The sequence below is a fragment of the Cavia porcellus genome, unplaced genomic scaffold (genome assembly GCF_034190915.1).
Source record: "Cavia porcellus strain 051 isolate PalLab524CR breed Dunkin Hartley unplaced genomic scaffold, mCavPor4.1 scaffold_21, whole genome shotgun sequence".
In the NCBI taxonomy this organism is placed as follows: Eukaryota; Metazoa; Chordata; class Mammalia; order Rodentia; family Caviidae; genus Cavia; species Cavia porcellus.
This window is the reverse complement of record NW_026947504.1, coordinates 43,545,726-43,689,904: the sequence shown is the minus strand read 5'-3', so window position 1 is coordinate 43,689,904 and position 144,179 is coordinate 43,545,726. Positions and strand designations below refer to the sequence as shown.

The 144,179-nt window shown below is 38.2% G+C and overlaps 3 protein-coding genes across 17 annotated transcripts; 2 read left to right on the top strand and 1 right to left on the bottom strand.

The window, feature by feature from the left end:
- The first annotated feature begins 67,451 nt into the window (after positions 1-67,451).
- Positions 67,452-101,153, top strand: Supt20h (SPT20 homolog, SAGA complex component). 13 transcript variants are annotated; one of them, XM_063232632.1, is made up of 26 exons: positions 67,452-67,683; positions 69,413-69,498; positions 72,092-72,127; positions 72,664-72,722; positions 73,458-73,524; positions 74,505-74,634; positions 75,585-75,688; positions 78,683-78,799; positions 78,916-78,969; positions 81,482-81,621; positions 81,923-82,079; positions 82,166-82,222; positions 84,549-84,620; positions 85,766-85,923; positions 86,810-86,836; positions 87,570-87,602; positions 88,338-88,455; positions 88,914-89,016; positions 89,164-89,322; positions 91,267-91,336; positions 91,790-91,944; positions 94,116-94,171; positions 95,342-95,494; positions 98,464-98,569; positions 100,027-100,133; positions 100,854-101,153. In XM_063232632.1, the coding sequence occupies exons 2-26, from the start codon at positions 69,496-69,498 to the stop codon at positions 100,989-100,991; spliced, it is 2,379 nt and encodes a 792-aa protein (XP_063088702.1). In that variant the 5' UTR covers positions 67,452-67,683; positions 69,413-69,495; the 3' UTR covers positions 100,992-101,153. The 13 variants fall into 13 exon arrangements, with proteins under 13 accessions (XP_063088702.1, XP_063088705.1, XP_063088704.1 ...); XM_063232635.1 differs by lacking the exon at positions 67,452-67,683 and adding an exon at positions 67,721-67,955 and having other exon boundaries at positions 74,508-74,634; positions 88,917-89,016; XM_063232634.1 differs by lacking the exon at positions 67,452-67,683 and adding an exon at positions 67,721-67,955 and having other exon boundaries at positions 88,917-89,016.
- Positions 101,154-101,240: 87 nt separating this feature from the next.
- Exosc8 (exosome component 8) lies at positions 101,241-108,735 on the bottom strand. Of its 2 annotated transcripts, none has more exons than XM_013141068.3 (11): positions 108,320-108,735; positions 107,322-107,368; positions 107,132-107,195; positions 106,696-106,769; positions 105,305-105,350; positions 104,589-104,694; positions 104,448-104,493; positions 103,629-103,725; positions 102,572-102,692; positions 101,766-101,872; positions 101,241-101,456 (listed from the first exon to the last, which is right to left on the bottom strand). In XM_013141068.3, the coding sequence occupies exons 1-11, from the start codon at positions 108,357-108,359 to the stop codon at positions 101,341-101,343; spliced, it is 864 nt and encodes a 287-aa protein (XP_012996522.1). In that variant the 5' UTR covers positions 108,360-108,735; the 3' UTR covers positions 101,241-101,340. The 2 variants fall into 2 exon arrangements, with proteins under 2 accessions (XP_012996522.1, XP_003477480.1); XM_003477432.5 differs by having other exon boundaries at positions 107,332-107,368; positions 108,320-108,437.
- Positions 108,736-109,645: 910 nt separating this feature from the next.
- On the top strand, positions 109,646-143,912 carry Alg5 (ALG5 dolichyl-phosphate beta-glucosyltransferase). Of its 2 annotated transcripts, XM_003477430.5 has the most exons (10): positions 109,646-109,785; positions 114,001-114,172; positions 115,378-115,424; positions 116,487-116,555; positions 120,618-120,710; positions 122,887-123,000; positions 128,760-128,819; positions 134,603-134,754; positions 141,729-141,814; positions 143,707-143,912. In XM_003477430.5, the coding sequence occupies exons 1-10, from the start codon at positions 109,720-109,722 to the stop codon at positions 143,820-143,822; spliced, it is 975 nt and encodes a 324-aa protein (XP_003477478.1). In that variant the 5' UTR covers positions 109,646-109,719; the 3' UTR covers positions 143,823-143,912. The 2 variants fall into 2 exon arrangements, with proteins under 2 accessions (XP_003477478.1, XP_023416250.1); XM_023560482.2 differs by lacking the exon at positions 128,760-128,819.
- The last annotated feature ends 267 nt before the right edge of the window (positions 143,913-144,179 follow it).

Sequence of the window (144,179 nt, the reverse complement as noted above, 5' to 3'; positions counted from 1 at the left end):
ATTTCTTTTGGAACTCTAAAAAATTATGTCACATAATTTGTCTTGATGTAGGAGCACACAAAACTGCTTCCTTTCTTATCAAAGATACTGTTTGTCTGAATAATATATGAGACAAATTAGATTTTTGTTTCCAAGTAATAAATTAGATTGCCAGATAAGAATTTCTTAGTTAAATACAAGGTAAGGATATGATTCACTGATCTAAATAATTCAGAGAAAATTCTTTATATTATATTATTATATTATATTATATTATATTATATTATATTATATTATATTTAGCACTCCATTCCAATTTGCCCTACACAATCTAAGTTTCCCACTACCCAAGTATTTTGGTCATACTTGTTTTTAATAAAACATCCATACTTTTCACTTTCAAGTTTTATAAAGTAATTTGAACCACTTAAAAATGAAAGAGAGGGCCAGGGATTTAGTCCAGCAGCACCAGTGCCTGCCTAGCAAGTGCAAGGTTGAGTTTGATCCCCTGTACCAAAAAAAAAAAAAAAAAAGTGAAAGAGAATGCTTAAGAAAACGACATGTGAGGATTCTATTGTTTTCACATTACTCTTCGGTCATCCCACCAACTGCTCTATCACAATCTAGCTTCCCCCAGGGAATCCTTGTTTCTACCCTCCCTTTCAAAGATATACTCCTTAAAGCATTGCACACATTCTTGTTTCCATTTCCCCATCCCTAATCTGGTCCTCAAGTCACTTTAACTTGGCTTCCACTCCCACTGTTCCACTAAAACTACTCTCCCTAAATTAAATTACCTCCTTCTCCTATGCGTATTATTTCTCTGAAGAATCCTACAGTACTAAGCATTTCTGTAACTTGATTCTCCTACATCTCTAACCACTCTCTCCAATCCAGTTTCAGCGTCCTCTTCATCTACAGCCTTTAACTTTCAACACTCTTCATTCTCCCACCTTGGTTCCCCTTTTTTGCCCACACTAACCCTGTGATAGCCACGTGTCTCAGGGGCTATGCAGGTAAGAGTAGAGCAAATCGGAAAATCCAGCTCCAGTTCATTACTGGCAAGTAGGAACATGAAATAAATGTCATAGGACCTTCCTGTTCTTCAAGAGAACCTTTGCTATGGCTTGTGTCTGGATGTCTCCCCAAAAGCCTCATGCAGTCATGGGGGCAGGCTTTTTGGAGGCAGCTGAATCTTCAGTTTTTGATTGATTCGTGGTCTAATGCAGGGATTAAAGGTGTGGCAGCTACACCTGCCCTAGGGAAGGTAGCCTGTATTCAATACGAGGGAGGGAAAGAGGCTTGCTCTTCTCACTTTCTTGTTGCTTTTGGTATCTTCTGCTGCCATGAACAGTTGCCCCTCTACCGCAGAAGCCCGCCTTGGAGACTGCCAGTTAGGGACTGAAACTCCACAAACTGTAAGCTAAATGAACTCTTCTCCGTTTACCTTTGGATGTTGGGTATTTTGTCTCAACCATGAGAAAAGTAACTAAGAAAACCTTAAATCTAGATTATACTGGATCTAAATATTGGCAACAATGTCAATTTTTAATGACTGTAAACGCCAATTTGTCAATCAAAGCAACCCCAATATGCCTACTAGAGGAGGATTCCTCTCTCTATATTCTTTGATCTTTCTTTTCAGAATCTCACTCATGATCCTAAGTTTCAATTATTAAATAAATGGCAACTCTAAGCTATTTAACACTAATGCAGACTTTGTTTGAAGGTTCTAATATGAACATTAAACTGACTACGTATTATTTTCACTTGGTTGTCATGCTGCACATTCAGTATGCCCAAAACAGAACTCATGATATTCCAAACTGGTTCTGTTCCAAGAGCAGCTCAGTGTAGAGTCTCTAATAAATGACATCATTATGATTACTAAAAGTTATATAGCAAGGGATGGGGAGGGGGAAAGAAGGAAGGGACAAGAAACAAAAGGACGATAGAAATAAAATGAAAACAAAGCTTTGTAAATAAGGAGGAGAAGAAGAGTTTAAAAGAGGAAAGGGTGCATGGAGGGAAAAAAGAAGCAAGCTATATCGTGTACAGTTACATATTCCCTATGGTGGATGCTATCATCATGTGTATCTAAAACGTACCAATAAAAATGTGCCAAATATACTTGAGTATATGTGCATTATCTGTGTAAATATATACTTGAGTTGTGTGTGTATGATATATACATGAAATCTATGTCTTATGCATATATGTATCTCAATATTTTAGCACTAATATTACTAGACTCTAGTGAAAAATTGTCTGTTGAAAAACCTTGAGAGACTTGAAAGTGACTCAAAAGAGAATTGTTTACACAACTATCACAGTGAGGAAGATGCCAACTGTCTTATCTGTCAGCTCTAATGTAGCAGATTTTATGACAGGCACGTTCCCTTGGGAAAGGAAGAATTTATTCCACTAGCTATGGGACAACTACCAGAAAATGTTCCTCAGTTTTTAAAATTTTTTTAGGTTTTTGAGAAAGTATGTCACCATGTAATTCAGGCTGACTTTGAACTCACTATGCCACCCAGGCTGGCCTTGAATCCACAGCAATTCTCCTGTCTCAGCCTCTCAAGTGCTGCACCACCATGCCAGACTTCTTCCATTTTTAAATCTTCCTTAGAGATTGCTTCAGCTGAAGAAATTTGCCTTCCCCAGGGAGGCACGTCCTTCCAGGGGAAACCAACATGCAGTATCTGGTTGGGATGGATGAAGAAAATCCTGGCCCTCCAACCAACTCTCACATCACTGAGCGGTCCTTTCCGGCACATGCTTGTCAAAGATTAACCTGAAGCTTTTATTTGTGCTCCCTGGTGGCTGCACGTCTCCCCCTGCCGGGTACCAGTCCTCCGTTCTCCTTCTTGAGTAATGACACCAAGGTCAGTATATAATGAGCACCTTGTACCTAGATTTCCTGAGTCACCAGAAATACTTGCCACATAGAGAACAAGGCATTGAGTCCACTGCTAGAAACAGCCAAAGAAGGACAAGTGCTTTTAATGGTACAGAAAAGGTGAATATATTCAGGGCTGGGGATTTAGCTCAGTGGCATAAGCACCTGCCTTGCTAAACAGGCAGTCGTGAGTTTGATCCCTGGTACCGATAAAAAGGAAAAAGGAAAAAGACCAAAAAAAAAGGGAATATATTCGTTTTAATGTTTCTTTGAAGTATAAACTTTTATGAGTCTAAATCTGGCTATTAGAAATCACATGGTTAATACACATACAGACTATTATATAGATCTCATTCAAGCAACATGCAAAGCACGTAAGAAGGTAGGAGTACTGGCCCAGTGGTATAGAGTTATAGAAGAGCAAAACTGACATTCAGAAACATTATTTGGCCCAAGGTCATATGTTTATTAAATAAAGGATCTAACACTTTAACCAGCTTCTCATTTCTCACTTTATACCTGGTTTTCTTTCACCATGTCAACTATATGAAAGTATTATGCGTTTCCATAAAAACCCTATATAGCCAAAAATGATATTAAATTTTAATTTGTTTGCCATTGCCAGTGCTTTAATAAGTAGTTTTTTCAAATCATTGAAAATGCAGCTGTATTTCCATTTGCCAGGTCTAAGTAATTCCATCCAAGAATTTTGATGGGATCTTTGAGACTTACAGGATTCCTTCATTACTTCATTTGATCCACATGAGAGTCTGCCTTTCTGTTCAGCTACACCGAAACATCCCCATGATATATGGCAGTGCACATTTCATAGCCTCCAAACTTCGGGACCAATGCCAGAGATCCCTGAGTAAAGTTTGCGTGGTAACATGAACATTGAAAAAGCAGATGACAGGCGCTTCACACAGAGTATTTTTGAAGTAAAAATCAGCAGGTAGACTGTATTCTTTCAAGAACTAAACCAGACAAAAAACTTTTAGGATATTGAAACTTGACATTTTGGGTTAAAAAAAAAAGTAAAACTAAAAAACTAAATAAATGCTCTATTATGATTATGAAAGTTACACTAGATTTTCAGAATGGTTAGAACACTAAACTACACTTTAAAGAGAGATAAGTTAAAACAAAAACATCTTCCTCTAGGTCCAGATTATATCCTTTGACACAGTGGCATAATTCAAATTCAGTTTATAAGAACAATGTTGAGGGGCTGGGGATTTAACTCAGCGGCACAAGTGCCTGCCTTGCAAGCGCGTGGTCATGAGTTTGATCCCTGGTACCAATAAAAAAAAAAAAAGAACAATGTTGAATCCAGTTTTCCTGGACCTGACCAGACAAAAATAGCCTTCCTATCAGTGAAATCTGGGCTTTCCAGCAGCCTGGTTTATTGTCAGAAAAAAATATGTTCATCCCAGTAGTAGAAATGGTGGTTTCTTATTTGATTCTATGAAACTCCCTTAGGCATCTGAAGAGGAGGGAAGGCTGTATCAACGGGACCTCAGGAGGATGCTCCTTCCTATCCAGATTTCATGTCAAGTTTTTAAGTAAAATTCCACTTAAAATGTGATCTATAAATGTAGGAGTTCAAGACACTTCCCTAGATTTTATAAACATATGGTTGCTGGGCTCACATGCCTACAGGTCACGACAAATAGGACAGCAGCAGCTTTGCAACCTTCTTCCCAGGAAACTGGAATCTGGTTTTGAATGTTTATCTGTCACTTCCGAGCTGTCTAACACACAGGTTAACCACCTAACACAAATTCTTCATCAGTGACTTGGGGTTAACAATTTCCCCCTTATATTGGGGTTTTTTAAAAAGCTATCATGAAGCATTGATGTCAACATCTATCACCACATCTTCTCAAACTGGAAGCCTCTTATTTTTTGTACTAGGAATCGAATACAGGCCTCATGCTTGCCAGGCAGGTGCTACACCGCTGAGCTATATCTCCCACCCTGGGAGCATCTTCTGACTCTGCAGCTCTGTAGTGTCTAGTGGCTCCTGACACCACCTGTACACCAGGTCAACTATCTGTGTACTTGCAACAGCCCCATCTGCCTTCTTTGGTCTTGTGTTTCTTCATCTACTATCACTATTACTGCAAAGCACAGGAAGAGGATGTGAGGTTAGGCAGCCCGAATATTTTTTGTAACCATTTTTAATCTTCTCAGTAATAATGAGGTAGTACATAACCAGCCACACTGAGGACTTCATATACATTATTTCAAATAATCCTCACTACAACTTTGAGTTTGGTATTAATATCTCCTCTATTTATCTCTTTTCTTTTGCTATAGCAAAGTATCTGAGACTGGATAAGTTATTTTTTTAAAAATAGAGGTTTATTGTGGGGAGCATCTGATCTGAAGATTGACCACACATTCAGGGTTAGAACCAGGACCAGCCCCAAGAACATGGAATGCCAGAGGTAAACCATATGAATAAGTTGTTGGGACTAGAGCAAAGCCAGTCCCTGGCACACGGGCTGCAAGAGACAGACTATACAAACAAGGCTATCTCTAGCTGCTTGATGTATCAATGGATATCTGGCCTTGGTGTTCCTCCCTGCTAACCACAGCACCAATAGCTCTGAGAACATTTCATTTCCCGTGTTCTCAGCAAAACACTGAGACCTTGCACTTTTGGTTCTGCCTTGCACTTCCCCCTTTTTACTGTGTAAAAATAAAGACGCAGACCATGCTGGGGGGTCGCTCACTCTCTATCTGAGAGGTCAGACCCACCAGGTCCCAGGTTTTCTTCTATTGTGTGTCTTTTCTCTTCTTACTCTCCTGCCACCCCCTCTCAGGGCCCTGCTGGTCACGTAGGTCATGGCAGTTTATTTTCTCATATTGCTGGAGACTGGGAGAAGGGCATTAGTACCTGCCCAGCGTCTGGTGAGAGAATTCTTGCTGTATCAAAACGTGGTACAAATATCACATAGTGAGAAAAGGCAAGTGTGCCAGCTCAGACATCTCTTCCTCTTATTAGAAAGTCACAAATAACCACCATGGGGATCCCATCACCATGAACTCGTCTAATCCTACCTACTTCCCAAGAGCTCCTCCTCCAAAGTCTATTAACATATCAGCTAGGGATGTATCAACATTCAAACTGTGTTTATGCAAATTAAAAAATAAAGCTCACTTTTTATAGGCTCGTTTGGCCTTGATGAACTAGTATTTGAGTACCTAACTCCAGCATGTGTACTTTTATGATCCACACTGCCTTTCCAAAACCCTTCAAGTTAAAAACTGCTCTATTTGAGTTATCTAAAAGTTCACAGTAGTATGATGCTGTAGATTATGCTAACCTTGAATAAATTCTGCCTAGTTTGGCAGTAAGAACTCTGGCTGCACAGAACTTCTTAGATTCTTGCAATCTGGCCTAGAGAGGAGACACTATCAGGAACCCTACTGTACATATTGGAGTCACCCTCTCCAGACTGAGAGTCAACAGAGATCACTCCAATTGGGAAGATTTTGACTTTTCTCGAAAAGCAACATTAACCCTTTTCCTAGAACTGAGATTGAGCCTAAGCCCTTACATACGGTAGGCAAACTCTCTGCCACTGAACTACATCTCTGCTCCTTTTTATTTCTTTGGGACAGAGTCCCCCTAAGTGACCCAGGCATACCTTGTTCTTGTGATCTGCTGCCTCAGCCTCCCAAGTAGCATGGATTACATGCATGCACCACCACAATCAGTCAGATAGTGAGTATTTTAAAGAACCAAGTATTATAACCTGAAAAATAAGTTATGGACGTAGTCAGAATTTAGTGTCTAGGATCCAAGAGAATTGGCACCTTTGTGCTTCAGAAGAGAAGCAAGTCAATTACTACTTACCTAAATTATTTTAATTAATTTAATGCAAGAATTTTTTCAAATAAAGTGATGAGTCCGGAGGTGCATAACTTACAGCCTCTTGAGAAAGTAGAACAGAAAAATGATAACAATTTTCCCAGAAATATCTAGAATGTTTGCCAGTGACATTCACAGCTAAAATGTGGGACAGAAGAACAAAGCTAAGAGTTAGAACAGAATGGTTTCTGTAAGGATACAGCACTTGATGTTTGGAACTTTAGGACTATTACAGAATGACGTGATTTATAATATCACATCTATGCAAAGGGTCTAAGACTTCAAATGAAGTATTTAAATCTTAGTCTCATAAAGCATTTCTGTAGTTAACCTGAAAGGACAAAGAATGATTATACCACGAGTTTCAGAAGCCACCACACCTCTGTTTCAAGCTATTTGGCAAACACTGTAGTAAGTGCAGACTAGGTTCAGATCCCTGATTCTGTTACTTCCCTTGAGTCACTAAAAACCACGATATGATTCTTAGAAATACAGGAAATATCAAATAGTGATGCTTGCAACAGACAAGTGTTATAAACAAATACACACACATTATTAGAATAGTGAAACTACTTTGTATGATACCTTAATGGTGGATAATGTTATTAGACATTTTTCAAACACAAAAACATATAGTGTACCAAGTGTGAATTCTAAAATACACCACGTACTTAGGATGATAGTGACATGTTACTGTGAGTCCACCATTTGTAACAAAAGTATAGTACCACAGTGTTAGAGGATGGTAAGAGTGGGGGAGACTGTAGCTATGCAAACACAGGGAATATCCGGGGTCTCTGTTTTTCTGCTCAATTTTCCTGCAAATCTAAATTTGTTCTAAAAAAAGTCTTTAAAAGAAAAACTAGCCCATAGATCACTTGATAGAGACTAAAAGACAATGTAGAGGTCCAGAAACAACAGTTTAAAGTAATAAAAAATGAGCCAAACCAAACTCCACAGCTCACTCTGCTGTGCTCCAGCCACTTGCTCCTGGATGCCAAAATAGCCATAGAACGTTTATACCTCCTCTTGCTGTTCATGCTGTTTTCTGTGAGTTATCTACTCTTTAAAAATACACTGTACTTTCTATTTTTAAAAGAAGTATTTGCCAAGTAATAAGTAAAATCCGTTATTGAAAGTTTATAAAATTAACAGTTACAGATGTTCACCTTATAAAATTACTGTAGTCTAGAATTATTTCCCTTCTTAGTGAACATTAGCATAGCGGGCAGTGCTTTTAGCACTTATGGAAAAGGGTCAAAGTTATGTGACAAGTACATAAAGGATCATTCTGTTATTATCTATTTCTATAACTGTTTAAAATTTTCCTTAATATAAAAATGATTGATTTTTCTATTAAAGTGTCAACAAAAAAGTAAAAATAATATTGTCTCTCGGTATCCATAGAAGATTGGTTCCAGGACTCCCTATATAAACAAAAAACTTTGGATGCTCAGTCTGCTTGTAGAAAATAGCACAGTATTTGTTTATAACCTGAACATATCTTCTACTACAGTTTAAACCATCTCTAGATTATTTATAACAGCTAGTATGTTGACTTTACATAAATAGTTGTTATATACTGTTATTTAGACTGTAATGTCAAGAAAATAGTCAATATATGCAATTGTTTTACAAATATTTTTAACCTGTGGTTGGTTGAACCTATGGATACAGATCCATAAGTGTGGAGGGCCAGCTCTATGTAACTACTCAATGTACCAATAGTTCTACATAAGGAATTTATTATCAGATTGTATTATTATAGTCATAGGAAAATACTCAGTATTCTATTAACTAAAGTATAAAATACTGTCTAATAGTATGAGTTCAGGAATGAGACTGCTTTGGACTGTCAAAGCTTGTAAAAGTTACTTATTCTGCTTAAATTCCAATCTGTCCCCCAGGAAATGGGAATAGTGCCATGATGACATTGTAAAGATTAAATGATCCAAAATGTGTAAAGTAATAGTACAGTGATTGGCTTATAATAATTGTTCAATAAATAGTTCAGAGATTTTGTAATAGCTCTAAAATTAAAACATGCTGTAAAACCAATAGCAAATTCTAATCTGTAGATCGGGAGAGATTTTAGAAATTCAGAGATTAAAAATAATTTCCCTGATGTATAGTATATTTATTTCCAAATTGAATCGTAAGGATTCATAGAAGAAGCTACAAAGTATGAGTGTTTTCTTAACTGTAGTTAAATACTCTAAAGACAGTTTTACTATTAAAGCGTCAGTTAGTCTTCTGGTTGGCACCGGCTTCCACTTCCGTCCAGATCTTCAGCATCTAGGATTCCTGCGCTCAGGCAAAGAGAGGCCAATTATTTGGATCCACTCCAGACTCTTGTGCATAGATATGTGGAGAGTTTTCAAGGTACTCTGCTCTGTCGCATTTCAAATGTCTCCGTTAAACTTCAGACTAGTCTACTGGTCCACTGCCTGCCTAACTACAACCTCCAGCTTCCCCACCTTCGGGGCTCCCCTATCCAGTCAACACCAAAATCGCCATTTCTATTGATAACACCACTGGGTGTGGAGATTTCCCACACTCTCCCCAAACCAAATAATCCCTCCTCCTGCTGCTTTTCACATTCCAAAGTGCCCTAGAAAATTTCTGAATGACTCCAACTTGGAAATAATGTACAGAAAGAAAAAAGCTCACACCAAAATGCCACAAACTACAACTACCCTAACCAAAAAGTCAGCATTTTTTCATGAATAATTGCTTCGCAACTTGCTGAGTGCCATGAGTCAATTTTATGAGCCTTGAAATAGGTGTCTTTTGGCAATTTTGTCGAGTTTTACTAGGGATATTTTATCAGAAAATATATAATCAAAACATACAATATTTTATCACAAAAGATAAGTGATAGGGCATGTTTTAATGTGTCTAAGTGGCAGTCATTATTATTAGCATTTTGTTTTGCACATTACAGCAAATATATGCAATGTAAAACATTTGTCTAATTGCAATTAAATATTGACATTTTCCTATGTGCTGTTTATATAGAAAGTGCTTTATCAGTTTTCTGCTGCTGGCACAAAATACCTGACGCCTACGATTTAATGAAAGAAAGGTTTAATATAGCTCACAGCATCAGAGGTTTCAGCCCATAGTCAGCCATCTCCACAGCACATTGTGATAGAAGTGTCTGATTATGAAAGCTGCTCAATCATGGCATCTGGAAAGTAGACATCAGGAAAACACTCCAAGAGGAAACAATAGGGGACCAGATACAGTCCCCATGGTCACGTCCCCGTCATGAACCTAGGCTGACCAAGAAGCAAGCATTACTAATCCACTCGGTATCTCTTAAGCCAATCAAGTTGACAATCAAGATTCACCATTACAGGGAGTTAAATTTCCTAATATTTAAATTATTCAAGTATTTCAAAAAATAAGAATTTCAAAAGCTAGAACTGAGTAATAGCCTCTTGTTCAGAAATTCTGATCTCAAAAATTATTTTTCTAAAATGCACATAATTTTTAAAAGCAGGATTCCAGAAACTTTAGTGGGAATAACTCATGGAAATGATGATTGGGTGAGATAAAATACCTCTGTGCACATAATTATAAGAAACCAGGTTAAAACTCCAAAAATAAATATAATTGATTGCAGAATCCAGAATTTTTTTAAAAAGTGTGCTCTACGGGAGAAATTTTCCTAGACAAAAGTGTTAAGAAGGAATGTCATCGACTTCTGATCCCATACTGGGTCATTTTCTCTTTCTGAACTGTGGCCCCAAAAATAAGACCAAGCATCAAGTAAGCAGCACAGGAGAGTATTATTCTTTGCCATGAACAGAAGCCGGATTTAAAACTCACAAATCAAGTTCTCAATCCTTTGGGGGCTGGTAGGTTGTACATATTACACAAAAGAAAAGAGGAGAGGGATAAGCTAGTAAAAAGGAAGAGTACTCATGTTTCTTCCAAAATCCAGGTGCCCTCTATTTGTGGTTCTTTCCAGCCATTGTCATGACAACTGTCAGTGTCATGTGCCAACGAGTTTGTCATTTAGCATGTAGATGGGATTATATTGAAGGTAGATGTCTGGTGGTCGCTCTAGCAGTCCCCTTAGATCCAAACAGTTCCAGCCCACCCTCCAGAAGTGGGACTTCCAGTTTACAGACATCTCGTCCTCAAAAATTATCAAGAAAAGGGCAGAGTAGGATTTCGGTTAAAACAAGTAGGCAGCATAAGATCAGGGCAGAGTAACTAGAAATAGCTGGAATTGGCAGAGGCCCCTTCCTTTGTCTGGAGGAGGAGGGGTCCCGGGTTCCTGAGGCACCTCGGCCTGTGCCCAGCCGCGCCTGGCCATCGGTGTGCGGAGGAGGAGCTGCGCGGATCCGGAGCCGCCTGCAGAGGCCCCTTCCTTTGTCTGGAGGAGGAGGGGTCCCGGGTTCCTGAGGCACCTCGGCCTGTGCCCAGCCGCGCCTGGCCATCGGTGTGCGGAGGAGGAGCTGCGCGGATCCGGAGCCGCCTGCAGAGGCCCCTTCCTTTGTCTGGAGGAGGAGGGGTCCCGGGTTCCTGAGGCACCTCGGCCTGAGCCCAGCCGTGCATAGCCATCTGCGTGCAGAGGAGGAGCTGGGTAGATCCGGAGTGCCCGCAGGAGGCCCTTCCTTTGTCTGGAGGTTTGTGGATATCTCTGCAAGCAGGGAGGGATCACAGGCTCCTGAGGCACTGCGGTCTGTGGTGAGTACCCTAACCCGGCTGCGATCCAAGAGCTGTGGATCTACCAAGGGGCAGGTGGGCGCACAGTGTCCCTGAGGCCCAGCTTGTCTGGAACCGCGGAGTTCTGAACAAGCAGAGAAGGGCCATTGGTTCTGCAGGCCCAATGGCCTGGGGTAGAGTGGTGCCAGAGTCTCAGTAGCTGAAAACATAGAAGGGGATTTTCAACAGATCCTGAGGAGGCTTTCAAATAACACTTGAAACACAGAAATATAGGAAAATGACAAAACGAAAGACCAAATTACAACCTCAAACCTCCAGCCCATCTCAGGAAACCCTAGGAGAAGTGTATTTAGAAGAAAATATATCCCATCCTCCTCATATATTAGACACAATAGCTACTGAAGTTGACAAGCAACTCCAGGAAGCTTTAAAGAAATTCAAACTCGAAATAATATCCCAGATAAAAGAAGAAATGATAAAAGAAATGAAAGAGATTCTAAATATATCTAAAGAAAACACAGATAAAAAATTGGAGGAATTAAACAAAAAGATAGAATCCCTAGAAGAGCAATATAAGAAACAAACAGAATACATAATGCAGATGCACAGAGATATACAGGAAATAAAAAACTCCACTGAAAGTTGTAAAAACCGCCTTAATGAAAGTGAAGATAGAATTTCAGACCTTGAAGACAGGATTGCAGCAAGTGAACAGGAAAGGAAAGATCTTTTAAAAATAACAAGGAATCAGGAAACAACAATTCAACAACTGCAAGATGATGCAAAGAAGAATAACATAAGAATGATAGGGATTAATGAAAAAGAAGGAGACAACATAAAGGATATCAAGAGGATATTTAGAGAAGCAATAGCTGAAAACTTCCCAAGCATGAGATCAGAAACTGACATCAGGATCAGTGAAGCATATAGAACTCCAAATAGTCATAACCAAAATAAAACTACACCCAGACATATAATAATCACCATCCCAGAAATCCAACACAAGAATAGATTATTAAAAGCTGTCAGAGAGAAAAGACAGATCACTTATAAAGGAAAACCTATCAGAATCACAGCAGACTTCTCATCACAAACAATAAAGTCAAGAAGAGCATGGAGTGAAGTATTCCAGATCCTAAAGCAAAATGATTTCCAACCTAGACTGATATATCCTGCAAAACTATCATTTAAAATAGATGGTGAAATACGATACTTCCATGACAAAGAACAGCTGAAGAACTTCATGAACACCAAACCAACCCTGCAAAAAATATTGAAAGACAGTTTAGATACACAAAGGAAAAAACCACTAAGCAAAGCAAATAATTAAACAGAACAGAAAGATAAAGATGCAACAGCAGAGAGATAAGAATCCTACAATTAAACAACATTTAACAGTAATAACCATTAATGTAAATGGTCTCAATGCACCAATCAAAAGAAACAGACTAGCAGAATGGATCAAGAAACAAAATCCAACCATATGCTGTTTACAGGAAACCCATCTAACCCAGAAGGATACTCACAGACTGAAAGTCAAAGGATGGAAAACAATTCTTCATGCAGCAGGAATCCAAAAAAGGCAGGAGTAGCCATTCTGTTTGCAGACAACGTGAACTTTAAACCAACAATGACCATAAAGGATAAAGAAGGTCACTACATACTCGTAAGGGGAAAACTCCAAGAGGAAGAGATAACTATCTTAAATATATACGCACCAAACTCCAGAGCGCCCAGTTATATGAAACAATTATTAACAGAAATGAAAACTCAAATTATCAGTAACACAATTGTAACGGGAGACCTTAATACGCCATTGACACCAAGGGACAGATCGACCAGACAGAAAATGAGTAAAGAAATAACAGAACTGAATCATACCTGTGAACAAATGGGTTTGATAGACATATACAGAATGTTCCACCCAACAACATCAGAATACACATTCTTCTCAGCAGTACATGGATCATTTTCTAAAATAGACCATATATTAGCTCATAGAACATATTTAAACAAGTGCAAAAGAGCTGAAATCATCCCTTGCATGTTATCGGATCACAGCGCTCTGAAATTAGAAATTAATGATAAAAGATACCGCAAAAATCCCACAAACACATGGAAACTGAATAACACACTCTTGAGTAATCAGTGGGTCACAGAAGAAATTAAAGAAGAAATCAAACAATACCTAAAAGAAAATGAAAATGCAGATACAACTTACCAGAATCTGTGGGATGCAATGAAAGCCGTTCTGAGAGGAAAATTTATTGCACTGAGTTCCCACATCAGGAAAACAGAACGAATACAAATAAATAACTTGATGCTACACCTCAAACAGCTAGAAAAAGAAGAGCAAGTCAAGCCCAAAGCCAAAAGAAGAGAGGAAATTATAAAAATCAGAGCAGAAATCAATGCAATAGAGACTAAGAAAACAATCCAAAGGATCAACAAATCAAAGAGTTGGTTCTTTGAAAGAATAAATAAAATCGATAAGCCCCTAGCCAACCTTATTTAAAAAAGGGAAGAAAAAGCTCAAATTCATGCAATAAGAAATGAAAAAGGAGAAATCACTACAGACCCAATAGAAATACAGAAGATCATCAACACCTATTTTGAAAACCTCTACTCTCAAAAGTTTGATAACACAGAAGAAATAGACAGTTTCTTAGAAGCATATGAAGTGCCAAAGCTAGATCAAGAGGATGTAAAACTGTTGAATAACCCAATCTCGGTTACTGAAGTTGAAAATGTAATTAAGTCCTTACCCACCAAGAAGAGCCCAGGCCCAGATGGATTCACTGCAGAATTCTACAAGAAATACAAAGAAGACCTAATGCCGACACTCCTCAAACTATTCAATGAAATTGAAAGGGAAGCAATCCTGCCTAAGTCATTCCTGGAAGCAAATATCACTCTAGTACCAAAACCTGAGAAAGACCCAACTAAAAAAGAGAACTATAGACCGATCTCCCTAATGAACACAGATGCAAAAATCCTCAATAAAATATTGGCAAATAGGATCCAGCAAATCATCAAGAAGATTATACACCATGACCAAGTGGGATTCATCCCAGGAATGCAAGGATGGTTCAACATACGCAAATCAATAAATGTAATCCACCATATCAATAAAGCCAAAAATAAGAATCACATGATCATTTCTATAGATGCAGAAAAAGCCTTCGATAAGGTCCAACATTTATTCATGATAAAAACTCTACAGAAAATTGGAATAGATGGTCTTTACCTCAATATAATAAAGGCCATTTATGACAAACCAACAGCCAGCATCATACTAAATGGCCAAAAATTGAAAGCCTTTACTTTAAAATCAGGCACAAGACAAGGATGTCCTTTATCACCACTCCTATTTAATATAGTACTGGAAGTACTAGCCAGAGCAATTAGGCAAGAAAGAGAAATAAAAGGGGTAAAGATAGGAAAAGAAGAAGTTAAGTTGTCATTGTTTGCAGATGACATGATACTCTACATAGAAGACCCCCTAAGCTCCATTGAAAGACTCTTAGATACAATAAATAAATTCAGGAATGTGGCTGGATACAAAATCAATACTCAGAAATCAATAGCATTCCTATACACAAACAACAAAACCACAGAGAGGGAAATAAGGGAAACTGGACTATTCACATTAGCAAGCAAAAAAATGAAGTATTTAGGAATTACTCTTACGAAAGAAGTGAAAGACTTATACAGTGAAAACTATATTACACTGAAAAAGGAAATTGAAGATGATCTCAGAAAATGGAAAGACATCCCTTGCTCATGGATAGGAAGAACAAACATTGTGAAGATGGCCATTCTCCCAAAACTCTTATACAGATTCAATGCAATCCCAATAGAAATACCATCAACATACCTTATAGATCTAGAGAAATCACTCCTAAATTTCATCTGGAACCAGAAGAGACCTAGAATCGCAAAAGCAATTCTAAGCAGCAAAGACAAAGCAGGAGGCATCACAATCCCTGACTTGAAATTATACTACAAAGCAACAGTAGTAAAATCAACATGGTATTGGAATCAAAACAGAGCTGAAGATCAATGGAATAGATTAGAAGATACAACCACAACTACAAACACACTCAACCACCTTATCTTCGATAAAGGAGCCAAGCAGGTTCACTGGAAGAACGACAGTCTCTTTAATAAATGGTGCTGGAAAAACTGGCTCTCCATTTGCCGAAAACTAAAGCTAGACCCATGTCTATCACCATGTACTAAATTAAAATCTAAATGGGTCAAAGATCTGAATATTAAAACAGAAACGCTAAATCTATTGGAAGACAAATTGGGTAGAAACCTTGGAGACATAGGAGTAGGTAGAGAATTCATGAATAGGACTCAAACTGCACGGGAAATACTTCCCAGAATCAATAACTGGGACCACTTCTTATTAAAAAGTTTTTGCATGTCAAAAGAAATCTCCAGCATAGTGAAAAGAAAACCCACAAACTGGGAAAAGATTTTAGTGAACTCTCTCTCAGACAAGGGACTCTTGTCTAAAACATATAAAGAATTAAAAAAACTCAGACCTTCAAAATTCAAAGATCCAATCCAAAAATGGGCATCTGAGATGAATACGCAATTCTCAGATGAAGAAATGCAAATGGCAAATAAATACATGAAAAAATGCTCATCATCATTGGTCATTAGAGAAATGCAAATTAAAACCACACTGAGATACCATCTCACTCCTGAAAGAATGGCCAGGATCAAGAAAACCAACAACAACAAATGCTGGAGAGGCTGTGGGGAAAAAGGAACTCTCCTGCACTGTTGGTGGGAGTGTAGACTGGTACAGCCTTTGTGGAGGTCTGTCTGGAGGTTTCTCAAAAAGTTGGGATTGGAAATCCCATTTATTCCAGCTATTCCACTTCTAGGCATATTCCCAGAAGAACTGAAAGGATCATACCACAGGGATATATGTGCACCTATGTTTATAGCAGCACAATTTGTAATCGCCAGATCTTGGAAACAACCCAAGTGTCCATCAACTGAGGAATGGATAAAAAAGTTGTGGTATTTCTATACAATGGAGTATTATTCAGCTATAAAGAAGGATCGCATTGAGATATTTATCAATAAATGGGCGCAGCTTGAGACCATACTCATAAGTGAAATAAATCAATCTCGCATGTATGAATACCGAATAGTTTCCCTAATGTAAGTAATGATTCAAATGTATAAAAATATGTGATAATCATGATTCCCCATTATGTGGCCTTGAAGCCTTATAAAATTTTCACTTATTAATTAGAAAGGCTTTACTCTGGGCTTTTTGATATGGAAATATTTGAAGCTATAGTATATGAAGTTTTATCCAAATATTTCAAGGAAAAAGACAGACACTATGGTAACTACTATTCTTTAAAAAAATTATTTAGCTATTTCTTATGTTTATTTTAATTAAGGGAAAAACTTAAAAAATTAGGATATATAGTAGTAACTCTTTTTGATCTCCTATTAACTTGTTTTGAAGTCCTGTAATACTCCCAAGATCTTGTTTTGACTGATTAGACTCTGTTCCATTCTGTGCGATAGTAGCAAGTTTGAAGGTATAGGCAACTAATTTGAAGGCAATAAGATTCACAAAGATGCCCATTCTGGTTTGACTATTGTCTCCTTTGGAAGTCCTGTAATGTTCACAATGCCTAAGTTTTATTGGTCTTGTTCTCCACTGTTTTGTCCGGCTGTATAATATCTAATGAGATGGACAATTCCTTTTAAGGAAACAAGAGACAATGTTGATAACCATTGTTGATGACCTTGTACTCTGTTCTACATCATGTGCTATGTCTATCCTTGGTTTTGACTTACAGCTTTGTTTTGCCATATTTGACTTTATTCTCTCCCCCCCAAAAAAGTAATAAGAACTAAGGAGTAATAAAATCCAAAATGTGTAAATTTTGTTATAAAAAAGAGAGGGAGGGGAAAAAAAAGAGCTCTAACGGATATAACAACAAGTGTGTTTAGGGATGTTAAATAGCTGACTATATTAATGTTTTTGGATCATTGAACACAGCTGTTTGCAGTCTCTCCGTTTGAATGTCTACTTTGTATTCTTTGATACTGTGATTTGAGCAACTATTTCCAAGATGATATTATGTAATCTATTAACAGGTGATTTCTTACTGTTATGTTTTTTTTTGTAGTTCTGTATTATGTGTAACCTTACACTGCTTTGTTTTGTTTTGTGTTTTTCTCTTTTTCCTCTTAAATAAAAAAAAAAAAAAAAAAAAGAAATAGCTGGAATTAAGCTCAAGCTCAAGCCTGTGTACACACATTCAGACTACACTAAACTGTGCCTTGCCAATCTTTTTTATTTCTGCATTTTATAGGTTCTAAAGTATTCAAACTAATCACAAATTCTCAATAAAAATTCACGCAGAAAGAATTCAAGACAAGGAAGGCTTTATTTCAAAAGGCATTTTGCAAACCAGGGTGACATAGTCTTCCATATGAAAGGGAAGTGCCCTCAGAGGGAGCAGAGAGGCTTACGAAGGGAAGTTCCCACTCCAGTCCTCTCTTAGTGAGGTACTCATGCCTGAGGAAGGTGTTCAGTCCTGATGGGCCGACTGTGGGACGCAGTTCGCTGGTAGCTGGGGGTGGCAGAATAAGAATTTCCTGAGGCTTTCTAGCTTGGCAGTTGAAACAGGCACATGCCCACGCAAAGGCCACGAAGTTCAGACTGTGGTTCTTCCAGGAACAAAGAGTAATGTGTGACCGTCCACCCCCTCCAAAGACAGCAAAGGCCTAGCAGACTCCATTTTGAAATTAGGCCCAGTCAGCCACCTGGGACTTGGCTTGTTCAGTCTGCTTTTCTTAAAGTTCACAGAATGAGCCAAGAGAATGATTAAGGCAGTCTAAACTAATGGATCAGCTGTTCTCAACCTCATTCATTTTGAACAGCTGACATATAACTTATATTTTTCTCTGTACTATAGTAGATAAATGTGTTAGAACTTAAGCATGATTACCTGAAAGACAGCTGGAAGATGGAATAAATGTGATATTTATGTTGCCAACAGCTTGCATGTAATTGCTCTGATCTTTGAATAAGGTAACATAAATTATACGATGTGTTGTTATGATCTGCCACCAAACTGGATGTTCTCTATAAAGAAAGAACACCTGCCATCCCAGCACCCTGAGAGGCTGAAGCCAGAGACGCATTGGGTTAAAAGACTTAATGAGATCCTGTCTCAAAATAAAAAATAAAAAGGCCTGGCATGTAGCTCAGTATGAAGATCCGATGTCTAATCCTGAGGAGAGAGAGACAGAGACACAAAGAAAGAGACAGAGAGGCTGTAGTCTGCTAGGAAGAGGTAAAGAGGATATAATTTCTTACTGCTGTGGAAGGAAGAGGAAGCTGTGAAAATATCAATATCTTCATGGGAGCCAAAAAAAATAATGATTTTAAAGCTGCAATTTCACCCTACATTCTCAATATAGAAAAAAGTATTCAAAATGCTTTTTTTTCTAAATAAATATATGCAAGTTTTAAAATGAATGAGAAGATGCCAAGCCATGGAGAGCGGGGAAAATTATGAAAAAAGAAAAATTTAGCATATTGCAATGGGGCCCCCTGCTGTAATTTTTTGATGCTACACCAGACAGCTTGATTTCAAATGGTTTGCAGGGCAATATTTCAACAAAGCCTTGAGGGAAAAAATGACTTAAATTCTACAAAGTTTAGTCCTTTCCAAAATGTTTTAAAGTTGAAGTGGTTGATTCTGGGTAATGTTATCCTGAATTTGGTGTTTGAGCCACATAAACTTCAGTCAGCCCCTTAGTGACAGCATTATTTATTTTAGAACAGATTTTTCTTATTTATTTTCTATTCTATTTAAAATTCTCCAGAAGTAGATTATAGTTATGCCAAATAGTTTCTACAATAACAATAGTTCATTCTGTCCTATCTCCCTCCCCATTTTTTAACGTAGAAAGAAATTGTTGTCTCAAAAGGGAATTCCTAATAATGTGTCTCCATATCCAAGAAATTTAGAAAACTAACTCTAAAACTCATATGACACTAGAACCAAATCTATTTTAAATTTCTTGGAAATTTTTAAATTTCCAAGACCAAAAGTGGATTTACTTAAAAGTAATTAAAGCTTCATTTGTGGGATCCCCTGCAAAGGAAAGGAGTGAGCAAGAATTATTTAAGTATTCTCAGTGCAGAGAAGTCATTGAAATACGAAAGCATTTCTATACAAGCATTTTTGATAAATTGCCTTAAGAGAACTTAGGAGGAGAAGGATCCAAATCTCTAATACTCAAGTAAACCACTTAGGTTTCTTTTCCTACGCTAAATATGTTGTGCCTGTTTCTTTATGTTTCCAAGTTTATATTCCTTTTCTTTTTTTAATTTTTTTTTAATTTTATTTTTTTGTACCAAGGATCAAACTCATGACCTGGCACCTGCCAAGCAGACACTTATGCCATTGAGTGAAACCCCAGCACTTTATATTCCTTTCCTTAAAGAGGGCCACAAATAAAATCTGAACCTGTCCCTGGACAGTACTACCCAATGTAGTATTGGAATATAGTCAGAAAATATTATTTTACTTTTAGTGGTGTCATCTTTATTACTAAGAAAAAATAGTTGTAATGGCAGTTTTGGGATCAAGGTTAAATGCTAGCCCTAAAAGGCAGTGTGTGCGTGTGTGTGTGTGTGTGTGTGTGTGTGTGTGTGTGTGTTGTACTAGTGGCAAAACCAGGAACATATACATGCTAGGCAAACACTCTATCACTGAGCTACGTCCCCAGCTCATACACAACTTTTAAAGAAAATAGAGAATGAATATCTTCCCAATAATCAAGCTGCTCAACATTCAGGAGCCTCTAGCTCTTGATAATTACTTGTTTCAGTCCGACAATCCTAATTTTAACCCTGAATCCAGTGCTCCACATCTGTGTCACCCTTGGCATGTCAGTTATGCCTGCAGATGGGAGGCACTCCATGACCATTTGCTGAATGAATGTGTGTCAACCCCATACACTGCTCAACAACCACTAGCAGCTACGATAGCTGAGTTTATTTCAATTTAAAAAGTTATTTGTTGCACATCTCTTTAGGAAAGAGGTATTGGGCAAGAAGAAGAGAGGCTGCTAGAAGTTAAGCAATCACTGAGTTTGAAAGGTGGATTTGTATCAGGTTGATAAGATTGGAAAAGCAGAGGCATTAAAGGATAGGTCTGTGAAACACTGGGATGAGACCTGAGCCATGGGAAGGGTGAAGCAGGCTGGAGACATTTCAGGCTAAAGGAGCAAGACACGAGGCCAAGCCGCAACTCTGAAAAAGTGATGATCTGAATGCAGGTGGCAGCCCTACTGACTTGTGTCAGTATTTTGGGAGACCGCACTGCAAGCAGTTCAGGGTCCTGTCACTACTCCAGTTAGTGACCCTCCCTAAGCTGAAAATGCCCACAGAATTCTCTATTAGTGAAAGTTCACCCGACCACCATTATAAATCACTTTGGCTTTCTTTGCAGACAGTGCCGTTAATTGGTACAAATAAATATGGGCTTTAGAATAAAGTTTTAGTAAGCTACAATTAAGTTATTTTAGTTTAAGGGTTGAATGGGGATTTTGTGACATTTTTTGAGTATAAACTTCTCTCACACAGAGATTGTTTGGGTTTCAAGGGTTTATTTTAAAGCCATTGATTAAAGGATTACAAGAAAAAAGCATACTGGGCTTCTATTGCCACATAAATGCTCCAGTAAATTATTAGAAAGAAATCGTTCTCCACACAAATGTCAATAAGGATGGGTGAGTACACCAAGAAAACACCATTCCTGTGGGTGTCGTAGAAACACTAACAACTGGATCAGATTTGACTTTCAAAATGGCCTTAGTCCCTTGTCAGTAGTGTGACCTTGTTCATATAATCTCTCCATAACTTGGTTCCCAATTCTGTAAAATGAGAAGAAGCACTTTCATAAAAATAAAACTTACCAATGTACGTTTTAATAGTATTTGCCTGTTGGAGACCCTCCTGCCTCAGCCTCCTAAGTGCTAGAGTTATAGGTTTGCCCACCATACCTGGGTGTGTGGTTACCTCTTTCTTAAGTTTAAAGGTTATTTTGTAAAGTCTTCTTAAAGTCACCTTTTTAACTTTTTTATTAACTCCTTTAAGTATAAAAAAGATTCTACATGGAATCTACATGTCTTTTGCCACACATTTTCACCCTCTCCACCTTTAGATATGTCCACAAAATGTGTTATGTCCAGTGGGATGTGACATTTGTCCCTTGTCTTTCTTATAAAATAAATGGCATAAATTTTGTTACCATACACCACTGAGTGCTGGGAACTTGTTCCTGCTGCAAAGCCAAATAACCCACTGCACTACCTATCTGAAATATTTGCCATTTACACTGGAATGTTTTAATGTTCACGCTTTGTAATGTCCTATATCTTACACATCAAACTAGTTTTTTTCTCCTCCTAGATGGAGATAGGTCCAAAGGTTTGGAAACAGAACTAGTGGTGTAACAGAGTAAGATAAAATAGGAAAGTCAGCTTCTAAAGCTGCATCTCACCGCCTGCCCTGTCCTTCTGCTGCCTCCCCAGTACAGTGCTAATGCCATTACCAGTCTGTTCAGTTCCTATCCACCTCCTTACTGTATCTCACAACACAAAATAATCATCTTTTTTGTTATTTGTGACTTGAATTCCCATGAAACTATTGGAGACAGAAACTATCTTAAAATGATACAGCTTTTCATGGAAGTACTGATCTCAGTTCTGAAAAGAATTCAGAACTGCCTCAGTCTGTTTTCCCTCTATATTTTAGTTAATTTTTATTTCAATCCTTTAGTCAGCCAGAATTTTACTAGCTCCCATGTAGAATATTTTTTATACTTAAAGGAGTTCATAATTAAGTTAAAATGGTAGCTTTAAGAAAACTTTACAAAATAATCTTTAAACTTAAGAAAGAAGTAACCACACACCCAGGCATGGTGGGCACACCTATAAACTCTAGCACTTAGGAGGCTGAGGCGGGAGGGTCACAAGTGTAGGCCCAACTTGTGCTAAATAGCAATATCCTGCTTCAAAAACCCAAAAAGAAAAAGAAAGGAAAGGAAAGTAGGAAACCACTCAGCTGGCACAGAAAAAATATCCAAGACATGGCACCACAGTTCATACGAAACCAGGTAGACACAATGCACAGAGGCAGTAAGTGGGCCAATAATTGGACCTGACAATAAGACGATCTTTGTTATAAAAGGCCATCAGGGCTCACATTTCTACATGATGAAGACCTATATATCACAGTGCTAACCCAAGACAGATTTAGAGTAATATACAAGTTGAGTTCCAGCTCAACTACAAGCTCTGAGCAAACTTACACCACACACTCAACTTGAGATTTACTGTCTTCACCCAATAAATCTGAAAAAATAATAGCTATTTCATGAGATTACTATGCTTATTAAACAGAATAAAGTGAATGGAGCACCTAACACAGTATTTAGGCAATAATCTCCTTTTTAAAAATTCTCCATTGTGGCTTCTTCGGAAATAATTTTCTTCCATGCTGTACACTAACCTTCAGTCACACGTGGGCAAGCACTTCTGTTCCCACGCTGAAAATCCCCTACAGAGTGAAAAAAACGGGGGCAGAATCATCCACAGAAAGCAGAAGACAATAAAACATTTCATGTTTAAAAACAACAGTTCAAAAGAAAGTGGATATTTACACAGGTCACCCTTTTCTTAATATTTGTAGCTTCTTACACAGATGTACAGAAGCACACAGCTAAAATATGGAGAAATAAATATGTAAAAATTAAATCACACATCTGCCAAATGTTTTGCGTCATCAGTTCTGTATTTCTCTGACCTCCAACTTTGAAATCCCTAGGGCAGAAGAAGGGAGGGAGGGAGGGAGAGAAGGAAGGAGGGAATCAGAAAGAGAGAGAGAGAGGGAGACCTCACCCATGCAGAAGTCACCCGGAGTGATTCCAAGGAACACTAGAAAATCTGAACTGAGTCCAAGTTTTTAACTGCCAGATTTTTTAAACTCCTGGCTCCAGTTCCCAACATATGACATCATTTAGAAACTTAGTTTAGGCACAGGAGAAATCACTGGACTTAAAACACAGTTCCTTCACATGTAAAATATTAAAGGAAAGTCCAGGCAAGTCATAAATTTTTGTAAAGAAATTAAAAAAGAAAAAGAAAGAAAGAAAGAGTTTCCAAAATGGAAGCTATATGCTTTTAAAGGTTGAAAGAGGAAAAGAGGAAGGCTGCCCTGCTAATGCGGAAGGGTCATCTTCATCTTCCTCCTCATTCTCCTCAGTCTTCACCCATTTTCTCGCCCCGTGCCTCTATGGGGCCGTTGTCAGACGACTGACAGGCCACAGACTGTCTATTTTCCCATCCGAGAGGACCATGGGCACATGTTCACCCCAACCACCCAGTACCAATATCACCATCCACAACCATTGCTCACATATGGACTTGCATTTCTTTGATCTGAGTCAAATGACTCCAAATTTCCACATGAATTTAATACCTATAAAACTCATGTTTACCTCTAAAATCTCATGAGTTCAGTCTCAGTTATCTCATTACAAAAAGAAAGACCTGACATCAGAAACAAACAAAAAAAAAATTAGCAAGCCATTGAAAAATGGTTCACCTCCAAGCATAATCGTTAGTCTTAGACATGCTCTGACCTGTACAGTCTGTCTGAGCAAGGCTGCCATTCTCCATAGGAGAGGGAGCCGCGGTCACATTCCAGCAGAGTCCGTTCACATCTTATTCACCCATTTATTCATTCATTGAGTACTTGGGGCACGCTGGTATCATTCTTATTTGATTCCAAGGAACAAACTAGTGTTGTTTGAGTTGTATTATTGAATGAAATAGGTGAAAATCTCCAAAGTTGTGGAATTTACATTCTATTTGGGATAAATAAGGATGAAAGAAATGGGCCATACTCGGAAGTGAAATAAATCAGACTCGTGTGTGTAAACACTGCATTGTCTCCCTAGTGTAAGAAGCTGAAAAAGTAAGAAAGATCCAAAATGAACAATAGATAATGTGAAATGGGAAGAAACTCTTCAAAAGGAAAGAGAAACTGAGATGGGGGAAAGCGGAAAAAAAGGAAGAGAAAAGGAAAAAATTATATATACACATATATGATAGTTAAGATAGTTATACTACTAATTGCTACTAACAAACTACTTTGAAGATAACAGTATGCAATGTACTAACCTTTGTTATTCTTCCTCACTCTTGTTTTAAAATTTTGTACTGTTGTTCTTATTGTTTCTTCCCTTTAAAATAAAAAAGAAATATGCAAATTAAAGTGCTTAAAAGATGATAATTACTATCAAAATAACACAGTAAAGGGGATAAGTCATAAATATAAACAAGGCTTTCAGGGAATCCTTCACCTAAAATTGCAAAGACATAGGCTTCAGGGAGCATTTCAGCGAGGATAAAGACTCAGGGGAAGGTAAATGCCAGAAGTATTAAGAATAGCAAGAGGGGATTTAGCTCAGCGGCATAAGCGCCTGCCTTGCAAGCAGGCAGTCGTGAGTTCGATCCCCGGTACCCATAAAAAGGGAAAAGACAAAAAAAAAAAGAATAGCCAGAGGACTTGCAAGCCTGGATTCTGGAGAAGAAGAAGATGAAGTTAGAAGTGGAAACTTGGACTTTATTGCGAATAAGATGGACAAATATTACAAGGGTTTAAGCAAAGACAGAACACGACCCACTAGACTCAACATAGTCGCTCTGACTGCTATGTGGAAAATGAGTGAAAGGATTGGAAAGTTGGCAACAGAAACCCTGGCTGTACAAAAATGCAGGTACCAGTGTTTTTGTGGTCAGGAGCAGCACGGGAAAGGACAAAATTGTTGAATTCTAGGATATTGTTTTTGAAATGTAGAGTCAGTAGGATTTTTTTCATGCAAAAAGAAGTCAAAAATGGTTTTATGAAGTTTGGGCTACAAAATAAGATGGAAGAAGTTACCATTAACCGGTGGGGGAGACCCCTGGCAGGGTCTGGCTTGGGAAGGCTGGTGAGATGCGGAGTTCTGTTTCCCTTTGGTAAGTTTCAGATGTCTGTGAGATGTAGATTCCTTAGTGAGGAGTTGGAGAGCTGCTATGAGAATGTCTCACAGGCACAGTGGGAATTGACTATTCTACCATAGTTTTATTTTCAAAAATTCTTTTTATAGTTTTCTTTGCTCTTCAAAGTAACATAAATACTTTCCCCTTTCCTCGTTTAGAGGGTTAAGACAATATCAACACTTTTATTATCAACTTATTTATTATTCAAGACTTCCTGCATGCTTTGTACGGTAGATATTTAGCAACATGTACTGTGAAAGTTAAAGCATAATAGGAGAAAAGTACACAATTTTCAAATGGACTAAAGTATCTAAAAAATAATTTGGAATCTGAACAACACACTCAAAGTCATTCTTGAAATAAGTATTCTGGAGAAACAGCTGTGGCTGAAACGCTGCCACTCGGAAGGTCACCGTTAAGTGTGAGACATATTTATAACTGATATAAGATCAAAATTTCCCTGTGTTTGGTGCTAAACTAACACATTTCAGCTGCTGTATGTTGTGGTTTACAACTCATCAAGAGGTTGGGACATTTGTGGTCATGTGAACAGCTGAAAAAGATGTTATTCTGTACATTACAAACAGAGCTTTTTGAGAACGTAAATACCATGAACAAAGAAGCAAGCCACTAAGCCTAGGTTTGCCTGCAGATACAAGGCTGGGTTCCAACAAGGATCCGAGGAAGAACACTCTGCACTAAACTATACAACGACTCTCGTGTGTTCAAGTAAAGGCATAGTCTGATGTTTGGTACTCAGAGACACACAGCATTTATCCTGCCTGGCAGAAGGTGCATTCAGAATATCATGTGTAAGGGCAGCAGTGTACTGATGGAATTCTTGAGCATCATCAAAACGTCTCCAGCAGAAAAGCTGGCTTCCCCCACACCTTTGCACACTCTTTGACAGATGACACTGCCTTCCAAGCTCCAAGTAGATTTCTTCCATGAATTTGCTTCTTTAAGAAGAAAGATTAACTCTTCTTTCTACTATGCAGTTACACTACTTTAAGGCAGAAGTAAGGACAGAATAAAGCAGTTCTTACAGTCAACATCATGTCTAAAAAGGCAAATGTGGGACTCCGAGCAATGCACTTCAGATTCCTAGATGATTATTATCTTCAGAAAACCCCACTTTTTTTTTTATTCCTCTCAAAATGGATGAGAATCACAGTCACATTTTCAGCAGTCCTGGAGTAGGACAGTGGCTGACAGCTCAGCCTGCAGCCAGAGCTCCATTCCAGACCCATCTCTGTTTCTTACGAGCAGAACGGACTCTGGTCCCAAAATCATTTCTGCAAACTTAGGTTCTCAATGGCACCTATACAAATAGGCTGCCAGGCGGCTGAAATGGCAAATGGCACTTAGCATTCCTACTGGTAAAGAAATGCTGAATAAAAAGGTACTGCCCCCATGGTGGTCAAGCATGAATCAAGAGCACAAATGAAGACTCATACAACTTGGAGTAAATATTTGAAAAGTCAAAAATAAATTCAACAAACAACAAATTTTAAATAGATCCTATTTATTATCATATTTATTAGATATTATCTAGGATACGATCTCATTATCTAGGTGGAAATGTTAACCCATGGGTATGCATGTCAGTGATTTAGACAACACACGGGAAGGGGAAGACTCATATGGTCCCCAAAGAGTCCCGAGTCAGATCTGAAAATTTTGGGGCATAGAATCCCAGGGTCCCAGATACCTACACGTCTTCTGTATCCTGTAGAGGCCTCACCACGCAGGAAAGAGGACTTGCCCAGAGAAGACAAGGTTCAAAAATTTTAGGTGATCTCTTGCATAAGTGAATTATCATAAGCTACAGAGTAAGAGAGTTGTTTCAAAAACTCAAAGTAAGTGACAGTATGAAATTGAACAAAAATCAGTCAAAAAATTAAAAATGTCATGAGTCATCCAGTTATATTACTCTGTATAAAACAGATAGACAATAACCATATTATTTTCAAAATGTTTACCTATCTGGTGTTAAAACTTTATACAAAGTGGCATTTGAGCAACAAATCCTGAGCAGGAGGCTGTATGGCTTAGAAGAGCTGGGTTTTCTAATCAGAGAGAAGAGCAAGTGTAGCGCAAAGTGATTTAGGAGAGAACGTGACCCCATGTTCACGGTTGTGAGTACAGTAAGCATGAGAGAGTGTGGCGGAAGTAAATCCACCAGACGGCTTGGTAAGGCCAAAACCAACTGGGCTTTGGAGAAATGCAGACTCTTCTCTGCAATGTTGGAGCTGTTTGAACTAATTGGAGCCAGTCGTTCACTTGTTACGGCTACTACTGAGGCACTGTAATAAAAGCACATTTCCAAATGAATGAAACTTAAACGCACAAAAGAACCAGTTTATCATATCTCTCCGGGTTGAAAATCTGCTCAGAACTGATCAAGAAATATAGGACACCTGTCATCCCAGCTCCTGGGAGGCTGAGGCAGAAGGATCGTGAATTTGAAGCTAGCTGGGTCTACATAGTGAGACTCTGTTTCAAAATAAAATGAAAGAAGAGAGGAAGAAAGAAAGAAAGAGAGAAAGAAAGAAAGAAAGAAAGAAAGAAAGAAAGAAAGAAAGAAAGAAAGAAAGAAAGAAAGAAAGACATCATTAAGACCAGGTCACACTTCACACCCAGACATGAATGAGGCAAGAGTTATTGAGGGCCATCTCAGAAGCTGTCTGTCCTTCTCAGAATGGTTGTACTACTCTGCTATCTCTTCCATCTTTGAATTTCTGGCTCCTTCTACTATTTTCAGACTTGGGGGAAAAACCACCACTCAGCAAGAGATAGTTTCTGGCTTCCCTGGTAGCTTCTGAAATGACTTGATAATGTTTGTGGGAAATATGCAGAGCTTAACTCTCAAGGGGCCAGCTGTCACTGATGGAAAGTAAGAGATAAAAAGATATGTTCCCTTCCTGTCCTGCTCCCGTGGAAGGCAAAGATTCTCTGTTCTGCTAGGACAGGACGATCAACCCCAAATGCATAGACCTGGGACTGCCTGGACCTGCCCCTGTTCTAAACCCGAAACCTCATCCCTAACACCTTCCTGCCTCCACCTACCTCACCTTGGGCTGACATAACACCACCTCCACAGCAGACTCACTGGCTTCCTGGGGCAGAAAGAATGCATTTGACCAGAATATGTCTAGGAGTCAAAGTGACCTGTTGAAATAGCAGTCTTGTCAGATGGAGCTCATGGTGCTTGGTGTCTGCAGGGACCATTGGACAGCTTTCACTTTGCTCAGCTGGGTCCTAGAATAGCTCTTGCCAAGGGCTGCCCCTTGGTAGTCCCTTGCCTGCTGGTGGCGTTCACTATCTGGGGCATGCCTAACTCTCATTTGCAGCCCATAGCACCCCAGGAATAACAGGTCCCAAGTCACCTTGACACATGCATTGCAGGATATGGTTGACTCAGCTGGAGTTTTAATAGGCCTGAAAAAATGCAGAGAATTGAGGACCTAAAGTTATTGGTCTTGGTGCAAAAATGCCTAATATTTTATCAGGATTAGAAAGAATTTGTAGAGTAATAGGCATATTAGTCAAGGTTTCCAGAAAAACAGAATCTTCTCTGCAGATAGATTTGTTTTAAGCAATTGACTTGCGTGATTGTGGAGACTTAGAAGTACAAAATCTGCAGGGTATGTTGGCAAACTGGAGAACCAGCAAACAATATCATTCTGGGTCCAGAATCTCTTTTTGTTCAGTGAAATTCCTTTTTGTTTTAATTAAGACCCTCAGTTGATTAGAAAAGGCCCACCCAAATAACCGATGGAGTCAGGAGATAGAAGAAACTCCTGAAAGTGTGTGAGGACCTGAGGGGCCAAGGGACGTTAGCTCTTCAGAAGACACAGAGAGTACCCAGTCCTAACAGCTAGACCTCAGCTGGTAAAGAGGGCACAGGCTTCTGGGGTGGCCAAGACAAGCGCTTTAAGACCGCACAGAGCACCCACCTAATGACTAACCCAGGCCTGGGAGTTGCATGCACCATAGAATGTGTTAACACCTGAAAGTGACCCTAACTTAATTACAATTATTATAATTATAATGTCATTTGTATCGTGGTCCCCAGTGACTTTGGGCACCACTACAGTTCTTTGAAAGTCCATAGAAGAAGAAAAGGTCCCCCTCAACAGAAAGGAGGGTTGTTGTCCCTGACTGGTTTGAGTCACTGTGCTCATTTGAAAAGCAGCTCTGATCCTGGCTTCTCTGGCCCACTGCCACCCTGAAGAGGACAGTGACCTTTTAACTTTGCTAAGAAATCTGTGCTTTCACTTCTGTCTCACATCCTGCTCAATTCTTTGTTCAGGCTGTCAAAAACCTAGGACCAAGCCGGGCATGGTGGCTCATGCCTGTAATTCCAGCACTCGGAAGGCTGAGGCAGCACTCGGGAGGCTGCGGCAGGAGGATCGTTGTGAGTTCAAGACCAGCCTAGGCTACAAAGTGAGCTCTGGCTGAACTGCACAGAGAGACCTTGTCTCAAAAAGACAAAAAAAAAAAAAAAAAAAAAAAAAGAAAAGAAAAAGAACCTAGGACTGACAAGAACCCCTGAACACAGGACAGTGGTCCATCCTAACAATTTACATGTTAATCTCACCTTCACAGAAACACCAGAATAAAATGTCACCAAATAACTGGGCACTGCGATCCAATCAAGGTGACACATAAAATTAACCTTCACAAGAGGAAACTTTCAAATACTCCCTGTGGTGAAGCTCAGATGTACCATTATCTTCTTACGGCCTTGAGTTGGCCTACAGTTTTCCTAAGGGTTTCTCTCTTATTCCTGAAGTCTAAATACTGTAGGTTTGTGGGTAACTCCTTTGCCTTTTGCCCTGCAGATACTCTTGGTATGATGTGTAACCTTCTGGTAGGAACTTAACCCGCTCACTTATACAGCTAAGGTAAGACAGAATCCTCAAAATCAGTCTCCTGACATCGGAAAAACTACCTGACGTCTGTTAAAAACTGAGGGATGTCATTCTACAATTTTCCTTCCTGCCTTGGTATTTAATGAATAGATGTTTTCATACAACGGAAGGGTCAAAATGGAAGAAGACCGGGGAAGATACTGTAATAAAAGATATTGTAATAAAAGGCTTTATAATAATATCTTTTGTGTGACACTTTTCCATTTTCTACTCATACTTGGGTCATTCAGCCCATACACCGCCTAAGAATTTGAACTAAATATCCTCATTTTCCCTGAGGCCATAGCGCTAAGATTAACTTAGACTCTCCTGGAGACTTGTTAAAAATATAGAATCCCCAACATAACTGTTCATCAGTTGATGAACAGATAAAGAAAATATAGAACATGTGCACCAGGAAATACTCTCTGTCCATATAAAAAAATAAAATTCTGCCATTTAGCATTGCAGGGAGGGACTTGTAGATTATAATGCTAAGTGAGATAAGTCAGGCACAGAAACACAACTATCACAGGATTTCACGTGAGAAATTTAAAACCTGAGTTTGTAGATGTAGAGACCAGAATAGTGGCAATTGAAGCTGAGGAGGGTAATGGAGAGGGGATTGTGAAGAGAGTTTGATCAGTGGATAAAAGATACAGCTAGAGGAGTAAGTTCTGGTGTGCTCTTCCACAGGAAGGTGGTTACCATGAACAAATTTTTAGCATATAAATCAAACTACCTAAAAGAGAGGATTTTGAATGTTCTCATCACAAACAATGTCTGTTTGAGATGATGGATAAGCTACATTTCCTGAATAGATGACTACACGGTATGTACAAGTACTGAAATATCACACTGTACTCCATAAATCTATCGAAGTATCATCTGTCCACTTATGAAATGAGTTAGGGCCAGGGGTGTAGCTCAACAGAACAGCACATGCTTAGCATGAGTGAGTTTCTCGATTCAATACCAGCACCAAAACAACACAAAGAAAAAAACACAGGTTCCCATGTCCTTCCTCAGACACAGTGACACATTAAGGAGCTTGGGAAGAGGGCATGCAGTCTCTGCAACACTGAGCTATCTATAGACAGGTTGGGAGCACACTGCATCAACATTCTTGGTGATCTTAGCTTTTCTGCACCACTCTTGTTTATTTGAACTGTATATCCTTCAACACAGCCCTGCCTGTAATGCCCATACCCTATTAGCCAGATTCTTGTCTCTTAGAGTGAGCCCAAGTGTTCTGACACACATCAAAGCTTTTAATAATGTCACAGTCACTCTGAATCGTAGGTCTACTCAAAGGTCCCTGGGTGTTTCCCAGAGAAATTATCTCACTCAGCTTTTACAGTTGTTATGCTTTGACTTAGTCCTTAATGGTCCTGAGTCTTTCCCATGGCTCTCTCTACTTGAGGAACAGTAATCAGACTTCTCTCCTTCCCTGCCTTCCAGTTACCAGCAATAATGTGTTGTTTGCTCACGATGTTTCTATCTTGCTCATAACGTTAAGCTCTCTGCTGACTGACTTCGTCTTCACATTCTTTTCCCTCCTGTAGGCCTGCTTTTTCATTCCATGCAGTTCCAGAGGGGTCTGTTGTTCATCAGTCCTCCCCACTTCCTGCCCACAACACACACAAGACTCAGCCTTGTTAGACAGCGCTTCCCACTCTTCGGCTCTGGAGGACTGGCCAATTGGACCAGGTAAGCCTGTGTCCTAGCAAAGCTCATCAGAGTTGCTTTCTTCTTTTTTGTTTTTTGAGGGACTGGTATGGATGGAAAACATGTAAAGTACTTCAGCGTAGCTATCCTCATATAAGGAAAATATTAGTGTTAACATTACTGCAGCCAACTTTCCAATCATTGAAATAGGAAAACTGACCAAGAAATGAGGTCAACAAAAGGGAAAGAGACGAGAGATAGTAAAAGAGAAACATCATTTAACCTCTGGAATTAGCCACGCCTAAAGTAGTAAGTCATTGACTTTTCACTTGTAAGAACCGATAAACTCTCTTTTGCTAAATTGCTTCTAATTAGGTTTCTGTCACTTGTAAAGAGAAGAGTTCTGGCCAATTTACCTACATTCACACATAGCAGCTCCTCAGTCATGTGGGGGAAAAGAAATGTTTCACCACCATTCTGAATTTAGTAGTGAAATGGAAACTATGGTTTTTTCTTTCCCTTTTGTGTGTGTGTGTGTGTGTGTGCATGTGTGTGTGTGTAGCAGATTTTGTGCATTTTGTGCATGTGCTGTTTTTTGTTTTGTTTTATTTTGTTTTTAAACATGGTAGCCTTGAGTTCAGTACGTAGATCTGTACCCCAGGTTGCTCTTGCCTCATCCTCTTAAAAGCTTGGTGTGGCCACATTGTCCTGGTCTCAATATAGAGTTAAGGCCACTTTGTGCTTGTCAACCTCACTCATCTGTTAAGGCATCACATACATGCAGAACTAATATGGTATTGTCAGTATGACAGCACACCATGCATCTCAAACAATAATTATTCCTTTCTAATTTTTCCTTGTTTTTAGAAAAATCTGTCTCCTTCACCATCTATGTTTGACCCGCCATCAAGACCTGTCACTTCTGTCTTCACTGTGTTTTTGGGGTCTGATGCCATCTTCCTATGTTCAATGCCATATTTTTCTCCAGATCTGGTTTAAAAATAGTTCTCAGTAGCTCTTAATTGTGTGGCTCCTGCTAAGGTGTTCAGATGTGTTCACAGCCAGGCGTAGTGGTACATGTCTAAAATCCCAGCATGCTGGAAGACTGAGGCAGGAAGACCCCAAGTTCAAGCCCAGCCTGGGCAATTACAGAATTAATGGTTCAAAATAAAAAAGAAAATATAAAGGACTGAGATGAAGCTCATTGCAAAGGCTCTGGGTTCAATCTCCAGGGCACTCCCCCACACAGACAAAAAAGAAAAGAAACAAAATGTGTTCACAACACCATCGTCCTCTGTATTCAGTCCAGGCTCCTCAACCTTCTCAGTTCATACTGTGGCCTCAGTGTCAGTGTTCTCTCTTATTAGGTATCCCCAACAGAACACACAATGTGATAGTATTGAAAGGTGGGAGCCAGACATGATGGCATGTGAGTTTAATCCTAGCACTCTAGGAAGCTGAGGCAGGAGGATGGCAAGTTTCAGTCCAGGCAACTTAGTGACTTAGCAAATCCTGCCCCCCCACCCCCCCCCCCAGCTCCTGCCTCAAAAAACAGATTACCAGGGCTAGGGCCATAGCTCAGTGTGAATGTCCTGGGCCCAGTTCCCATGGGAGGGAGGGTTTTAGGGGGTGACTAGTACCCATATAAAAGCAGCTTGAAGGAACCTGAGGATACACTGAAGGCTCTATTTAAATAGTGTTTCAAAACCCAATTTAACTGAGTCTAGTGAAACACTCCTGTAAGCCCATCAACTAGAGAGAATGAAGCAGGATTCAACTTTGAGGCCAGTTGGGACAGTTTAGCAAGACCTTGTGTAAAAATAAAAATCAGTCCTCCCTTCTGAGCCTGCATCGCTGCGTGGTGTGTGGAGCCCGAGGCTGCAGCTGCACACCGCACATTGTTACTGTTCCAGGCTTGTGTGGGAGATTACACGTCCCTGTTTGTCCACCGGAGTGGCTCCAGCCCTTGGTTAATAAAAGCAACGTCATGATTTCTTGTGTCAAAGGAACAAAGAAAATAACATCAGAACCCGTAACCAGAACACTGATGCTTAACACACCTTTGAAAGAATACACTTTTATGTGAAGCAAAGAGGTTGCTTCATGAGCTGATAGGCTTCTGAAACACATTCACACAAAGAAGAAAAAGCCAGACCACCTCGCAGCACCCAGGAACCCCACTCAGAGGCAGCACAAGGCCGGCCTAGACCCAGGACCCTCTTTTGACTCCCACCAAACTCCAGCCAGAGCTCCCACCCTTTCTCCCAGAACCTTGGACTACAGGGGATTAACTGTGCTAGCTCGAGGGGAGATTCAGTAACTGCTCCACCCAAATGGAAGATCTCGGCAGGCTCTAGTTAGTGTGGTGAGTATGCCCCTAAAATAAAGGTGTACACTGGGTAATAGACCAGTAGTAAAGCTCCATCAAACTAACTCTAAGACCTTGGTGAATCAGACAAGAGTGTGAGTAACTCCTCCCTGCACACAGAAAACATCAGGCAGAGTAAGGAGTGTGCCAATAAGGACTCCCCTAATGTGGAGAAAATCAAAAGGGCTTATGAGACATACAGGCACACAGTAGGGACACAACAGGGCCTCAGTCGGCAAAAATACTATAGACAGAGAGATCTGCTGACCTGGAATAACCTAAAGATGAAGTAATAGCAGGAACCAAAAGTTGACCTACATTAATCCTACTAGGCTTGACAGCCCAGGAAGAACATAGGACTCACCCACCAGGCCCTGCAGGGGGAAGTCAGGTGACTGGCCCACCTATTCATGTGGGACCCAGCAATTGGACAAACATCAACCTTACATTAGGACCCAAGACACACACTACCAACAGTTGACACTAGTGAGATTGAAGGATCAAATATTAACTCGAAAGGGGAAAATGGCAAAAAGAAAAATCAAAGTGCAATCTCAAACATCTAGTCCACCAGGAGCAAGTACAGGAGGCACTGAAATAGAGGACTTCAAAAGTAACACACCAGAAATCTCTGAGAAGATAGTGAGTGAAATAAAAAAGCAACTCCATGAGGCTACAAAGGAAATCAAATTAGAAGTACTCTCCCATTTAAGGATAGAAATAACAACCTTAGTAAAGGAGTAGCTGAAGGCAGCTAAAGAAGAAATAGAGAAAAAAGTACAGGATCATGGGAAACTGATTGAAACCTTGAATGAACAATATAGAAAACAAGCAGAATTCATGAAGCAAACTCAAACAGACATCCAAGAAATAAAAAATTCTATTCAAAGCTGGCAAAACCATTTAAATGAAGCTAAGGATAGGGTTTTGGACCCTGGGGACAGGATCACAATTAGTGGTCATGGAAGGATAGAACTTTTAAAAGTAACAAAGCACCATGAAGTGACAATCCAGCAGCTTCAAGATGATGCCAAGAGAAACAATATAAGATTAATAGGCATCAGTGAAGACGCAAAAGTCAATGCAAATGACATAACTACAATATTCACAGAAGTAATAGAAGAAAATTTTCCAAACATGGGGAAAAAAATCTGATATGCAGATAAGTGAGGTATACAGAATGCCAAACAGTCACAACCAACATAAATCAAAGACATATTGCATGCTCCCAGACATACAATAATTAAGGTCTCAGACATACAGCATAAAAACAGAATACTAAAAGCTGTAAGGGAAAAAACACAACTCACCTATCAAGGAAAGCCAATTAGAATCATAGCAGACTTTTCAGCACAAACCTTCAAGTCAAGATGAGCTTGGAGTGAGATATTTCAAACACTGAAAGAATACAACTTTCAACCCAGTCTGATATACACAGCAAAACTTTCATTCAAATTTAATGGAGAAACAAGATACTTCCATGATAAAGAAAAATTCAAGAAATTCACCTCCACCAAGCCAACCCTAGAAAGAATACTGGAAAGACATATTAGATACACATAAAAATTACCACAATCCCCAGAACAATAACAGAAATAACCCACCAGGTAGGACAAGCAATTAAACAAGGGGGAAAACAGAAAGCAAACAACTGGAACATAACATGGCAAAGTCAAGCCAGTACATATCAGTTACATCCATAAATGTAAATGGCCTCAATTCACCTATCAAAAGAAATAGGTTGACAGAATGGATCAAGAAACATGATCCCACAAAATGCTGTACACAAGAAGCACATCTGACCCAAAAGGAAACTCATGGATTAAAAGTCAATGGATGGAAAACAGTATTCCATGAAACAAGAACCCAGAAAAAAGCAGGGGTAACTGTTCTATTTGAAGACAACATGAACTTCAAACTTAAAATGATTAAAAGAGATAAAGAAGGTCACTACATACTCATTGTGGAAAAATTCAAGAGGAAGAACTAACAACTATAAATATATATGCACCAAATACAGGAGGACCCAACTATATAAGACAGATACTAAGGACATGAAAAACCAAATACACAAGAACACAATTATAACAGGGGACTTTAACAGCCCATTGTTACAAAGAGATAGATCAAGGAGACAAAAAGTCAACAAAGAAATAATAGAAGTGAATCATAGCTGTGAGCAACTGGACTTAATAAATGTTTACAGAGTGTTTCACCTGACCACATCAGAATACACATTCTTCTCAGCTACACATGGGACATTCTTCAAAATAGACGATGTATTATTCCATAAAACATTCTTAAGTAACTGCAAAGGTATTGAAATTATCACATGCATGATATGTGACCATAGCACACTGAAATTGGAAATTAATGGCAAAAAATTGCAAAACCTGCATAAATACATGGAAATTAAATAACAATCTTTTGAACAACCAGTGGGAAACAGACAAAATTAAAGAAGAAATAAAGCAATACCTACAATTCAATGAAAATATGGAAACAACATATTGCAATCTGTGGGATTCAATGAAAGTGGTCTTAAGAGGGAAATATATAGCAATAAATTGTCATATCAAGAAAACAGAAGGAGCACAAATAAACAACCTAATGCTTCATATCAAGCTTCTAGAAAAAGAAGAGCAAGTTAAACCCAAATTTCATAAAAGAGAAGAAATTGTAAAGATTAGAGCAGAAATCAATGCAATTGAAACTAAAAAAAAAAAAACACAAAGAATTAATGAATCAAAAAGCTGGTTTTTTGAGAGACTAAACAAAATTGACAAACCTCCAGCTAATCTCGTAAACAAGAAGAAAGAAAAAACCCAAATTCACACAACAAGGGCTGAAAAGGGGAAATTATTATAGATCCCATGGAAATTCAAAAGATAATGAATATCTACTTTGAAAATCTTTACTCATATAGAGTGGAAAACACAGAAGAAATGGACAGATTTCTAGAAACATATGAATTACCAAAGCTCAACCAAGAAGATATAGCAATTTTGAATAACCCAATGTCAGCTATTGAAATTGAAAATGTAATTAAAAACTTACCAACAAAGAAAAGCCCAGGTCCTGATGGATTCGTGGCTGAATTCTACAAGAAGTTTAGAGAAGATTTGATGCCAATACTCCTTAAACTCATCAAAGAAATTGAAAAGGAAGCAATCCTCCCTAAATCATTCCTGGAGGCAAGTACCACTCTCACACCAAAACCAGAGAAAGACCCAACCTGAAAGGAGAATGATAGGCCAGTTTCACTAATGAACATTTATGCAAAGATTCTCAACCAAATACTGGCAAATAGAATGCAGCAAATCATCATTATGCACTATGACCAAGTTGGATTCATTCCAAGGATGGAAGGATGGTTTAACGTATGGAAATCAATAAATGTAATACACCGCATCAACAGAGCCAAAAACAAAAACCACATGGTCATCCCAATAGATGCAGAAAAAGCTTTTGATAAAATCCAACACATGTTCATGATGAAAACCCTTCAGAAACTCATAACACACGGTATCTACCTCAATCTTATAAAAGCCATCTATGACAAGCCAACAGCCAACATTATACTAAATGGACAAAAACTGAAAACTTTCACTCTAAAATCAGGAACAAAACAAGGATGTCCACTATCACCACTCCTATTCAATATAGTTCTGGAAATACTAGCCTGGGAAATAAGATAAGAGAGAGAAATAAAAGGAATAAAGATAGGAAAGGAAGAAGTTAAATTATCACTATTTGCAGATGACATGATACTCTACATAGAAGACCCAAAAAACTCCATTAAAAGACTACTAAAGGTAAAAACAAATTCAGCAGTGTAGCTGGATACAAAATCAGTGCTCAAAAATCAATAGTATTCCTGTACATAAACAAAAAACTCACTGAGAGAGAAATTATGGCAATATTGCCCTTCACAATAGCACCTAAAAAAATGAAATACTTAGAAATCAACCTAAGAATGTAAAAGATCTATATGCTGAAAATTAAGCTACACTAACAAAGACTATTGAAGAGGATATTAGAAAATGGAAGGATATTCCTTGCTTTTAGCTAGGAAGAACCAACATTGTAAAAATGGCCATACTCCCAAAACTGTTATACAGATTTAAAGCAATCCCAATCAAAATACCTTTAACATAGCTCACAGAAAACATTCCTAAAATTCATTTGGAAACAGAAGAAACCTAGAATAGCAAAGGCAATTCTAAGCAGCAAAGGCAAGGCAGGAGGCACTCAAGTCCTGACTTGAAACTATACCACAATGCCACAGTGATAAAATCGGCATGTTGCTGGCAAAGAAATAGACCTAAGGATCAATGGAACACATTAGAAGATGCAAGCACAATTCCAAATTCACTCAGCCACTTGATATTTGAAAAAGAGGCTAACCATGTTCACAGGAAGAAGGATAGCCTCTTTAATAAATGGTGCTGGAAAAACTAGCTCTCCATTTGCCAAAGACTGAAACTAGATCCATGCCTATCACCATGCACAAAACTAAAGTCTAAACAGATCAAAGATTAAAAACGAAAACAGAAACACTAAAAAAAAGAGGAGCATTGGAAAATGATGGAAACATTTAATGAACAATATAGGAAAAAATTAAAATGCATGAGAGAGATTCAAAGAGCTATCCAGGAAATCAAAAATTCCATTGAAAGCTGGCAAAACCACTTGAATGAATGCAAAGATAAACTTTCAGACCTTGAAAACAAAATTGCAGCTAGTGACCATCAAGGAACGACCTTTTAAAAGTAACAAGTAACCAGGAAATAACAATTGCAACAACAGTTGCAAGATGATGCAAAGAAAAACAATATAAATTGATAGGTATAAACAAAAAACAAGAGAGAGTCAAATAACTAAGAGTTTCTTTCCACATTTATTGTTTTCCTCTCCATGAACAGGTAGTTTACACTGAGCAGGAAAAGGAAACCTTAAAAACTCTTGCCAGAATTTCATCACCACCGTAGTTAAAATGTAAACTAACCACTATGCTGTGTCAGCCAAACTCTAAGAACTATGGTTTTTTTGGTTTTTTGGTTTTTTTTTGTTTTGTTTTGTTTTGTTTTGTTTTGTTTTCAGTACCAGGAATCAAACTCAGGACCTTGCACCTGACAGGCAATCACTTGTGATGCTGAGTGATATGCCTGGCCCTAGAAGTATGATTTTTAGCAGAATACCTTTGGTTTCCTCATGACATTAACATAGCAATTACTCATGGAAACTAATTGAACTACAAAAGTTAAATCTTAGCCAACTGACAAAGTCAAAAATATGACATATAGATTGATAATTAAGCAAATAATTTTATTTCATAGCTAGGCAATTCTAATTATGAAAGGTGATGAATTTGGGAGACTGAAGCAGGAGGATTACAAGGTCGAGCTCAGATTTGGGAATTTAGCAAGATCCTGTCTTCAAAAAGAAAAAAAAATTTAAAGGATTGGAGATGTCACTCATCATGAAGACCCTCTGTTGATTTTTCAGTACCAAAAACAAAAAAAACAAAAAACAAAAAAAACCACATGCACCTGATCTGAACTGACATGAAGTTTTTTATAATCTTTACCCAGTTATATATGTTTGTAAGTGCTGTCCTAAGCCCTGCAATGAGTAGGAAGAATTATAAATCCAAGACAGTCTCCATAAGGAAAGCAAACTGCGCTATTATGCTATGATTTGATACAGGGGAAAGAAACTCCCGACTTACTAGATGTCCAGTACGAGTTCGTGTTCTCTAAAATCAAAGAATGAATGTTAGGAACAATGGAGGTTAAGAGCAGAATATATTTATTGAGAGAAAAAAAGCTTCTGTCTGAGAGAGACACAGGAGTGGTCTGGAGCGGATTGCCAAATTCTCTGGCTTTTCAAGAGAAGACACTCTTTAGAGAAAAAGACTCTTTTATAGAGAAAAGACACTTTTACTGAGAAAAAACACAAAGTGAGGCAGGTCTAAGGTTCGGGAAACATGAGAACTCACAAAGTGGGTGTGAGGTGGGACAGAACTATGGCCAACCAATAATATTATGAGAATAATTGTTAAAGTAAAATTGATTAAATAGAAGGCAAATTGGGAAGTAAGTCACATAGCAAGGGGGCATGCAAACAGAGCAGGCGTTCTGTCTGTAGGGGGTCAGGTTAGGGACTCCTGGCTTCCTCTGGCTGATAGAGACCTATTTAGAATACCAAGCTCTGATGTTTATCCTCAGAGTGTGTGGGTGCATTTGCTTCATCTTTTGTTTTGAGGTCTGGCCTGCAGCAGAGGCGTCTGTCCTCCCCACAATTACAAGGTGTCTGGTCTTCTGCACTGGCCTCTTTGAGAGCCTATTCCCATCTGATCTCCTATAATATTTCTATTTAACTCAGCTACCTGAAACAACATCAAAAATATTGATTTTGTAAATTAGATATAACATGATGTCTTGAACAGAATATCCTATAAGTGGTCAGATAAGACCTGTTCTCCCTTCCTTCATCACCACGGGTTATCTATTGTTGGGCAGTGAAAGGATTTTGCCCTGAACGCTGCAGTGGTGGGAAGCTGAGAGGTGGACCAAGGAGCTCTGTATTGAGGTCATCTTCCCCGCCCCTAGGCAATTTACCTGTGGCGCCAAATGAATTCCAGTGGGCTACTTGTGCATCACCCCAGACCAAAGCTATATGTATGCCCCCCACACCACGTGGCCGGCAGAGAAAGCCAGGCCCCAGCAGTGATGGAGTTACCTCTCTGCATCTTTAAAATAAAGGCCACTTTACTTTATATTCTGTCTTCTAACCACGCCGAAAACTTCAGTGAGATGCTCTAAATAGAGAACAGTGCTAGACATTGGCCAGTGACGATGAAAAGGATAGGGGCCTTTTCTCTGAGATGCTCATAAACCAGTTGAACCGTCATGGACCATGCATAGTTTTTAAAATACACCACCTTTGCCACATACCACTGTGGTAGACCCTTGTAATCTCAGCTATTTGGGTGGCTGAGGCAGTAGTAGCACCAGTTTGAGCCTAGCCTGAGCAACTTACTGACAATATTCCAAATAAAAAATAAGAAGAGCTGGGATATACCTCAGTGGTAGAATGGCTCTGTGCAATCCCCATAACTGCAGAAAAAAAATTACTTCATAAGTCACTACTTTAGAATTTTCAAGGAAAAAAAGGGTTGCTCAAGTTTTTATTCTCTGAGGCCTCTGAAGGAAATAAACTGGGTGAAAACATGAATAAGATTTACACAAACAAGGAAAGAGAAAGTTGCAACCAAAACAAGGGAAACGTAGCACAGGCAAACAGGGAATGTTTGCAGTGAATTCCCGGAAAACATGACCAATTTAGCTAGAACTGAAGGACTAAGAGGTTATTGATACAGATTATCTACTTTTTGCCAGCCTTGAACTGAAAACTTGCAAAGAATATGACAAATAAAAATAATTCTTGTCCTCAGAGAACCAAAATCCAATACAGAGAGGCAAAAACAAAGAATTATCCTGGTTACTGGTTCTATGCTAGCATGACAAGAAGGAAATTGTGGGGACACAAAGGAAGAAATCGCCAAATTTGAATGGTTAAGAAAAGACTTCATAGAAAAAGTGATGATTAAGCGGGTTATACAAAGTAAATTAGTGTAATTACATGTACAAAATCCAAGGTCATTGTCAATGGGTCCATTATGACGTTAGAACTCTTACAACAAGAATATCCTACAATCTTTTCTGATAACTCATTCAGCATCAATAGCCTTCCCTTTTACAGTTATTTGCTCTTCTTACACAACTCACCAAGCATTTTACAGTTTCTAGTTTGTCTCCCATGTTCCTATTAACATTTTCTTTGTGGGACAGTTAAAGAGGAAAGGCGTGTTGTTTGAGTCCTAACACAGCTGTTTAACTGAGAAATTCTGACACAAAAGAACATGTGACTGGTTTGCAGACTTGTCTTCCTGGGGTTGCTGTGCTAATGGAGACCATCGCTGCTGAGGGAAACAGGATTAACTAAATTCCAGGTGCTTAAAATATTCTGCAATCTAAATACAAATACACCAGAGTGTTTATCCATCAATCACTGCAAGTACCCCTGAGAGGTTTATGTTTACTTCCAGCTATAGTTTCTGTCATGCCCTTCTTCTTTCTTTCAGCAGGCTCAGAATCCTATTAAATGGCAGCAAAGATTTTATATTCCAGTATATGAAAAATCGTTCCCATGCCACTGATAAAACGCATGGCCCAATTTCTTACAATTTTAAGATTATCTTTATACCATGGTAACCATTGTTGATTTCCTATTACCTTGTTTTGAAATCCTGTATCACTTTCATTGTTTGGTTTGGCTTTATTCTGTTCATTTGGTTTGATTTCAATATGTCTGACGGTATGGACAACTATTTTGAAGATAACAAGATGCATTATGGCAGCCATTGTTGATTTCCTATTATCTTGTTTTGAAGTCCTGTATCACCTTCACTGTTTTGTTTTGATTGGCTTTATTGTTTTATTTTGTTTGGTTTCATTCTCTTAAAATTAAAAAAATTTTTTAAAAAAAATATTATCTTGATATCAAAAGGTCAATCTCCTCCAAACTTTTTAACAGACTTGGTGTCCCCTATACTGCCACCACCACCACTGTGGACTGTACTCAGGGCCTTCACACTAAGCTACTTCCCTAGTCCTTCGTAATTTTTTTGTCTGTCTGTTTTATTTTTTTAGACAGGGTCTCATTATGTTACCAAGGCTTTGCTTAAACTTACAACACTCCAGCCTCAGCCTCCCAGAGTTGTAGGACTACAGATGTGCACCACCATGCTCATTTTCTTTTTTTTTTAACTTTTATTTTTAATGCATGATCCATAAATGAGCCTTAAGATCTTCTCTGTAGCAGAATGTTCATATTTGTGTGCTCAGAGAAAGGATCTCCTTATCCTTTCCAAAGTAAATGTCTTCTTTGTTCACATCACATAGATCCATTCTACCAAAAATGGAATTATAGTTATCTTTCAAGGCAACCCCAATTGTCCAGTGAGACACTGGAGATCTCTTATAACCCAAAACGATCCCCAGCCCCAACCTCGAGTTTCAAAAATAGGGCGAAACTTGTTTTATAAAAAAGCAGCTCTGATTTATTTTATCCTGGGTCCAGTGACACAATGCAGTTGCAATTTTTGCAAAAGCCGTGTGGGTCTCGCTCCCCCATACTTGCAGCCTTTATATACATATCACTGTTTACAAAGTAAAGGGTTTGGGCATGGATCAGGAGATAGGCTAATGGGGAAGATCCTTGTTTTTCTCAGCAGAGAACAGAGGAATCTAGCAGCAATTAACAACCTTTTGTTACCTTATTTTAGCACCACACCTGCTATTTGTAGAGGGCAGCAATGGTTAACATATCAATTAGGTTAGGACCCCAGGGATTTACAAATTCTTCACAGAGGAGAGAATTGATTAACATATCAATTAGGTCACCCAGAGGGAGAGGGGAGAAAGGATAGGGGAGAATCGGGAAGGGAAACGTATATACAGAACAGTTAGGATAAGTTTACAGGTATTTTGATATAATACAAATACAATGAAGCTCTTTTTGCTAGTGTACAGCAGACCTTAGGGTCAATTTTAGTACATAATAGTGTTGTCAGTAACTAGTTGTTGATTGCATAAATTATTGAAATAAAATTAATGAGCTGCCTGTGGTGGCACATGTCCGTAATCCCTGCACTCTGATGCTGAGTTGGAAGAATTGTGAATTTGAACCCAACCTGGGCGATTAGCAACTTGGGGAGATCCTGTCTCAGGAGATTCTGGGGATGAAGTTCACCATGAAGTCCTTGTGTTCAATCCTCAGTGCTAAAATAAAATACTTAGCTGTGCTATTTAATTCTATTATCATGCAACTAGTAAAATTTAAATGTAACTCTTTGTACATCTCATATAGTCACTAACAGAAACCTCTTTCTAGAACTTAGACTTTTTTATGGTTACTTGGAAAAATATTAGTTGAAGATTCCTTTTTATGAATAATCCCAAAAGGTGGAGGGGAAACCTCATCAATCATGCACATCAGAATGTAATTGATTTGGTATCTGTCTGTCTTTTTATTATTACTTTTAGTATCTCTCAATCTTAAATAATCCAGGAACTGTTAATTTTCTTTTTTTTTTTTCCTTTGGTATCAGGGATCGAAGTCACAGCCTCGTGCTTGCCAGGCAGGTGCTAATACTGCTGAGCTAAATCCCCAGCCTATTTTCAAATAAAATGATTTATTCAACAAAATTCAACTACTGGGCCATCTGTTTGCAATCAAAATATGTCAAGGAAGTTATTTTGTAGCAAAGCTGCTTTCTCTCATGTTTGATCCAGCACCCCAACGTGGCATCATGGCACATGCTGCTTGGAATTCTGGCATCTGGGGGCCGAGGCAGGAGAGTGAAAGGGTTAGAGTTCAGCCTGGGGCCTTGTCCCAAAACAAAAACAAACAAACAAAAATTTTAAAACGTCTAGCTCAATGTAAAGTCCCTACATTCAGTCCCACTAGCTCAGAAAACAAACACGAAAGCACCTCAGCGCTGTGGCCTGTCTAGTACTCCCCATCTCTGGACACCGACTCCAGAACTGAAATTTTCTTCCCAGCTTTTCGGTTCCCATACTGAACCCATATCCTCTGTGATGACTTGTGTCTTTCTTTTTCCGAGGATTAGGAACCCTGGCTGGCTTTAAAGCGAGGCTCCTGTCTCCTGGGTTAGTTCTGCTTTAGATTACCTTCCCCCGCCCCCAGGTCCTGGCCATCTGACTGAAGCTCACTATGGAAGCAGGATGCAAATTTAGGTTAGAGTAGCTCTCGACATGATGGATTCCTTCCAGAGCCAAGCACTATCAACAGCAAATTTCCTGCAGGCTTGCTATTCATAAAGTACTTTCCCCATCTTATTTTCTTTCTTCTAATTACCCTGTAAGCAAACAGATGATGACAATAATGATGACACTTCTTTTTTTACAAGCAACAGAAAGCAGATTTATACAAATGAAGAGAAAGATCATGCAACCAGCAAATACTGAAGACGAAGTCCAAATCCAGACATTCTGAGAGGGAGTCCTGTTGCAACCTTGCTGTAAACACTGCACTAGGATACAAGCTTCTCATGCGCCTCATGCAAATATCATTATTTACCCCTTAATTCAAAGATACTAGAGAAAGTATTTTTGCTATAGAACCAAACTGAATGTATTTTATCTCAAAATCTTAACGTATTGCCTCTTCATTTCCTGCAATAATCTCTGCCAGTTCCTCTACCATATTTCCTTTTTTGACTCTAGTGAATCCTAACTTAAGTCAAAATTTAAAAAGCTCTGATAATATTTTTCATGAAGCAGTCTTTTGAAAACCGTCTATTTGAATAATGTAAGGAATTTCCACATTCATCCATTCAGTTAACTTCTGGGGTCTGTCACAGAACAAGACCAACATGAAATAAAGTTGAATAAAATATATTATTTGATAGAATTTTCGGCGCGGCTAAAAAGATAAGACATATGAAATGAAAGTGGCCTTTATTTTAAGAATGTGGAGAGAGACTCCATGACCTCTGGGGTCTGGCTTTCTCTCTGCCGGAGGCTTGGTGTGGGGGCAGACATGTAGCTTAGGTTTGGGGTGGTGCCTAAGGGGCATTAGTGATGCACAGGTAGCCCATTGGAATTCATTTCGTGCCACAGGTAAATTGCTGAGGGGCGGGAAGATGACCTCAAGATAGAGCCCCTTGGTTCTGCCTCCCAGCCTCCCACCGCTGCAGCGTCCCATCAAGGGCAAAATGCTTTCATTATTGACCTCAAAGAACTCATCCTAACAAGGAGTCTCAAAAGCATACAGACAGTGGATGTCATATTGCCAGAAGACTTAGAACCAGCAGTTGGCTGTTAAACAAAAAAGGGACTGGGGTAGGGGAAAGGAAAAATGGAAGAAAGGAAAAAATTATATGTGTGTTGCTAAATACATATAAATTTACATATGTATGTGTATGCTAGATAGACAACTACTACTACTCTCTTTTAATTCTTCAAAAAGAACAGTTTGTGCTGCCATTGTTTGACTGATAAACTTTGTGTCTAGATTTTGTAACCTGAACAACTAGTTCTGAGATAACAATGCACAATATATTAGCTAGTGTTAATTCCCTACTTTTTTCTTTTTGGAAATTCTGTATCATTTCTATCTGGGTTTTTTTTTTTTTTTTCTGTTTTGCTTTTTAAACTTAAAAAAAAGAAAACAGAGGAGAAAATACTTAAAGCAAGGCTCAGCAGCACTGCTCTGTATTCCCATCCCTTTGGGAGACCTAGGCAAGAGGACTGAATTTTAGCCCCACCCAGATAGCTTACCAACTTAGCAAGACACTGTCTCAATATTTTTTAAAAAATTAAAAAGGAATAGGAATATAGCTCAATGCAAAGGCCTTGAGTTCAATCCCCAGTACTGTGAAAAAAATATTTTAAAAAAATTTTTAGAACAAGATTTCTTTGAAATTAAGAGAATTTTATCCTAACTTTTTATCTTCTTAGACTGGGTCTCACTATGTTGTTCGGGTTGGCCGTAAACTTGCTAGGTGGCTCAGACTGATCTCAAACTCCCAGTGATCCTCCTGCCTCAGCCTCCCAAATGCTACAATTACATCCTTACAGATAAGCCTCAGCACACCCAGCTTTTCCACAACTTTCTTGGCAGGAATTAGAATTGGAAAACAAGAAAGACTTACTCACTTGCAACTGTCAACTAAATGGCCCTTTTAGTTAAGAAAATCTGAACTAGTATGACTTCTGTTTTCTTGTACATATATAAGAACAAATATTTGCTTTCAGTTTTGTCTGCTTAATCAGCAAAACTGCCCTTTATTCAGGGCGTCTGGTAAGCTTTTTACAGTACGGCCATTTCAAGGCTCCTGCCCCTCAAGTATTTAATTATTCTTATTAAAACAGGCTGTACTAATTTTTCATTTAGTTAACACTCCATGGCCTTGAACAGCAAAATCAAACATCACCTCTCTCAGTGCCCCAATCCTCCCCACCCTGCCTGATATAAACCTTCCACGGTACTAACATAGCTTCTATAATCATACTGAACTAGGGCCATTGATTTATTGTCTGCTTTCTCCATAAACTGGAAACTTCATGAAAACATGGCCTGTGTTTTATTTTAACCTCATTTGTTCCATGCAGATAAATAGGTATAAGGGTTGATGCATGGATGAGTAATGGTGAAAGGAAGAGAGATGATTGATATAATTACTTAATCCTTACACGTGAGGATTTATTTCAACTCTGTGTGTCTCCACAACTTCAAGAGTCGTGTTTCTTTAGCTGCTGTAATATGCTGCCAAGTGATGATTTTCTACCCCTTCACAAGCCATAAATTATGTCGGTATATCCTTCATGAACAATACCATATTTATTTTTAAGTAAAAGTCTGACCTCTAGTGGCCAAAATGAAGTAATTCAATAACTAAATCTATTGGATAATTGTTTTTCTTTTTTTGGGGGGGGGAGGTCTGGAGATGAATCCAAGACCTTTGTACATAGCTACATCCCCAGGATTTTTAAAAAATATTGTGAGACAAGATCTCCCTAAGTTATCCAAAATAGACTAGAACTTACAATCCTGTCTCAGCCTGCCAGAAAGTTGGGAGTATAGACTTGCACAGTCATATCCAGGTTCTGAACAATGTTAATGTCAAAATAAGAGAGAAAATTAACCCCTTACAACCCTCCTAATGTAAAGCAATAGGCAAAATACAGACCACTTATGAAATACTTTTGCAAAAGAAAGGCAAGCCTAAGCTTTATTTACCCTCCAAGCCTAACATGCACTTTAAGGGATGTAAAAAAAAATAAATACACACATTAAACAACGCTAAACTGGAATACGGGAAATTCTGCGCCAAAGCCATATTTCATTTTGTTTTTTAAAGACATTGGAAAAGGTTGTAGAGAATGTTAGAGATTAAAAGTGTTACTGTCATAAATCAAAGGTGTCAAACAAATACAATGTACGGACTTTGGATGCTTATTTCAAGAAAATTTTCTTAATTATGAACATCACTAGATATTTATGATATTATGGAATTATAATTTCCATATCATCTTAAGGTGTGATATTGGTATATGATTGCCTTTTAAAAATTTCTTTAGAGATATACAATGCAATGTTTATGTTTAGAACTTTTAAAACGTTAAGAGTAGATAATTACACATTAGAGAACCAGAGAGCTGAAGTCCCTGAGATAGAAATATGTTTGACATTATCAGGAAAGGGGCCAGGGTGAAGTAAATGAAGGATACAGTGGAAATGAGAGAATAGTAGTGGGGCTATAAGATAATTAAGGCTGTGTAGGATTTTAATGAGATGAGCAACCATCAGAGGACATGGATCAGAGAAGTGACAATCTGATTTAGATGTTTAAAAAATCATTCTGGGACTTCCAGGAGAACATGGCAGACAGATAGCAGCAGCTACGGAGGCTCTCTGAAAGACCCAGCTTAGAATCCAGGAATGGTGCAGAGTGAGGAATCCTAAGCAAGAGGAGATATGCCCTGCTGACCCAAGAATGAACTGGGCTGAGAGAAACCAACTGGGAATGCAATCCTGGTGCTATAACAGGAACAGAAAAGCCTCAGCATGGAAGCTGGAGCCTGCGCCATTGGAAGCCATGATTTGGGTTTCCTGCCACCACGGCTGCGTCTGAATCGGCTTGGCAGAGAGAGAGTTCTCAGTGAGAAAACTCTGAGAACCGGAATTGGTGAACAGAGTTGAGAGCAGGACGGGTGGGGAGCAATACATCAACCTTCAGTGAGTGAGGGAAGCAGGGACTCTTCCATGGTCTAGGAGGCACCAACAGAGGACATTCTGGGACCGGGCAGACTTGCCGGAACAGGGCGCTGTAGTGACTTCAGTCACATATCCCCCTCACAAGTGGGATTGGTGAGCAGTGCCTAGCCTACGTGATGCTGCTGGCTGAGACCCAGTAGGCTAGCACAACCCAGGTCCCAGCGCCTGAAGGTGACCTGGAGGGATGGGCTGCCCAGTCGATAACTCCCTGGTGTGCTGCGGTGGGTGGGAACACCTAGCCAGTGCAATTCAAACAGACTGTGGCCAACAGGGAAGGAAACTGGGCCTCCTATATATGCTTGCATATCTAAGGAACAAAGAATATGGGAAGAGGCAGCAACAAGAAAGGCCCCTCGGCCCCCAACCCTGAGAAACAGGCAATAGCAGACACAGCACCAATAGACATAAAGCGCTATCTCCAGAGCCTCATAGACGAGTTCAGGAATGAAGTTATTAATGACCTGAAGCTAGACATAAGCAGAATAGTTAGAGAAATGTTAAGCACCACCCAAGAAAAAACAGATGGTGGAATGGAAGAACAGAAAAAGAGGGGAGAATTGTTTGATGGAGAAAATAGAGAAAGCATAGAATACATGAAGCAGGTTCAAAGAGATTACCAGGAAACTAAAAACTCTATCAAAAGCTGGCATAATAGCTTGAAAGAAACTAAGGATAGATTATATGAACTAGAGGCCAGATTTGTAAGATGGGAGCATGAAATGAAAAACTTCTTAAAAATAACAAAGAAACAAACAACAATAATACAAAGACTAGAAGATGATAAGAGGATCTATAACTTAAGAATTAAGAACATAGGGCTGGGGATTTAGCTCAGCGGCATAAGCATCTGCCTTGCAAGCAGGCGGTCGTGAGTTCAATCCCCGGTACCGTTAAAAAAAAAAAAAAAAGAATTAAGAACATAAAAGAAGAGGTAGGGACACAAACAAATGAACTACAAAAGCTACTCGCAGGAGAGAGGCTGGGGATTTAGCTCAGCGGCATAAGCGCCTGCCTTGTAAGCAGGCAGTCATGAATTCGATCCCTGGTACCGATAAAAAATGAAAAAGACAAAAATAAATAAATAAATAATCCAGGAGAATTTTCCTAATTTAGCAAAAGGTAAAGATACTCAGGATGTATGAAGCATTCAGGACTCCAGCCACCTACAACCCAAACAGAGCTACATCCAGGCATATAATAATCAAAATACCAGAAATCCAATATAAGAACAGAATATTAAAAGCCGTCAGAGACAAGAAAAGGATCACTTACAAGGGAACACCCATCAGAATTACAGCAGACTTCTTGGCACAAACCATCAAATCACGAAGAGCGTGGGGGGAAATAATTCAAGCTTTGAAAGATAATAACCTCCAGCCAAGATTGATATATCCTGCACAACTATCCCTGGAAATTGATGGAAAAACAAGGTGCTTCCAGGATAAAGAGGAACTAGGGGAATTTGCAACCACCAGTTCAACTCTACAGAGAATACTGCAGGACATTCTAAAAAAGAAAAATACCAAGATTCTAGAAACAGTGGCAGAGAGGCCACAATGAATGGAGCAGAAAGCAAAATGAAGAAGACAAACTGACAACTAATGACAGAAAAAGAGCTCAACAGAAATGAGGCAGAGAAGACTGGATGATAGGAACAGCTATTTTGGAGAAAACAACGTCATAATAGGTAATGCTGATTTAGTATCATCTTGTTTTGAAGTCTCATCAAGCTTTTATTCTTCTGTCTCCATTGGTCTTAACATGTTATATCTTCTTGGATCTTATTATATGTGACAGTATAAACAAAAACTTTTATAGACAAGGAGATTATACAGAAACCATTGTTCATTTTCTGTTAGTTGATTCTAAATACCCTGTAATACTGTCATTTTCTTGAATGGTTTTACATTGTTTTGATATATTTGATGCTACAGTATACGAAGTTATACTCAAAGATTTCAAGGAAAGAGACAATACGGTAACTACTTTTATGTTGGGATTATCTTGTGGTGAAACACTATTTTGCTTAAATGGTTATGTTTTGATCTGCGCTGTTTTGCTGTTCTGCTCTCTTTTATCTCAATCTCCATTTTATTATTTACTTTTTTATTTTTATCCTTTTAATTAAGGGAAAAATTAAAAATAGTAGGATACATTATAGTAACCCACTTTGATTTACTATTAACTTGATTTGAAGCCCTGTAGTGCTCTCATCATCTTGTTTTGACTGATGTTCCTCTATTCTGTTTTGCTTGATAGTACCAGGTTTGAAAGTTTAGGCAACAGCTGTGAAGATAGTGGGATTCATTATGACTCCCATTCTGGTTGACTATTATCTACTTTTGAAGACCTACAATGTCTCCAATGTTTTGGTTTTGTTGGTTTCGTTCTTTACTGTTTTGTTCAATTTTATTATAACTGATGATATAGGCAAATCTATTAGAGACAGCGGGAGGCATTATGGTAACCATTGTTGATCACCTTGTATTATGTTTTTGCATTATCTATTATGTCCACCCTTTTGATTTGACCGACTCTGTTCTGTTATGTCACATTTGGTTTTACTCTCTTCCAAAAAAAGTAATAAGAACTGTGGGAGCAACAAAACCCAAAATGTGTAATAGTCATTGTACAAAAGAGAGGAAAAGAAAGTGCTCTAAATGATATAACTGCATGTATATTTAAGTGTATAAGATAGACAATGATATTACTGAGTTTTGTTGGATCATTGAACAGAACTGTTTGGTCTCATTGTTTGAATGTCCACTATATAAGCTTTAATTTTGTAACTTGAACAAATATTTCTAAAATGACAATATGTAATCCATTAACTAGTGATTTCCTACAGTTTATTCTTTTTCTGAAATTCTGTATAACTTGTACTCTTTTTCTGCTTTTTTTCTGTTTCTCCTTAAATAAAATTTAAAAAAAAAATCATTCTGGTGGGGAAGGATGGCCAAACCCCTATGATTTTAGTGCCTGGAACAGTGAGGTGGGAGGCACAGAGATAACCAGCATGGTCAAAAGTGGTAACATTCTAGATATGTTTTGAAAGTATTCCCAACGGGATTTGTTCGTGGGTAAATGTGGTGTGAGGAAGAAAGAGGCGTCAAAGACACTCCAAGTTTTTGGCCCGAGCTATTAGCAAGATGGAGTTGCTATTTACTGAGATAAGAAACATGGCAGGAGAAAGTGTAATGGGGAATTGGGAAATTCAGTTCTACCATCTCACATTTTAAATGCTCACTAGACAATCCAGAAGAGACTTTGGGCTGAACATGATGGTGTGTGACTATCATCCCAGCACTTGGGAGGCTGAGGCAGGAGGATCACCACAAGTTCAAGGTCAGGCTAGTCCACATGGTAAGATCAAAGCTATCCTGAACTACACAGTGAGACCTTATCTCAAAAAGCAAAACCCTAAAGAATACAGGGTGGGCCTGGCATGCTAGCATACACCTATAACCGCTGCATTCTGGGAGATTAAAGCAGGGGAATCATGAGTTTGAGCACAGACTAGACAATTTAGCAACTTGCAAGAACCTATCTCATCATAGAAAATTTTTTCAAAAAACTCTGAAATGGCCAGAGTGATGATGATGTAGGAAATGACATTTAAGCCTCCAAATATAATATAAAGGAAAGATTATAACTCCCAACCTGCTGTGTGTTCAATCTGCCAAGTTCGGGCTTCCCAAAATTGAAGAAAGAATTCTAAAGAACAGAAGGAAGAGTAGGAAATATTTATTGAAGGGGAGAGATACAGCTCATGAGAGACAGGCGGGGCCCCAAGTGGGTTGCTGAGGACCCCAGTTCTGAGGGGAAGTCTTATAGAGTAGACTTATACAACAGCATGGGTACAACATTGGGTTTGTTATAGCTTTGATCAACCAATATGTCTATAAGCATAGTCGCTTAGGTAATGTTGATACAGCGGGACAGCAAGTCACACAGCAAGTGCACATGGAACAAAACACTTTGTAGGAAGTGGTGAGTCCAAGCGTCTTGGTCACCCATGGAGGTGACTGATGTCTATCTACCTAGATTTCACTAGGCCAGGTGTTGCGGACTTATCTGACTTATCTCCTGCCTAGTCATTCTGTCTTTATCTTGAGACCTGGTCTCCAGCAGATGTGCTCCGGGCCAAAATTGTAATGAGCTTTCATCTGACTCCCCTGAGGGCCGAGCCCTGTTTGACTGTCCATATTATTTCTATCTAACTCAGCTGTCTAAATAATGTGACACGCCTATAATCCCAGCATTGGGGAGGCTGAGACAGGAGTTTCAAACTCACAACCAACCTGAGCACATAGAAGGTTCAAGGCCAGTGTGGACAAAGTAAGACCCTGTCTCAAAACAAAAAGGACTAGGACTCTGGGTCAGTTGGAAGGCCCTGGGTTCAATCCCCAATACAGTGCAAGAGAGAGAGACACAGAGACTGAGACAGAGGAGGAAAACGTTGAAATAGGTCTGGAGGGGAATAATCCAGGTTGGACATGTGAAATTATAACAGTTGTTAGGTCACCACTAACTTTTCTTTGTACATATTAACTTCTCAAATTTCCCCACTTTTTAAGTTGGGATATATGTAACTGCCATTTCATAAATCAAAAGTTGTTACATATCAACATCACCATGTGAATCAGCCGAATAGTAAATGGAGTTTATTCCTACCTCATTTTAATTGCTTGCAATACTCTACTGAGATTCACACACATTAGAATTTGCATGGTAAATGTTTTAAGATTCTTAAGTCAGGAGTTTGTGTAGTAACTGATAGGAAGAAACTGTTTTGTAATTCAAAGTTCATTCTCATGCAAATCACATATCTGAAAGATAATTTCAGGGTGTGTCCAGAATCTGTTCAGAGGTCCTGTGATCAGGTAAATGCATTCAGCAACTGTTTTAGGGCTAACTTTATGCCAACACAAACATTTATTAGGCAAAGAAGCTTTCATCAAAATCTGGTTTTATTTTTACTTATTTGATTGATTGACTGATTGACTGACTGATTGTAATACTGGAAATTGCACCCAGGGCCTTCCTAGCGAGTTACATCCATAACCGTTTTCAAATTGGTTTTATTTTTACACAAGTTCTCACTAAGGTCCCAGGCCATGTTCGCACTTGCAAACCTCCTGCCTGAGCCTTCCATTGTGGTGGGGTCACAAACTTGCACCACTACATCTGGCTTCCAAAACCTGCTGTTAAAAATGATCCAGTTGGGCTGGAGATTTAGCTCAGCGACATAAGCGCCTGCCTAGCAAGCGTGAGGTTGTGAGTTCAATCTCAGGTACCAAAAAAAAAAAAAAAAAGATCCAGTCTAGGCAGCCAGAGGGTGAGTGTGCGCCCTCAGCGTGGCTGGCCGTGAGCCACCCTGTTGGCCTTTGATTCTCCATCCGCAAGCTCCTGGCCTGCTCCTCTGTCACCCACCTCATGCCCGCCACCCCGCAGTCGCTGCCATGTCCACGCAAACTGCTCCAGCTTCCTGATCAAGCGGAAGGAGCAGACACGCAGCACGGAGCCCAATAACCTGCAGGCCCGCGACTGCTTTCGCTCCGGGCTGATTCACAGCAAGACAGTGGGCATGGAGCAAGGGGTCGTGGTGGTCATGAAGCGGAGATCAGACAGTGCAAGCCAGCCACCTCCAATGTGGCACCACCATCAACAAGAAGGCCCCAGCCACCCTCAGCAGCATCCACCACATGATCCACAAGAACAAGTAACAGCCCGACCTTCGCATGGCCACCATCCACAGAGCCAGCGCCACCCTGCGCAGCCAGAAGCCTGTGATGGCCAAGAGGAAGCGGACCAGTCCCACCAAGAGTGCCTGGGCTCCCCTGAGCAATAAAGAGCTTTTCTGGGGGAAAGTGATGCAATCTAGTTTAATCCAATGCCAGGTCAATACCCTTAAAGTGAACAGTTATCTAGGCTTGCCTCAGGGCCTCCTAAAGTTAGTCTGAATTTCACACAGTACTGGACAACTAGGTAAGACATTCTAGCAGCAGTATCTCAGATCGGTTCACTTCTCTTGGCCTTGTTAACTAACCATCGATCCCCAGTGGTCTCCTTACTGTTCCTGGGATTCTCCGATCCCCTTCACTGTTCATTTCGTCTGCTCATTACCTTACTTCCTCCAGATCATTGCTCATGTGATCATCCTTCTCTAAAATAAAGTTGCTCTCTCAGGACATTGGCCTGACACAGCAGGGCCTTGTTATTCTGTGGACAATAACAATCTCAGACAATGTCAGCAGCAGACAAGGATGCTCTGAGATTATGATAAATTGAGACAAAATCCACATCACTGCAATTTACCAAATAGTGAACTCTATTTTTTCTATAAGCTAAAATAAGTAACTGTACAAGTATGGCTTTATCCTCAGTATAGTCTGCCCTTTGTCATGGCTTATGTCAGTGTCCCCCAAGCCTCAAGCAATTATGGATTGACCAAATCCAGCATTTGTGATTGGTTCACTGTCTAGTGCTCGGATTGGTGGTGTGAGTGTTTCACCTGTTCAGGGGTGGAGCCAGGATATGATGTAAAGGTAGGAAGAAGGTGAGTCTGTCTCTCTTGCTGGTTTGAACCTTGCTGTTTGCAGCTGGCCATGAATGGTGGCCCGCCATGCCACCCTACCCTTTGGAGACAGCTGAGTATGGACTGAAATCTCCAGAACTATAAGAAATAAACATTTCCTTCCTTCATTTTGAGAGTCAGGTGTTTTGTCCCAGCAATGAGAGAAAAGTAACTAAGATACATCTCTACAAGAAAGATTTATTGATATACCTAATCAGAGTAGTTCCCACTTCCTGACAACTTCAATGCAGAGCAAAGCTCTACTCTGTGGAACCCCTCCCAAAATTAGCCAGCTGTCTTTGGCACTTTCATTGCTGAGACAAATTATCTGGCACCTAAAGTTACAGAAAAGTTTGATTTAGCTTATAGTTTGTAGAGATACCAGTCCATAATCAGCTGGCTTCAAAGCAGGGTGATTTGGCAGAGGGGGAATCTCAGAGAAAAGCCAATTCATGGCAAGAAAATAGTAAAAGCAAGCAAGAGACAACCACACCCTTATATTTTATCCAGGTTACTTAGGGCGGGCAGCACTCACACACTTAATCCTAGTGCCCTTGATCCTAACATTGCACCATGAATCAATTCCAGTGTCACACACCCTAGATACAGCCACCTCTGAAAAAATGCCACTTATGACTGCATGAGGCTTTGGGGGACATCTAGACACATGCCACAACACCAGCCAAAACGCAAATTGTATAATAGATTCTTCCTGGATTTTAACTGAGCCGCCCTCTACTGCCCATGGTGGCATTCTCCATCACCACATCAGTCACTAAACCCAGCTGTACCACAGTAAGTATGTTCCTGGTGGTCTTTGCCCCGAGAACATGGACAGTTATACTATATATTCTTGTTTACTTCTTGTTCCCACAGAGATGTATCTCTATGAGCACCTGAATCTTTATCTGTTTGTTAATTATAGTTAGAAGTGTATTATTGTATCTTAAATCGTTTAAATGAAATGAACACTGGTTACCCAATATGTGCTAGAGCTATTTTAAAATAATTAGATTGGAGGCCATTAGATTGATGTGGCCTTAATGCCCTAGGTTCCTATATAATCTAATCCAAACTTATCTCAAAATGGAAAAGAAAATGAAACTTAAGGTCAGTGAATCTTAAGATAACCAATTAAACATTAACTATGCAACACTGGATTTCCCACTGGCACAGCCCAAATAAGGAAATAAGTCAAATATTAATCAATCAAGTAATGTCTTTGCTCATTTCCACTTCAGCCTAAAAACAGCTTTTCCTCCAACCACCTCAGAGAGAACCCTGAGCCACGTCCAGGTAGGGTCTCTTCAATTCATGATATATTGTCTGCTCAAATATGCTCTAAAATCAGGGCTGGGGATTTAGCTCAGCGGCATAAGCACCTGTCTTACAAGGAGGCGGTCATGAGTTTGATCCCTGGTACCGATAAAAATGAAAAAGACCAAAAAAAAAAAATGCTCTAAAATTGTGCCAGAGCCAAGAGTGCAAACATGAATCTTCTGGAGAGACAAATCCTGGGCTGTACAACTAGCCAAAAGTATGCTTTTATTTTTGGTTTTTTTACTTGACATCTCGAATGACCAAAAAAAGAATTTACAAGTTTTTTGGGTTTTTTTTTTTTTTTAACTTTCTTTGACTCTAAATTTGGGTTTGTTTTTAAGTAGATTAAAAGGAAGGTTAGGAGGTTAGAGTTAAAAAGAAATGTTGTGTAAAGTTTAGTTAACCTGAGGAGAACCTTAAGGCTATGTTGGTCAGAATAAAGTGTTTGGGGACATCAGAAATAAAAGTCCAGAAAGTGTCTCAGAGGCATTGACATTTTATGTAGCCTATAAAGCTGGTGAGAGATTCAGCACGCAAAATTATTGAGAAAAAAATGTCAAGCAGAAGAATGTCAGAGAGGGAGAGAGAGAGAGAGAGAGAGAGAGAGAGAGAGAGAGAGAGAGAACCATTAACCAAGCCATCATGGTGACATATGCCTGTAGAGGACTTGCCTAGCTGGGCAGAGACCCTGGTTAAATCCCTACTACCCGGGGGGAAATTTTAAAGTTCATAACAAAATAGGGGGATAGTATAGCAAATAAGACACCAGAAAGTAAGAGTATTATCATGGAAGACTCAGTCTGGGAACACAGATGCCATCAGACTTTGGTGTCATATTAAGGATCAAAGTTTTACTTTGTGGCTACGGGAGCCTCAACAAAAATGTTTAACACAGAGGGCACTACATGAACTGGGTGCTGGAAGTATATAAAGCAGCTTGTGATGGGCAGGCAGGCTTTGCCTGTCAGGCCTCCGTGTGGCCTCCATCATGGCCAGCACACTGGGCAGAAGAGCAGACCTATAGCTGGCAAACAGAGCCTCCTCAAATAGCGCTGCAAACACCCTCTCCCTGCCTCTGCTCTTGCCCCATCCCTGGAGAAGCAACAGAAGCAACTCGAGCCAGGAGACACTGTGATAGAAGGAGCAATGGGACTAGAGAGGTCAGCAACAGGGGAAAAGGTAGAGAGTGACACTCATAGGAAAACAGTGAATGGGGTGTGGTGGAGCACAATGTGTAGCAGGAGTACTTTGGAAGGCTGAGGCAGGAGGATCTCAAGTTTGAATCCCATGTAGGCAACTTAGTGAGACTGTGTTTCAAAATAAAATAAAATTTAAAAAGAGGAAAATATCTGGGGATGTAACTCAGAACAAAGGCCCTACAGAAAAAAAGAGGAAGAAGAGAGGGAACAGAAAGAGGAGGTGGTACAGAAAAGGTGGAGGCAAAGGAAGAGAGGAGAAGAAAAGGAAGAAGTGGGAGAGGAAAGAAAAAAGAAAGAGAAGGAGGGAGAGATGGAAAAGAAGAGAAGAGAAAAGGATTCATCCAGATCACAGTGGGGCAGCCAAGACTTCAAATCTCAAATTGAAGACAGAGTAGTCACGGGAAATCCCAGGAAAACAGCCCTGACAGCAGTCACAGGAGGAGGGCCTGGTCCCTGGTAAATGACTGGAATCACAAGCATCCACAAGGCGAGGTTGGGCTGGGTCTTCAGCACCAGCCTCACCAGTGCGGTTGGTCACTGTACACAGAAAAGGCATTTGCAGAAAGCAGGGTGCCAAGACTAGGCGCACAGCCTGGTAAGCTGATCAGCTGTGTAATCCAGAGAAATTTCCTAAAGCACTTTAAAGTTCATTTTTGTACATCTGCAAGTCTGAGATCATAGCAGCACTTCTCCCATGGGATTGTCCTGAATGTTAAACATATAAAGCCCTTATGTGTGGTATAGGCTTGATAACTTTCGTTAAAGAAAAAAATTATCCTGACTCTAGTTAAATTGTTGAGGAAGACTTATTCAGTATGGTTATGTTACAGTTTGTATCTGGATGCCCTCCCCTCAAAACCTCATGCAGTCATAGGTGGGGTTTTTCAGAGGTGGTGGGATATGGAATGTGTGATCTTGGGTTTAGGGATGTGATGATTGATTCATGCCATGATGCTAGGATTAAGGCTGCCCCACCTTGGGTGTGAGAGGGTAGATAAAATACAAGGAACAGAAACAGGGTTGCAATGGTCAGTCTTCCAAGGCTCAAAACAGTTATCAAGAGTGGATGGACTCTTGACTGTGTGTGTCCCACTTGTGCTGCAGATGAGGGAGCCCAGAAAGCAATGTGCTCTAGGTTTCATACCCCAGATTTTCATGATTTTCGGGGCTAACACAGAACATCCTCTTAGAGAGGACAAGTCTGGAACAGAGCCTAGGCCAGTGGGACAAACCTATAGGATGCAGGCTGCAGCTGGCTGCTGGTTATCACCAAGACCATCACCAGCCAAGGCTCTTCCAGCCAACTGCACCTATCTCAGGATGCTGTATCCCTAACACATTCTGCAGTTACTTTTAAAAAAACTATCAGGAAGGAGGGAGAACTGGGTTGGTCCAATGCTACCCAGAGAAGTGTGTTACAAGAAAGGAAAATTTGATGTTATTACTGTACAAAGGTTTTTAAGGTCAGTTGCGAGGCACATACTTTTAAAAACAAACTCCTATTCTTGCAGGGGTAGGGGAGCTGCTGCCCTTATAAATGTTAGGGTTGGTTGGTTGGTTGGTTTTAGATAAGGTTTTCCAGAAAAACTCACAAGAAACCAGGCAAACTCACCAAGTTATTTTAGGTGACCCAAAGTACACTTTCTGCATTATAATACTAAATTCTCCATCCAAGAAGCATTTCTGTATGCCATTTTTGAGTATGCAGTGTATAAAGAGACATGATCTTACCTGGCCATGAATGTGATTAACTCTACATAAGTGATGAATCTTTCCTATATGAATGATAAAGTTTCCCAGTAAGAATCCCTTGCTTACTTTGATCAGGAGTCACTGCTTTGGAAATTATTCTCCCATGCTCTCCATACTTGTGAAAGTAAAATTCTCTTTCTCTCTCTCTCTCTCTCTCTCTCTCTCTCTCTCTCTCTCTCTCTCTCTCTCTCACCAGGGATCTAACTCACAACCTCGCACTTGCCAGATATGGGCTTATACAGCTGAGCTGAATCCCCAGCCCCTTTCTTCATTCTTTAATCTCCCAGTTGTGGTTATTGGCTTTACACTCACTAAAGTGCAAAACCATTGCATGGGGTGGGGGGGTAAGGGGGGTAAGGGGAGCTGTGATCAACGTGAAAAAATGTTTACCTTCACTCATTAAATAAATGTGAATTAAAACATACTTTCAGATAGACTGACAGAGTCAAAGAATTGAGAAAAACAGATACTCTTGAAATTACTTGATTGTATAAACTTCCAAAGGAATATTCTTTAATTCTTTTTTTTAAATTTTATTTAAAAGGAAAAAGAGAAAAAACAAAACAAAACAAAGCGGTGTAAGGGTACAAGTAATACAGAACTACAAAAAAAAAAAAAAAAAAAAACAGTAAGAAATCACCAGTTATTACACATTGTCATCTTAGAGATAGTTGCTCAAGTCACAGTGTCAAAGCATACACAGTGGACATTCAAACAGTGAGACTGCAAACAGTTGTGTTCAATGATCCAACCAAAAACATTAATATGGTCAGCTATTTAACACCACTAAACACACTTGCAGTTGTATCCTTTAGAGCACTTTTTTTCCCTGTCTTTTTTACAACAAAATTCACACATTTTGGGTTTTATTACTACTCAGTTCTTATTACTTTTTTTTTTTGGCAAAGAATAAAGTCAAATATGGCAAAACAAAGCTGTCAGTCAAAACCAAGGATAGACATAGTACATGATGTAAAAACAGAGTACAAGGTTATCAACAATGGTTACCATAATGCCTCTTGCTTCCTTAAAAAGAATTGTCTATCTCATTAGGTATTATAAAGTTGAACAAAACAGTAGAGAACAAGACCAATAAAACTTAAACATTGTAAACATTACAGGACTTCCAAAGGAGATAATAGTCAAAACAGAAGGGGCATCTTAGTGAATCTTATTGCCTTCAAAGTAGTTGCCTATACCCTCAAACTTGATACTATCATACAGAATGGAACAGAGTCTAATCAGTCAAAACAAGATAGTGGGAGTATTACAGGACTTCAAATCAAGTTAATATTCTTTAATTCTATTATCTATCAAAATTCAAAGCACACAAGTCCCTTGACACTGCAATTTTATTTTGAATATTCAAAATGTATGAGGGTTATAAATTAGCATAAAGCATATAAAGCTTAGATAGGATCTCAGATAGGACCAAGAATCTATGTACAAAGGTCTGGAGATACAGCTCAGTGATACAGCATAAATTTAGTGTGCATGAGGCCCTGAGTTTATCCCCGCCACCACACACACACACACACACACACACACACACACACACAGAACTTGGGTAAAAAGATATTTATTACATGACTGTAAAAGCAAAATATAAAGAATTATATAAATGTTCCAACAGAAACTTTCACTTACACAAATTATGGTTTAATTATTCAAAAGAATAACTGTATATGTTACAACAATGTGCTTGGTTTGTATGTGAAGATATGCAAAGATATCCAAAATATATTGCATGGTAGTCAACTTTTCATCAATGTGACAAAATACCCGAGGTAATTAAATTAATAAGGAAAGGGTTTAGTTTGGTTCATTTAGAGGTTTCAGTCCACGGTCACTTGTTTCTGATGCTTGAGACCTGTGGCTGAAGAGTATATTACGGCGTGTGTGGAAGGTGAGAACTGTTCACTTCATGGAAGCTGAGAAACAGAAAAAAAGGGGTCAGGGTCCTCATATCCCTGCAAGGACATACTCCTAATTATTATAAACACAAATACTGAGTTCAATCATCCAAGTATTGTAATCCTCTTTTTAGTTTTTCTCACAATCCAAAAAGTTATATTTGTAATTCCATTGAGGAAGTTAATTCCAATCTACCACCACCAATCCAACACCAAGACATGTTCCAAGTTAAGGGAAGCCAAGGGGTCCTAAGTCCAATTCTCGTGAGGACATGCAAACAAAGGCCTGGATCCTAGGCCTCTCCCAGCATTTATTACCTTGTGAAGAAAGGGAGGGCGCTCAGGAATGAGTGATAGTGAGGATGTCAGGGATTACTGAGTAACTTGAGCTGGTGGTCAGGTGCAAGAATGGCATCTCTGTAATTTGCAGAGATAAGGATATGCAGAAGGGCCAGTTTACATAACCCAATTAAGGTAGCAGTGGAATTGTTTGTGGGATATCCTTTGGTTTCTGATATGCAAACTCTGTGCCCTGGGGAGTCATAGTCTCTTATCCTGAGTCTGTACCCAGTTGACATTCCCAGAGCTGTTTGCTCTAACATCTTCTGTACTCAATCCTGGATTGTGGAGAACACTATTCCAGGAAACTGGACTGTCTGATGGCTATAGACTTTACACATTATCACCTCGGCTAGCCTTATTTGTAATGCTCAGAGCCAATTGAAGAGAGAAGGAAATACCCTAGGCATCCTTTTACATATTAGTATAAAGAAATGAGTCTCCAAGTAATCAAAGTCACAGTAATTGTTTGGGATTTAAAGGGAGTCACTGGAGTTGTCTCCCACACTAATGACCTAGCTTCCTTTCACTAGAACCCTCCTCTTAATAAACACAGGGGCTGGGGAAAAGGCTTTAATGTGTGGAGCTTTGTCAGAGTTCTCTACAGGAACAGAACCAGTAGAATGCGTCTATAAGAGAGGATTTATTAGGTTATCCTACATAGGCAGACTAGATAGTCCCACAGTGGTCATCTGCTGACTAGAGTTGGGGAACCAGGAGCTGCTGCCCAGGCTAAAAAGCTGGAAGCCTCACAGCAAGAGGGATCAGTGATGCAGCTCCAGTCAAAGACCTAGAAGCTTCCTGGAGAGAATGGTATAAATCTGTAGTGAAAAGCTAAGGAATCCAGAATCTCATGTCCTTGACAATCTCAGCAACAAAAATTGCAACCACTGAAGAAGAGTTAAGTTGTATGCATGTGTGAGCATCATTTGTTCATTCAGGCTCTCAGGCTCTTGGGTTCCGCCTCACACTGTAAGAGCTGGTCTCACCCCTCAGTTTACTGACCCACAGGTCAACGGTCCTTGAAATACTCTCGTGCATATCCCAAGAAATGTGTTACACCAATGTTCCAGGTATCTGTAATCCAGTCAAATTGAGAACCACAATTATCCAAACAAATCCAAACTAAGGCATTTTGTCAAGGAAGAAAACAGTATACAACAGTGGGAAAGCTTCTTTTCCCACTTTTAATTTGTATCAAAAGCAGAAAGATATAGTATATGCATAAATATGCAAAGTTTTGTATATTCAAAGACAATGAATGGGAAGTTCTACACACATATTGCTTAACAGCATTTATCGCTGAGGAAGGAAGTTCTCTGAAGTGCAACCATAACATAGATTTATTATGAAAATTTCCAAACAATTTCAAACATACATAAAAGTAGGAAAAAAGAGAACAAGGGTCTCTCATTCACCAGCCTGAACAACTTTTCTTTTTTTGTAGTGATGGGAATTAGAATTTTGCACGAATACTAGGCAAGGGCCCTATCACTGAGCTACATCCCCAGCCAAACATCAAGCTATAACTCAGGAACTAAATGAATGCACTGGAACACAGCACATTCCTGACAATGGGAGAAGCATCATTCTGTCCCTGTTTACTGTTTTTATTAGTATTGGAAACAGGGGATATAGATATTCATCTTTATCTAGGTATCTGTTATATAATAAATATTATGGAATACAATAAAAACTAGAATAAAGTGATTTCCTATAGAGGGAGGGAAGAATAGTGTGAGAGAAGTGGAACAGAAGCTGGTTTTCTTGAGTTTAACTTTGTTTTACAGATTTTAATTGTAACCATATAATTATTACACTTACAAAAGTATTTAATTCCTGAAAACAAAAGCAAAACCAAATATATCTCTGTACCATGTAGTACACATAATCAACCAGAAAGAATGCTTTTGGTAGGGTTGTTTCAGCAGTATCATTGGGTGTAGAATTGGTAGTATTCTCGGAACCGTGTAGATGTCACACAGAATAAGGCAACACATCATGTTGGTACACTGTAAACCTGTATTTTTGTTTTATTCTGTTGTTTTTGAGACAGGATCTCACATTGTAGTACAAGCTGCTGTTGAGCTCACTGTGACCTCAAACTCACGGTGATCCTCCTGCCTCAGCCTCCCAAGTACTGGGATTATAGAAATGTATCAAGCAAGACCCACTTTTTTTAATATGGAAGAAAGGTCATATAGGTAGATGTTAAGACCAAGGTGTTAAAACTGTAAAGTACTGAAGATGAACTGGATTGTCCATATAAGGATTTATGTAGTGTCAAGTTACTTTTCTCATTGCTGAGACAACATACATGACACCGAAAGTTGAAGGAAGTAAGATTTATTTCAGTTCACAGTTTGTAGAGGTTTTAGTTCATAGTCAGCTGGCTCCAAGGCCAGGTGGCTTGGCAGAGGGCATAGCAGAGGAGAAACAGTGCATGGCATGGCTAGCAGAAGGCAACAGGCGGCACCACCAGAGTCAGCACAGACCTGCCTTCCCTCTCTCCCTCTATATTCCCCCCAGGCTGTGAGCCTGCTGACTGACGCAATCCACACCCAGGTGTGGCTTCCATTATCCACCCCTTATTCCAGCATCACACCCTTAATCCGCATTCACATACCTAATCCACCTTCAAAACTCCCACTTACAATCACATGAGGCTTTGGGGGACATTGAATGCAAGCCATACTGGTTAACATATATCTGTATTTTTATTTAAACTTCTATTTACATTTACTTTTTAGCTCTGTCTACTGAAATTCTTAGAATGACCCCATTTGGTAGCCATAAGCCCAAATCATGGTCAATTTTCCCATCAAAATGAACCAGGGCTCAGTACAGATGTAGGGCTTTCCCTACGCACACACATAACAATATGCTAGAGATCTCCTTACAGAAATTATTCCATTACATAGTCGCCCTTCTGTGACTTGTTCAAATTACCTTTTGACAGAAATTTGGTTCCTTTTAGATCTGTGCTATGCTATAAAGATAGTGTCACTTTTTTGTGATTATGTATCTTTGCACTGTTTATTATGCTAATGTGTTTCTCCAGCTTTTTAAAAAATGAACAAAAAAAGATAACTAGCAACAATCTGAGTAAGACACAGTAGGGGACTCTGAGGCAGGAAGTGCAGTTTGGAGGAAACTATGGCCATCCCCATAGACCACCTCATACAGAAACCAGAACGAGAGCTGTGGGAATGACCTGACAAAGAGGCCACACCTGACAGGAACTAGAAATAGAATTTGAAGACTGGCTGGGGGTTTAGCTCAGCGACACAAGCACCTGCCAGGCAAGCACAAGGTCATGAGTTCAATCCTTGGTACCCCCATCCCCTTAAAAAGCACTTAAATTTGTTCTGACAGACATCCCTTGAATGTTTCACCTTTCCAGTAAGAACTGCAGGACTGTGAAGCCTGTTGGATTTGAGGCTGAGAAAGGAGACTCCTCAACTAGATTCTTATTGATGGGAAGCTCATACTCACTGGTAGGGAAAACATAGAAAATCTGAGCAAAAAGATAAATTCATTTGAACACTACATTTAGAAGGCCTTTAAGACATCAAATCCGTAAGTCAAGTTCCCAGAAATGGCCAGTCTACCGACCTGAGAGCCCTCAGCACATGGGCAGCAGCCAGGCGTGTAACAGTGGGAGTCCAAGCCAGAAACTGGAGGCAAGTTCTACAACATGCCAGCATACCACACGTATGTGTAAGCAAGCATGGGGGTATGTTTAATTGAATACAGTATTACAAACATTTTAAACATGCACAAAAGAGATCTAATAAATCCCTAATACCTTAGTCCAGTTTAAATGATTACAAATAATTTATTATCTTCATCACCATCTCTTGACTTTTTAAGTATGTTAAATTCAGATTCCCAAATTCTTAGGTTTTGCCTCACAAATGATATATCTTGTATTCCTAACATACAAGGTCTGTTACTACAACTAAGGTCTTACAACTGCAAGACCACAATTCCACCTAACATTATTTAATATTCTGCTTGGGCTGCAATAATAAAATACCACTGATGGGTTGGGAAAAAAACAGCAGTAACTAACTTTCTCCTAAGTCCGTAGGCTGGACATTCAAGGTCAAGGCACCCACAGCTGGTTTCTCTTGAGGCCAAGCTCACTGGCTAAAAGATGGTCTCCTTCTTGGTGTGTGCTCACATGGTCATTCCTAGCTAACTGGGAGCCTGATGCAGGAGGATCTCAAGTTCAAGCTCAGCCTTGGCAATCTAGCAACTTACGGAGATCCTGTCTTGAAATTAAAATTTTTAAAAGGAAACGAAGATGAAAACAGTGCAAAGGCCCCGCATTCAACTACCATGGAGCAAATAAAACCAAACAAAACGGGAGAAAGTATCTGTAAATGATATACCTGATAAGGAAGTGCTGAGTATCCAAAATTATAACTACACATACTGACAGAGCTCGATTTTAAAACAAAAAACTTGAACAGAGAATTTTGTGAAGAACAGGTTCAATAAAAACAAGACAATATTTCCCTGGCCGCTAGGGAATACAGGTCAAATCCACACTGAAATATCACTTCGCATCCTTTGGGAATGCGATTAGCAAAGTAATGCAAAACAAAGCCTTGAGAAGGTCAGCTGTAGAGGCACAGGTCTGAAATACAACACTTGAGGAGGCCAAAACAGGAAGGATCACAAGTTCGAGCCTAGCCTGAGCAACCTAGCAAGACAGGGTCAAAATTTAAGCGCGGGTGGGAGGGCGTGGAAGGCGCTGGAATGTAGCTTACTGCAACAGCCCTAGAAACTCAACTGGCAAACCACTACAGTATTCATCCTCTTACAGCCAACGCTAGGACTGGGTGGAGGGAGGACAGCAGTCTACCCTCACTCGGGAACTGACGATCCCGAGCCCTCCAGGGAACTTTTTCCGCAATGCACCACCCATGCCCGCCCATCCGGTCTCCGCCCAGGCTCCGCCCCTTCCGCCGCCGTCTCCAACTCCGCCAAACCAGTCAGTTGAGTGTGCGGGGTGCGGCAGCAGACTGAGCTGGCGGTCGGCCAGGCGGGTACGACGCGCGGCTAAGGGGCAGGATGGGCCTCGCGGCCTAGTACGCATCACATTGTGATCCCGGGGCAGCGGCGGCCGGCCGTGGGGCGAGGTCGCGCCGGACAGGCCGGTGAACTAAGCTCGCGAGATCCAGCCCGGGTCAGAGGTGAGAGAGCCGCTTCCCGAGCGCCTTCCCCGTTCTCGCGAGAGGACGCCGTCCCCCGAGACGCGGCGCTCTGGGCGGGGGCCCGCCAGCCACCCAGGCGGACCCCTCTGTTGCTTTACCCGGTGCTGCTAATTCACCTCTTTTAATTCTAGTGCAATCTTAAAGATTTCTGGTGGTATTACCGGAAACTCGCAAAATTTGCGCGAAAATTCTTCGGGGGTGTGTTTCTAGGTGTCGGTGTATCCCCTGTAGAGTTTGACGGCGTTTTGCAGGTAAAAGCTAAGTTATTAAAAGAGCTCTGTAGTTGGAAAAGATCAACTTGAGCAGGGAAGGCGGACATTTATAAGAGACATTTAAAATCAGGCGTGCAGAACTGAATCTGGACAATAGCTGCCACTGGAAGCATCTCCTGTTGTCACCAGCTCGCTGGGGCTGCGTCTTGCTCCTTGCGAGCCTTTGAAGGCCTTAGAACTCGAGATACAAAGAGATACACAAAATTATTTATTGGCTTTTGTGGTATTAATTAAGTATTTAAATAATTTAAATAATAATAACAGTATTTAAATAATTTAAAGTTCCAACCTCTTTCAAATTTCATAACATCTTGGTTTTTAAAGTCATATTTTGCTTTTAAGCAGGCAGTGTATCTTTATGTTTAGATTTAGTGGTCAGAAAAATTTCAACGTAAATTCAGCTTAAACCTATAAGCAATTAGAAGATAAAATTAATCATTCCTTTTGTAAAATGATTATTCCTGAAAACTAGACAGTGCCGGTGGTGTTTTATCCCATGGTATATGGTTTTTGTTATTGAAAGTTCTAATTTTTCTTTTACCTCAGCTAGCAAAAATTGAAACTTTGGGGTTCACCAAAAAACAAAACGTTTTAATATGGGAAATCTCGTTTTCTGTCAGCTGAAGTGCTTTAGCTCAGTTATGTAGGCTTGCAGCTGTGGTTATGAGGATCTCAGTGACAAAGTAGACTGGAAATGAGCTTCATTTATCCTCTCTCCCCTACCAAACATTCTTTACCATCTCTGTGGTGTGCAGAAAGTTTACAGCAATGGGCGTCAACACTGACATAGCCTTAAATCACCTGGAGCGCTCCAAAAAAGGCTGATCCCTGGACACCACTCCCGGCTAGCGCTTCACAATCCTTGAGGGGTGGAGCATGGGCATCCCATTGTTTGAAGTGTCCGGGGTTAATTGGTGTTGCAGCTAGAATGGGAACCCCTAGAGTAAGGAAGTCTTCAGAATTGTATATAGTTTTCTTAAGAAAGGCTGGCAGGATTGAAACTGCATCTAGAAAATGTAGTTTAAGGCCTTTGGGGGAGAGTATCATTACAGAATTTTAATCAGCAGGCATGAAGTCTGATTTGCAAAGTGAACGAGTGGGCAGGCTACTTATTGGAATAATCCACAAGGAAAGTAATAGTGCAGGAGTGAGGAGAGAGAATCAAAAGTCATTGTTTTCTTTTTTTCCACTAGGGCGTTAAACTCGTGAAAAAAGTGAGAAACCCTTTTGCCCTACTGAATTAAAAGCTACTTTTCAGCAGTGGGTAGATAGGTTGTAATACGTGAATTTTATTGTTGCAAAGTATTTTTCAATGTGTTTGAAATATACATGCCTCAGGTAATTTTTTCTGTTAATTACAAACGCTTGTTTGTTTTTTTTTTTTTTTTTTTGAGCCTTATGTTAAGGTGGCGATTTTGTTGTTTTTATTTTTACAGTAGATAAGATTGATGTTAAAAGTTTTCATCCCACTTCATCAACGCACGTAAAATTTTCCTTTGGCGCCCAATTTTATGTCACAATGGTAAGCTACTGTTCAGTTTGTTCAGATTTATATTTTAGCATGTTCTCTTCTTTCATCTCCATAAAAGTATTTGTATTATAGATATGAAAATTCTGTTGTAAGCTGCACAAGTTATCCTAAAGAGGAAATTGCTTAGCAGCCATGCGAAATCTTATCTATGAAATACGTAGCCCATCTCTTAGTTCAGTGTTGTGATTACCACATCCAAGTTACAAGAATACTCAATGTATATTTTTACCTACTTTGCCATATTCCAAATTGCAAGGATGGTGGGTATAAATACAAATAATTTGGGAGGTTATAGGTTGTAAGTTCCTCTTAAGCTTTTTTAAAATTTTGAGAATAAATGTAACTTGCTTTCTGCACCTAATTTTTTTCCCTTTGGTTGAGGCAGGGTCTCATGTATTTCAGGCTACCTGTGAAACCACAGATTCATGGCAGTCCTCCTGCCTCAACCTTCCAAGTACGCCATCACGCCTGGCTGCACCTAACTTTAAGTCATGTTAGTGCTAGCCTTTTGATGTTTTGTTTTTAGTTACTGACCTACATTGAATATGTTTATGACTAGACACTTTTGCATTTAAAATATTAAATCTAAATTGAGAAAAACTACTAATGTCTTATAAAAGAAATATTTGACAGTGAGAAAATAAATGAACACTGTCATGCAGAATAATTCATTACAAACCTCTGTTCTGCAGCACAAACCTTAGAAAATATTTATCTCCCTTGTCCTCTTGTGATCTTACTTATCTAGCCTTGTCCTATTAGAGAAAAGTGGAACTGTCACAGTGGGATTCTGATTTCATGTTATTCTTGCATCTGTTTCTGTTAATGATATCTCTCTTAAGATTTTTGAAGGCAGTAGTGGATGAAGAATGCAAGTGTATCTTGCTAAAAAAACCTTTTTAAGTTTAGATTTCAGAAGAAATACTTGAGATGACCTGGCAATTTAAAATGGTCCTAGCATATATATTTGATTGTGTTTATTATAATTTTTGAGATTAATTTCATGAGCATAATTTAAAAGAACTTTACGTATCTTTGGAGTATATATCCAGAGTTATATTTTCTTGCTGAAAAATGGATTATATTCAAGACTCTTCTTGTCTTGACTCCTGGGAAACAATTTCATTGTTCTTTATAAGCTTTCTCAATAAAATAAGTTGATACTTTTATCTTAACTGGACCTTTTCAGAATTTGGTAGATTTGAGACTTTCATCTCTTATTACATTTAGATGTTTGATAATATGGTTTGGTTTCCATTGCAGTCTTTAAAAAGGCCTGTTATTTTTATAAACATCAGAGTTTCCCATCCTTAGGATTAGTGTGCAGGGTCACTTAAAATTTCCCATGAGTTCCAAAGGTTGCAGTATTTGTTCTTCCCCTATCTTCTGGGGTGTTGATGAGTGCCAGGAGTTGTTTTTTTTTTTTTTTTTACCAGTACCAGGGATCGAACTCATAACCACACGCTTGCAAAGCAGGCGCTTATGCCGTTGAGCTAAATCCCCAGCCCCTGCCAGGAGTTTTTGTATCATGTACAAAACATAGTAGCTTGTTACTGGAATCTGCAAAATAATGTAAATGAAAATTGGAGTTCTGTGCCTCTGAAGGGAATTTAAAACAACTGTACTGTGAATGAAGAATACTGCTTAACTCTGCATGGCATCCAGAGCAAAACACTATAAAGAGGAAGTGGTATATTTGTTAACTTCAGAATGAAATGGTTTTTATTTGTGTCTTTAGAAAAAGCTTCGTAGATGAGGAAAACATAGCTTACTTTATTTCTCCCTCTTACCTGAAAATTGGGTTCTCTAAGAAATGTGTGAAGGGTGGGTATCTACCAATAGATTCCAGACCTTGCATTTAGTAATTATACTGCAGTTTAGCAAATGTAAGAACCCTTTTTTAATATTTTAAGATTACTTAATTGATAGTGAGTCTATAATCAGTGACTTCTTTGAACTATAATTGGAGCTTTTCCTTAATGTTACCTAAAATAATGATGCATGCTTATAATTAAGGGCATCTTGAACTCATTTAAATGTGGCAGTGCTAGCTATCATTTACTGCATTTCGTTAGGCACTGAGCTAGCAATGTTATGTCATGGGGTTCTGCATTAATTTATTAGGAATTTGTAAGTGGTATTAGATACCTACACAAGCCTAGTCTCAGTTTTCAGGATTCTTAGAACATTAAGAGGTCAAGTAAGACTTGACTTCACTTTCATTACATGAGTTATGGCCAGTATCTTTTCTTAAATGGTAGTTTTGGAGTGCTGAAAAGTTAAAATTAGTGAAGTGTAGTGGGGACCGCTGTATCTACAGCTTCCTGTATCGGCCTCACAGCTGCTGACCTTGCAGCATTTCTTGTCTGCTTGTTGTCACAATAAAGTTCCTAACACTACCATGCTTTTTCTTTTTATATACTTCGATCATATGATAGGTTGAAGAGAGAAATAAAAGAGACTATATTTGTTTTTTTTCTAGAAAATGAAATTTTGAAGCACTTAATTAGAAATGTGAAATGTTTCTTAAATTTTTTGTGTGAAAATGACTAATATTACCAAACACATTGTTTACTTTTTACAGCAACAAGCTTTAGAACTAGCTTTGGACCGTGCAGAGGTGAGCCCTAACTAAGTTACATACTGAAATTAGTATCATCTATAATTGACAAAGACTCAGTTTTAAGAGATAATTGAATCTTGAAGAGAGTGTATTACTGTTATTTTAGGACAAGACTAGAAATAATTTTCTGTAACTAGAGATATACCAGGTGATAGATGGTTCATTGTTACTTGAAATAAAAGTTATTTAAATTATTTTTTTCTGTTTAGACAAGTTTTATAAAGTAGCCCTTGCAATTAGACAATTTTTAATACATCAAGCATATTCTGACAGCCATAAAACATTAAGAATGTTTCCAACCTTTTTAAATTATAGTTCATAGCAATACCGTGCCAGAATACAGTTTAAATTTCACTCATTTGTAACATAATTAGAATAATTTTTTTCCTACAGGGTATAAATTAACGTAAGTAAAGACTTTAGTGATTAAATAGCCTTTTCTAGCCTCACATGTTTTAGATATACAGTATTTAATTAAGATGTTTATGTACAAAGCAGAAGGCAAGCCATTTTCATAAACTTCCTTTTTGTAGTATGTCATTGAAAGTGCTCGGCAGAGACCACCTAAAAGGAAATACCTGTCAAGTGGAAGGTATGAATACTTATTTGATAATACCTTAGGGTTGTTGAAATGTGACAATTAATACATATTAATTGAACAATAAATACTGTTTTCCTAGACACTGGGCTGGAAATGTCTTAGGTTTTTTGCATGTGCAAATTGAGCATCCCTAATCTGGAAATCCAAATTATTCCAAAATCTGCAACTTTTTAAGCTTGGACATGGTGGCAGTGGAAAATTTTACATCTGGCTTCCTGTGATGGTTCATAGTCAAAATACAGTCATGCTAAAAATATTGTATAAAATTACCCTTAGCCTATTTGTAGAAGTGTATAATTTTCACGTCTCACTTAGCGTCCCATCCACAGGATAGCTATTAGGTATATGTATATATTCCACAATCCGAAGAAATCTAAAATAACTTCTGGTCTCAAGAATTTTTTTTTTTTTGAGACAGAGTCTCGCTATGCAGTTCAGGCTGGCCTTGAGCTCACTTTGTAGACCAGGCTGGTCTCAAACTCGCAACGATCCTCCTGCCTCAGTGTCCCGAGTGCTGGGATTACAGGTGTGAGCCACCACGCCCGGCTCAAGAATTTTGGATAGGGATACTCAATGTATGTTAGGAATTTCTGAATCAATTTTAGACACTATAGCCATCTCCACCCCTAATTTTTGGGAAAGTGTAGAAATCATTAAAACAACATTTATTTCATGGTGATTGTTGTATTAAAATTTTGTACCTTGTCTTTATTCGTTTTCTTCTAGAAAATCTGTGTTTCAAAAACTTTATGACTTATATATTGAGGAATGTGAAAAAGAACCTGAGGTTAAGGTAAGTGTAAATTTTTTATGGTATTATGGCTTTTGATATGCAGTGAAAAAGGAAAACTTTAGGAGTTAAATTTGAAGCAGTTCGTTCATATTTTTGTAGACAAACTAACATCTTTTCTAGCCAGTCAGTGAGGCTGATCTCAGGCACCAGGCGGAGTTGCCTGCAAAGTAGGAATGGGGAGCAGTGTTTGCAAGGAGTGAAATGTCCCAGATCCACGTTAGTACCTTTGGCTGCTACTTCCCCTTGAGAAGTGCTATGTAGACTGAGGATAAAAGTAACCTGTTTCATTAGGATGATTTGTACTGGAATGTCAAAGCCGTTACAGGATATAGGAAATTCAAGTGTAAGTAATTTAAAGTGAATTTGGTGATAAACCTATGACCAGTTTAATTAATTTTATTTAGCATAAAGGTGCCTGCAGTAATAGAAATTGACCTCTTGTTATCTTTTGAACCCCTAGGTTGAAAGAGCCTTAAAGGCTTTTGTGTGTTTTTTTTTTTAAATCTGTCTTTAGTTTTAAAAAACCATTATCATTTAGGCAAATATAGAGGAATTGCTGTTGTATATATAAGCTTTAAAATAGGGAGCCAGGTGCAGTTGTTTTTTTTTTTTTTTTTTAGAATGTCCAAAATTCTTCATTTGGACTTAACCATAAAGTATATTTAATACATTTATTTTGAATGGCTTTTAATTATTTTTTTTATTACTTGCATATTCCAAGTACATATTGTATATTTAAGTAATTTTATTTTGTAGATTACCAGTTTTCTTTTTGACATGAATTAATTCTCCTAAAATGTAGTAGCTACATTGCTTTCTCATCTATAGTGGCTATAGTATTATGAATCTTCCCTATATATTCATGATAATAAGACAGAAGAAACACCAAAAGATTGATTCAAATCTAATTTTGTTAAGTTACAGCATTATTTTTCAAAGTTATACTGGATTAATTTCACAAGCTCTTCCTCTTTTTAAAGCAGAAATTAAGAAGAAATGTGAACTTGTTAGAGAAGCTTGTTATGCAAGAGACTTTGTCATGTTTAGTGGTCAATCTTTACCCAGGAAATGAAGGCTATTCTCTGATGCTCAGGGGGAAAAATGGATCAGGTAAGACCCTCCCAAGTGTGATGGCCACAAAATAGCTCTGCTGCTTTTTAAAATTACTTTCTTACCCTGCTTAATGGTTTGTCCTTCACATCAGTGACAATTTAGTAATGAAAGCAGGATTTTCTCGTACTATTTTTGCTAGAACATTATTCTAATGGGAATGATTGTTCTTCTTAAGCATACGTTTTGAAGTGTTCTTGTTTCATCTCTGAGTCAACTTGTATAAAATATGTTTTTAAGCAGTTGTAAAAATTTACTTTTGTTCTGTTACTGTTTGTGTTTTAGATAGTGTAAGATGTTTTAAATTGTGCTGCATTATGAAAAGTCTGAAATCTTTAGATTCACTGCCTTTGAGTGATGTTCATGTATTGAAATATTTCTATTGGGAGCTGGGTGTGGTGGTGCAGCCTCCCAGCACTTGGGAGGCTGAGGCAGGAGGATCCCTGTAAGTTTGAGATCAGCCTGGACTATATGGTGAGATCTTGTCTCCCCATCCCCGCAAAAAAAGTTCTATTAATGTAAATGAAGAGTTTTAAAATACAAATATTCCTAGATTTCACTAAAGAGGTATCTAGAAATTTGCATATGATAACAATACAAGTTCTACAAGGAACTTACTTAGAGAAGAATTTTTACTTGTGTTGTATATTACTCACTTATAAAATGTAGCACCAGGAGAGTTTTGTTTTAAAAGTGACCACTTTATGGATGAATTGCCAAATTATTGTTCTGTTTTCCAGATTCAGTTGCTTTTATTTTCTGGTCTAAAATACTACACAGTTAATAGGTCTTTTTAAAAAGTAAACATAATATCATTCATTTGTAAAGCTAAGAAAAGGATTCTAGGGGAGGTTGTTGGCTCTTTTTTTTTTTTAATGTTATAAATTCTGCGCCTAAGCTTTGTTTTGGGCCTAATTTTCATAAACTTTATTTTATGTTTTAACATTAAGATTCTGAGACCATTCGACTGCCTTATGAAGAAGGGGAATTGCTTGAGTACCTAGATGCAGAAGAATTACCTCCTATTTTGGTTGATCTCCTAGAAAAATCTCAGGTATAAAATTTTTCTTTAGAAATGTTCTGTTAGGCACTGTGGCTCAGCCCTTTAATCCCAGCTACTCAGAAGGCTGAGGTGGGACAATCTCTTAGAGTTCAAACGTTCAAGGCCAGCTTGGCTAACCTGTTTTTTAAAAATATATTTTTAAAATGCCTTTGTATTTGTTATGTATATGATATATGCATATATATTTCTATATGTGTGTTACACTTGTAATATGTGTTTTTTTGTTTTTTTTTTTTGTTTTTTTTTTTGTCTTTTTCCTTTTTATCGGTACTGAGGATCAAACTCACGACTGCCTACTTTGAAGGCAGGCGCTTATGCCGCTGAACTAAACCCCCAGCCCCTTAATACGTGTTTCTAACAGTGCTTAGAGCATGAAATGAGACTGTAGAAATTGGATTATTATAAGATATTTAACCTTCTTGCCATACTGAAATACATGTTTTTTAAAAAATTATTCTGACAGATCAATTGAAATCTCCTTGTAGTAATGATCAAGAAATGTGAAAGAAATTTTTTTTTTTTTTTTTTGGCTTTTTCGTTTTTATCGGTACCAGGGATCGAACTCACGACTGCCTGCTTCCAAGGCAGGTGCTTATGCCGCTGAGCTAAACCTCCAGCCCCCAATTTGAAAGAAATTTTTAAAAAGTGGTAGAAAACAGCCTGTAGGCCTGCACTTTCTGTTTACAGCCACTTTGAATAGTCAGTTGCTTGTCCTGTTCCTTCTTTTTTCTTTGAATTCATTCCAGCCATGTTGGGTACTTTTTGAGGAGAAAGAAAGTCATCAGATAGGCACTCCCATTTCCTCCTGTCACTAGTTGATCGCTGCCCTGCATCTTTCTCCACAATTTGTCCTTGACTTCCTCTTAAAATGAATGAATGCTTTTTCTGAATCATCCCCCCCACTTGTGTTCCAGATCCTGTTCTTCTGCAAGACTTGAAACTATAATCTGCCCTCTTCTTATTTATTTTCATTTCTACTAGGTACACAATGTAAACATTCTGTACTCAAAAAAAATTCTCCTTTGACCCATTTCCTTCAGCTATTGCTTTATGATTCTGGACCTCGTGACAGTAAAGTGAAACTCCGTAAATTGTCTGTAGTTATCATCTCCTTTAATCATAACCCAAGCTTCTTCTTGCCGCCTCATTTGCCATTAGAGCATCACCATTCTGTAGAAGCTGCTTTTGTCAAAGTTGCTAGTGAGCCAATTCATCACTTTTCTGTGCTCATCTGAGTTGACTAAACAAAGTTTAAGGCAAATATCCTTGTTTTGGCTTCCAAGATATCTCATTCCTGGTTTTCTTTTTCCGCCTTTATTTCTTTAGTTTTCTATGTTGCCATCTCTGTTCTTTCCATAAAAATGTGCATCTTTCAGAGTTCACTGCTGGGCCCTCTTTTTTAGTAAATTGTCCCCGAGTAGTTTCATTCAGTTTTCATTGGTTTTAAAAAGTGTTAATCTTTTGCCTGTCTCTTACCATGACCATTCCACTAGCTCGAATCCTGTGCCTTTACTTGGATATATATGCAGAATAGGTTTCTTAACATTGTAAAACATAGAACTTTTGTTTTATCTCCCTAGCATTTTTTTTTTTTTTTAATTTATTTTGGGACAGGGTCTCACCATGTAGTTCACTTGGCCTTGAACTCAGTATGTAGCCCAGGCTGGCCTCGAATGCATGGCAATCCTCCTGCCACAGCCTCCTGCATGTTGAAATTAGAGGCATGCACTGCCGTGGCATATCCAGCCTTTCCAAACTAATTTCACAACCAGTTTCTTTAATGTGATGTTGACCCTGCACTTGCATTCCATGTTCAGTCTCCCAGCAATCGCCTGCTCACCTTTAAAAATTTCAGCATGTTCACCCATTAAAGAAATGAAAATTCAGCGTGCACTGAGATACTGTCTCATCTAATCAGAGTGGTTATTGTCAAGAATAGAGGAAACAAGTGATGGTGAGGATTTGCAGGGAAAGGAGAAGGTTAAACTAGTGTAGCCACTGTGGCTGTCAGTAGGGAGGTTCCTCAAAAAACTAAGGTAGAGATACCATTGATCCCCTCATTACTGTATCCTCTAATTAAAGGTGGTATATTCTAGACAGGTGTGGCAGATGGATGGCATATGTTCCACAGCAGGCTGTAGTATCAGCTGAAGGCTCTAAAAGGTTTGCACTGCAGCTCTGTTCACAATTGCTAAGCTATAAACAGCTTAGGTGCCTCTAAGCAGATGAACAGATAAAGAAAATGTAAAAAGAAGAAGAAAGAGTATCACAGATGAGGCAGGGGGAAAGGAGAAAGTAAGGGCGTGGCGCTCCAGGGGGCCAGTCGTTGGTGCACCATACTCACACAGAGAGCAGACACTTGGTAAAAAGAGGAAACAGTGATGATAGATGACACAGAGCTCACATTCTGAAAGTTTGAATGGATGAGGAACGTCACAGTCTGTGTGATCACAGCAAATTGTAATTAACAAAACTTGGATGATAATGATACTTACATTTGGGTATAAAAAGCAGTATTTTTGGTTTATAGTTAGCTTTTCTTTCCTTATTGATAAGGGTTAAGATTTTATTCTAGTTTTAGTACAGCAAATATAGAAATTTTATCTAGAGTTTGAAACTGGCAGGATTGATTGGCAGTTTAACGGTGACAAAGGTAGCAATGTGAACAGTGAGCCTTTGAGCTTCCGAAAAGCAGTGATCCCAAGGAATTGTGACATCACTAGTATATAATTGCCAAAGTAAGTCTTTTGTCTTTGTAGGGGCCAGAGTTGTCTAACTAGAAACTGTTAAACAATTTTAAATGGCTTCATTCATGATGATGAATATAAAATAACCCCTTTGAAAAGGTTTATATAGTGATATTCCACCAAAAAAATCTATTGAAACTTAGGCAAGTGGCCAAAATATTACAGCAGAGTGTAAAAAGCAAAGAATTCAAAGGCTTTTGACAGATGACATTTACTTGAATATTTTTATTCAAAACAGGTTAATATTTTCCATTGTGGATGTGTCATAGCAGAAATACGTGACTACCGGCAGTCCAGTAACATGAAATCGCCAGGTTACCAAAGCAGGCACATTCTCTTACGTCCAACCATGCAGGTAGGAATGTTTAACTAGGAAGTTGTCATTTATCTGAAGTTTTTATTTATTAAAAGACTTCAAAATGTTTGTGTGAATTATCCATTAATGGGTTTTTAAATTTTTATGTCTTCCAGACTTTAATCTGTGATGTTCACTCAATAACAAGTGACAACCATAAATGGACCCAGGTTAGTTATTTTGCGTTTACTTCTCTATCAGGCAAAGTACAGTGTGAAACATTGAGCAAAAGCTATTTTCTACTCATGATTTTATTCATGTGTCAACATTTTCTGTGAAAAACTAGAATTCCTTTATGTGTTTTGGAAGCTAAGAATCTATGCATGCAGTAGCATGCAGTAATCCCTCAAGGAACTGTTAACAGTTCAATCCAGTTGCTTATGACCATGTCAGAATTAGGCTTACTCAACATACCTGTCATGAAACAGTTCTTATCCCCTTTCAAACAAAAGAGAAATATTTTGGTTTTACTATTGCTACAAGTAGGTAATAGGTTTTCCATTACCTAGGATTCTAAAGTAAGTCTACTTTGTCTTTTTTATCGGGGGTGGGGGGCATTTGTACAGTTTGCCTTGGAGTTAGAGGACCTTGTCTTATCTTTGAGACAAACCAGTTAACCATCTAGTTCTTGCTCTGTGATGTGTGAGATGCCCACGGACAAGAGCCTTCATGTCTTCCTCTGCTACCACAGAGAGGAAACAAGTACTAACTCAAAGAGAGCACCAATAATAATAATTATCCTCTTTGTGAAAGGTGTCTATAAAGTAAAACTTATTTTTCTACAACTGTTAAGTTGTCGTGTTCCAATTTGTGTTGCTATTTTTTTCACGTATGAGAAGATTAAAAAGCCAGCATGGTAGCATACAGAGGCTGAGGCAGGAGAATCACTGCAAGTTTGAGGCCAGCCTGGGCTACATGATGAGCTCAAGCCCAGCTAGAGCTACATAATGAGACCTTGTCTCAATAAATAAGTCAAAATAAAATTTAAAAAAACTATGAAGAATATTGAAAATAAAGCTCATTGGCTCATTGATAATGATAATGATCAGAAAGTATTAGGGCATCACTATCTTACTCTGAAAATTGATAAAGGAGAAAATAGAGTATTCTTCTGTTCCTATGGAAATTATATTTTGGGCAGCCTAATAGTGGTTGAGAGAAAATTCTTTAGAAAATTCCAGTTAATTAGGTACAAAAGAAATGACAGGCTTAAAAAGAGTATATTTTCAGTTTAGAAGTCTTTATAAATCTAGACAGCAGTCCTTCATTGTGAAAATGTTATAAAAAGTTAGATGTCTGACTGAACCTGCTAATCTGAAAGTGAGGCCCCCTGGAGTGGTGCAGCGAGTGTAGGACATGGGATACCAGTGAAGAGACCGGAGCTAGGGTAAATCCAGCCTGTCGATCTAGCTAGCAGTTTATGGGGAATACAAGAAGACTGAGTGACATGAGGAGGAAGCAACCAGCCAGATCCAATTAAATGATTTACTCAAGTCCAGCAAAATCGGTTCCATGAAAAAAGGAAAAAAGATCAAGGAAGAAGCAGTCATTACAGAATTGAAAGGGTGCCTGTAGCCGGGTGTGGGGACACATGCCTGAGATCTTGGAGCTCTGGAAGGCAGAAGCAGGAGGAACACAAGTGTGAGCCTAGCCAGCCTGAACAGCTCAGGGACTTAGCCGAAGGCTAAGTCTAAAAAGAAGGGATACAAGCATAGGTCAATGTGGAGGCCCTAGATTTGATGCTCAGTATCAACCACCCCCAAAAAGTGCTTATAAGTTATAAAACCCAAATACAGTGTGTAGAAGACTTCATTTAAGTTCAGATTCAAACAAATCAACTAAAAATACATGCTATGTACCACAGAGGGAAGAATTTTAAGTCTAGACGTATGTTAGAGATCCTTATCTGTTACCAGTTCATGCTAAAGGTTTTCCAAGTGAATGCTGTATCTAAGATGTATTTTAAATTACTCTAGCAGACAAGCTGAAGTTAGGATAGTCACTAAATGAAATTGGGCGATGATTAGCTATTGGTATGTAGGTGTCATTTTTTTTTTTTTTGTATGTTTGAAAATTCCCATAATAAAAGTTGAATGAATTCTTTCCAGGCATGGTGGTTTATGCCTGTAATCTCAGCACTCAGGAGCCTGGGGCAGGAGGATTGCTGTGAGTTCAAAGCCAGCTTGGGCTAATTGCAAGACCCTGTTTAAAAAAAAAGAAGGAAAGGAGGGCGGGAGAGAAGAAAAAGAAGCATTTTTCCCCAAAAGTTCTTATTCAGCAATTTGACTTTAAAAACTTGTTAGAGAAGGCTGAGAGTATAACTCATTGATAAAACCACTGTGTAGCATGTGTGAAGCCCTGGGTTTTGTCTCTACCATTGCAAAAATGTAACATAAAATGTAATTACTAAGACATTTTGAGGTTTATGGGGGGAAAGTAGGATTTGGTAAAGTAAATTATGTGGTACCTGTGAAAGCCAGTATTTATTAGATTTGGGTATAGTATTATAAAATTATTTTTTTTTGAGGGGCGGAGTTGAGATCTTACTGGGTACCCCAGGCTGGCTTCAAACTCAGGTTCCTCCCTGTCAGCCTGAGGAGCTGGGATAAAGCTGTATGGCCTGCACTGCACCTAACTTCAACATGTTAAACTTGGTGTTGACATTGCTCTTCTACATTTCAGGAAGACAAACTTCTGCTTGAGAGCCAGCTGATTCTAGCTACCGCGGAACCATTGTGTCTTGATCCTTCCATAGCAGTAACCTGCACAGTAAACAGACTGCTCTATAACAGGCAAAAGATGAATACTCGCCCCATGAAACGGTAATGCCTTTGTGGAGAGGGAACCAAAACACTTCTGTGATAAGTTGCTGTCAATTTTTCTGTTTTTGGAATATTTTCCTCCAGAGTGTGAATGTCCGTCTGCCCCTCTAAACTACCAGCTAGCTGCATTTTAATGGGAATTTTGTCTTAGTCGCTTTTGTTTTACCAGGGCCCAGGACAATGCTTGGCATGTAATACTATTCTGTAAATGCTTGAGATTTGGTTTTATAATGTTGCTTCCTAGTCAGACTTACACATGAGTTTACTAGCTTTGTTTAGTTTAAATCTCCTGATGTTTTAGGTGCTTTAAGAGATACTCCAGATCTTCCTTGAATCGGCAGCAAGATCTGTCTCACTGCCCACCTCCTCCTCAGCTGAGACTACTTGATTTCTTACAGAAACGAAAGGAAAGGAAAGCAGGTCAGCACTATGACCTCAAAATCTCCAAAGCAGGAAATGTGAGTATGTATGTTTTTAACAAAGCCTATACCAACAAGCTCTCCTTACTTTGAATTTTATATTTACACTGTTTTTAATTTTTCAGTGTGTAGATATGTGGAAACGGAGTCCTTGTAATTTGTCCATACCTTCTGAAGTGGATGTAAGTCATAAATTAATTCATAAATTGTCTCTTTTTCCTACTATAGTTCCTGTTTTGTCAAATAGGTAGCCAATAACTATATCTTAGGAGAAACCTTAATTCTTTTAAAAGTAGAATGAAAATACAGCTGCTCATTTTTAGAAACTGTAATCTTCACATGGAGTAAATGGGAGTATAACCCTTTAATGTAGTTCCAAACAGAAGTAACTATTTGAAAATGTAATATATGCAATGCTTTTGTTTTTTTCTTGTATTTCTTCATAATTTGTTAAAACTTCTTTCCTCAAACTAAAATGTAAAGATTGATAACATTGAATCAATGGCCAGAATTCGGAATTTACACAGTATTTTTCACTGATTTGTGATATACATAAACTAGAAGAGATGATCAAAAAATACTGCAGACATTAAACATTTATTACAGTAAAACACATTGTCATTAATTAATCCCTTTGACAGTACTACTGCTTATTTCAACCACTTTTATCCCATTGTTTTGCCATTTCTAAAGCACTTCTGAAGTCCTCTTGTTTGAGCATCTTTATAAAACATGATAAAAATTGATTGAAAAAAACATTTGATTGAATGCTATTGCTTACATTCCACCCAAAAGAAAGGCAGTCACATAAAAATGCTACAGTGTGTCTTCATCTACCCTCTTCACTAGATCTGGCACAGTGCAAACTCTGGCTCTTCTCCAAAGTCAAAATGACCATGAATGTTAAAACTTCTGAATCCATTCAAAACACTGACCACAATAACACAACCAAAGACACTCACCAAGGGAGATTTAGAGAACTGCTTCAGTGAGTATCAGGAATAATGGGATAAGTGTGATTGAAAGAGGGCAGAGTGTTTGAGAGGGATTAATGGCAATGTCTTTTTATTTTAATAAACTTTTACTCAAATGCCATATTTTTCTGTCACACCACATAGAAATGATCCAAGATAGAAACATTGTGATTAGAGGTCCTATATTTCTTTCTGTTTTTTTTCTCTTACATTCTTTACAATTGTTTAATTATTATCATATATTCTTTTGCACCCTTCCTTGGCTATCACATATACTATTCTTACTATGGTTTACAAAGAAAATCTGCAAAGCACAATGGAGTTTGTGTGCAACTGAAGGAAGTAAGCTGCATTATCTTTGTGCAGCTTATGTAGTCTTGAAGGAACAACCTAAGCATAGGTATTGAATGTGAGCAGGGTGAAATGGAGCTTTAGAGAGTGGCATGTGTCTGAAGCCTTACTTTTCAAACTGCAGGTGATGTTTTAAAATCACCTGGGAAGTTCATTACATTATGCATTACCATTCATCAAATCTGGGCTGGGGGTAAGATGCCAGCATTCTCACAGACTTCCAAGTTACCATTGCTGGAGCCCATAGGCCACAGTGTAATTCCAGAGTTAGTCACTAGCTCAATTGGAAGAGTCATATAGGCTGTCACTTAAACATACAGGTTTCAGTTCCTAATTCAGAGCTACTTCACTTAATCACAATCTCCTGGCAAGGGACATTTAAAAAAAAAATCTGTATTTTTAACAGTGCCTAGATGAATCTAAATGACTGTATTTCTGAGGGTCAAAGGATTTTTCAGCTCAAACTCAACCCTAGCTAAGCGTGTGCTATGCTACTAAGCTATATCCCTACCTCAGTTTCTTTTAAGATTGTGGTTTCCAAGAAAGTGAGAATGTTTAGTTCACACATATCCTTAGGAGTACAGAACATATAGCCCAAATCTGATCAGAAAGTAGAAAATGTTAAGCTGAGTGTGGTGGTGTACACCTGTAATCCCAGCACTCAGGAGACTGAGGCAGGAAGACTCTCACAAGTTCAAGGCCATTATTGGCTATGTAGTGAAACCTTTACTCAAAAAAAAAACAAACAAAACCCAAAAAAGGGAAAGGATTTCAATTTTTTTCTCAATTTTAATATTTTATTGTCCCTTTCTCTGTCTAGTTTTGTTTTCATTAGTACCTGACAACTGTTCCATTAAAAGCCATGCCACAAGGAAAAGGTCCTGATGCTTACCTTTCTCTCAGACAGTCCATTTTTTTAAGTTGTCAGATTAATGGAGTAAAAAGAAGAGGCACTGACCAGCTGTGACTCATACTTCATTAGTAGTCAAAGAAATTCTACTTTTATTTTATTATTAAAGTTGTTTTGATCAGGCACATTAGAATTTTATACTACTTGGACATTAAGTAGCTGATGATATTGCATTGAATCAAAAGTCAGTATTAATAACTATTTGTATTGTTGAGTTCCCTTTGGTCAGAATAGTGATTGCATTTTCTATAGCATCTTGATTTAATTGTGTAGGTGGAAAAGTACGCTAAAGTGGAAAAGTCTATCAAATCTGATGACTCACAGCCAACCGTCTGGCCAGCCCATGTAAGTAATCACTGTGTATCTTCTTCTAATGATGCTGTTTGTAATTTGGACTCTCAATTTATTAAACATTTAGTTACTTTTAATCTGGAATCTTCTTTAAAAAATAACTTTCGCCGAGTGTGGTGGCTCATTCCTGTAATCCCAGCACTTGGGAGGCTGAGGCAAGAGGATCGTTGCAAGTTCAAGACCAGTCTGGGCTACAAAGTGAGCTCAAGGCCAGCCTGAACTGCATAGCGAGACCCTATCTCAAAAAAAAAAATTTTTTTCTAGGATTTCAGTAGATTATAAGAAGGAATAATGATTTCATCTTCTCTAAATATATGTTGCATTATAAAGAGCTATTTAAATGTAGAGTTGCACTTTAACTTTTGTTTAGGTACATATTGGTAGTTATCATTTGCTTTTTGTTTCATCAGTGCATTCTTTTAAGGGTGTCTCTTAAAAGATATTTTTGAATCTTTAGTTGCAATAATAATTTCTTAGAGATAGGTATAATGTATTAGAAGAAACATAGTGAAATTATGAGACATTTTGTATATGTGATTTTCTGTGTGACTAAAATTTTCATGTTTTATCTTATTAGTATTTGCAGTTTACATGTCCAGCATGTAAATCTCTGCCACATTTCTTGCGAGCTTAGTAACTACTTAGTTGGTGCTCTCATTCTCAAAGCACCATGGTGACACAGAAATCTCGTGTAGTCCTGTGGAAGGTGAGGGGGCAGGGCACCAGGGAGGCCAGGGTACATGCTGGGAACTGGGGCAAGTCACTTAGACTTGCTCAGTTAGCTTAAGTTCAAGATGATAGTGATAGTGCCAGCCATAAAGGCATGATGATTTCTTGACGCTGTACCTGTAGTGTGCTGACAACAATGTTTGTTAAATGTTTATTGCTATGATTTTAGTTATATTAATATTTTAACTTCTAGTATCATTACATGTTCTCACTTGATTGTTATATGTTAATACTTTATTAAAAAAGAACTGTCGTAGCTTTCTTTTCAGGAAATCTTATGCGTTTCTGTAATCTAAAGACCATGCATCTTCCTATTACCAGACATAAGTTAGCATGTCATTTCTGTAATGTTTGCTAGTTTTAGTCCTTTACTTACTTGAAAAGGTATTATTTGGGATGTTCTTTTGCAGGATGTTAAAGATGATTATGTATTTGAATATGAAGCTGGTAATCAGTGTCAGAAAACAAAGCTCACCATCTTGCAGTCACTTGGTGATCCACTTTACTATGGTAAAATCCAACCATGTAAAGGAGATGAAGAAAGTGATAGCCAGATGTCTCCATCTCAGTGAGTTCTAAACCTGAAAATCAAAGAATATATGCTGTAATATGATTATTTTTATGCTAAGCTTTGAAGATTATTCTGTGATGTCTGTCTTGGTTTATTTATGTGTTCACAGTTTATATGATTGATCTGTGTACATGTAGCACAGATTGCAGTTTGTTTTCTTTTTGAGACAAAGTCTCGTTATGTAGTTCGGGACTGGCATTGAACTCCAGATTCTCCTGCCTTATCCTCCTGAGGGCTGCACTTACAAGCCTGTGCCACCGTCCCCGGCTCAGTATTTAGCTGTGTTAGTTTTTACTGTTGGTTTTATTACCAGTTTTGATTTTTAAATCACATGATAATGTTTTGAAAAGAATTATATATAAAGAAGAGATCAGCAGAAAGGCAGAGGCCAGGTTTATTATGTTGAACTGTTTGTAAAACCCTTTATGAAACATGAATGGAAATTAGAGTAGAACGGTGGCTATTTAAAGATGACTAGCTTCATCTATACTTCCATAAAAGTCAGTGGGCAAAAAAGCAGCAGTTAGGAACTCCTCAGCTGAGGGAATACAAAGGTCACATATTTTGATTACCCATATTTAAAAATCTTCCCTAAAGACATACATGGGTTATTGTAAACTTACTAACTTTTCTAGGGCATGAGGGCATACTATATGTTTTCTTATGAAAAATTAGGCCATAAAAAGTTCACTGACTACTTTGACGGGGAAAAAATTTTATTTATTTATTTTATTTTTGCCATTACATCAGCTGCTGCATGATTTATTATTTGCCAGTCTTTCATTGGTATTCATAATGAGTAATTCATTATTGAATAATTCTGAAATTAAAATTTGAGCTGCATTAACTTAGATTTTTTTTTTTTACATTTTATATTTTTCAGCTCCTCCACAGATGATCTTGCAAATTGGTAATTGAAAAATAAGCACTATTTTAATCCATTAAGGGAGTCAAACCTTTTAAAAGAACACAATAGAGGTTTTTATTTCAACTGGCAATAAGCTGTCTTCTTTGTCTGAAATGTATTCTAAGGCATATTATTGTGTAGATAAGAAGAATGTCTTTGAGCTAGGCATGATAGCCTGTAATCCTTGCACTCTGGGAGGCTGAGGCAGGAGGATCACAAGTTCAAGCCCGGTTTAGGCCATTTGGTGAGATCCTGTCTGAAGATACTTTATAAAAAAAAAAAAAAAAAAAAAAAAAAGCTGTAAATAACAGCTCTGTGCAAAAGCTATGGCTTCAATTCCTAGAACCAAACAACAAAATGACTTCCAGAATCCAAGAGGAAAATGAATGGAAGGCCAAAAGGCCCTGTTCAGTGATTGCGTAGTAGAGCCAAGTCATTGTTTGTGTCAGTGATAATTCTTTGGTGGTAAGTTGGTAATTTTTGGGCCAGATTGTTTTGACAAATCTTATAACAAAGTAAATGTCCCCTTACTTAAATCAGCAACATCGTGCATAATTATGTTGTGCATGCAGAACTTGGTTACTGCTTCATAAGTTTAAGTGTATTTTAAAATTTTTTGATATTTTGGTAGATTTCAAATCTGCTTATAAAATTATTGTAAGTAAAATGTGAAAAGCTTAAAATGGCTTTTTAACACATTCTTATCTAATACTTTTTCTTTCCCTTTAACATTTAGGTTCATTATTGGATCAAAAACTGATGCTGAGAGGTAAAAAAATACTTGCATCTTTATTTTTGGGCAGGATGGATATGAAAAACTTTTCACTTTATACATTAGCACTTTTTTTAGAAGATAAGCTTTGATTTTAGTTATGCTATTTCTTAAAATTCTTTGAATTACTATATGTTAATATTTATGAGTTTCATGTGAAATTTGGTATTTAAACAATAAAATCTCCATGGTCTTTCCCATCTTGAAAATACTGTTGATTCTAGTAAAAATAGCAAAAGATGTGATATAACAATTGGCTAAAAATAGTTATTTTCAGGGAATCAGATTTTGAAAGACTTAACTAGATCTGATATTTTAATACTTAGACTCTTAATGGAATCAGTAAAATAGCTAAAAGAATGTTTTAAATGCAGTTTTGTTTTTAAGTAAGAAAGCAGAGACATCTGCTGTAGCTATAGAAGATCATTTTAATCTGAATTTAAGAATAAGGCAGTAATTTCTTTGAATGGTTAAATTATCCCTGCATTTTCTGTATTAGATGTAAATATTAAAAATGTATCTTTAAATTGTTAACAAACTGTTTTAACATGAGTTTGTCATTGGAAAGATTAGAAGAAAGCATTTAACACAAAAGATAAGTTACCTTAATTTTCACTTTTGTGTTAGCTTTCGTGGAACATTTTTTCCATTAATAGCATTATTCATCTTTTTATAATAAATCTGTATTTTAAACAGGACTAGTGGTCTTACCTGTTTTCTCCTAACACTCAGGGTGGTTAATCAGTACCAGGAACTGGTCCAGAATGAAGCCAAATGTCCAGTCAAAATGTCACACAGCTCTAGTGGCTCCACCAGTCTAAACCAGCTTTCTCCTGGGAAAGAAACAGAAGTATGTCTCATTACTGTGTGTACCTAGTTGTTTCTTAAGGAATCTGACAAATGTTAAGAATCATATTTTAAAAGGTAGGAAGATAGTTTTGATTTTAACTTTTGTGATAGGAAATTTCAGAAGCACATGAAAAAGGGGCAGGATAATGAGTACTTGTATGCTGGTCATCCAGCTTAGCAGCTACTTTCCTGGAAAAGGAGGGTCAAGGAGTTGGAACTTCGCCCTCATCTTACTCTTCTGCTCTTCTCCCTCAGAGTGTCTCAGTTGCTCAGAAGTCTTTCCTCATCCTTTAGGTGTGCTGCAGTGTATTTCATGTGAAATTGTATTTGTTACATCTGGGATAGTCAGTCTGTGACTACTAGGAATAATTTTCAGAGTTATAAATTGGTCTCATCTGGGAGTTAATATGGTGGTAATTTTAATTTTACTAAGTTATGTTTAATGTCACTGTCTTTCAGCAGGCTGAGACTGTGTCCGTCCAGTCTTCAGTATTGGGAAAAGGGGTGAAACATCGACCTCCACCCATCAAACTTCCCTCAAGCTCAGGAAATAGTGCCTCAGGTATTAAAATCCTTACTTTTCTATAATTTAAGTTTAAAAAATGGCATAGAATCATAATCTTTTTAAAAATTTTACTCATTTTTTTCCTGCAACTCAGAGAATGTTGAATTATAAATCTAGAAAATAATTCTCATGTTCTTCTGCTAGGCAACTATTTCACACCACAACAAGCCAGTAGCTTTCTTAAGTCTCCAACTCCCCCTCCTTCTTCTAAACCACCGAATCTTTCTCGGAAGTCATCGGTGGATCTCAATCAAGTTAGCATGCTTTCTCCAGCTGCCTTGTCACCTGCCAGCTCATCACAAAGTGAGTCATAACAGATTCTTCATTAAATTTTCATTGTTTTTAAGACAACCTTTTTCTACCTGTGAAATAGTGAAATCTAAATGTACTGTGTACCCAGAGTGTTTTTTTGAGAAGCTTCAGACAGAGCTCTTTTTTGTATGTATTATGTGTTCATTGTAGTGTGTTTTTCTGTATCTGTATGCACTCTGTGTATACCTTTCTTCTAGACTTTCAACCTACCCAACTTCTTTAAAAAATTCTGATAGTTAACTTGTGGCAGTAAGACTCCAAAATATTTTTTATTCCAGTGTATCCTAGGATCATTTTACACTTTATGTGAACTATGTGGCTGAAATGGAAAAATCTTCTAAGAATTATTGCTGCAGGTCCTATCCTTGTATATATGTAAGAAACCAGTTAGTTCCAAGATGATAATAAAACTGAAAATCTGTATTTCAGAAACACTCCTACACTCTCTATAAATTGCTGTTAGTTACTAAGATGTGAGATGATCATAAAGCATTATTCTGAAGATACAAAGTATAATTTTTACTACTAGATACTTTTTTAATATCAAAAGAGTTGTACATGAATAATGAAATTAATTGGGAGAATTTCTTTAAATTGGTAAATACCTGAATATTTTAGGTCTCGATTTGGGAAAAAAGCATTCCAGTTTTTTAGATTTTTTTTTTTTTTTTATAGATAAGCAATGTGTGCTGAAAGTTTTAGATCACTGCACAGTGATAGGATGGTCTTGGAATTAGATGTAAACATCTTCCTCTTGATAGCTCAAAAGGTGTCATTTTTCTGCCTTCTTGTTTTGCACAAAGAAAATATATAAATTTTATGAAAGTCTTATTCACACTTCTCATGTTGTGGGTATGGATTATGGTAATCTACTGCACACAGTTGTTACTTTTTAAGTAAGGGTTGAGTGACAGCTTCTGGACATTCACATTTCTTTCCTTTCTTTCTGCAGGACATGAAAGCTAAAAAAGAAAACACCTCAAGAGCTTTTGGTTTTACTTTTTTGGTTTTTGTTTTTTATTATTTTTTTTAATTGATAAACTGTGCATACTTCATTCACAACAGATCTATACATTCTACATTTAAACAGAAGTACACAGTTACTGTTAAAGATGCAGTATTATCTATCAGATATTTACTTTATTACTGTTTTTTTTTTATTTTGTTTTGTTTTGTTTTTTTTCTTTGTAAATTTGTTTGTCAGGATAACCTTGATGTGTTAGAACTTAAACATGTATATGCAGGTGCCAAATATGATTGTTAACCATATGTAATTTATAAATATGCTTGCAGTTTATTGAAGACTGTTACACTAAATAAGTACTATTTTTTAAAGTCTTGAATTAGTGAAATAGTAAATAACAAAACTTAATTTGAATTCCTTTTGAACTTTTTAGGCCAAAGGCAGCATGTAGGAAATGAACTTTTAAATGAGTAATCTGGTAGAATACAAATGTATATTTTTACTGTTACTGTAATAGCATATCTAATGGGATTTTTTTAGGTGATATACTGCATCCTTAATTGTAATTGAGTGTAGCAACACTCATGTATCATGTGTAGAAATTAACACTTGCAGTTAACTGCTTAAAAAAAACGAACCAATTGTCAGTGCTAAGTAAGATTCCATTAACCTTATTTTAAAAAGGATTGGCCATTTATAACAAACGAGCAATTTTTATTTTTCTCAATGAGCAGGATCTGGAACTCCTAAGCCATCTACTCCTACACCAACCCCCTCATCGACCCCACACCCTCCTGATGCTCAGAGCTCAACTCCTAGTGCCCTTTCAGCCACCCTTACTCCCCAAGATTCAGGCTTCACCCCTCAGCCCACTTTGTTAACCCAGTTTGCTCAGCAGCAAATGTCTCTGAGCCAGGCAATGCCTGTAACGACCATTCCTCTTTCCACCATGGTAACATCTATAACTACAGGAACCACAGCCACCCAGGTCATGGCAAACTCTGCTGGATTTAACTTCATCAATGTAGTGGGCTCTGTTTGGTAAGTCTGTATGGATGACCTTTTTTTTTTTTTTTTTTTTTAAATATTCTCAACTAAATAAATACATATTTATGAGATTATGAACAGATTATTATTCAAATGGAAAGATAGTAGTTCAGATATGGAAAGAGGTTATTTTAATTGTAGTTAAGCACCTACTATGTGCACGAAGATTCTTCATATTGATAGTAGTGTAGATCTTTCTGTTTATGCTCTCTTATCACCTTTCAGTCCCTTGGTTAGTATTTTCCGAGTGGTACTTCGGAATTGTGATACATGTTCAGTGTGTACTTGTAGCCAACTTGATTGCCAGTGAAAATAATGCTGAGCATAAAACTGATTTTTAAGACAGAGAAATGATTTTGTTTTATAGTTTGCTTTTTAATCTGAGGGATTATGTGGTTTATTTTTCCCTTTACTGTGCAAGTTTAATGCTTTGTCTTTCTCCTGCAGTGGGGCCCAGGCTTTGATGACTGGTTCAAATCCTGTGCTGGGCTGTAACACTGGTGCCGTAACTCCTGCAGGAGTAAACTTGACCAGCCTTCTCCCCTCAGGGAGTCTGCTATCAAATACATTGCCCAGTGCCATGCAGGCGGCGCCTCGAGCAGGTCAGAAGATGGGAAATAACAACTACGAGAAAAAAATTGAAGTATATGAGAAAGTAAAAATGTTACTTTAAGTAACATGTTACTTTATATTTAATACTACAGGCATCTAATGTCATTCTTTTATGAAGTGTATACCCTATGTATTTAATTTTCAAGACTTTAAAATTGTAGTATTTGAACTTAAAACCATAGAATTTATAACTTCTGTCAAGAAACTTGGTGAATTTGTAAGTCTACAAACATACATGTTTATTTTGCTTCCTGAACATGATAGTTAATATTATTAGCTGTGTTGCTATTAGCCTTGTTGCAGGGAAAGTAAATATATTTTGAAAACATGTAGTGCATGAGAGGCAACATAGCATGGCAATTAAAAACCTAGGTCCTGGAGTTTCATTTCCACTACTTGAATTAAGTTTGGGCAGCTCACTATTTGTGTGATCTTGGAAAATTTACCTTTATGCCTCATTTTCCTCTTATGTAGAAATCAATAAATAAATAGTGATAGGAGTTTATCTCCTAGTTATGAAGATAAAATGAGTAAACATAAATGAAGTACTTAAAGTGTACAGGAGACATAAATATTCAAAAAGTACTGGTCATCATCATTTGTAGTAAGTTTTATTGTAGTTTTCTATATAGTAGAAAACATGTATAAAAACCATGCCATTTTCTGATGTTCTTTAAAAGAATGTATTGTAATATGATGATGTCTTGACTTGCAAACTTAATTTGTTTTATGATTTTGGGAAAGATGGCTGTGTGTGTGTTTGTGTGGGGAAGATGGCAGTGGTTGTGCACCAGTTTGCGAACGAAAGCAAATTTTGTTAAACCAAATTGTTTGCAAACAGAAGCGTTAGTGAAGTGAGGTATTAGTATACCTTGCAACGATTAAATTGGTTACTGTTGAGAAGAAATTTAACAAGAAAAACAACACTAAAAAATCTGTCAGAACTTTGCCATGGGTTATGAGAATCAGAATATTTTTAAACAGGTTAACATGTTGCAGTGATTTCATACTTCTAGCTTTTATTTTAATGAACATACATGACTTTGGTGGCAGATACTCTGAAAATAGAATTAAATCTTAAATTAGGATATTAACATATACATTAACTTTATCAGTAGTACCAGCTACATATGGCTTTAATTACTAACTGTGGGACCTCAGAGAAGTCACCTAAATTTTCTCCTTAGACCTCTGTTTTGTCCACTGTAAACCGGGAATAAAAATGTTTTAACTTCAGCACTTCTGAGAAATAAAAATATGAAAATGCCTTTGGTGAGCCAGAAAACACTCTACAGATGGCAATCCACCTTTATATATATATATATATATATATTTTTTTTTTTTTTTTAAATCAGTACCAGGGATCGAACTCACAGGATACCAATTTTACCATATTGTAATTGGATTGTATTTTTTCACTTTTTTACTCAAGACCTTGATAGTTTCAGTGTCAGTTTGTTTTGTTTTTTGAGACAGGATCTCTATGTAGTTCAGGCCTTGATCCTCCTGCCTCAGGCTCCCAAAAGCTCCCAGGCTTGTGCCGCCCAGCCAGGTTTTCCCATCAGAGATTGTATGTGACCCATACATACAGCAGATGTTGTGGCTTACACTTTAAGATGTGCTGTATTTTGTGTCACTAGTTTTTAGGAATAAGCTCAGAATTACCCATTGTTTTCTGATGTGCAGTTTTGATCCTTTCTCACAAAATTTAACACACTTTAGCATTTTGTTAACCTTTGTACTTCAAAAAAAAAATGGTATAGATTAGTACATCAGTTCAGTTCTTAGAAATAGGATTGTTATATTATCATTTAGCACTGAAAAGTGTAGATGCTGTTATTTTAAATATTTTTGCACAATAGACAACAGAATTAGTTTTATTATATTCATGGTGCCCATGTAATTCTAAATTACTCTTTTTAGGCAGTAGTCACAGCAGAAAAAGAAATCTGAGTTTTTATAGAGTATAATGTACATCTGCTGTTCCGAATCTTTCGGTAAAATCTCAGTATTAATATTGAAGAAAGTGTGTTTTTAAACTTTTAACTATAGGAGATAAGCATGTCTGTGGAGAAAGTACATGAAATGTCTGTACGTATACTAAACTATAAATCATTTTCATGGTTGTAATTATGTTATAACCATGAGTTTTATTTAACAGGTGTTCCACTTGGTTTAAAAAATACTTCAAGTCTCAGGCCTTTAAATCTACTCCAGGTAAAACTGAAACACTGCTTTTGATTAAAGTTTTTATATTCTTTTTTTTTCAATAATGTATATCTATACAGATTACCCTTTAAAATTTTGAGGTCTGTTCAGAATCTTCTGAGGTTGCAGTTATTGCTATATTGTGTGATCAGGTAGATAAGAGAAACAATGTTTTATACACCTCACTTGTAATCACTCCCCCAGCCATCTCTGATTAAGAACTTTTATACCTATCTGGTCAGATATACGCCCATAGTTGAGGTACACTTGGGGACTAATTCTGCTCTCAGCAGGCATTTCGTGTACACATTTGTATACTGTTGGTTTATAGTAGATTCTGTGATTGAGCAGAGAATGAAAATGTGTGTGTTCCTGATTTTATGTTAATATTTACACATTGAGGAAAGAAAGACCAAACTTCTGCTATTTGTGCTATGTTCAAGGGTAATCTGACCAAGGGTAGTCTCTTTTTTTGTTGTTTTGACTATACCGACATAAGATTTCTGTCATTGGTGTTTACTTTGAATTTCTATAAGGACATCAAAGTGCTTCTTACTTAAACCCATATACCTTAAAAAAGAAAAACTGTTTCCTGGTGTATTTAGTGTTCTGGGTATTTCTTTGTTTTAATTATTTTTTAAAAATCAAATTAATTTAGAAAATAAAAGAATAATCTCCTTACTAAGCATGAATATCTGATGCAAATTCCTTGCTGTGGTCTATTAAAGCTCCAGATAGTTTTGGTGTTTTGGCAAAGCTAGAACAAATTTTGAGGAATACGTTTTGTCAGTATATATTTCTGACTCGTGACATGTTATTTACTTGTAGTGCATTTAATGCTCTTTTGTATTGCTGTATGAGACGAGCTCTAAATAATTGTGTGTAAATTGGATAGCTATTAACCTTGATACAGAAAGATTTGTTTGAAGATATTAATATACTTGTAACCCAGAGTGATAACACTTAAAAATTACTTACAAACAGATCTTTTTTAAGGACGGGTCACTTAATTTGTTTTGCTCTTTCTTCACCTCTTTCCTTGGTACCTACCTAGAAGAGTGCCTGACCACATAGTAAATGTTTCCCAAAAATATGTGCCATAAAGAAATTTTGAATATTTCATATACAAATACAGTAATGTGAAAATAGCTAATTTATTCATGTTTAAATTCCAAATAGCTCCCGGGTGGGTCGCTTATCTTTAACTCCCTGCAGCAGCAGCAGCAGCAGCAGCAGCAGCAGCACCAGCAGCCGCCGCCGCAGGTCTCTCAGCTTGCACCGCAGCAGCCGCAGCAGCCCACAGCTTCCAGCCCTCACCAGCCAGGGGAGCAGGTAGGTTTTGCCTCTGGGCTGTCACTGTGAAAATAGGATATTTTTTCCCTATAGTCTGAACATACTTCACATGGTTTTGTTGACTTGTTGGAACATATGCTTCCTTCACTTTTTCTTTGTTAACAGTAGTAACTCAGTTGCTGGGGTACCCATTTTTAGTGGAACAGACATTCTGAATAGGTGATGTCGGATCTTATGCAGCAGCGATCAGACTGAGAAAAATGACTTATAACCATACTTTGAATGGCAAGACCAAGTATCTCTGCCCTTGTAGTTGTCATTTGTGTGTTTACTGCTAGAATAAAGCTGTCTATATTGTCATGAAGTGTAGGGCAGTAGGAGCATGGACAAAAGCAAATATCGTATGCTGCTAAACATAGTGAAACTGAGTCACAGCAACAGAGTAGAGGAAATGCTACCAGTATTTCTGAACCTGGACCACATTCTAGAAGCACTTGGGAAACTGAAATTTGTATGTTATGGATTCCTGGGTCCTAGCCCTATTATGTAGTTACATATATGAAGTGTTCAACCAGGTGCCCACACATGTAAACTGAACCCAATAGGAGGCTGAGGCAGGAAAATCGTAAGTGTGAGTCCAGCCCTGGTAACTTAGTGACTTAAGACCTTATCGGAGGAAAAAAGTACTGGAGATGTAGTTCAATTTGAAGCCCTTAGATACAATACTGTCCTGAAGGAAAAAAAAAACATATATATATATATGTATATGAAATGATCACCATCAGTGCTTTTGCCAGTCTTCCAAGTTAAGTCTTAAGTGTTTTTTTCAACTTGCATGAAGTGAAACTTCATGTCCAGTATCAACTCCCTTCCTCCTTTCAGTTGCTGGCTGTCACAGTTCGGGTTTGTTTCACTGCACTAGGTATTTCCTATTAAGTGAAATCATAGAACATTTGTCCTTTAGTGTCAGGCTTATTGTCTCTTCAGAGAAAATACTCTTGGATGTATCCCCAGATGCAGACTTGCTGGATCAATGGTAATTCTTTTACTTTTCTGAGACCAGAGTGTTTTCTTTAGGGGATGCACTGTTTTACATTCCCACTAACAAGGCACAAGAGTTGCAGTTTTTCTGAATCTTTACCAATACTTGTTATTTTCTGAGTTTTGAGATGCTTGTTTTGAGATGCTGGGGCTCAAACCCAGGGCCTTGTGTTTGGTAAGCATGCACCCCGCCTCTGAGCTTGTGTTCTCAATGGTCTTTTGTTTCTAATCATAGCCATCCTAATGAAGGTGAGGTGATAGTCTCATTGGTTTTGCTTTGCAATTCTGTGTAAAGTACCAAGTGTTTAGTCCTTTCAGATACACGACACTTTATTTAATCTTTGGGCAAGTGTGTACTCAAGGTCTTTGTTAGGATATTTACTTTTTCAGCTGTGAAGGTCTATGTACATTCTTTTTATATATATCAGGTGTGTGATGTGCACATATTTCCATTTGTAGGTTGACTTTTCACTCTCAGTGTTATTTGCACAAGTGTTTATAATATTGATGTAATTCATTTTATTTTTGCCTCGCTGCCTATGACTTTGGGTTATATTGTAAAAATTTTTGCTAAACTCTCAAAGTTTTTTCTCTGTGAGTTCTACAGTTTCAGGTCTCTCTTTAAATGTATGTATGTGTTTGAGGTAGGGCCTCGTGAGGCTGACATTGAACTCGAGATGACACTTCTGCCTCAGCCTCCCAAGTGCTGGGATTACAGGTGTGCACCACCACAGCTGGCTCTCATTAAATTTGTTGAACATGTTTCCCACTTGCTTTATGTTTTTGATAGTCTGTTGCCAATCTAACTTTCTCACTGTTCTGAGTGTATTTATTTAGTCATTTTGTTTAAAGGACCTGAAGGTTTATTTTTATCCTCAAAGACTAATACTTTCATTTAGATACATAATGAGAATTGGTCTTTCCATGTCTTCCCTATGGGTCCTTTTAATATGTAGATTCAGATCTTTATTTTTTGAACACTTTCCTGGTAATCTTAGATTACTGTTCTCTTCTAAAAGACATTTAATGAAATGCATTTCCTTCACAGTATTGCTGAAGCTTTTCCATTAAGTTTGATATACTATGCGTTAATTTTCTAGAATGATGTAATATCACTTGTGAATTTGTCTTACATGGGCTTTAGATAAATGTTTGGACTCCACACACTAGGGGAATTTTCCAGGGAGCTTTCTGTATTGTTTGGTACATCACAGTTAGGATTATGTCTTTAATTGGCTTCTTTTTAATTAGCTCTTAGTAAATAATGTACTCATTGTCCTTGGACTATTTAACTCCCTTTATGATATACACAGGCTTCTTTGCCTTTATGTTTTTAGGGAGAAATTTATTTATCAGTTATTTTTTACATTTTGAGTTTTTGTTTTATAGTAGCTCTGTGCTAGAGATGATGTGGTTTGCTTTTTTATATTGTTCATTTCATGAACCTTGTTGCAAGTTCAGGAGGGTTCTCTTTAATCAGGTCTATGCTTTTTTTGTATGTTGATCTCATTTTGCTGCTAAACTTACTAGCTTTTTTGTTGATTTTTCCATATATTCCACATAAACCTACCATTTGCATATGACCATTTTTTCTTCTTTTATAATGTTTATGCCTTTTATTTCATTTTGTGAGTTACCCTACTAAAAATCTCCAAAGGGTGTTTTAAGGTTAAAAAATTTTCAGTATAGCTTCATAAAAGTCTTAGGAAAGTATAACATGAGACTGTCTCAAAAAATGCAGATAATCTTAGTGATTATTAGAGTTCAGACAATAAGCAAATGCAGGTTCAATTCTAAAAATTTTTTCCTTCATTTAAATCTTAATAATGCCACATTTATAGCCTTTATTCTTTTTTGAAAAAAACGAATATTTTTTTCTCAGCACAGGAAAAAATTATTTTTAGAATCTGAAAATTGTTTTTCCTGCTTTTATAAGTCATTTATTAGTTTTTTAATTTTTAATTTAGGGTTCTGAACAAGGTTCAACTACTAAAGAACAGGCCTTATCTGCTCAGCAGCCTGCTGTTATCAATCTCACTGGAGTAGGAGGTTTTATGCATACACAGGCAGCTGGTATGTATCTTCATAATTTCACATGCTAAATTTACTAACAGTAATGTATTTGGAATCTTACCACTTACTTGCAAGCTGTAATCAAGAAAAAGGTTATATTTAATCTGTGAACTATTAAATATTTACTGATGGCCAAGAATTGTTTTCATTAATGGCTGAGAGCTTTTTTAAAATAGTTTATACACTAGTTGGTTTCCTCATGCTAGTTTACTGACAAAATTTTATGCAGTTACCCAACTTAGAAGCTTCCAAAGCTATTCTAAATGTTTATGATAAATATGTTAACTTTTCGATTTTTTTAGATACTTGAGACATTTTCCTAGATTGCAGTTTTTGTCTCATTCGGGTAGCTTGTAATTCTGTGACTTAAATCTTAATGGTTAGTAACATCACTTGTGTAAGACATTTGTAAAGTCTGAAAGAAGGACTACTCACTGCTTCTAGCAGTAAATAGTAAAGCAAATAAAAATGAACATTTTTGTCAGTTGAAGACTGTAATTCTAATTTCATTTTCATTTAAAATCAGCTAAATTCATAAGAGAGCTATCTATGGCAGAGTCTTGAGAATTTAATGAATGAACACGTCAACATTGTGAATTGTCACATTGGGCTGCGATGCTTTTGCATGTTTGTATAACTCTGTTCCTGCATTTAAAAGTGCTTTAGCATAGAACCAAGGTCTTTATTTTGAAAGTAAGTGATTTTACTTTAAGCTTTAATTCATAGCTAATTTCCAGAACGTTCATAACTATATCCCATTATTTACAGAGTATAAATCTTCTAAAATAACATTAAGGTAAACAGCAGAAAGAACTCTAGGCTAAAATAATCATGAAAATGTTTCAGGCTCAGTTTGCCAGACTGATTAATTTGCACCACTCGATACATGTTGGCCACTTGAACCACTGGCAATGAGACATGAATTAACAGCCTTTTCGTTAACATATTAAACCATGTAAGCCTTACACTTAGTCGTCTGTGCCTGAAAGATTTAACCTGTTTAGTATGTGCTCAGCCAGCTCAGGACCGTCTCAGTTTACACCATCATTGTTAATAGTCTGATACTCTTTTGTTTGAAACATATGTCTATCAGTTCTGTCGTTATGACAGTTTGGATTTCTCCATCCCCGTTTTCCTATTTCATTTGGGTATGTTTTTGAAGTAATGTGCTCTGTTTTATATCATACAAGAAATGTTATTTTAAAAATAGACCAGTATCAATTTCATTGAGAGGGATACAGTGCCTTAGCACGCGTGCTCCCTTCCCTGTGTCCTGCAAGTTCCATAATCAGTGACACCAACTAATAGGAGACTAAATTGATTCTGAAATGTCTGTGATTTGATACTTAAAATGAATCATACTGCTAACTTTCCTGCTGTTTCATTTTCTGTGTTGTCCCTTCCTAACCCTGGTAGCCTTCAGACTTTCTGACTGGCCTGCTCTCCCTTCTCTGTAGTGTTGTCTCAGCTTGGCTCTGCCGAGGACAGACCTGAGCAAAGCCTCCCCCAGCAGAGACTCCAGCTCTCCTCTGCCTTTCAGCAGCAGCAGCAGCAGCAGATCCAAGTAATCCAGCAACTTCACTCGCATTACATTTTTAAAGATACTCAGCTCCAAAAGTACCTCAGCATACATATCTTTTTTCAGTTTCACTGTCTTTTAAGACTATTCAGTAATTGGTAAATAACTTAGTAATTTTATTTAAAAGCTTGACATTTTAACCAGTGAATTTGGAGCACTGAATGTATTTTGTACATTTAAGCTGTTTTCCTAATTTAGTACCTGTCTTGAAATGCTGGTGGGCACATTAACATACATTTGTCTGGTAGGCAGTGTAGTTCGAAGTGCCAATCATTAACTTTCAAATAATGTACTGCATAAGTGTTCCTATTAATAGATGTCGAACCTGTTTACATAGGAAACATTATTTTAGTAAGGCAAGTCAGAATATTATAGTCAAGTATCTTGATATTCAGGGTGGTTTTAAATACTGCTATAAAAGATCATTACATAACAGAACGGTAATTGAAGTTGCTGAGTTACTGCAATTTAGACTGGTAGGGCAAAGTAATAATTCTGAAGTTTGTCAAGAATCATTTAAAAGCCCTCAGCAGGCTACTTTCTGTGCCACTGGTGCTGTTTGACTGTGCATTGTCTTGATGTGTTTTAGTCCCTTTTTGTTACCTCAGTGCTCTTCTCCCTTTCAGTTATTTTCATCTCTCTCAGGAAAAGCAACATCCACTCCTGCTTCTAACCTAACTTGAATTTCTCCCCCTCTTTTTACAGCAGTTGCGATTCTTGCAGCATCAAATGGCTGTGGCAGCGGCAGCAGCACAAACAGCTCAGCTACAGCAGCATCGACATACAGGCAACCAGTCAAAAAGTAAAATGAAGAGAGGCACTCCAGCTACTCCCAAATTCTGAGTTTTTTGTTTTAGAATCTCGAGAACTCTGAATCAAGAGTTGAGTTTTTACTTCATCTTGTTTTTTTAATGTGTCAGTATTTTACACTGCTAAATTTACAAACTTTATACAAAGGTACAACCCTATGATTTTTAAATAAAAACAGGGAAATAGTTTCATGAACCAGCATTCGTTTGCCTATTGCTTTTTAAAAATGGTTTTATTGTATGTAATATATATGGAACGGACCTAAGAAATACTAGAAACATCTTTTACAGAAGAATGTAGTTTAATATTTATTTAGTATAAAAAATTTGTGCACAGTCCAACAAATATAGTTTTTACAAATCTGTTTTTAAAATGTGGTGGTTTATTTGGGCTTCATACTCCTTATTACTTCATCCATTAGTTTTTTTACTTCCTTGTGTCTTGTAACTGCTCGGCCCATACAGTCCTGCAGTTTAGGTCCAGTCAGTCCACTTCCACCTGAAAAATTATTCAGCCAATCTTTTAACCTCAGTTGTTTTTATAAAAACGTCATGCTAAATTATAAAACAAAAAAAAATAGATAATGTCTATCAGTGATATGACCTGAAGATCTGCAAGTTATGTTGTAAGGTCTACTAGAGATCCTGACAGATACTGAGAACCATTGTTACACAGTCAAAAGACGTGATGAATTTGAGGTAGCAAATAAACTACTGAACTTACATTAGGAAACCAGTAAAATAAGCTACGTTCTATTTGCCCATCCTAATAAATGTTCACAGAATTTTCATCTCCATAAAAACCTGCCTGGTTTGTGAAGACAACAGAGCCTGCCTTCCTCATTCATTACTACGGTCAAGGTTCCTGTGGCCAGATGCTCCTCCTCTCCAGTAGGGTCAACTATCAGCAAAGTGCTATTTAAAAAAGAAAGAAAGGTAGGTTATCATATCCATAGAAACACATTTTACTTGAAAAGAATAAATGTACTACATTTAGCTTAGGTATAAACGAACTAAACTAGAACTGGTGGGAAAGAAAAATAGCAACCTACAGTCTATTACTTCAACAAGCAACTTGCTCTTAAATTTTTTAGTATGCCACAGTACTTGGCAAATACTGAAGATAGCTTCAGCTACTTGCTTAGTGAAAAAATTGAAAATATTACATAGATACAGGGCCCTGGGTATATAGGTTAGTGATAATGTGCTCACCTCGCATGGATAAAGCCCTGACTTTAATCCCCAGCACCACACACACACACAAATACCACAAGATTACACCGGGATATATAAACCAAGGAACACAGAAGTGAGCACAAGAATAATTACCCAATTCAAGATGCTTATGAAAATGGAAGGGTTGACAACAATAATGTGCGAGGATGGAAATGTTCAGGGTATGCCAGGTATAGGGCGCACATCTGCAATCTAGCACTCAGGAGGCCAAGGCAGGAGAGTCATCGTGAGTTCATAGCCAGCCTGAGCTACAGAGCGAGACCCAGGCTCAAAAAAATGGCCAGGGCAAATTAGAACACAGGGTCATCCATCATAAGGCATTTCTATCAAGAGTTATAATTTTGAATGTAGAAACCTATAAATGTTTGATTAACTTACTCATCAAACACAGCAAAGGAAGTTGCAACTGGATGAGTTCTAATATTTAAGTAACTTTTCTTCTTTAAATTAACTTCTGCTAAAGCAGTTTCTTCATTTATACGGACTTCAGGCAGCTGTACTAGGAAAAGGCAAATATGCCAAATAAGTATTTCAAAGGTTTCTATGCTTAATACATTTTTAAAAAAAAGAATGTGCAGAACATTTTTTTTTTAAAGAATCTTACTAGGACAACTGAGGTGCATAGTGTGGAAATAAACATTGTATTTCACAATCTATAATATTCCTGCCTACTTTCTTTGTTTTGATCTTTTGAGATAGGGTCTCATTATGTAGCCCAGACTAGCCTCAAACTCATGGTGATCCTGCCTCAGCTTTCTGAGTGTTTATAGGGATTATAGGCATGCACTACCACACCCAGCTTCCTGCCTTGTTATTTCATTCTTTTTTCAAGTTAAGAAATCAAATGTCTAGCCCTTTTCTATATGCTACATACTGTTTCAAACATTTTCACATTTTCATTGTATTCACTCATCAGTAATTACAAAGTACTGTCATCTCTGTTTAAAGGAAATATAAGCACAATGATAGATATGATTCAGATTTAAGCCTTACACTGTTAAGATTATATCTTCAGATATATTATCAATTCAGCAATACAATAATAGGAATATGTATCAGTTACTGGAATCCTAACAAACCAGTCTACCTAATGTTTTACTAAGAAACTTTACCATTAAAGATGAGACATAGTTCTGTGGTAAAGACAAGTCCATTCTACTACAGGCAATACAAAAAGAACTCAGAGAATACTTGAAGATCTATCTTCATCAACTCAAATAAGTACAGTCAAGGCAACTCTAGAAAGTTTAATTAGAGAATATAAAACCTTTGACGTGTATTTGGAAAATCATATAAGTTCATTAACTTAAAAACATGATTGGTGACTAATCTTAAGTAAAACCCTTGAAAGTTCAATGGACAAATGTATATTAAATGTGTCACAAAACAACATTCCCATTCAATAGGAACGTTACCTTTTATTTAAGTTGCTTACCATTTTTTAAAGCTGCTAACAAAGCAAATGTGCAGGCATCCAAAATGTTTCCATCATAGTCCAGGCAAATGAGATCACAGTACAGAACCCACGCAAGCTAAAGGTTTACACAAAAAATGATTAAATTATTTGATTTTTTCTTTTTTTTTTTTACCTTGTAGTCAGGGTTTGCAAAAAGTGCTATTTGCTTAAAACCATAGAATCCCTGGCTAGACAAAAAAGATTTCAAGACTCAGAAGATTTTTAAAATCCTCTGCTTTTATAAGTAGAAGATCAAAAGAAGTGAACAGGCTGGGCAAAAAGTTGGTTTTGACTACCAAGTGACAGACATTTCCATTTCCCTCAAGGGAGATACAGCTGTTGAGGGCATTTCCTTTCTCCTTGCTAGGTTAGATGAGGGAGATGCTTTTGAAAGCCCTAGCTTTCAAAATGTACTTTCCCACAGAAACTAATATATGAAATGTTACCATTTTACAGTGCTAATTTGTACACAACCTAACAAGAAAAGCCTAATTCCTCATCAGTCTAATTCTAGCAGGCAGTTTTGAAATCTACTGTATAGCATAATCAAAATAACTTGCTACAAGGAATAAAAAATTATTTTTCTCTTAAGAGCTACGGAGAATTTAAAAGATTATTCCCAGGCAATCAACAACTTAGGACCTTTTTTATGAACCTAGTTTATTTAGATAAAGACCGAATTATGTTTTTGTTTTACTGAATTCCATCTGAAATTGAGAAGCCCTCCATATTGAACACTACTGTTTACTCTTCCCCATAAGAACATCTCAAAATCTCCTTTTTCTATACTCCTCTTACCTTTCCAGAAGAAATGCATAAGTCCTCTTTTTGAATTATCTGTGAACTTGATTTAAAATGACAAAAAAGTCACAGTAAATGAAAGGTCAATGACAGTAAATGAAAGTATATGACAGTAAAATGTTGTCACACCAATCTTACTTTTCAATGACATCTGCAATGAACTGGCTAGCCACCTGTGCCTCCTCTCCAGGAGGTCCAGAGCGAAATCTCGATGAACACAGAGGTGGGAGATCCACATTAGGAACTGAAAGAAACACTTGGCAGCTATGAACGAAACTTCACCTTCTGAAGTACTAAAGGTGTTCAATCCACAGCAAAGGCAATCATGACTGTGGACAAACGTTTACAGGCAGAAATCAAAGTAACATTACAATTGTATTCTTTTTGGTTTTTGTAAGATGTAACTAATAGGTTTAGATTCAAAAAGAAATATGTATTTTTCTCGTTTTTCCACAGTTTTGTTTTAGACATCTACATTAGGCCTCAATTCCATTTTCTCAAAATACCTTAATCTGTAACAATGTAGTAGTCCCTCTGCTCACACCTGTTTTTCACATTTTAAAAGTGTTGGCTCCTTTTATAAGGAATTGATGATCCATGACAAGGGAAAATTGCATAGTTTAAAACAGAATTCATGAAACAGGGAAGTCTGCAATGACAGCTAAATGCATAAATACAAATTTGATAGAGGTTAAATGATCGACATTTTGTATTTTGTGAATACGGTTTTAGCACTTTTGGAAATGTGCTTTATTATTTCTGAATATTTACAATAGTCTTTAACTCAACTACTCGGACTTACCTAGAATTAAGCATTACAGTGTTTGTATAAAATTACACAACATTTAACTTACCAACATACCCTTTATCAGGGGCATCTGCTGGTGGTACTGCAAATTCCTGTAGAGAAAAACAAATGAAAGAAGCCACTAAAAAACTGAAGTTTGGCAGTCACTGATGGAAGGGTCCACCAAAGACCACTTATAATTACCAACCACACCTTGAGCATCAACTGTGCTTCCAGAACTGGGTCAGAGGCTCTGAGCAGACTAGTGTTTGTCCTCACAATAGCTTTGCAAGGTATCAATCCACTACAGTAAAGTGGACTATGCCACAGTGCTGTTCTGTTCATCAAGACTACCTGGGGGTCTTTTTACAATAGTGGCTTTCTGTCCACCCTTTTTGTACTCCTTAGGAATCCAACGTGAATTGAACCCCCAGGTGGTATGATACCACAAGGTCAAGAGCACAAGCCCTGCAATCACTAATCCAGGTCAATGTCAGACCTACACTTAACAAGGTGAGACCTTTGGGCCAAGTTGCTTAACCTCTTTCAATCTGTTATATAGGCAAAATAATAGTGTCTGCTCCTAGGGACTACTAATGAACAACAAATAGTATAATACAACTAAAGTCCCTAGTCTCTAGTCCAATCTTACTGATAGATACCACTCCAACTTTACCAAAGACAAATGAACTCGGATTATACAGGCTATAATGAGTCAAAAAAGTATAAGACTGAAAATCAGATTTAGGTCAGTGTTCTGCTTATGAACCTTGCATATATATACAGGTTACTAAACCTCGTCTATTAAGCAGGAGATGGAAACTAATTCTGTATAGTACTTAAAAGAAGTGCCTAAAACAGAGGAAGCACTCAGTAAATTTATGATAGCTACTAATCCCTCACACCTTTCTTTAACACTCAAATTTCTACACATTTACACAGATTAAAAGCTATCACTGGCTAAGAGAATGTCAATGTAAAATTTACCAATTTTTCTAGTAATATAACCAAAATATAAAAATTTAAAATGCCCAGTGTAGTGGCACATGCCCACAATCCCAGTGTAGTGGCACATGCCCACAATGAGGCAGTCGGTTTATTGCAAGTTCAAAACCAGATTGGGCTACAAAGTAAGCTCAAGAATAGCCTGAACTACATAGCAAGACCTGGTCTCAGAAAGACAAAAAAAAAAAGATTCAAAAAGTTGTTTCAATTCAGTGATCTGATAAATGTAAATTTTAGAAAGTCATTAAATTTGGATTGCATTATTTAGCCAAAAGCTCTTGGAAAATTAAAACAAATACTAAAAACCTGACATACAATAGAAGTATAGATGTGTATTATCAGCTAATAAGTATGTTTTTCAAATTCATTTAGCTAATAAATATTTGAAGCTAATTTGGTAACTCAAAGGTCAGCAGTTCCAAATGTCAGCAATTATATATATATTAAACCTACCGCTTTAATTCCACAAATTACTGTAGTATTTCCCAGTTTCACTAAAGCAGAACCATCTGCTGTACTAATTGAACCTGAAAAGATAAATACAGTACATAAAGAAAATGAAAATTCTACAATGGGAAAATAGCAACAGAATTATAAAGTTTGCTATGTATGAGTATCCTGCTACCCCTCTCAGCTTCTTTTAGTTATTCCATATTCAAGTCATTAATTTTGAAACTGCATTACTATTTAAAATTGGTGTTTTAAGAATTACACTATCTTTGGATTTATCATTTTGCATTCAGTCACAGGGATTGTTAAACACATAAAATCTTTTAACACAAAATCATCGAATCCCCTTGAAATGAACAATTTGGTTGCAAAACTGTTTTAGCAGTGGAAAGCCTAAAACCTGGTGATGTAATACAAGTGCAAGGGGCACATATCCTACCTATATTGACAGTTGTGGTTCGGAATTCACCAAGTTCTCTTCCATCAGGACGGCAGTTCTCTTTCTAAACGTTGGTGACATTTTTACATAACCAAGGGAAAAATACACCTCATTAATCCAAATGAATTAAATGGAATTTTGTCTTCAAAATGGTATATATTATCAAAAGCCATAATGTGTAGATAACCACCTTTACCCACCAGAAATCTCCTGTAATACTCCAGAGGTTCCACTGTTCTGAAATGTATTAAAAATATAGCTAAGTTAATGAATCTTAAATCCAGAAGCTAGCAAAGATTTTAAATGTAATGATGCAACATCAACTCCACAATTTAATGTTTCATGAATTCTAATATTTATGTTGTAATTATCAGAATCAGCTACTCTTGCAACAATCACATTCCATTCCTGTGCTTAATTCTGCCTTTCAATTAGAGCAGGATCCATGACCTTTGACACACTGGAAGGGGAATTAATCCAGGTGCTAAAATAATCATGTTACTATTGCTCTGAAGCAGGGATTTTTTTAACCTAGTGATCATGAAAAAAAGCTAATATCTGTTGTTTTCACTGCAGTTTATCATAATCTTGTCTTATGACTGCAGGCAACATAGTTAGCAGTACCCACAACCTTAACTAGAGATCATAATTAGAAATGTGCTCGTTTTTATATTGTGGGAAGGTAGAAGCAGCTCATCGTTACTTTGAAGTTCCAATAATTAATAGATTCGCCATTAGACTTTGTTAAGAAAGTTTTAAAACAAGTTGATACATACACATAGGAATTCTGGGTTTATGTATATAGAAAGATCACTGTTTCAGCCTGTTTTAACTTTGGAATCTTGGTTTATCAATCTACAAACTTTAAGAATCTATAGGCTTCACCAGAATGGCATCAAAGATTTTAAGAAAATCTGTCCGAAAAAAAGCACAGTTCTTTTAGAAATAAACTGCAGGAGGGCAAGCGGGGCGCATTCGGCTCTGCCTCCCGCTGTGACCCCACGCGCGACCAAGACCTGCTCTTACAACTGACCACCTCCACGTCCTCCCGCCCGTTGCCTGCTTCGGCGGGGGAAGAAGTGGGGTTCTGGTGGAGTCAGCCGGCGGGCGAACAGCTCCCAGCTAAAGGTTTAGGGAAGCGGCCACGCGCACGGCAACATCACGCTACCCGCGGCCGCAGACACTCACTTGAACCCTGCCGCCATCTTCCCGCTCGCGCCCCGCGCATGCGCACACCGGCAGCGTGGCGCCGCACATTTGATGCAACCGCGCGTCCCGCGGCGGAAGGGACCTGGACTGGCGGCGAGAGCAGTATATGCTCTTTCCGGTTCGCCTCGCTAGCGGGTTGCGCCTTCTACCCTATGTTTGTTTTACTTTGGATGCAGTTTGACGAATAAGCTGTTAGGGAGGTGTCCCTGCTTAGAACAAGGGTGACACAGTAATTCACAACACCAGCAGTTGAAGAGAACCGAGTTTATAGCAAAACCTCCTCCTAATGCTTCTCAGTCCTTTCCCCGCCTCCGTCGTACACTGAACCCGGGGCTCGCCTCTCCCCAGGTAACAGGCTCGTCGTTCCAGCGCGTGAAACACGTGAACTTTTTCGTATTATGCCTCCCAAGTACATTGCAGATGGCAGAGCTGTCTCCAAAGGAGGTGCTGTGCTGTAAACTGGTGACTCAAGTGCTCCCTCTCTCGCTGGCAACCAGAACAAACGCAGGATACCCGTTTAAATATGAATGACATATAAACAAAGTAATTTTTATAATAGCGTGCTCCGAATAGGACGTGTTGTTACCCGGGTTAGGTGGGACCGGGAAAAGTGTGAGAATCAGTGTGATGATTTGCACAGCACTGTCAATACAATGACTGCTTCTGCATCGTACAGTGAAAATAGTAAATGTGGCCAGACCTAGTGGGGCGCACCTGTAATCCCAGCACCCAGAAGGCTGAGATGGGAAGATCACTGCAAATTTGAGACTAGTCTGGTCTACAAAGTGAGCTCAAGACCAGCCTGAACTCCGTGATGAAACCCTGTCTCCAAAAAAAAAAAAAAAAAAAGTAGATGCGATGGCTTAACATATCTGTAAATCCCAGCATTTTGGGTGACTGAAGCAGGAGGACTGAAAGTTCAAGCCTTTGTTTCAAAGTTAAAAACCGAACAGGGGTGGGGATGCATCTTCCTTTAAGGCTTTGAATTCAATACCCAGTACTGGAAAAAATATTTTTTTAAATTACTATGGTAGAGCAAATTTACCCTTTAAATTGGCAAACTGGTATGCTAATTAAACTGGTATGCTAATTATACTAATAAAGACTGTCAAGAATTAATAGTTGGTAATCCGAGATTTAAGGGGCCGTTTTGCATTTTACTTTCGGGATCTGGCACCCAACACCGCCCCTCCAGCCACCCACTGAACGCCCAACACTGGCGCGTCTTGTCCCGCACCGCGCGGGGGCGCTGTTAGCGGCGGGCGCTCGGCCGGCGCGGCCTCTCTGGCAACGCGGGGCGGGGCCTCGCGGCGCGCTTCCGCGTGTGTGTAGGCGCGGGATAGGGCGGGGGGCGGCGGCGGCGGCGCCGGGTGTGGAGGATGGCTCCGCTCCTGCTGCAGCTCGCGGGGCTCGGCGCGGTGCTGGCGGCCGCAGCCCTCATATTGGTGAGGACCGGGTTGGGGACGGGCGCGGCCTGGACTCACGTTCTCTTGGAGACAGCGGCCTTCCGGCGTGGGCTGCTCCGAGCTGCTGGCTCTGGGACGTGTGTTTTTCCTCTGCTTCTCCCAGATTCTCGGCTGCAGGGTTTCCTCCCCTCGAGTTTCTCCCCCTTCCTTGGTAGGTTTCTTTTGGACTCTTAGCTCCTGTGTGCCCGGCCTCGGGATGCACCCCACGCAGCCTCCCATCCCGAGCGCCTCCTGGCCCCGGACCCCCGCATCCCGGGCCCCCCCGACCCCAGCCGCCTCCCTCTCCGCTTTGCAGCCCCCGCGAGGTGCCTGGTGTTACAGGTGGGAGCAAACCAAAGGACCAGCCCGACGCCCTGAGGGAGGACAGGGGTGAGCAGCCGAAGCAGCCCCGAGCCTCGTTTAGTTACCTTCTGTCTGGGGGTCATTATGTCTCAGAATTAAGCACTTTAAGTCTTCTGCTTCTCTTAGAGATCTCAGGACAGTAGAATTGAAACCCAGGTTTTCTTTACCATTACTCTATTGATAAATTTGTGAAATGAACTATGCCACATATTTTGGAATGAGCCACTTACTCAGTAGAGAGGATTTTAACTCGCTTGGGAATTAGATTAGCCTTCTGAAACAGCTCAGCAGGGAAGGCCACTCTGGCACCTTCTCCAAAGGATTTGTGAATTTATATCTTCGGAACATTAAATACAGCAAACCAATGCATCCTTACTTCCTTGTTGGTGTGTGCCTGGTGATCCGTGCCCTTTCCAGTGTGTCTTATTGCGGGGTGAGGGCGCCAGCGTTAGACACAGTCCCAGATTAAGGGTGCAGTATCTGTTTCTCAGATTCAAACGTGTGATAAGAGCTACTTTTTTTTTTTTTTTCCTTTTTGTGGTCCTAGGGAGTGAACGAGGGCCTTCAGTGTACTAGGCAAACACTCTCTACCACTAAGCTACATCTTCAGTTTGGTTTTTTGTTGTTTTGAAAAAAGGTCTTGCTACATTGTACAGGCTGCCCTTGTGATCCTCTTGCACCACCCTCCTGTGTCGCTGGGATTACAAGTGTGTGCTAGTAAGTGTGTGCCAGGAGGAGCTACTGTTTATTGGTTATTTTTGGTACCATATGTTCGATATGCATTGACTGTTTGGTAAGAATTGTCTCATTTGATCTTCAAAATACCACCGGGACGTACATATTACACATTTGCCTGATTTTTCTGGTGAAGGCGTAGATTGGAAAAATGAGCTCCTCCTGTATTCAAATATAATTAGTGGAAGTTAGCCTTTGGGGGGAGATAAACAATAGTGACGATTTAATCCAGGGCCTTCACACTGAACCTGTCCTCAGCCCCCTTTTTATTTTTTGAGACATGGTGTCACAAAATTGCTCAGACTGAGAATGCTGGGATTACAGGAATGTGTCATTACATCCAGCAAGTTAGCCTCTTTAAAGGTCAGATAAAACATTTTTTTTTTTTAAAAATCAATCCCTTATTTCATATTCATCCTCTGTGTTTATAATTTTTTCCTTTCTTACCTCATTTCTGAATTAATTTAAAGCAAACTGAGAACATAGTATTTTGTCTGTAAATGAGCATTTATTCCTGTAAGATCAGGGCTCTGCTTCGGATGTCACTCACTATTTCGGATGTGATTGCAGCTTTTTTAAATTCCACCAGTATTCTGTGATTTCAAATACCTTTTCACTTCAAATATCCTCAGTTGCCTCATGTGTGCCTTAATGAAAATGACTGGTTCATTTCAGTCAGGATTCAGCAGGGGCCACACGTGTATATTTGATTGATGAGTGTTGATAAATTTATCTTTTTAACAGTTCTCTTCCTAGTTTGGTTGGTTGGTTGATTTTGTTGTTGTAGTACCAGGGACTAAACTCACGCCAGGCAAGCTGAGCTAAATCCTAACTGCTGGCTTCTGTTTTGAATTTTCCCTACCTTTAGGAAAGGTGATGTAGTATTTTTCACAATAAAAGATTTCACTTTTTGCAATCCCTTAGTGTCTTTTAACATCCTTCTCTCTCCCACAAGTTTCCTGTAATCTGGTATTTAGGATCTAGAGACTTGAACAGGTGTCTGTTAGTTTAATCTGGAAAGTGTCTGAATAATGCTTTCTACTGCATCATGTATCAGAGACGTGGAATGGCAGGTTGTTTCCGGTGTTGCCAGCCTGACCACCAATCACAAACCCTGTTTCAGCCCAGTAGTTTCAGTAGGCTTCGATAATCATTACCTAAATGTTCTGTTTCACTGTGGGCTGTAAAGTGGTATACTTATAATTGTGCCATTCCTTCATTACCTACAGGTGTATAATGAAAAGAATCTAATCCTCAGCTATTCAGTTAACCTGAAATACTACTGTACATTTCAAATATAAAAGGCAAGTTTTAAAACTTTTGAGATAGTTTCCTTTCATTCTAAAGAGGTCTTTGTTTTTAGTATCATGGATTCACAGTTTAAAATTTTCTCATGTGTTTCAATCCTTTGCAATATCCATTCTTTTTGATGGTGAAATCTTCCCTCAGAGGACAGTAGAAGCCCCTTCACACTATGTTCTTTATGCTTGAGCCACCGTCCTCATTACTGATAGTCTTCACTTTTTGGTCTCATTTGTTCTGCTGTTCTAAATTTCCTGCCCCAGACCTGAGTCAGCCAGCTAGATAAAGAGGTGGAGGCTTTAAATTGAAACCTGAATGTAGAAACCACAATCTGGACAAAAGAGTTGAAGCAGAAAGTCAGCCTGTTAGGTTACTGACCCCCTTTGCATACCCTAATCAGAAGCATGTCCAGTTTGGTCACGTAGCCAGAGCAGTATTGCAAATGGTCTTCAAGGAACCAGTGAGTAGAACACCAAAACTTTGTAGGTTGTTTTGAGACAGTGTACTAGGAACGTTGTTACAAAGAATAGTTTCATTTCCAAACTTAACCTTCTCAATGCATATGAAAGGGAGCCTATACATTTTGTACTTCAGACTGAGCTGTAACCCAAAATGTATGAGATATGCTAGCAAAGTATGACTTTTAAATTTAAAAACTTAGCACAGTGAGATGTGGCCATTGATCCCCCTGGAAATGTTTCCTTTGACTTCCAGCACACTCTATCATCTTTGCCACTTTCTGAAGCAGTTTTCAGAAAGTTCTGTAATGAGTGTCTTCTAAGTTTCACTTTCCACTGCCTCATTGTCCTTTGTATTTTGAGAACCTTGATCTTTCATGGGAATTTTGATTTTAGAAAAGAGTCAGAAATCTGACAAAAATTGCTATAAACATTTTAAGTCAATTTCAGGACCGTAAGACAGCCACAATAAGACACACACTGCTTCAGAAAGCGGCAGGAGCCATGGGACAAATGCGTTTGAAGTGAAGGAGGCTATTTTTAGGGGCTTTGTATCTTGCACATAATTTTTAGGCATTCACTGTTTCATTTTCATACTTCATATTGTTAAACACTGTGGGATTATGGAGTCGTCTTTTTGTATGCTGCATCCCTCTAGTCTTAGATAGGAAGTCTGCCTTAACCTTGTTCTCTTCTGTCTTTGTTTCTTCTTTCTTTCTCTCTTTCTTTCTTTCTTTCTTTCTTTCTTTCTTTCTTTCTTTCTTTCTTTCAAGGCAGGGTGTCTCTATGTAGTTCAGGCTGTCCTTGAGCTCACTATGTAGCCCAGATTGTCCTCAAACTTGCAGTAAATCTCCTGCCTCAGCCTCCCAAGTGTGGGAGTTACAGGCATGCCTCACCATGCTCAGCCTCCCCCTGTACTTTCCAACTGTAAAATGAACCTGTTTTTGTGTCACATAAAGGCTCTCAGTAGGAGTGAGAGCTCACTGTGTGGATGTACACATGCGTGCACACTGGGATTTGCATTTTCACAGCACTAAATCTGGACTTCCAGGAGTGACTCTTTCTTGTTAGATCTAGAATGACAGAAGCCTGAGGAACAATGGGTGAGAAAGCACATAGGGCTCCTGGAGAATTAGTGCTTCACTAACGGAGAAGTGTGCAATCATAATTTCCTAAGGACTAGCTAGGAGACCAACTGTCATCTAATTTTGGAATCGTGCAGACCATTGTTAATGAACCAAAAACTGAGAGTGATTTCCACCAAAAGGAACAAATAATCTTGCAAATGATATATTCTGTAACATAACAAATACATTTTTAAAAGCAACATAACAATTCTTTTACATGTTCCCTTTAGATTTCCATTATTGCATTTATAAGTGCTACAGAAATGCCACAACTTCACCGACATGAAGAAGAGAAGTTCTTCCTAAATGCCAAACACCAAAAGGAAACTTTACCCAGTATATGGGACTCACCTACCAAGCAGCTCTCTGTTGTTGTGCCTTCATACAATGAAGAAGAACGGTGTAAGCTCTGATTTTTTGATACGGGGTAGTTTGAGAAGAAAAGGGCATATGAAGTGTTTGATTTCACTGTCTTTGAAGATTCGGGCTATGGTGAGCACGTAGCTGGGAACTGCTTTTGGGAAAAGGGGGTGAGGCTGTGTGTTATGGAGAAGTAATAAGCAGAATGTTAACAGGAGGTGGATGTTCCACCTCCCAGATGAGAATGGCCTTGAGGAAATTGTTAGACTATTGGATTTTTCCATACAGAAGTAGAGCTCAGTAATGCTTTTTTTTTTTAAAATCCATTTTATTTCAAAGAGGAAAAAAAAAAACAAATTTCAAAATATCAATCGATACAGTACTGGTACATACACTGTGGTACATTGTCATCCCCAAATCATTCACCCAGAGCACAAGACATTTGCATTCAATTGTCTGAACAATACCAGCACAAATCATTCTCTTCAATGAGCTCAAAGAAATCAGTAGTATAACTATCTTAACTATTTTTATATGCATATATATATACATACATACATATACATAATCTTGTTTCTTTCAGCTTCTCACACTACTGAGAATACAGTGTTTCCACCTGAGAGTGTGGTCTCAAGTTGTATCCATTTACCTATAAACATTTCCGGTATATCCTTTATAGCTGAGTGATACTTTTTTGTATAAAAATACCACATCTTTTTTATCTACTCCTCAGTGGATGGGCATTTGGGTTGTTTCCAAGATCTGGCTATTACACATTGTGCTGCTATAAATAAGTGTGCACATATATTGCTGTGATGTGATGTTTTTAATTATTTTGGGCAGATACCCAGAAAGGGAATAGCTGGGTCATACAGGACCTCTAGTCCCAGTTTTTGTAAGGAATCGTCACACTGATTTCCACAGTGGTTGCACCAGTTTATACTCCCACCACAGTGGAGAAGGCTTCTTTTTCCCTCATAGCGCCTCCAGCATGTGTTACTGGTTGATTTCTTGGTCATAACCGTTCTTTCCAGGGTAAGGTAGAATCTCTGTTGTTTTACTTCGCATCTCTCAAAGGATCAGTGATGTTGAACATTTTTCCACATACTTATTTGTCATTTGTATTTCTTCATCTGAGAAGTGTGTATGCGTCTCAGATGTCCATTTTTGGATTGGGTCTTTAAATCTGGGAGGACCAATTTGTAACTCATTTTTAAAAGTGATTTTTAATTTTTTTTTTCCCTCAGTGCCTGTGATGATGGATGAAGCCCTAGACTACTTAGAGAAGAGACAGGTATTGTACTTCCTCTTTCAGTGTAATATCTCAAGTTAAGAGTAGACCAGGTTATGAATTGGACCTCACACTAGACACACACTGATTGAGGTAGTGCTCTCAGAACCTGATCCACAGCTATCTCTTGTCTTAGTGTACCTCTGGCTGTCAGCAGGCAGACCAAACACCTCCAGAGGCATGAGGGTGACCTGGGAAAAATCAGGAAACTGACAGATATGACACCTGCTTTTATCCATTGTTGCCTGATGATGAGTTTAAAATCTAGTGACAGTGCCTGACTACAGATCCTGTGACAGTGACTTCTGTGACTAGAAAGAGGCATTTTTTTTTCAGACTTGTACTTAGGTTGAAATTCTATTTATTCTCTAGAGTGTTCCCATCATGTATTTTCCTCTTTTCCCTGCACAAACAGAAAAAAAAAGTACCACACATCCCTCTTTTGTAGCATCGGTTGTCTTTAGAATCTCTGTAGAGGCTGAGAAATAAGTGAGCTTTATGGCTGGTATTTGGAGGTTTTTTGTTTGTTTTTGGTTTAAAAAAATTGTTTGTTTTGATTTACTTTTCTTTTGGGGTTAATATATTACCTACCTAAAAATTAAATGTAAAAAAAAAAAGTAGAAGCCAGCCTTTGTTATTCACGTGGAGTAGGAAACAGGCCAAAAAAGTTACGGAGCCCAAAGTCGGAAGTGCGGGGTACATTGCGGCCAGGGTGGGCTCCGTTCTCCCGGACTGCAAACCTCACGGGCGTTTTTCTCATGTTTATGCCTCCTCTGTTCAGTGAACCTTAGCACCACAAATGCTGGCTTCTCCACCAGTGTAGGGCAGAGAGGGGAAGACTGGGGAGGTGCACAGAAAGATTAGGTCAGTGTGTCTCCCTGCTCCTGCCCAGTGTGTGTCTTTTGTGTTTTAGCCTCTTTATGTTATGTGATTTGTATGCTAGTGTTTATATTCATGCTTTTAAACAGCAACACTGAAACAACTTGTTCAAATTACATATACTTGTATTAAAATTCTTGATGGTAATCATGCCAAATTAAGGTATTTTACTTTTGCTTCTTACAGAAAAATGATCCTACGTTCACTTACGAGGTGATAGTAGTTGATGATGGCAGTAAAGATCAGACTTCAAAGGTAAACCCATGTGCTTTTAGAATTGTCAGCAGGTAGAAAATGTGAAATAATTTGGTGTGTGTGATGTCGTGCTGTCACTTGCCAGAGGACCTTGAAGTGATGCCTGATACGCGCCTTTGTTACTGTACAGGTGGTAGGAAAAAGTTAAGAGATTTCATTTGTGGAAAGCTAGACAAAACCATTACCGTTCCACTTGCTCCCTGTGGCCCAGGGAGGCTTCATGGATTGCTGAACAGAAAGAATATACCCTACAAGAGTCCTCTAGGGAGTCCTTTTTGCCTGTCAAATTACGCTTTTTTCCTAAGCATAATTGCTTTCCTTCTCATCCATCTTTTAGCAGTCATGTAAGTAGGAAGCTGGCCTCATATCTGCCATTGGACATTAGGTAAGCCTGCGCGAGGCTTACCCATGGGAGCTGCTGTATGGCCCCTGCTGCCTACAGTCCTAGACCTGGGCCTCCCGCATTCATCTTTACTGAAGTCCGTCATCACACCTCCCCAGTGTTAGTGTCCCTGGTAAATTTAAATGTTCGTATTTTTTAACTCACATCAGATTGCCTTCTGTACCATTCATGTTTCTGTAATAAAAAATTCATTAATGATGCTCTTACTAGTCTTATAAATATCAATTTAATAGACTTTAAAATAAACGTACAGAGAAGTACACATTCACTTGATTATTCATCAGCTAGTGATTTTGTAAAATGGTAACTGTGTAAATAGTGCTAGACATTATGCAAGCCATACAGACACAGGAACTGTGGGGACTTCACGAGGAGCCCTAAAGGTGAAGTGCTGCAAAGCATGTGAGAGAAGGGGAAGTGACTCCTGAACAGATAAAGAGAAGGAACACGGGGATGGTGTTTCCACAGAGCACTGGGGGAAGAGTAAGTGCTGCTGTTTGGGGAGTGGGTACGGCCCGAAACCAGGAGAACAAACTACCTCCACAGTGCTGCTACTGAGGGAGGGAGTGGCCTAGGAAAGAAACGAGATCTTGCTTCTGAGAGTGCAGAGGCAGCCTCAGCCCCACGGAGGAAAAGCAGCTTGTCCTAAAGGGTACTTTTCTCAGCTGCCCTTAAGACATGTGTGGCCAGCTGGACTCCTGGAAGGGCAGAGCTGTCCAGCTCCTGCGTAGGATGAGAGAGGAAGTGTTAGCAGTTGTCTCCACAGCTCCCAAGGTTAGAAAGAACTGAGAGCTTCAAACCTCAAAATTTAAGAACTTAGTGAAAGTTTTTATTTTTAAAAAGATCTAGTTACCCCTAAGGTGAGCGTTCATTGACTATTCTTTTACTCTATGAGGCATGAGGAAAATGTTCGATATACTTGTGCTTGACGAGTTTTAGGTTAAGGAGGCAAAACTTAAGCACAAAGTACAGTGCAGGAGAATGTTGCAGTGGTGGAGGGTCATTTATTAGACCCTTATATATGTTACATTGATGAGTAAAGCACTCTGTGAGCCAAGTTCTGGGTGGCGGGCAAGTGACAGGTGCTGCAGTGTCCACAGGGCACGTTGTAAAACTTCTGTGTGCGCCTATTCCAAACAGATCCGGCTTTGACTGGATCAGCTTTCTCCCAAGTTAGAGACCCTAATTCCCTGGAGAGAGCCTTTCATCTAGCTCAGTGAAAGTTTCTTTGGGTTGACTTAACTATTTGCACAATGACATTGTCTTCCTGGCTTTGTTCCATTCCAGAGTAAACATCTACATGAGAAGGGAATAAGTGTTCTTTGATTAGATATTTGTTACAGCTGTCGACATAAGCCACTGCTGCTTGAATACAAAGATTTAAGACTGCTTTACACCTTTAAGGAGTTAAATCTAATCCTGGAGAGGTGTACCAACTAATGTGAGCACAGGGTGTTAGATATTTTCATCAGGAACTTTATAAGGGAGAATACTTAGGCAATAAAGGTATTTTATTACCTCAAATGCCAAAACATCTGGGCATACTTGATTCTAGAATCAGTTCATCATTGAAACTGTAAATTTGCCAGATGAATGCCTTTTCAGTTTGTATGCACAGCTCTAAGCTAGAACTGTAAGAATAATTTCTGTGTACCTTTCTCCTTTTAAAACAGGAATAAAAATCTTACTAGAAGCTCTCACCTCTCGCAGATTTACCTGAGTTTATGATCCAGTGCTCGGGGGGAAGGGGAGAGGGACAAGGCCAATCAGGCCTGCAAGAGAGGCTAAGAAAGTCCCTAATAAAGAGGATTCTCAGCAATCGTGATCTGTCCCCTGGGGCTGCACATCATCACTGCAGGACAGGAGCTGTAAGTGCAAGGAGGAAGGAGCATCGATTATAAGTTGGTGTCTGCCATTATGCCACCCTAAGAGTGTGGACAGTGGACCAGGGCTGACTGCTCACCAAGACTGGACAAGTCCCTGATTCTGTCAGGCACTACGCCTACCGTTAGCCGTTCATATCTGTGGGTTCTGCATCTTGTGGATTCCACCACTAGTCAAAAATATTTTTAAAAAAATCCCTAGTATGCATAGGAGCCCTGGAATCCATCCCTAGGACCAAGAAAGAAAAAAATACATCGGTTCTGAACATACACAGAGATGTTTTTTTTTTTTTTTAACCTGGACAATTTAGTGTAATTACATAGCATTTATGTACTCTGCATTAGATATCACCACATGGCTGGAAGTGTTTAGGAAAAAAGTGCGGTTTCTGTACAGTCACTCCCCCTTATTGTATAAGGGACTTGAACATCCTCAGATTTTGGTACCCTGGTGGTGGGGCGGGAGATGTCCTGGGATTACTGAGGGATGACCCTTGCCTTTAAATAGGTCACTCCCTGAGGAGGAAGGTCTGGTACATGGAATCAGCCCAATGGGAAAATGGTTTCAGAGCAAAAGCTGTATGATTGTAATATTATTAGAATTATGTTTTTCCTGGGGAAGGTAAGCATGGCATAGAAACCAGGAAAATAAGTGGTGTTTCAGGTGAATCGAAGTGCACCTGACAGGTGGGCAGGGAGTCCTGGGGAAAGGCTCACGTGTGAGAGTGTGGTAAGCTCTGGAAATCTGCAGTACTGCCTCTGTAAAAGGTCCTGCTGGGACAGCATGAGGAGTTGAGGCTGGAAGACTTACGTGAAGGCCACATTTTAGGGTCTTCTATACCGTGGTAGAGAATTCATGTGTAATACTAATAAGCAGTAAGTCATTGTGGCTGTTTGAATAGGATTTCCATGAGCCAGTTCCCACATTAGGAAGGGGGTAAATTGGGGTGTTAGGTGATGCTGAGCATTGAACATAGTGCTTCAGGCGTGCTAGGTCAGCGCGACACCACTGAACTACCACAGCCCAAGACTCACTTTAAGTCAGAGTAACAGTAGTTGCTTACAGTAATAGTAATACAGAAAGTTTTTAGGACACTAAAGGGTTTAGCATTTCTGAGGCCAAGAGCCAGTAGCAATGAAGACATGGAAGATTTTGAAGAGAAAGACAAGTTATGGTGTAGTTATTTGCTGAGAGAAAGGAATTCGAGTAGAAAGATCTGGGAAAAATGACCCGTGATACAGATAGCCTCTCTGGCGTGAGATTGGCTGCTGACCAAAACAAATCACAAAACAGTATGGAGGACCTGGTCACAGATTTGTACCTGGCAATGAGCACATGGCCTTTGTTTTTTTCTAGCAGCTTAACAGGTTAAGTAGAAGACCTAGGAAAAGAAAAGATAGTCACTCTCCATTCTGGTGGTGCCTCTGCAGGAAATTGAATTACAGCCTCAGTACTAGTGGGTCACTCTTTTCTCTTGGCACTAGGAATTATACAACTGTGACGTGTATAATGGGCTCCCAAGAAGGGATAGACCAGAATAGCAGTATTAGAGCCAAAATGAAAAACACTGCGTCCAAATTGACTTTTTAACAATTTTCTAATACACATTTTTATTTGACACATAGTAATTGTATATATTGATGAGATGCAGTGTAGCGTATCAGTACATGTATGTTGAATGTAACAATCAGATCTCGATGACTGCCTTATTTATCTCCTTAGACTTATGTCATTTTCCAAGTTAACTTTATTCTGACTTTTATGTAACTTGACAGGTAGCTTTTAAATACTGCCAGAAATACGGAAGTGACAAAGTGCGAGTGATAACACTGATGAAGAACCGTGGAAAAGGCGGTGCTGTGAGGATGGTAAATTATACTATTTTCAAATTTGTGTCTTAAAATATAAAGTTATTTTAAATAACCTTTTTTGCAGATTATAATACACGTATCATATAGCTGTGTAGATGAATTCCAGCATTTCAAGTTAGCAACATCTTTTTAGTGGTAACTGTGTTTTTCTTATTCAAGTCTAGACGCCATGTAATATCTGCCTTAAAGTTTAAAATTTTGTCTTCTATTTCTGTGTCTTTGATGTGGTCACCGAATATATGACTTTTTTAGCATTAACAAAGTGCTTCTATTCCACTTACCTAAAGCATTGTATTAGGCATGCTCGCATGAACTAAGGTGAATGCTGTGTGGATCTGGCCTGATCAAATGTGCAGTTTAATAGAAAAGATAGTATTTGCATAAGTAAAAAGGATGATTATACTTAGGAAAGAGGTACAGATAAAGTGCTAAGAAGTTCTAAATCAGAAGTGCTTATTTTCAGCTGGGGTGTATTAGATGTGAATCAATATTTAATAAAAGATCAAAAATCATTAAATGTGAAAGAAAGCCTGAATAATAGTGCCTTAAATAGTGCCTTAGAGGTTTATTTATTTTTCCTTCAGAAAGTGTAGCCTAGCGGTGGCAGGTCTGTGGACTAAATAACTAGTGTCAGCAGGAATCTGGGCTTCTATTTTTGCATTGTGTCTTCCTCACAGGTGACTACTGGAGTGCTAACCCTTATGTCCACATTCCAGGCAGGAAGTAGGAAAAGATGCTACCGGCCAGTTTGTCCTTTACAAGACTTCTACTTACACTTATATCTCATGGGCCAGAGCTGTGTCACAGGGCCACCCCGATGTCCAAGGAAGGCTGAGAATGCAGCCCTGTGTTCCGTCCCCCTCATCTCAGAGGAGAAGGGGACTGAACAGTGCAGAGCTTCTGCTCAGTGTATTAGAGGTCCTCTGTTCAGGAAGAAAAAAAGGAGGAAGGAAATACAGCTGATGAAATATCATGGTGGGCTTTAAATCTGTCCTTACTATTTATTCAGCCAACAGTGTATTTCATGATGAAACCCATCCTGTCCTTAAGAATATCACTGTTGAGTGGTTATGTGGACAATTGTCATGTAATATTTTAATGCTCAGTCTAGAAGTGTACATCCAGTGCTGTAACCACCCTCTAGTAAGAGAAGCCAAGACTTCACATAGTATTTATTCTTAACAGTCTTCAAGGGCAATTAGGCACGACCTGGGAGTACAAGGAGCTTTGCGGAGGAGAGACGTGACTAAAGACACAGCAGTGTGACTGTTCACCCATACATGTCGCCAAAGTGGTTTTTTTTATTGTGGGCTTTGTTTTCCATTTCAAATTAATAGCTTCAAATTTTATACATTTGATGTTTTCTGGTTTTTAAAGTCTCTCATGTTGTTCAGATATTAAATGTGATAAAATTTTAATTACTTATACACATTCTAATGGATGTGATTAAAAAGATCACAGATACTAATTAGTGGACCTGTTATGTCAGAATAACTGATCAAATTTCTGTCTACATTTAAATGTATCTTAATCTACAGACACATGTTAATAGGTTAAATGTTATCAAAGTAGAATTTAGGAAGACATTTCATTTGCTGTATTCCACCCTGTTAAGCTGGGTGTGGTGGTGCATGTCTATAGCTTCATCATTTAAGAGACCGAGGCAGGAAGATCACTGTGAGTTGAAGGCTAGCCTGAACTACACACAGCAAAACCCTGGTCAGAAAAACACAAACAATTTAAAATACTCTCAATCTCATAATAAAGAATACTAAAGATCTATAACTGTATTTCACAGCAAATTTATTATTATTTTTGTTCAGTCTTTCTTATATGTTGCTCTAACTTGGCTGTCATCCCTTTCAAGCACCATGACACACACATACAATAACATGGTTTTTTATTCTAAGTGATGGCAGAATATCGAAATGTATTTTATTATCTTGATATTTTCCAAGGTATTACTGAGACCTCACAAATTTTTAAAACAATAAGACAGGCTATAGATACATTTGGGAATATCTTATCCATGGTAGCAGTGAACTCTAGTCTCTTACCATTTTATATGTAAGTTTTCACTTTTAGGTATTTTAAGTAAACCAGAACTAAGCAAAATATCATTGAATTTAATAATTTTAAGAAATTTTTTTTTTACTTAAATTTTTAAACACAGGGTGTGTTTAGTTCTCGAGGAGAGAATATCCTTATGGCAGATGCTGATGGAGCTACAAAGTTTCCAGATGTTGAGAAATTAGAAAAGGGACTAAATGATCTACAGCCTTGGCCGGTAAGTATAAGTGTATTGTATAAATGATATCAACCCAGAACATAGGGATCATTTAAAATTGTAAAACAATTTACCAATAATTTTAAAAAATAGGCTTTTTGATATGAAATTCCTGTGCAACTGTTACAGTGTAGCAGAACTAATCATTTTGTTACAAACATTCACTTCTTTTCTGAGACTGACTTGACAGTTACTTAATATGATTCTCACCTTTTTTTTACCCTCACTCTTAATGTTTTCTACCAGTATTTATTAGGCATATTTAGCGAATTGTTTTTATTTATAGTATAGTTCAGCTGTTATTTAAAAGCATAACTTGAGATTACTAGTAAAAATGAAACTGGATCTAGGAATCTTGTTTTCAATGAAGCAAACAAAAATTAAAATCATAAAGAAGGACAACTTCAGGCTATAATTTTTTAAAATGGAATTAAAAAAAGAAAGACCTGGTGTGGCCACTTTTCAAATGCCTTTCAGACAAGGTAAATTTAACAGATTCTGAGGTTTTTACAGAATATTTCCTAGTCTACAGAGAATAAAACAAAGAATGAATAAGCACCCATGATAGATGTTTACACAGTACACATGCATATCATCAACAAAGCCGAGATCTTAGCAGAAGCAAGAAAAATTGCTTGCCATTTTCAGGACTTCAGGCCAGGTTGGGAGCACAGATCCAAGTGGTTAGATCCACTCCTGAGTGGAATACTCATTATGTTGGGACAGAATTTCACGACACAAAAGACCATTGTAGCCCCGCAAAGCCACAGAGGGCTGTAGAGCTAGTCCCTTCCCTCCTTACAGACCTCCTCTACCCAGGTGATGCCCAGGCCCTAAAATTCTAATTCAGCCTGACATGGTAGCACATACATGTGATTCCAGCCACTCAGGGCTGAGGTAGGAGGACTGCACGTTCAAGACCAGCATGGACAGCCTAGCAAGTCCTGTCTCAAAATCAAATCAAATGGGCTAGCAATGTCGCTCAGGACCACCTGGGTTCCATCCCCAGTTCTGTGGAGGGGAAAATTAATGCAGAAGAGGAAAACAGGTATCATAAAAGGTAGAAATACACGAAGGAGAACTCACCTGTACTATGAAAGAGCTATCCAGGTTAATCAGAGTTATGTGTTTTGACTAAAGAAATAATAGTTCATGAAATTAAGATTATAGCAACACAAATACCTGTTGTTTTAAGCAAAACAGTGTATAAAACCAAAGCAGCATATATATTTAAGTGTATAAGATAGATAACCGTATTACTGAGTTTTGTTGGATCATTGAACAAAACTGTTTGCAGTCTCACTGTTTAAAAGTCCCCTCTATATGCTTTAATTTTGTAACTTGAACAACTATTTCTAAATGACAATATGTAATTAACTAGTGATTTCCTACTGTTTATTTTTCCTGAAATTCTGTATAACTTGTACCCTTTTCTGTTTTTTCTTTTTTCTCCTTAAATAAAATTAAAAATAAATTAATTAATTAAAAAAAAAAAACCAAAGCAACACACTAAAGGCCATAAGAAGACCAATAAATAAAACTGTCCAAATGAAATAGATCTAGTGTAGAGCCAAATACTATATGTAGTTGTTAAGATAATCCCTATTTTTTAGCAAAAAGCATACAACAGAAAAAAAGAACACAAAATCAAAAAACAGGAAATACAGTAATGCAAAAATGTCTTCCTAGAAAAATTATTCAAACTTTGTGGGTTTTGAATACTATGTTTCTCACACGATCATTTATTTCATGTCACTTTATTTATAGCAGATGTAGGATTTTTAAAATACCAGTTGAGTTAATTATGTTACTTACTAAGAGAACTAGCTATAAAATTACCCCTTTTACTTGTGTTGTTCAAACAGTAGACAGTAGTTACTGTGACTACTTAAACTGAGTAAAATTTTAGTTGCCCATTTCAAATATGTGTGGCTAGTGGCTGCCTCGTTGCATGGCATTGCTATTGCCACAGAAAGTTTCCTGTGTGGAATGCCATGAACCACATGCAAAGTGTATGTGTCACACTTCACTCTCACTTTAGAAAGTATTTCTTCTGCCTCCTGCCATGTAGTAGATCATGATAGGCCACAGAAACTAACGGGTCAGCGTACTGGACTTGACTCTGGGGGGCTCAAAGGATGCACAGAACTTGATAGCTCTTCCTCCTGTATTATCCCTCCAAGTGGGGGAGCAAGGCAGGAAGTGTCACAGTGTTTAGCAGCCGACTCTGTCATTGTGCAGTAGGCAAAGAAAGTAATTTAGCCAGAGTTAAGGAATAAACCCAACAATAAACACAGGAAAAAATCAAAATCGAGCCTGCCTCTTGTGAATTTGCTTCTTTTGCCTCATGCCTGCAATGCAAGTGCTCTACTACTGAGATTAATCCCCCAGCCCTTTTAAAAATTTTATTCTGAGACAGAATCTCACTAAATATAGTATGCTGGATTATTTCAGAGACTCTCATAGTATATTTGCCATTCCCTTCTGAATTCACTAAAGCCACATACTTGACAAGTATCTTTAGGTACATTCCCAAAGCCCTGAAAACACGGGGCCTGCAAACAGTGAAGGAGGTCTGAAAACAATGAAAAGGCAGTAAGTCTTTTTCAAGTGTGGTAGTACAGTTACGTACCTGATTCACTAGATGGCAGTAGTTTCAGGTCCTGTGTAATACTGTGCTGTTTGCGTGGGTGAATTTCCCCAGTACATTTTTCAGTGACTTCTATTACTTTTTTTTCTCTCAGCTGATTCTTTGTTGCAACAAAGAGAAATGTGCCACTACTTCTCACATGTATCCCCTCTTAAGAGTAATGAGCTCACACATTCCCATCTAATTATTGCAAGGTCAACTTGAAAAAGTCACCTACAGTTCCTTCTCTGAAGATAACTGTTCCTTTATTGTAGAAAGAGCAGAAATAAGCTTATGGAGAAAAATAACCAGCTATATCCTATCACCGAGAAATAACCAGTGTTAGTACTTTTTCAATAGAATGGTGTTTTTCTGGATATTTTCATGTTAAAATGTAATGGAAGAGGGTGGTGCTTGGAGTACAATCTAGGGCATCAAGCATGCGAGGCACCACTCTACCACTGAGCCTGCACCCTCACCCTGGAGTTTTGCATACATTGATATGAAAACATAAAGACCACAGAACAGCTGGTAGTAAGGGAAAAACCTAGAGTTAAACAGATTTTGTCATAGGTAGCCATCCTATATAGATAGGTACAGACCAGCACTCTTCTCTATTGATGTTTTATTGTGAATTTTTAACATGTCTAAAAGTAAGTGAATAATATAATAAACCTCTGTGCAGATGCCAACATTACCAACATCTGATGAGACTCTTCATTTGTTTTGTTTTGTTTTGTTTTTTAAAGAAAACTCTAAGTGTTTTTGTTTGTTTGTTTGCTTTGGTCTTCTTGAGACAGTTTCCCTGTGCAGCTCAGGCTGGGCTTGAGCTCATTTTGTAGCCCAGTCTGGTCTCAAACTCACAACGATCCTCATGCCTTAGCCTCCCGAGTGCTGGGATTACAGGCGTGTGCCACTACACCTGGCTGAAACTATTTTTTTTATATGAAAACTATTTGAAGAAAAATTTTCATGTTTGTTTTCACTTATAAATTATATTGTAATTTAAATGCATTCAGTAGATTGGCACCTTAGCATCATAGCTCTACTTGGATTTCAAATTTAGTTGTAAATCATTTGACAACTTAGTTTTGCCATTTAAAATTTTGAGGAATAAATTTTTAAAAGCTACATCCCCAGACCTTTTTATTATGTAGGTACAAATTTATATACAGAGAGGATTACATATAGAAATGTGTAATATGTGACATTTGTATGTTTTAAAATAACTCCAGATTTATTGGAATGGTGGTAAGGGACTTTACTGAATCAGGTCTGCCTGCATGTATTGATAATTTTCAAAGCCTGATACATCACTGTCCTGTTTAACTTTGTACATGTGTATGTATTACTACTAAAAGTATATCTTAAAATACTTTTAATAGAAATACAACAATTTGAACATGGGAAAAGTTTTTAAGTGAAAAAGCATGATATACAAAGTAGATTTCAACTGTGATATTTTTAAATGCAGAGAAAAAAACATGTATAAGTTGTTATTCACACAGTGATTGCTTCTAAGTCATGAGATAATATATGGCTTTCATTGAAGTTGTTTACTTGTCCAATTATTTAAATGCGGGATGACCCAAAACTGCGTTTTTTCATTAATTTTCATAAGAATATAACAGGAAATATAAAAGCGACAATTTTATCAAATTTATTCACTATAAGAATTGACTAGTTAAAAGAAACCCGAGCAACCCTTGGGATAGTCAGTACAGTAAACTCTTAAGTGGTTAAAGTTTTGTTAGATATATACAGATTTATATGCTTGTCCCTGCTTTTATCAGGAACATTTTCCACTTTCATTTCTGTGAATTGCTCAGAATTCAAGTTGTATAAGAAGATACCAAATGAAACCTGTTGCACCTCAGTGTCAGAAGTAACTAGGATTATCCTTGTAAATGAATGGATATATATATTCTTTCAGAAATGGCAAATTGTAATTTGGTATGCATATACAGTGTTTCCTGGTTTCCACTTAGCAGCATATCTTGGAAATTGAAGCATATTTTTACACAAAAGTTCATCCTCATTCTTTCACAGTCCATAACCCATCCTTTTGGATAAACATGCATTTCACACTGAAGTACTAACTTTTACATTGAAAGTCGTTTTACACATGCACATATACTTGCACTGTGTAAGAAGGATGTTGGTATTGATGGGTCAAGTTATGTAAACGTAATTTTGATAAATTTTTTTATAGAGAATATGAAGGTATAGTGTGAAAACTGCTAAGTTTTATTCACAGTGTTCTTGGTGTAAGTGTAATTGAGAGTGTATCTCCTGGATTTTTCTTGGTTGTTTGTTTCTCATTAGTAATCATAAAACCAACTGGTCTAGTTCAGTGAAAAATCTTTTTGTTATTTTTATGAGTGTAGCTTTAAATTCGTAGATTAACTTAATGAAAACTGACTTTTGAATGATATTATTATAATTATGGTATGTCTTTCTGTTTGCAGTTTTTTTGTTTGCCTTGTAGCATTTATATGTTTATTTAGCTATTACCACATTTCTTATAAAGTTGATTTCTAGATAATTTTTTCATTGATGTTATTAATACTATCTTTTTCCTTCTTTGTGTCTTTTGATTGTACATTTTAAAGTATCATATGTTTTGTGTCTACTCATCTTCTTAAATTTTTGTTTTTGTAGTATTTTTTAATAGCTAGCTTTGGGGGCTGGGGAGTTAGCTCAGCAGCATAAGCGCCTGCCTGGCAAGTGTGAAGTCCTGAGTTCGATCCCTGATACCGCAAAAATAAATAAATAAGTAAATAAAACTTTAAAAAAAATAGCTAGCTTTGGATTTCTAAGGTGTATAGCATTTGGAGATAACACTTTTTGTTGACGACACTGATTTTTCTCAGTAATAATAATAATACAGTATTTTAATCAGAAGAAATATATAAAGATATGAATTTTAAAGAATACATTCCTCTTACATTTAACCTTGTTCAAGTCCCATCGGTATGATTAGGCTTCTCAAAGCTATACATATTCTAAATTCAACAAACCTTTAAAATACTTTCAATCTTTTTAAAATAAGACATTTAAAATTGGAAATAAATATATTTATTAATGCTGCTTATATACTGAACTATTTCATTGCTTTTTTGGTCTTCAGGATCAAATGGCTATTGCATGTGGATCTCGAGCTCATTTGGAAAAAGAATCCATTGCTAAGGTGAGACTTTTTACTAGCTGCCATGAGTCTCCAGCTCCCCCCACTTTTTAAATTAAGAAATAAGCTCTTTTGTTTAATCTCTTAAAAAGAGATTCCTTTCAATCTCATGTAAACATTCTTGAAGTTTACAAAAGATTAGCATTTTCCAGAATTCTTTCTTTTTCTAAAAGATATTCAGGAAGGATGTAGATTTAGATTTCACTTTGCCTTCAACTTTTTATTTTCTTCTTAAAGACACAGAGTTATAAGGTTAAAGTTTACCATTTAGTTGTAAAGCAGACTTCTAAATGACACATTTTTGAACCACTTATCTTGCCTTTAGATTTCTTATCTTGGCACACTTACATGCTACGTAGGTGAAACATTTCTAATCTAAAACTACAAAATACAAAATTGTAAGAGGTAGTATGATGCCATCAGTAAAAAGTCCACAGTATGAATCTTCATTTTCTCCACAAAATTATTTAAAAATACTATGTAAAATTACCATCAGTCTGTACCTGTAAGACATACATGAAACAAATAAATTTCACGTTTAGACTTGGGTCCCGTCCCTCAAAATTCTCATTATGTGAATGCAGATATTTCAAAATCTGAAAAAGAAGAAATCCAAACTCTGAAACACCGCTGCTCCTAAGCTTCTTGGATATGGGATACTTACATAGGATATTTTAAAGTTTGAGTTTAAACATTTTAACTTTGTTTCTCTTAGAAAAACACTTTGCCTTAAGATTTGTCAGATTTATGAATATCGAAAGATACAAATCTATCACTGAAGATGCTCTTCATTTTGTAGATTATACTAGAAAAGCTAGTAACTTGGAAAAATGTTAAAGAATTAGCCTATGCAAACTTCCTTATATTTTAGTTGTTTCTGTTTTATGCTTTTTGGTTTTTTTTTCAGTGTTATAGATGAAACTCAGAACCTCATACATGCAGGGCAAGCACTCTACTACTGAGCTGCATGCCCAACCCAGAATTATACTATGCAGAATTTTTAAGTCTTAATCTTTTGATTTCATTTTAAAAAATAGATCTTATGTGTCAAACCAGTTCATTATATTGTCAATTCATGTACTAGAATAGTCAGGCAGATTAGAGAATAATCCAGTATTGTTCAGTGTATGACTAAAGTTACTGGAAAGGGTATTTAAATGCATGTTTCTAGACCAGTCCAGTCACAGTAAATCAGAATATAGGAATCTACCTTTTTTTTTTTTTTTTTTTTGTGAGATAGGATCTCACTGTGCGATTCAAGCTGGATTTGAACTCACTATATACCCCTAAGTGGCCTTCAACTTGTAGTGATCCCCCTCCACAGCTTCTGGAGTGCGTGCACTGGTACTCCACCACGCCTGGCAAAGAGTCTACGTTTTCACAAATCACCTTTGTGCATATGAGACTTTGAGAACCACTGAAATAAAAAGTTTAACCTCTCAGTGTTTCTGTAATAATAGGAAATTATAATTTTTTTCAAGATGATACTGAGGGCAGAGTCAGTATGCTTAAGTGTGAAAATTTAGACTCCTTTTTTTTAAATAAATTTATTTTTAAATAAATTGTGACATTTCAACATTTATTCCAGTATTCTGTAAACTCTCTTATAATCTCTCACTGGTGTTTGTAAAGCTTAATCTATTAATAGTAGAAACTATTACACTCCTAGAAATTTAGAATGGGAAGAGTTTAGAGATTAACTAGACTGACCTCACCATTTTAATGATGTAGAGGATAAAGTATATCAACTATATTAACCATATGATATATAATTGGAAAGTACTAGAAACTATAAAGTACTAAATTCCACTAATAGAAAATGTTTTATCTCCAACATGAACTGTGCCGCCAGTAAATTTAATGATAATGGAGACTATATCATAGCATAAGCTATTAACTAAACTATTTTTTTTTTGGTATTAACTATTATGTTATATGAAAAAGTGTGATCTTGTAAATACAGTGTAATTATCCGTGTAAAAATGACAGAAATTTGTTTTTGCAAACAAAATCAATAAAAACAGCCCAATATTAATTCAAGGGTTTTGTGAATAAATCCCCTCACCACCACCCCTTTTTGTCTTTCTAAGACAGGGTCTTGCTATGCAGTTCAGACTGGTCTTAAGTTCACTTTGTAACCCAGGCTGGTCTCAGACTTGTAGAGATCCTCATGCTTAGCCTCCCAAGTGCTGGGGTTGCAGGTGTACACCATCACGTCCAACTCAAATTTTTCCCTTTTAAAAAATACGTTAATGAGCTGATGGTATGGCTCAGCAGCACAGTGCCTACCAGGCAAGTGCAAGGTCCTGAGTTTGCTTCCCTCTACAAAAAAGAAATGAGTGGAGGAGAAGAGAGAGCTTATGTAGTGAAGGAAAGCAGATAGTTTGCAGTAGTACGAAGCAAGAGGTGAATAGGAGGACCACTGAATAATCTGGGCAGGAGCTAGCTTCTGTGTCTGTGGTTGGTGGCAGTGGGAAAGAACTGTGTGCTTTAGGTTTTTTTAATGAATAACTTTTTTTTTACTGTGAACTTCCATTAGTTGAAAACTGAATTTTTTCCTGGAAATATTTAATTGAAATTATTATCTAAATCTTCTTTACCTCCTACTGTTTATAGCCTCATATTAAGAAATCCATACCAGGATTTCCATCCATCTGATCCTCCATTTCTAAAAGTAGTGATTGATTACAGCATTTGGTTCTTAAGAGAAGTGGCTGCTGACTACAGAAAGAAATGATGGCCTGCTCCACTCACCACAGAGCTGTGGTTGTCCACTGCAGCTGTATTTATAGCTGCTGCCCAGTAGGCCTGTTGTCCAAATCTAGGTTATGTCTACTAACTGTAGCTGTCTTACAAAAGGTCGTATCCAAGACAAAGCATGCATCTGCCACAGGTCCAGGTGCTGCAGCAGAGCCTCCTGTGTCTCCTAATGTGCTGTAGAGAGCATACCCCTGCGCAGCAGTCAACCTGTGGGCAGTGAAAATTGTAAAAGAGTTAATGAAGGTCGCAGGATAACATAACAAGTTCAGTAGCTTATGGTATAGAATTCACACATATTTTTCCTGGATATTTTCTATGTATCCTCCACTAATCTTCCTATTTAGCTACTCTTATGGAAGACAGACCTAGAGCACTTTAGCTCCCTGAGGTGTGTTCTGCTCCCATGTATGTCATATAGCAATAACGTTGGTTCAGATGTTCTTAAACTTACCTTTTGTTTCATTATGGCCCTGGGGATTGAACTGAGGGCCTTGTATGTGCTAGGCAGGCTCCCTCCCACGGAGCTACAGCACCAGCCCTGAACTCACCATTTTAAAGGATTGAGAAATAGAATCCATTAGTGGTTTCTAATGTCTATAGTTTTTAAGTAAGTCTATCCTATGACATATTTCAGATGTCATCTAAATTTGAAGATACTTTGCCAGGTTTCGAAAATGGAAGCAAGAGCTACTTGTTTGTGGTTTACTTTGTTATGCTTGTAACATGTAGAAATTAAGTAAGATTTTCCTGTGAACTCCACACATCTTTTTAATAAATAGGTATTATCCTAAAACAAAAATCTCTTAACATCCAAACAAAAACAATTATATTTTTGTTGGCTAATGAATAATCTTACTCATATCACATTAAAATTATTCAGGGAGAATAGTTTGCAGGTATTGTTTTTCCACCTTTAATTTTTATTTTTCTATCTTTTGATTTCTATTTGTTCCTTTCCTAAGCATAAATGCTCTTTTGGAGGTTTAATCAGTCAACCAGTATTTATTGGAAGTATTTAATATGGAAGGCACTGAGCAAGCTGTTGTGAGAGTCCAAAAATAATTTAAGATGAGGTTTCTGCCCTATCTGCTTAGAGAGCTAAGACATATTTCCATCCAAACCTAATTAATGATTCTAGGTGATAAATAAGTGCTAGATTAGTTTTTAAAGTTTATATATCTTATAGATAAGTATGTATTCTCCCTGCCCTTCCTGCCCTATTAAGCAAGCAAAATTGTGGCCAGGAGAGTAAAGTAAGCCCTGAAGCTTTCTTCCTTTGTAAAACCATTACTGAGTTCCTGTTACCCTCTGTGTCAAACTCTGGCTAAAGGCTTTAGCATAATGTTTTTGCATGTGTGTGGGTTTTTGGTTTTTTTGAGACAGGATCTTGCTATGCAGTTCAGGCTGGTCGTCAGCTCAGCTCACTTTGTAGCCCAGGCTGGCCTTGAACTCACAGCAGTCCTCCTGCCTCAGATTCCTGAGTGCTGGGATTACAAGTGTGTGCCCCCACGCCTGGCAGTACAATGTTTTATCCTTACGATGACGTTGTGAAGCAGACGTCTTCCTGCTTTGTGAGGGAGGAACCAGAGTTGAAGTTACTCGCTTCAGTCACCGTGCTCATCACTAGTGGACCAGGATTTGAACAGGTCTAAGTAATCAGTGTGGTAGTGCTTTTTCTCCTCTGTTATCATTCTGTTGGATGGTGATAGAAAAAGCTTTGTGAATGAAAGGTAATAATGAAAAGTGTAACTGTGGAAAGCAAAAGGAGAAACAGACTGTCATTTTATGAGATATTAAATGTTTTCCATAGACTTTATTACATTACTTATGAATATAAGACTCTCGTCATTCTGTGAGCCCATTACCATAACTATAGAACTTATTTTGTTTCGTTTTTTGTCTTTTTGAGACAAGGTCTCACTGTGCAAGGCAGCCTTGAGCTCACTTTGTAGCCCAGGCTGGTCTTGAACCTGCTACGGTCCTCCTGCCTCAGCCTCCCAAGTGCTGAGATTACAGGTGTGCCTGATTGACCATGCCCGACTACTATACAACATTTTAAAAGATTCTGTTTTAAAATCTTAAATATGAAATGCTTGAATACAATACAGTTTTTAAAGTTTATGGTGAATAGTGGTGTTTTCCCATTACTACCAATAGTAATCACTAATAAGAATATTGAATTTTCAGATGGTTTGATATCCAATTTATTCAAGTAGTCAATCTTCACATTATGTTTAATTAGACTGCTGGGATACCTAATTACAGAAACTGGGTTTTATTTTTTTCAAACCCTTTTTAGCTGATAGTTTTGGTGCTACCTTACTGTGTATCTTCTCTCAGCATTCTCATTAGCTAAGTATTGAATTGCAGGTTCAGATCTTAGTGTTTTGTTTTGCCAGTATATTCTGAAAATGTCACCTTTTCTATTTTTTATCTTATACATGTGTATATATTTGTGATACTAGGGTTTAAATCCAGGGCCTTCCCATTTTTAATTTGTTTCTTTTCTTTCTTTCTTTTTTTTGATGAGACAGTGTCTCAGTAAGTTCTCCAGTCTGGGCTTGAACTTGGTTCTCTTGCTTCAGCCTGCCAGAATTCTGAGAATACAAGCATGCACCACCAGGCCCTACTGTCACTTTTTTGAAAGTGAAATACATGTCAGTCAAAGAGGTGTAAAATCTGTAGGTGAATGAGGTGTTTTCCTTGGTGGGTAAAGCAGCCACATCCCTAAGTTGCCTGGTGGGCTGGAGCGCTGGCCGTCCCAGGTTCTGTGATTAGTCCCGTCTGACCCAGCACCCAGCACCAGGAGAGGAGCGGCTGTTCTCCAGTGCCTCTGCAGTGCTGCGGCAGTCGGCACCCTCACGGTTCCTTTCGCACACTGCCTGTGAAGCTGTTGGAACAGTGGTGTCTGTACTGTGTGGAACCAGTATCCAGCTGGTGAAATACTAACATGCACTGTCACAGCCAGGTGTGTGAGTGTCGCACAGACCGGTGGGAAATTCATTGTGTTTTGTCTTTATTTCCAGCGCTCTTACTTCCGCACTCTCCTCATGTACGGGTTCCACTTTCTGGTGTGGTTCCTTTGTGTGAAAGGAATCAGGGACACACAGTGTGGGTTCAAATTATTAACCCGAGAAGCAGCTTCCCGGACGTTTTCATCTCTGCACATTGAACGATGGTAGGTTTCTAACTGGATGTATCCGGCATGTCTCGTTACCCAGCAGTGATTTCAAATAATAAGAATCAGAGGTAGATTTTCATAATAAACTTCCAGATTGGAACAAAATTGCTATTATGTATGTAAACTTTATATTCTACTAGGTTGAGGCTTATTTTGAAAATGTTGGACTTGAGCCCAGCATATGGTTGGAAGTTATGTATTTGTCTTAATTGTATACAGTAGCAACTGAGAGACCTGAAAACATCATGTTTCTTCAAGCTTCCTTTTTTTACCCTTTGAAGAAATAGAGTTTTAAGCAGAATAAAGTCTTTTCCCTCCTTTTACGAGTCTTAAGTTCTGTCTACTAAGAGTAGTTCTCTAGCCTCTTCATAATCCTCCACCTTCTTAAAAATTTAATCCTGTTCATTTCTAGTATATTCTCCCTTCTCCTCTCTGGCACATCTTTTCCCAGCCCTCGCCAGTGACCCCTGCCCATGTCCTTCCAGATCTAACCCTGTCTGTCGCCTTCCACAACCAACCTTTCCACTATTATTTTCTGTCTTACACTTTAATAACAGTTTAATTCTATCTCCTTTAGGTCCTGTTAAGTACTTGTCAGATCTAACCCGTTAAAGCATTTGATATTTTTCTTGAAGTGCACTGTTCCCTCCATGTCTGTCTACCCTAGACTGTGCCTCAGCTCGCAACATATATTTAGTGAATAGAAGTGTCATATGGAAGCTAGAAACATTGGCATCAGCCCTGAGATTCCCATCGGCCCTGACCAGAGTCTGTTAACCTCTTCATTTGTCTCCATCTCCACCACCATCATCCAGGACATCTTCCTAGGTAGATCCCAGACCATCAGGCTGCAGCCCAAGGGGCCTTTTCAGAACTTTAAATTGGTCACGTGCCCCTCCAGTAGCGCTTTAAAGGCTCTGCATAGCCTCCTGTCTCCATGCATGCTCCTCTCTTTTCAGCGACTTCTTTAGTCTTCTTTGGGGCAGTCTCCCTCATTATCCAGGTTATTGGCTCAAGTATGCCAATTACATGCTGTTGGAGGCAGTGTATTTTGTTTCATCTGTCACATCTGTGGTTCTTTCTGATCTGTGCATTCTTGTTTCTTCCTGTTTATTGAAGCATGATTTTTATAAGAGCAAGAATCCTATTTGATTTGCCTACTGCTGTATCTCAGCAGTCCCCCACTGTTTTAGCACCAGGGACCAGTTTTGTGGAAGATAGTGTTTCCATGGATGGAGTCAGGAGTATTTTGAGATGATTTAAAGCTCATTATATTTATTGTATACTTTTATTTCTGTTACTACTACATTATAAAATATAATGAAATGTTTATAAAACTCACCATCGTGCAGAATCAGTGGGAGCCCTGACCTTGTTCTTCTGTGACTTAGATGGTCCCATCTGGTAATGATAGGAGATAGCAACACACAAAATATATTGCCTATGTTCCATCTAATGCATAGTGTCACTTTATTTCTGTCACTGCCAAAAACCCTGTTTCACAAAGATACAGAATATACTGGAAATGGAAAAAATTTTTCTGTATTTTTGTGGCAATCTCAGGATATTTTGCCTTCACTTTAATCCACAATATTTAGAGTTTGAATTTGTCTCAAAAATAATTTTAAGGCCACCATCATTTACATTTATGATCCTCTTTAGTATGAACAAAGCCATTTCACCTGGCTGCTTCACAAGTGGGTTGTGGATCCATTCTTTCCCAGTTCAGGAGTCTTTTGTGGCAGGAAAGTAGTATTCACATTCTTTTGAAAGCTCAGATAGGTGATCATGCACTTGGAGAACTGAACCCTGGCTCAGTTATTTGCTAATATTTGAAACATGTTAAAAGTCAGTGTTCATTTGTCAGCCCCGTAATTGCAGTCTGGCTTTGAATGCAACCTGCTTACTGACTGAGACAGTTGTTATTTTTCCCTGAAGTGACAGGCTGAGTACATCAAGCAGTGAGCAAATTTTACCATCTATTCTTTGTTACTGAAATATGCTGTGAGCAGCAACTGTTTTTGTTTTTAAAGAAATCTCTTGCGCAGCCCTCAGAACTAAAAACTGGCCACTGATCTACTTTTGGAAAACCCTTTTACTTCTGTGTATTAGAGAGATGTGTACTCTGTGTTCTCCTCACATGAATGTAAGGTAAGGCTGTGTACTTTAATGTGGTTGATAATTTTAACCACATACTGCAAAACATCGTTAAGTTCAAGTAAAGTGCCATTTGTCATGATACTTTCTAGATGACACTGCATAGAAACATTCAGAAGTGACTTTTTGACCCTTGATCCAGCAGTACAACCAGAAGCCATTCTTTCATGGCAGCCACTCTGTCCATGCATTAACTGACACAAAATGACCAATTCAGTTTTCCTCATATGTAATTATTCAAAAACTTGAATAGTTCTGCAGCTGTGGTGTTCGGTGGCAACAAAAGTACATATAAGGTATTCTCATGCACATCCTCCTAAAAGATACATGGCACAAACCCCAGCATTGTTGCCTTGTCAACATTGTAGACTTGTCACCTGGATTGCATACCACAGTGACTCATTAATCCTCTCCAATACTTGTACTTTGGTATCTTTTTCTAATTCATCAGTTTATCTTCTTATGGCAGGAGCTAGAAGAGGAACATTGGCCAACCTTGTGAACTACAACCTGTCCCAAGAGTTCATGACAAGTGTCCTTAGCAGCAGGCAGAATCAGTTCTCCTCTACTGTTAAAGGACTTTTTAAGTTTAGCAATGCAGTTGGTCGCTAAGAATGATGCTGTCAGTGCAGACACTTGTGACAAAGTGGTGGTCTGCAATAATTGGTTCTGTTGTTTGTGATCACAACTTTTCTTTTAAAAAATTCCAAGGACTTGTCTTTTCATGCAGCTGCTCGGTCTCCATGTGGCAAATCAGTTTTGAAGGTTTCGTGCCTTGTTCAGTAGCTGCTCACCACACGTATAAAACAGGCTCAGAGAATGTGAGTCACAGTAAAACTATAATTTATGTACCACTGTTGGTATATTTTGTTAAATGCAGCCCTTTTTTTGCTGGCCATCTTAGAGTCTTCTGTCTCATCATTGGGTCTTCCCCCTTTCATAGACGCTCTCCTGTGATGATGTTTGTTTTTCACTCATTTTCACCTAGATTAGCTTGTGAGCTTATCAAAATGGCAAATTAGACCAGTGTGCAGTGAAGGAAAGAGTTAAGATTGCAGTGGTAAATAAAATAATCAGCAGAGGTGTATGGCCTAAGTAAGTCTCAATTTCTCTCAGCCTGCCACCAGCTGCAGCTGTAGTTGTACAATTGAAGTACATCAACCCTCTGGCCACTCCAAAGCCTGCCTTGAAATGGCGCTTAATTAATTGTCCCTTGCCACTCACTGATACGGTTTTAATGAGACTGCAAGCAACCAACTTATGATAGGCTCTGTGCAGTTAACCTCTCTGCTGTTAACCCGTATCTGCAGCCACTCTCCTGTACTGGCATCGCCACTTCAGCTGCACTTCAGATTGTCAGACATTAGATTCTCATAAGGAACTTGGAACCTAGATTTTTCTTTTTTTTTTTTTTTAATTAAAAAAAGAAGGAAAGAGATTAAGATAAAGGAAGATACAACAACATAATAACACAGGTCAGAACAAAACAATTTAAGCAACATATTGGTTCACCACAAGATAACCTGAGATAACAGAAGCTACCATAGTGTCTCTTTCCTTGAAATATTTAAGTATAACTTCATATATTATAGCACCTAGATTTTTCATATGTCCAGTTTATGTGTAGGATTTGTGCCCCTATGAGACTAATGACTCTACTAATCTGACAAGACGGAGCTCAGATGGTAGCAAGCAATGGGGAATTGCTGTAAACACAGACGCAGCTTCACTGGCTCACACATCACTAACTCCTGCTGTGCAGTGAGTTCAAGGTGGTTCAAGGACCCCTGCACTATGAGACAGAGTACCTGGCACATGACTGGTGCCCAGTGAATACCGTTGAAGTAATCAGTACTTAGTGTTAGACATGAGTTCTGTGTGAATCCTCTTCCTGTTTGATCTCTGCCCAACTATCCCAGGATATGTCCATTTTCAGACATCTGTTTACTGAGATCTGTTGTCTCACTAGAAACATGTCATATAACTTTTTTAAAAAAACTGTAGTTTCAGATTAGAATTATTTTGCAGACACAGGGTTACATTTCAAGACAGGTCCTAACAGGATGATTAAAACAAGGGCTATTAATTATGGCATTATGAGATACGAATTTATTGAAGTGAAAAATGTCTACTTCATTGAGTGAAACGGCAATACATATGGCACTGCCAGTTTTTTATTTTCAAAATGTATTAATGTATAGATATACCAAGAAGTTATTTAGGATGATGTTTGCACGTTTTAATCTGTTTTGGCAGTGAGATGCCGAGCACATTTTTCTGTTAAAGAGTATATTTGACTTCTGTTTATAATGTTTCTAAACAGAGGAAATTGAGAATTGCTGTGTATACAGTGTTAGATATGTTAATTAGCTTCATTGTAGTCTTATCTGTTAATCATACATCATAAAATTTTTTTCTTTAACTTTATTTGTGAACAGTGGGTAAAAGAAAGAAGCATCAGATCTACAAGTAAGCCTTTCTGTTAGCTTTTTGTCAGTCACCTGTTAGGTTTAGCATCTGAGGCAGGAGTCAGGAGTGCGGTATTTATGTACCTGCTGTGACTAACAGGGTCTCAGATCCCCTTGTTCTTCAGGACTGTGTCTGTGACACAATAGCTATCCCAGAAACTGAGTAAAAAAGGAAGCTCTGCCTACCCCGTGTTTGCAGAAACAATCAAAGGTGTCTTAGTTGCATAGTAACCTTTATACTGCTTCTAGGAGCATGGACTTTGTCCAGCAGTACACAGTATTTAAGTTAAATGTTTTGATAATAGATTGGGCATTTATAGTATGGTGATATGAGCAGCAGTTTTTTAAATAAATACCTTTGTATATTCTAAATTGTTTAGAAAGACAAAGATGTAAGAAAAACTTTCAATCTGTTGTAGTTTGTGGTTTTTTTGTTAACATGAAATGATTCCAATTGCCTATTCTTAATCATTCTTTTTTGAGCTGTTTGTTTTGTTTTTTGGTTTTATGAGGCAGGGTCTTGCTATATGTCCTGAATTCACTATGTAGCTCAGGCTGGCCTCAAACTTACAACAATACTCCTGTGTTAGCCTCCTGAGTACTGGGATTACAGACAGGTGCCACCACACTTGGCTTTTTATTCATCATTTTTGGATTTATGCCTTTGATAAGTCATTGACTGTACACTGATACCCATTAGGAAAATATTTAATATCCCATCAGTTTAATGACTATCATTATGACTCTTTCAGTCCTCTAACTCATTTTTTTAAGCAGTAGTAGGGATCGAATCCAGGAATTCTGAGTACTAGCCCATCCCCCTCCCCATTTGCAGGTACCAAGGATTAACCTCCAGGGCCTTCCGCACTGAGCTACATCCCAAGCCTGTATTTTTTGAAACAAGGTCTCATTAAGTTGCTCAGGCTGGGCTCAAACTTCTGATGCTCGTATCTTAAACTCCTAGAGTGTTGGGCTTACAACTAACTGTGCACCTCCATACCTGGCCTTAGTATTTTAGAAAATTGAGGGTTAAGTATCAGGCTCAATAATGAAACTGTTTCTTTCATCAGCATCACAATTGTAGATAACAGAAGTTTCATATAATCTTTCCATAGTCACAAAGAACCCACTTCTCTATGGTGATTTGATCATCTTCACTATTTTATTAGGATAAGGAAAAGCACTTCTTCAAAACTTTTTATATTAAATTATCCAAATATTTGGAATTTAAAGTAGTTGCATAATGGATGGTGATAGTATTGTGACCAAAGCAAAATTTATAAATCAGGTTGTCTTGCATCAGAGAAATCAAGTACCAGTAGGTTAAAGGGGTTTTGTTTTGTTTTGTTGTCTGTGCATGTTTTAAAAGCAAGCCCTGAGAGTCTCAGCTGTGTTCCATGCAACCCAGAAAGGCAGGGGAGGAGGGTTCTACTGCTGAAGGATGGTAAGCCAGACAGAGACCTTAGAGACGACCTAAGAGCATGGAGAGTGTTAGTGGTTCATCTCTTCCTGAAAGGAAGCAAATGGTTTAGAGAAATCTCATTACATAGATTACAGAAAAAGCTCTGGATCAAAACCTTTGAGGAAAACAAATTTGACTGCAAGCAAAGGACTGACTGAAGAGGTTTCAGAAAGACTCTGTCTTGTGTGGAAAAAAGGAGGAATGGGGGATCCAGACTAGACCTGCTTGTAAAACTTTATAAATATCAAAACATTATACCTAATTCTTATGTATTGTGTCTCCTCACACCCAGAGCGGTGTTTCAGACTAAACCAATGTTTTACCTTTTTAATAGCTGCCAGTACTGCTTTGCCCAAGACAAGGAAGGGAACAGGAAAAGACAAGATCCCAGGGATAGTTTCTTAGAAACCTTGATCCTCTGCTAGGAGAAGATAGTCAAGCAACTCTTAAATAATCAAGGACTTCTCGTATAGAGTTCTACAGAGTTCTGCTTTATTGGCTGCAAGTTGACTGAAATCTGTCAGTTCTGTACTTTGAGCTAGTTAAGGTTGGGATAAAAAGAAAACATTGCTTTGCAAATTTCCAAGATTAAATTTTCTCCTGGACTACCCAAGGCTGTTTTTACCTCTGAGTTGTGGGAGAAGATACAGCATTTCTCTTTAAATGTTGTACAATGGCATATTAAATATATTTTTTTGCTTTGAAGTTTCTGAATCACTGTGTTCAAGTATTTGACCTTCTGTGGATCAGTTTTATGATCTTCAGTTTTATGATATAAGCTTTACATCTGCCTTATAAGCTTTTAAAAAACCTGACAAGGTAGATATTTAGTTACACTCTGTTTGTTTTTTCCCCAATAAATATCAATATATTTTCTATTTCAGGGCATTTGATGTAGAACTACTGTACATAGCACAGTGCTTTAAAATTCCAATAGCAGAAATTGCTGTCAACTGGACTGAAATTGAAGGTGAGTGTGTCCTTCTCTCCGTTCTTGTGTCAGGACCTTCTCAGTAGCCTGGACACAGGGGCCAGGGTCGTGGAGAGGTGGCTCACTGAGCCCCTTAATCTGCCTCATTCCTCTATTTTTTCAGTTTTGCGTGGGAGCTTCAATAAGTCTACTACTCTGGCCAAGAAGCTTAAAAATATTATAGACAAGGTCATGGTGATCTGAAGTTAGAAGGAAGATTGGTAGCCTTTTGAGGGAAACCTTTTTTTTTTGCATCACCGTGTTTTGGCATCATGGTATCTGTTATTCAGTGGGCAGTAAGTACCTATACCCCATCATGCAAAGTTAGATACAGAGAAAGATTGTCACGCCAACTATCATAATCCATTAGGAACCTTTTTAAACCCTCTAGTGGTGGTGCGAAAACCCAGAATCTTCACACTAAGCTGTGTCACTGGCCCTCAGTTACTTTTTATTTTGAAACAGGGTCTCACAGAGTCACTTGACTGAAATTGAAGTCCAGTCTAGGCTTGAATGTGTGGTCTTTCTGCCTTGGCCTCCCAGAGTGCTGGGTGTATAAGCCTGAACCACCATGTCTGGCGAGAACCATTTTTTTAAAAACTATTATCTGTACACATATCCAAAAATGTAAAGAATATCTATAATTTGAAATCTAACCAAGTCTTCCTAATTCCTACTCAACAGAGAGTAAGCAGCTCTGGCTATATGGAATTTAAAGTATGTTCTAATCTTGTCTTTTGTGTACCTTACAATGAACCTAAATTATTTCATGGTGTAGGAACAGTAGCATAAACAACTGCCTACTCTTTCCAGGTCTACCTCTTCCATGGGTGATGGGGCCCTTGCTTTGAGAGGTGTTGGCAGTGGTCATTTTTGTTCTGTAATCTCAGATAGTCAGGGTAAAAAGATTAAGAAGCAGGTTTGAGATTATACAACTTGTCTGGTCCAGGATTCAGATCTCTTGGTGTTTTACTGAATCAAACTGAGTTTATCAAAACTTTAAATGATTTCTACCGCCACCAGCCTGGAATCAGGATTGAAGAGCAGGCTTTTTGAAATGATTGCTCAGCATCAGTCTGTTGCTGTGCCTGTGCTGATGTATGCTAAACATAGACTATGGGAGGTGAAGTGGGAAAACTTAGAAAATAGGTCATGTGGATACGTATTTGTACCACAGAGAATACAAAGTATAGGTATCGTCTCATTTCTGGAGTGAAGATAATACTTGTCCCCTGATTAATAATGTAGTATAGCACCAATATCTGCAAAGTGCTTGGTGGTAGTGTTTTAAGAAGAAAGTTATTATGTATATTCAGAGCAGTCAAAAAGCTTTTCTTTGAGGATAACGTATAAAAATGGAAATAATTTTAAACTTTGCTCTCAGTAGACACCCGTGTATCTGCAGGAATAGAGGGAGTAAGGCTTATAAATGAATTTACTGTGGTGGGTGAGTCAGACACCTGACTAAGCTGGTATTCCTGGGTAGCCTGAGACAGAGAGGTCTGGGCAGAGCGGTTAGATCTGATCATAGGCTTTAGTTTTCACTGTTACAGTTGGATCATAAGTAGAAATAATTGTGTGACCCAGTGAATAGTTACAGGGGCATCTCTAGAACCACCCACACAGCCCCCCTCCCCTTAGCAGGCCCTCTGAAATTTTCACACTTTAGGTGCTCCCAGGTTTTGTACTTCCAAGATGTTTTGTTTCTAATTTGGGGGAAATTATTCACTTCATCTTTGAAATACTTAACTTTTAATTTTGTCTGAGATATAAATGAAATTAAGGTCCTAGCAGCTCATAAAAATCATGTAGGCTAATGTCTAGAATATAGTTTTAAGCTAATGTGTTTTCTCCTGAGTTCAAGTTCATTTATTTTAATTTTTTACTTGTAGGTTCAAAATTAGTTCCATTTTGGAGCTGGTTACAAATGGGCAAGGACCTCCTTTTTATACGACTTCGATATTTAACTGGTGCCTGGAGACTTGTGCAAACTAGGAAAATGAATTAGGTTGTTTGCAGCCTTTGAAGTATATTCTTTTGCATCAATGTAACATTTCATTTGAAATGAAAATTTTAAATAAAGCTGGAATAAACCTATTGTCATTGTCTGTCTTTTGATAATTTTTAAAAATCAACTAATATAAGTAAAAATCTTTATATCTTTTTGGGCAAAAAAGAGTTGTATCAAAATTGCTTTTGCAATTTTATTTAGGTTGCTTGTCACTATGATTTTGAGAAGTACAACTTTTAGGCAGGAGCAGTTACCCTTAAAATGCCCACAAGATTCTCATAAACTTAAGTATAAATTACAGTCATGAAACAGTTTTCAGAGATTGAAAAATTAAGCTGTTGTTTAAGTTTAAAT

What these genes read in the sequence shown, in the direction of transcription:
- Supt20h (XM_063232643.1), top strand. An exon ending in GCAGGCGGCGCCTCGAGCAG is followed by an intron (nt 91,945 to 94,115) that starts GTCAGAAGATGG and finishes TTTATTTAACAG; the next exon opens with GTGTTCCACTTGGTTTAAAA. An exon ending in AGCAGCAGCAGCAGATCCAA is followed by an intron (nt 100,134 to 100,853) that starts GTAATCCAGCAA and finishes CTCTTTTTACAG; the next exon opens with CAGTTGCGATTCTTGCAGCA.
- Exosc8 (XM_013141068.3), bottom strand. Translation starts at nt 108,359, where the DNA reads ATGCGCGGGGCGCGAGCGGGAAGATGGCGGCAGGGTTCAA. An exon ending in GTTAGCAGCTTTAAAAAATG is followed by an intron (nt 102,693 to 103,628) that starts GTAAGCAACTTA and finishes GCCTTTTCCTAG; the next exon opens with TACAGCTGCCTGAAGTCCGT. An exon ending in CTGTTGTCTTCACAAACCAG is followed by an intron (nt 101,457 to 101,765) that starts GCAGGTTTTTAT and finishes ATAATTTTTCAG; the next exon opens with GTGGAAGTGGACTGACTGGA.
- Alg5 (XM_003477430.5), top strand. Translation starts at nt 109,720, where the DNA reads ATGGCTCCGCTCCTGCTGCAGCTCGCGGGGCTCGGCGCGGTGCTGGCG. An exon ending in GTAAAGATCAGACTTCAAAG is followed by an intron (nt 116,556 to 120,617) that starts GTAAACCCATGT and finishes GTAACTTGACAG; the next exon opens with GTAGCTTTTAAATACTGCCA. An exon ending in AAAAAGAATCCATTGCTAAG is followed by an intron (nt 128,820 to 134,602) that starts GTGAGACTTTTT and finishes CTTTATTTCCAG; the next exon opens with CGCTCTTACTTCCGCACTCT.